We start from the raw sequence: 121896 nt of genomic DNA, 5'->3' as shown, positions 1-121896 counted from the left end.
ACTTTTTTTTTCTTTTTTAAATCAAAGTAATACGTTCTGTTCTTTGGAATGTTGGAAGAGCAGAGGCGGCTTTTAAGGTGTGGCGAGTGGAACAGCTGCCTGAGAGGGGCCCACGCGATAAGGAGATTTTTGTAATTGCCCACCAAACAAACAAAAATGCCACTCAACTAATGTGAGGTACCAATGCGCTATACGTTGGTTTTAATTGCAAACATTTGACGTAGATAAAACTTTAAGGCATTATTGTTGAAGCTTTCCTGGCATCTGTAACAATTACCGTGAAAGCTTTTAGCATGATATTCTGGGTTAGAATCATATATGTAGCATTCGCCCAGGGCCCGCGTAAAGCTAGGACCGCTCCTGGGAAGCGATTGTGCAATAAATCTTTTGTGTTTGTATATTTTGAATGTATTTTTTTCCTTTTTTGATTGTTTAAAGGTTTTGTGTTTTTTTTTATACTTATCACCTTCAACTTTCCACTAGTTGGACCGTTGGGGGCACCATACATGATCTGTTTTTCGACCATCTCCATCCCTCTCTGTCTTTTGCCTTGGCTAGAATCTCTTTCTATGACTGGCCCATCCAATGGATGATGTTGTAAATTGCTTTAAATATATTTTCTCAGGAAAGCAAACTCTAACCAGGGCCAGAATAATCAAACTCATGATGATTTCTGCCTGAATGGTTCGTATGAACTTTGGGGAGTCGTCACGGCGGTCCCCAATTCGGACCCTGCCCGCTATCCTTACCTGCCACCCTACAGGACGTTGGTGCTAAGATATAATAACGTCTGAAACATACAAGGCAATCTCGCTTCTGACACCATGGGTAGCAATATCCAACAGGCCGCGACCGATTTGCTTATTTAACCTTACGTTTTTAACATCCGGGACTACTTCTTGGAACTATGAAACCAATCCCAAGATGTTTAAATCTATTTTGGAACAAAAAAAAATTACAGTAAATGGATTCTATCACGTGATGTCATAACCTATTGCGCCAGAAAATATGCAAGTTCAAAAGGCCACACGAAACAGGTTTCCGAGTAAATTTCCGAACTTCCTTCGTAGTGAAAGAAAAGAGAAACAGTAGAGACATGTCTCTCGGTTGGCTTCGTGATTCTTACAAGATTATTTGTATTTTTTTAACAGTGTTGGATGTTGTTTTATCTGTTTCGGGTAAATACATGCACACAATGTAACAGAGATTTAGCTGATAATTAGACGTTAAGACGTTTTATACGTGGACTGTCACACTGTATATATATATATATATATATACTATACATATATATATGGCTCCTTTTGTCTCGAAAGGCAATGGATGCGCCCAAATGAGTCACTGGTTTTGGTTTAATCTTGAGACGGGGCAGAATCTGGTGTGGCTAATCAGGCCAATTCTAGAGCGGCAGACTTTGCCACAATTCATACATGTGTATGCCTCTGATTCAGGGCTAGCGGACAGGGCAGCTTTTTTTTTTCCCTCTTGATTAAAGCCGCTTCAATTCTTTTATTCTCAGCGAGGGTTGTCCCAGCAAGCACAGTCTGTCTCCATGCACTCCGGTCTTTGGCTATGTTTTCCCACATACTTTCGTTGATGTATATATATATATACTTTTTATATACATATATGTAAAGTGTTATTTGTGCCTTTTTTAAAAACTAATCTTATACTAGTTAACTCTGTTGGTCTGAAAAAAGTTTCAACTCGTTATTTCTCCCAAACCCATTCTCGGATCAAGTTGAAACTTTACACAATCATTCATTGGCGAAGACAATACACGAATAAATAAAAAAATGAATAAATAAAAAGAATAATAGCCAATTAGTCAATTAATTAATGGTAATTAACTATTTTATTTGACACAAAAAAGGGAAGTTAATCTGTAAGTATTCACATATTTGGCTAAATATTTGGGGTTTTGTTCACTTAGATAATTTTACACGTTTCATACCAAATCTCAGATCTAGTGGAAACTTTGCACAAATATTTATTTTAACTGACAAAACATGAATCAATTAAAAAAACAAACCGATTAGTCAATTAATTATTGGTAGCTAATTATTCTGCTTGTTATTCGAAAAACGGGAAACAACTTCTACATTATTGACGTAACGTCTATGTTTTGGGCATTCTTTCAAAAATAAAAAAAATATTACATCCAAGCCCAAGCCTCTTCCAGAGCGGATGACAGCGGGTAAGGTTCAAACTCGGGACAATCGAATCGACAGTCTGAAGCGCATACACGCGGCCATACATCTCCGATCAGTTAATGTTTGCAATAACACAAACTTAGATATAAAATTTTACTATCTAATGATTTCTAACATGTTGATGCCTTTATTATCAAAGATTTTGATTACCCTAAGGCATTTTAGTACAGAAATACTTTCGGTAAATAGAATTTATATAAATGAGTGACTTTTGAATCCAAATTCGGCGATAAGACATACAATTACAATTGTTCATATTAGCGGACAAGAAATTCATTTTTTTTATGTTTAAAGACCACCAGTCTTTTTAGATCCTCAAAATAAAAGATAAGTAAAAGAAATAAAAATTAAAGAAGAATACACACACCTCACCATATCAAAAGAAGTGAAACGATTATCTGCAAACAGTCATTTTCATGCAAACCAATTTAGAAACCAGATGTTCAAATCTTATAATGTGAAAACTACTAATTATTTTCAGAGCATACACAGCATATACATTGTATTTCCAAAAGATTTTCGGTTGATCACTCTTCAATTATTTATGATTTAATACTTGTGAATTATGAGAACTTACAAATTAAAAAACTATATAAAAAAAGCCCACAAAAGAGGCAAGAGGGCCTATAAAAGAGGCATACAAAGCCCAAAAAAGAGGCAAAGAAAAGAGGCCCAAGGATGCCTATGATGATAAACCTAAAATTAAATAGCTCAGATTCTGAGGTTTCCTTTTAAAAACAAAAAAAAAAGATTCTAAAGTGATACATTTGTTATATATACCTTTTTTATGAGAGGCGCGGTGGCTGAGCGGCAAAGCGCTTGGCTTCCGAGCCGGGGGTCCTGGGTTGGAATCCTAGTGAAGACTGTGATTTTTAATTTCGGGATCCTTGGGCTCCTCCACCTAGCTCCAATGGGTACCCGACCTTAGTTGGGGAAAAATTAAAGCGGTTGGTCGTTGTGCTGGCCACATGACACCCACGTTAACAGTAGGCCAAAGAAACAGATAACCTTTACATCATCTGCCCTATAAACCACAAGATTTGAAAGGGGAACTTTACTTTTTTTTTTTTTTATCCTTTTTTATGGCTATTTTTTTTTATTTTTTTACTATCTATCATAATTGTGAAATTGTGTCCTTAAATAAGCATGACATTGTTAACAATATGGCTTGTCCTCGAGTCCAAAGATTAGTGAGGAATGCAGTATTTCCCTACATATTTTGCCACACTCAGGGCAAGCATAACCATTGTCCGCCAGGTGGTCGATTTAGATTTTCTTCTCGCCATCTGCGTCTGTCCTCGGCAGCAGATTTTTTTTTTGGTCTCAAATGTGCATCACGCGGCCTTTGTGAGTGACCTCCAGCTGTCTTGTTTCGATGCCGCATGCAACCAGGTGCTCTCTTCTATGTCAGCTAAGGCAAGTTGGCGCCCTTAGAAGGTATTTGAAGCGTTTCCGTCGGGCGGCTCTGTTACGTCGATCACCTTTTACCTCACCAAAAAAGACTGCCTTTGGCATACGTTCGTCTCCCAAACGCGATACGTGCCCTGACCAGCGTTGCTCTCGGACCATAAGAAGTCCTTCTATACATGGACAGCATGAACATGACATTGTTAAGTACTTATACATATACGCATTTTTTAATAACAAGATGTAATAGGTAGTTCGTCTTGTTTCAAAGTTTTATATTATTTTGCGAAAACTGCACACTATTTTTCATTGGCACAGACTGCAAAAGAGCTCACAACTCAGCAGCAATAAAGCTAGCTAGAAGAAGAAGAAATTATTTTGCGGCGTAAAACAATTGATATCCCCCATCTTTCAGTCGATTTGGTGTGTGTGTGTGGGGGGGAGCGGTTACATTTTTTGTACTGAAATCAAAGTTTGTGAATAAAATTAGTTAAAAGTTCAAATATGTCTAATATAAAATTCAATCATGAGTAAAAATAAAATGAAAGAGTGTAGTCGGTATCAGGTGGGACCTTGGGAAGGGAGGGGGTGCACTTGCCCCACACATTCCAACAGACCCCATTTCCTGTTTTAAATGGAAAAATAACACGATTTGTGTAAAAAAAAAAAAAAAAAAAGCCTGCCTCTTATATTCGTTATAGATTACATTTTTGAATGGAAACGAGAATTACTTTGACGGTTCATTGCATTTTTGTTTATTAGTTTGGGCAGTTTTAAATTAAAACTTAAGGGAGTGCACTCTAATGTGTCTGTTTTCTTCTTAAGTCCGTCTGAATATCAGTGCCAGTGACCTTACCGACCAAGGATTACCCAGTGGTATTAACGTGACCATCAACGCTGGTATCAACTCATCAACTGAGTTACAACTGAGCCGTGTGGACCATATCAACAGTAACGTGCCTGTGTACACATTGGATACCGGCGATGATGGCGTACAGATTGAGAGACAAAACCTTTCCCATAATCAGGTACTAGTTCTCGTACTTTAGTCTCATTTATTGTCTTATACAACTTTCTAGAGATTGCCATGTATGATTGTTATACATGATTTGCAAAGCTTATATCAACTCACGCTGTCTGTCTGTCTGTCTGGTAAAAAGTTTGTATTTCTCCGACTCTCAATCACGGATTAAGATGAAATTTTGCACAATTATTTCTTTTGCCTGACAACACAAGAATCAACAAAAAAATTAACAAGTTAATGGGAAGCGTGGTCGAGAGATTAAGTACACTTGAACTTGGCTTGGCTTGACAATGAAGGGGACTCGAGGTTCGATACCCGACTCGAGCAGAGTTGTGTTTACTGAGCGCCTAAAAGCAGCACGGAAAACCTTCTCCCTGTACAGTGCACATATACCCCTTTTCCCCCACTGGTCCACAAATAAGATTGGACCATAGCGCTCTGAGCAGGCTATAAGCATGAAAGTAGCGCTATGTAAAAGCTATAATTATTATTAGTTCATTAACTATTGGGGATTAATTTGTTTGGTATCTTCAACAAGGGAAAGAAATCGTACTTGACAGATGTGGTGGTATACGTTGAATTAGTCCCCATGAGGACTCGAGCCCTAAGTGAACATTTTTTTTATGCATTGAAAAAACGATCATGTAAACATTCACCCTTTCACAACTGGTATAGACAAAAGCTAAACAAAAACAATTAGTAAAAAATATTTCTAATCGCACAAAAAAAAACATTCTTCTGGTCCAGAGTCATTTCGCCCGTATGCGAATTACCACCCCAGTGGTCAATGGTCACATGTCCTATCTAGCTCCTCCCCCCATCTCGCAGCATCCGTTCACCAACAACTTCAATAGAGCCGACACAGACAGCCGTTAGGCATGTATTAGACAAACAATTGTGTATCTCTCATGACGACAAGTGGACAACATAAACACATTACATATAGAAGCTTCAGTGGGTAGGAGCAATTAAGCTGTGAAGGTAGACATAGAGAGTTGAATGACAAGTGTGTCTCGACTAGTGTGTCTCGACTAGTGTGTGTTTCAACTATTGTGTGTGTGTTGGCTAGTGTATCTTGACAAGTGTGTCTCGACTAGTGTGTCTCGACTAGTGTGTGTTTCAACTAGTGTGTGTGTGTTGGCTAGTGTATCTTGACAAGTGTGTCTCGACTAGTGTGTCTCGACTAGTGTGTGTTTCAACTATTGTGTGTGTGTTGGCTAGTGTATCTTGACAAGTGTGTCTCGACTAGTGTGTCTCGACTAGTGTGTGTTTCAACTAGTGTGTGTGTGTTGGCTAGTGTATCTTGACAAGTGTGTCTCGACTAGTGTGTCTCGACTAGTGTGTGTTTCAACTAGTGTGTGTGTGTTGGCTAGTGTATCTTGACTAGTGTGTCTCGACTAGTGTGTCTCGACTAGTGTGTCTTGACTAGTGTGTGTTTCAACTATTGTGTGTGTGTTGGCTAGTGTATCTTGACTAGTGTATCTTGACTAGTGTGTCTCGACTAGTGTGTGTTTCAACTATTGTGTTTCAACTATTGTGTGTGTGTTGGCTAGTGTATCTTGACAAGTGTGTCTCGACTAGTGTGTCTCGACTTGTGTGTCTCGACTAGTGTGTCTCGACTAGTGTGTGTTTCAACTATTGTGTTTCAACTAGTGTGTGTGTGTTGGCTTGTGTATCTTGACAAGTGTGTCTCGACTAGTGTGTCTCGACTAGTGTGTGTTTCAACTATTGTGTGTGTGTTGGCTAGTGTATCTTGACTAGTGTGTCTCGACTAGTGTGTGTTTCAACTATTGTGTGTGTGTTGGCTTGTGTATCTTGACAAGTGTGTCTCGACTAGTGTGTCTCGACTAGTGTGTGTTTCAACTATTGTGTGTGTGTTGGCTTGTGTATCTTGACAAGTGTGTCTCGACTAGTGTGTCTCGACTAGTGTGTGTTTCAACTATTGTGTGTGTGTTGGCTAGTGTATCTTGACTAGTGTGTCTCGACTAGTGTGTGTTTCAACTATTGTGTTTCAACTATTGTGTGTGTGTTGGCTAGTGTATCTTGACTAGTGTGTCTCGACTAGTGTGTCTCGACTAGTGTGTGTTTCAACTATTGTGTGTGTGTTGGCTAGTGTATCTTGACTAGTGTGTCTCGACTAGTGTGTGTTTCAACTATTGTGTGTGTGTTGGCTAGTGTATCTTGACTAGTGTGTCTCGACTAGTGTGTGTTTCAACTATTGTGTTTCAACTATTGTGTGTGTGTTGGCTAGTGTATCTTGACTAGTGTGTCTCGACTAGTGTGTCTCGACTAGTGTGTGTTTCAACTATTGTGTGTGTGTTGGCTAGTGTATCTTGACAAGTGTGTCTCGACTAGTGTGTGTGTGTTGGCTAGTGTATCTTGACAAGTGTGTCTCGACTAGTGTGTGTGTGTTGGCTAGTGTATCTTGACAAGTGTGTCTCGACTAGTGTGTCTCGACTAGTGTGTGTTTCAACTATTGTGTTTCAACTATTGTGTGTGTGTTGGCTAGTGTATCTTGACTAGTGTGTCTCGACTAGTGTGTCTCGACTAGTGTGTGTTTCAACTATTGTGTTTCAACTATTGTGTGTGTGTTGGCTAGTGTATCTTGACAAGTGTGTCTCGACTAGTGTGTCTCGACTATTGTGTGTTTCAACTATTGTGTGTGTGTTGGCTAGTGTATCTTGCTAGTGTGTGTTTCAACTATTGTGTGTGTGTTGGCTAGTGTATCTTGACAAGTGTGTCTCGACTAGTGTGTCTCGACTAGTGTGTGTTTCAACTATTGTGTGTGTGTTGGCTAGTGTATCTTGACTAGTGTGTCTCGACTAGTGTGTGTGTGTGTTGGCTAGTGTATCTTGACAAGTGTGTCTCGACTAGTGTGTCTCGACTAGTGTGTCTCGACTAGTGTGTCTCGACTAGTGTGTCTCGACTAGTGTGTGTTTCAACTATTGTGTGAGTGTGTGTTGGCTAGTGTATCTTGACAAGTGTGTCTCGACTAGTGTGTCTCGACTAGTGTGTGTTTCAACTATTGTGTGTGTGTTGGCTAGTGTATCTTGACAAGTGTGTCTCGACTAGTGTGTCTCGACTAGTGTGTCTCGACTAGTGTGTCTCGACTAGTGTGTATTTCAACTATTGTGTGTGTGTTGGCTAGTGTATCTTGACAAGTGTGTCTCGACTAGTGTGTCTCGACTAGTGTGTCTCGACTAGTGTGTCTCGACTAGTGTGTGTTTCAACTATTGTGTGTGTGTTGGCTAGTGTATCTTGACAAGTGTGTCTCGACTAGTGTGTCTCGACTAGTGTGTCTCGACTAGTGTGTCTCGACTAGTGTGTGTTTCAACTATTGTGTGTGTGTTGGCTAGTGTATCTTGACTAGTGTGTGTTTCAACTATTGTGTGTGTGTTGGCTAGTGTATCTTGACTAGTGTGTGTTTCAACTATTGTGTGTGTGTTGGCTAGTGTATCTTGACAAGTGTGTCTCGACTAGTGTGTCTCGACTAGTGTGTGTTTCAACTATTGTGTGTGTGTTGGCTAGTGTATCTTGACTAGTGTGTCTCGACTAGTGTGTGTGTGTTGGCTAGTGTATCTTGACAAGTGTGTCTCGACTAGTGTGTCTCGACTAGTGTGTGTTTCAACTATTGTGTGTGTGTTGGCTAGTGTATATTGACAAGTGTGTCTCGACTAGTGGGTCTCGACTAGTGTGTCTCGACTAGTGTGTGTTTCAACTATTGTGTGTGTGTTGGCTAGTGTATCTTGACAATTGTGTCTCGACTAGTGTAGCTCGACTAGTGTGTGTTTCAACTATTGTGTGTGTGTTGGCTAGTGTATCTTGACAAGTGTGTCTCGACAAGTGTGTCTCGACTAGTGTGTGTTTCAACTATTGTGTTTCAACTAGTGTGTGTGTGTTGGCTTGTGTATCTTGACAAGTGTGTCTCGACTAGTGTGTCTCGACTAGTGTGTGTTTCAACTAGTGTGTGTGTGTTGGCTAGTGTATCTTGACAAGTGTGTCTCGACTAGTGTGTCTCGACTAGTGTGTCTCGACTAGTGTGTGTTTCAACTATTGTGTGTGTGTTGGCTAGTGTATCTTGACTAGTGTGTCTCGACTAGTGTGTCTCGACTAGTGTGTGTTTCAACTATTGTGTTTCAACTAGTGTGTGTGTGTTGGCTTGTGTATCTTGACAAGTGTGTCTCGACTAGTGTGTCTCGACTAGTGTGTGTTTCAACTAGTGTGTGTGTGTTGGCTAGTGTATCTTGACTAGTGTGTCTCGACTAGTGTGTCTCGACTAGTGTGTGTTTCAACTAGTGTGTGTGTGTTGGCTAGTGTATCTTGACTAGTGTGTCTCGACTAGTGTGTCTCGACTAGTGTGTGTTTCAACTAGTGTGTGTGTGTTGGCTAGTGTATCTTGACAAGTGTGTCTCGACTAGTGTGTCTCGACTAGTGTGTCTCGACTAGTGTGTGTTTCAACTAGTGTGTGTGTGTTGGCTAGTGTATCTTGACTAGTGTGTCTCGACTAGTATGTCTCGACTAGTGTGTGTTTCAACTAGTGTGTGTGTGTTGGCTAGTGTATCTTGACAAGTGTGTCTCGACTAGTGTGTGTTTCAACTATTGTGTTTCAACTAGTGTGTGTGTGTTGGCTAGTGTATCTTGACAAGTGTGTCTCGACTAGTGTGTGTTTCAACTATTGTGTTTCAACTAGTGTGTGTGTGTTGGCTAGTGTATCTTGACAAGTGTGTCTCGACTAGTGTGTTTCGACTAGTGTGTGTTTCAACTAGTGTGTGTGTGTTGGCTAGTGTATCTTGACTAGTGTGTCTCGACTTGTGTGTCTCGACTAGTGTGTGTTTCAACTATTGTGTGTGTGTTGGCTAGTGTATCTTGACAAGTGTGTCTCGACTAGTGTGTCTCGACTAGTGTGTCTCGACTAGTGTGTCTCGACTAGTGTGTGTTTCAACTATTGTGTGTGTGTTGGCTAGTGTATCTTGACAAGTGTGTCTCGACTAGTGTGTGTTTTAACTATTGTGTTTCAACTAGTGTGTGTGTGTTGGCTAGTGTATCTTGACAAGTGTGTCTCGACTAGTGTGTGTTTCAACTATTGTGTTTCAACTATTGTGTGTGTGTTGGCTAGTGTATCTTGACAAGTGTGTCTCGACTAGTGTGTCTCGACTAGTGTGTGTTTCAACTATTGTGTGTGTGTTGGCTAGTGTATCTTGACAAGTGTGTCTCGACTAGTGTATCTTGACAAGTGTGTCTCGACTAGTGTGTCCCGACTAGTGTGTGTTTCAACTAGTGTGTGTGTGTTGGCTAGTGTATCTTGACAAGTGTGTGTCGACTAGTGTGTGTATCAACTATTGTGTGTGTGTTGGCTAGTGTATCTTGACAAGTGTGTCTCGACTAGTGTGTCTTGACTAGTGTGTGTTTCAACTATTGTGTGTGTGTTGGCTAGTGTATCTTGACAAGTGTGTCTCGACTAGTGTGTCTTGACTAGTGTGTGTTTCAACTATTGTGTGTGTGTTGGCTAGTGTATCTTGACAAGTGTGTCTCGACTAGTGTGTCTTGACTAGTGTGTGTTTCAACTAGTGTGTGTGTGTTTGCTAGTGTATCTTGACAAGTGTGTCTCGACTAGTGTGTCTCGACTAGTGTGTGTTTCAACTAGTGTGTGTGTGTTGGCTAGTGTATCTTGACTAGTGTGTCTCGACTTGTGTGTCTCGACTTGTGTGTCTCGACTTGTGTGTCTCGACTTGTGTGTTTCTCGAATAATGTGTCTCGATTAGTGTGTGTCAACTAGTGTGTCTGGTAATGTGTTTGACTTTGGTGGCCCGGTACGGTGCTTACTGTAAATTGGTCTTGGACATCAAACCTGTCAATCTCTTCTATTTGCCTTTCTCTGATCGCCACGACCCTAAGCGCTATACTGCCGATCTTTTAGCCTGTGGTTCAACTATCCCCCAGAAGCCATTGATTATCACTCTAATATTTCTCCAGGACTTCGCATTCTACCACGATGTTCAACTGGACGCCATTTTTCAATTCATCAGACAAAACTCGACGGAACGACAGAAAGATGAATTCATCATTAAGGTAAGAAGTCTTGTGCTTACATTGTTTGCTCCGACCCTAGCTTATGAGATGAACTTTAGTGGTTCTAACGTCCACGACTAAAGAATGGTATGTATTTAAAAACAATGGTAATAGTTGCATTATGGATGGAGCTAAATCTTTTTAAAATTAAATGTTTAATTTACATTTAATTTCAAGTCCTATAATGGAGGTATTGTCTTTTTTTTTTAAATCTGTAAATGTAAGAAAAGCGAAAAGGCAAATGGATGGACTATATGATTTAACACTGTAAGTCCATTTATTTACACGTGTAATGATAAGCTTGAATGAAAAGATTATTTGATAATCTTAAAGAAGTTACCAAGTAAGTATTTGTCATGTTGGTAAGTAAATAAAGTGTTAATAGAAAGTCGTGCATTTGGGGTAAGTTGTCTTGTGTAGCTACGCAGCTTGGTTAGACATTTCCATTAAAGAGTTAGGTATAAGCAAATACAGTGGCGTAGCCGGGGGGGGGGAGGAGGAGGGGGTGAATATTCGGAAATCCCCCCGTGCCCCACTTGAGTGTCCTAATTAATTTGTATTTTACATAAAATATTACGCCACTGCCATGTAATCTTGCTATTCATGTTGTTATATAAGTAAGTGACCCTGTTACATGTTACATGTTACAAAGATTAACTCTTTACATGCGGTATTACTCTCAGTGAATTACATGAGTTATATATTGGTACGATCTTCTCTATCAGGCCTTCTGTAAACACTGCTAAACACAAAACAGCACTTCTAATACAAAAACTTGACAACAAGAGCTTCAAGTAACAAAGTGGCGGTTTAATTGCAAATACATCAACAACAGAACTGCCTAACTAAACATTACAAGCATTGGCGTAGCTAGGGTGGGGGGGGAAGAGGGTGGGGGAATTTGAAAATCCCCCCGGGCCCCCACTTGAGGGGGGCCACCAAATGAGTGTTTTTTACGTTAAAAATTAAATATTACGCAAACTGCTGGGGCCCTGAAAGAGGTCAAGCCCCGGGCCCCCAAATGATGGAAAATTCCTAGCTACGCCCTTGATTACAAGTCTCTCTTGCTCGTACAGCTACATTCTCGAGGACTCAAAGGTACCACAAGTCCTTACTGCTTTGCTGTCCAGGATTCAACTGTCCTTTCTTATACGTGAAGGCTTTCGGTTACATGACCATAATACTGGTCATATTTGCGTGTACTAGCAGTAATGCCCCTTGTTCATCAGCCGTTGACCAGTTGACCTGTGTGATTGGCCTGAGTCGCGTGTATCAGTAGGCCGCACAAACATTAACCCTGCTCGAGTCGGGTGTCTCCCCTTTCAGACCTTGCGATCTATGGGGCAGATGATGTTAAGTCATCTGTTTATATGGCCAACGGTTAACAAACAGGGTGTTATGTGGCCAGCACAAAGACCAACCGCCTTTACTTTCCCCAACTAAAGTCAGGTACCCATTAGAGACTCAGGTGCGCCCTAAAAATCCCGAAATTCCAAATTCAGTATTCGCCGAGATTCGAACCCAGGACCCTAGGTTCGGAAGCCGAGCGCTTAACCCCTCAGCCACCACGACCCTCAATTCTACCTAAAACAGTGCGCAAAATGTCCATGAATGTCTATTTTTTCTTATTCAATTCTTTACTGAATAGAAAGAAACATTTGTGTCAAGTACGGGAATACCCGCAGAAAAGTGCGTTCGAAATGGCTTTAGATTGAAGAGGATTTCTTTTTGAATAATTAGAACGGTCAAACCAGAGTTTGTTTGTTTGTAAAATGTTTTACATGTTCCTTCAAAGTGGAAGATAGTTTACTTCCTAGTCCAAACCTCCCGCAGGACGACGGGGATGGGAGCGGGCAGGATTTGAACCCTCGACCATCGATAAATCCGAACGACAGTCCAGCGCGCAAACCGCACGGCCAGTTCGCTAGTATTTTTTTTTCGGGGGAGGGGGTAGGTATGTGGGGGAATTTTTCTGTCCCTCCCCCCCCCCTTCAGCCAAAAAAAAAAATATATATATTTGTGTGCGTGTGTGCATAATTAAATTTTTGTTACATTCTGACCCTTCATTCTTTCGGAAGACGTTTATTGTGCCCTAGAATAGGTTCTTCCTGAAGTTACTGGAAAAATTGTATACTCCTCGCCTTTGCCAGCAAGGTGTTCTGTGAGAGCGCTGTGAGCCAAGCGCTATTTCCGGTATTAAAAGCCAACAAAATGCATATTCTGAGGCATCTACAGTCCATTATCCTGCTATAAAAAAGTTTTATTTCAAAAACCTTATCTGCTATTCTTACTGACTTAGATCCTCCCGCGCCTTTCGGCGCATTGGGCGGCAAGCTGTTTCCACAAAAATCTGTCACTGGCAATGTCTGAAGCCTCTTTCCACCTGCTCTGAGGACCTCCATGAATCTGTGGCGCCAAGTTGTTCTAAGATGCGTAATTCATGTTGTCGGAGAACATGTCCCGCAAACCTCATGCGACGCTCTGTCACAACCATACTAAGGGATCAACTCCCAGTTCGGCATAGGATTTCCTTGATTTAGACTCGATCTCTATAACTGACTCCTAAAATCTGTCTCAGCCATCTTTGTTGAGCAACATTAAGTGTTTTTCAATTTTGGCAGATGACTATTTACTGCACTTTATTAATGGAGCCAAGCCACTGGTTGAAATGTGTAACCTCTCTTGACTACGCTCTTGGAGTTAGGTGACTGTAGTTTGCTTTAGATTTTTATATTGAAAAGGGAAGTTTTATCATCAAAATCATCTGTTTGGGGGTTTTAATCTAAAAAATCTCAGGAGTTGTTGTTTTTTTTTAAATTCAAAACCCAATTTAGCTACGCTCATAGAATTTGGTGACTGTAGATTGCTTTAGAATACTATTGAAGAGAGAGTTTTTCAACCTCAAAACTCTCTGTAGGGGGATTTTAAACTCAAAACCATATGGAGGGGTTTAAAAATTTAAAAAAGCCATCTGGAGGAGGGGAGTTTAAACTCAAAACCCCCTATTGGCTTGACTACGTTTAAAGAATTTTTGTGTGTAATTTGCTTTTTTTTTATATTGAAGAGGTACTTTTTAGCTTCAAACCTCGCTGCAGGGGGGTTTAAACACAAAACCGCTTTGGCTACGCTCATAGAATTTTGAGTGTGTAATTTTTTTTTTTTATATTGAAGAAGGGGTTTTTGTCGTAATTTCGTAGGGGGTTTTAAAATCAAAATCTTCATTACCTGTGCTCTTGGAATTTAGGGATTGTGGTTTGCTTTTTTTTTTTTTTTTTTGGTTTGGTTTATAGAAGAGGGGATTTAACTACAAAACCCCCTGGTAGGGGGTTTTAAACTCAAAACCCCCTTGGCAATATTGGGGCAAGTGATGGTTTGGTATTAAAATCTGACCTGAAATAAACAAAATCAAAGCAAAAAAATCAGTCACTAAACTCCGATCGCCCCCCCCCCCACTTTGCGAGGGGGATTTCATTTCGGAAGGCCTCCACCCCCAGCTACGCCCATGACATAACCTGTCAAATTTCTAGAAAAATAGTTAAAGCTGTCCAGGTTCCAGGTTTTGCCCATGAAGAGGTATTGTAAATTTACATTTAAAATATTATACTAAAGTAACGATTATTGTTTAACATTGTATACACTAAAAAAAATGTCAAACTCTTATGTGGTAGTTGAAACAGTCGAATCTGAAAGCAGTTTCAAAGTTATGTTGGTGGCCGTTTATTTGTGCAAAAAGGGAACAGGAAAATTTGTATGTGCAACCGTGCATAAAGACTTAATTTCGTTGTAAAATTTTTTGTTGGACATGTTTCGATTGTTCCTTTAAAGTTGAAGAAAGTTACTTCCTAGTCCGTGCAATTGTTAAGCGTGCTTGAACAAACTGTTCTGTCTGGAAGAGACCCAGTCAATGTCTATGTAAAAAAAAATCATATTTCCGATATATCCGGCACTCCTGATAGAATGCATGGCCGAAGGATGAACACACCGGGAACCTCCGCCATTTCCCTATGTTGTACCAAGCTAACCGTGCAGGACTCGCCTTTAGTGTAACGGTCCCTAGAGGAACGGCGCATGGATTATCGACAGGGACGTGGAAGCTCTCTTTCAACTCCGCACCGTGCAATGGGAAAGCTCTCGCATTCCCTTGGACACTCCCACTGGAGTTTTGTTTTGCTATTCATTTAGTCTAATTACTTTCTCAAGTAATCGTTTCCACCCCGAGTGCCACGTTGAAGCAGAATAGCGTACCCGGGACTTCCTAGTCCAAACCTCCCACAGGGCGACGGATGATTGGAGAGGGCAGGGTTTGAAGCCGGGACTATTGATAAGTCCGAACGACAGTCCAGCGCGCAAACCGCATGACCAGGCAGTGTATTGACACAGTTCTGTTCTATTTATGCAATTGATGATTTGACAGAGAGGTGAATTTCAACGAGGCGATGCCAGGTATTCAATTCAACCAAGGGCAAGGTCCAAAAGGGACGCAAGCAGTACAGACGACCAATCAGAACAAAGCTACGATCTCCAGCCAGTCGTCATCAAGCCCGCCAAACACGCAGACCACGTTGAGCCACGTAAGTTCATTGGATGACGTGTAGTCTTCCATTTAAGATTAGGGTGGCGTAGTCGTAATCGTAGCAATTACTTTGGTTCAGTGATGTAATTAAGTTTGTAATAGACTATATATGTGACTATGATCTAGAGTAGCAATGATAAATCTGTCAGATTAAAAATATTTTATCAATTGTTTTCGTTTTACATGTTTCGGATGTTCCTTCAGAGTTCAAGATAATTACTTCCTTGTCCAAAACTCCCGCAGGACGACAGGGGATGGGAGCGGGCAGGTTTTGAACCCGGGACCATCGATAAATCTGAACGACAGTCCAGCGCGCAAAGCGCACGACCAGGCAGCCATCGTTTGTCGCAATGTTATGCTTTTAGCTTTCGTAATACGTTATGATCCATAACAGGACAAGTTGGAAAAAAAAAAGGGGGGGGGGGACGGAGAAAGAATGGGTATATGGGGGTTCGTTTTAATATGTATTTGTAAAAAAAAAAAGAAAAGAAAAGAAAAGGTGAACTGCCTAAATTCTATCTTGAGGGCTAAGGCCTCGTCAACCTACTCAAGTCAAGACACTAGCCACTGTATCAGGGAAATGCCTCCACAGACTACTCAAGTCAAGACACTAGCCACTGTATCAGGGAAATGCCTCCACAGACTACTCAAGTCAAGACACTAGCCACTGTATCAGGGAAATGCCTCCACAGACTACTCAAGTCAAGACACTAGCCACTGTATCAGGGAAATGCCTCCACAGACTACTCAAGTCAAGACACTAGCCACTGTATCAGGGAAATGCCTCCACAGACTACTCAAGTCAAGACACTAGCCACTGTATCAGGGAAATGCCTCCACAGACTACTCAAGTCAAGACACTAGCCACTGTATCAGGGAAATGCCTCCACAGACTACTCAAGTCAAGACACTAGCCACTGTATCAGGGAAATGCCTCCACAGACTACTCAAGTCAAGACACTAGCCACTGTATCAGGGAAATGCCTCCACAGACTACTCAAGTCAAGACACTAGCCACTGTATCAGGGAAATGCCTCCACAGACTACTCAAGTCAAGACACTAGCCACTGTATCAGGGAAATGCCTCCACAGACTACTCAAGTCAAGACACTAGCCACTGTATCAGGGAAATGCCTCCACGGACTACTCAAGTCAAGACACTAGCCACTGTGTCAGGGAAATGAATATGACATGAAAATAGAAAGTTTTATAGTTAGTTTCAAACTTTTCTCTTTACAAAGTATAATGGGGACTAATTCAACTTATACCACCTTATGAGTCAAGCACAAATTCTCTCCCTTGTTCCATACAAAGCAAAATAATTACCAATAGTTAACTAACTAACTGAATCTTGTTTTGTCAGGTACAAGAAATAACTGTGCAAACTTTCATCTTCATCCGAACTTGTATGTGGGAGTAACAACCTTTTTACCAGACAGACAGACAGACAGACAGAGAGAGTTGATATAAGCTTTGTAAAAAATATTCCAGCACCTGAACTGAGGTCGCCCTTGGATGCAGAATTCCTAAAAAAATTTCAAGGCGGCGCTCAAGGAAATAGACGCAGACGTCAATCGTTGTCAACCTATTACATCGACATAACAGCTTTCCTGGACTACACGGCCTACAGTAGATTTCTTGCTGAGGCATCTTACGACGCTGACGTCGCAATGCAGAAAATACAAGAATACTTCTCATTTATATTTGCTGGGGTAAGAACATTGGCAGCATAGCATTAGACAAATTGTATCAGCATTAAAACTATTGATTGTAACAATGTAATTGAGTGGTATTTTCTTTTAGGATATATCTGCGTTTTTACCTTGTGACATCAGTTGTCGAGATACTTACATCATAGGAATCCTTGGGCTTTTGCCTCTTTTGTTGTTTTTTTTTCTCTTTTTTTTATTAGTAAAACTTTTTACCAGGCTTCAGTAAATTTTTAGATGTTTACATCCTTCAGTAAATCTTTACATGTTTTCAGCCTTCAGTAAATCTTTTACATGTTTTCAGCCTTCAGTAAATCTTTCGATGTTTTCATCCTTCAGTAAATCTTTCGATGTTTTCAGCCTTCAGTAAATCTTTCGATGTTTTCATCCTTCAGTAAATCTTTTACATGTTTTCAGCCTTCAGTAAATCTTTACATGTTTTCATCCTTCAGTAAATCTTTCGATGTTTTCATCCTTCAGTAAATCTTTACATGTTTTCAGCTTCAGTAAATCTTTCGATGTTTTCATCCTTCAGTAAATCTTTCGATGTTTTCATCCTTCTGTAAATCTTTACATGTTTTCAGCTTCAGTAAATCTTTTACATGTTTTCATCCTTCAGTAAATCTTTCGATGTTTTCAGCCTTCAGTAAATCTTTTACATGTTTTCATCCTTCAGTAAATCTTTACATGTTTTCAGCTTCAGTAAATCTTTACATGTTTCCATGTTTCCAGCCTTCAGTAAATCTTTACATGTAGTAAATCTTTACATGTTTACAGCCTTCAGTAAATCTTTACATGTTTCCAGCCTTCAGTAAATCTTTACATGTTTTCAGCTTCAGTAAATCTTTACATGTTTTCAGCTTCAGTAAATCTTTACATGTTTTCAGCTTCAGTAAATCTTTACATGTTTCCAGCCTTCAGTAAATCTTTACATGTTTTCAGCTTCAGTAAATCTTTACATGTTTCCAGCCTTCAGTAAATCTTTACATGTTTCCAGCCTTCAGTAAATCTTTACATGTTTCCAGCCTTCAGTAAATCTTTACATGTTTCCAGCCTTCAGTAAATCTTTACATGTTTTCAGCTTCAGTAAATCTTTACATGTTTTCAGCCTTCAGTAAATCTTTACATGTTTTCAGCTTCAGTAAATCTTTACATGTTTCCAGCCTTCAGTAAATCTTTACATGTTTCCAGCCTTCAGTAAATCTTTACATGTTTCCAGCCTTCAGTAAATCTTTACATGTTTCCAGCCTTCAGTAAATCTTTACATGTTTTCAGCTTCAGTAAATCTTTACATGTTTTCAGCCTTCAGTAAATCTTTACATGTTTTCAGCTTCAGTAAATCTTTACATGTTTCCAGCCTTCAGTAAATCTTTACATGTTTTCAGCTTCAGTAAATTTTTACATGTTTTCAGCCTTCAGTAAATCTTTACATGTTTCCAGCCTTCAGTAAATCTTTACATGTTTCCAGCCTTCAGTAAATCTTTACATGTTTCCAGCCTTCAGTAAATCTTTACATGTTTCCAGCCTTCAGTAAATCTTTACATGTTTCCAGCCTTCAGTAAATCTTTACATGTTTCCAGCCTTCAGTAAATCTTTACATGTTTCCAGCCTTCAGTAAATCTTTACATGTTTCCAGCCTTCAGTAAATCTTTACATGTTTCCATCCTCTAAGGCGTATTTAGCAGACTTGAAAAGACGGAAGTATAGCTAGTAATGATTGAGTCAACATTAAACGGTTGTTAACAATAAATGTCCCATTCTATTATATACCAAGTAATTCTACGGTGTGTAGACTGCGGAGTTGAATAGATCTAGTTTAAATTGATTTTTTTTCTTCCATTGTAAGACTAGCTATTTAAAGTGCGATGAATCCGGGTCAGATAGGGGAAGTAACTTTGACAGATGTGTCAGATTTCTAGGGCACGTTGTCAAACTGAAGTACCTTGGTCTATTGGAAGTTTTTTGTTTAACATTTTGATCGAAGTCTAGGACACATTTGGTAACTTCTTGTGGGCGGAATATAGACAAGTGTGAGGTAGATGTGTGGGGACTTTCTTAACAGCTGAACAAGTTTTGATAATAATGTTACCAGATATCTATTGTTTACACTGCGGCATAAATACGAATCCAGGACAGAAGACTAAAAAGTAAATGAACAATAATTGACAAAACACTGAACAATTTCTTCCAGATACAAAAAAAAAAAAACAAAAAAAAAAACAACCTAATGAATATTCAGATAGACACAAAGTTAAAGGCATATTTCTAATTTCATAAGCTAGGACAGATTCTTATAAGTGCTTTTTTTCGCAAGTTTTGTATTAAAGCGTGGAACTGGTTGCCTGAATCAGACAGGAAAACCAACAAGTTAGAAGAATATACGCCTCTAATTTAACACGCACGACTAGATCGACACAAAGGTGCAAGTCGGACGTTCTTAGTAAGCGTCATCAATAAAATATGATAAGATAAGATAAGAAAAGATAAGACATTTTGTCAATTCTCTCTTAGATTTTGTGCTATATAAAGTTGTGTCGGCTTTCAATGTAGATACATATATATAGACCCAAGTCTAGGCTAACAGTCATTCAGGCCTCTTTTCAACCAAAGTAGATACTTTTAAATAGACCCAAGTCTAGGCTTACCTGCTTTCATTAAACTGACTGTTCTTGATCCTTTGACTCCCCGTGGAGCACAGGCTTGCAACAATACTTCGTCATCGGTCTCTGTTCTTGGTGATTCCCCCTCAACCGGGGTTCATGTCTATTTTTGCTCTTCTAATCTCCTTCATGTTTGCTTTGACAACTCGGCCACATTTAAATCTAGTCAGCCTGGTTTTAGTTGAACAGATTAGAGATATGGAAGTCTGATTACAACCTCGTTTTTTTCCCCCATTGGTAGAAAGTAGACATGTTCACATCTCAGTGTCATGTTGCCAGCACAACGACCAACAACCTTTACTTTTCCCCAACTTATGTCAGGTACCCATTAGAGCTGGGTGGACTCAGAGGTGCCAAAAGATCCTGTTATTAAAAATCCAGGCTTCTTTAGGATTCGGGTCCATAATCTTGCAATTCAGAAGCCAAGCGCCGTACCGCTCATATAAAAAGTAACAATAAAAAGTGTAAATCTATCTAACTAATAATGGAACTTCAATACTATTATAACTTAGTTACTACATTTTTTTTAATTATTTTATTTTAAAAAGAATGTTATAAATCAATATCTACCTCCTTTAAATACATGTTTAACTAGAAAACATCTAGGTAGCATTGGCACATGAGTTATCCTAGAATTTTAAATTGATAAAATTGATTAGTTGCTTTAATTCATCTGCTTATTTTTTAAAAAAGCGAATTTATTTTTATTTCAGGTAGACCTCATATATCAAAACTTTGAATCGAACAGCTTTAAACTACGGGTTAGTTTGACTAAAATTGTAGTCTTTAAGGTAATTTTTCTTTTTAGTTTTATTTACAAATAACTAGTATTGAAGCAATCCATCTCTCTCTCCTTTTGACTACGCTTATATCAACTCCCTCACACTCCCTCTCTCTCTCTTCTTTTGACTACGCTTATATCAACTCCCTCACACTCCCTCTCTCTTCTTTTGACTACGCTTATATCAACTCCCTCACACTCCCTCTCTCTCTCTTCTTTTGACTACGCTTATATCAACTCCCTCACACTCCCTCTCTCTCTCTTCTTTTGACTACGCTTATATCAACTCCCTCACACTCCCTCTCTCTTCTTTTGACTACGCTTATATCAACTCCCTCACACTCCCTCTCTCTCTCTTCTTTTGACTACGCTTATATCAACTCCCTCACACTCCCTCTCTCTCTCTTCTTTTGACTACGCTTATATCAACTCCCTCACACTCCCTCTCTCTCTCTTCTTTTGACTACGCTTATATCAACTCCCTCACACTCCCTCTCTCTCTCTTCTTTTGACTACGCTTATATCAACTCCCTCTCTCTCTCTCCTTTTGACTACGCTTATATCAACTCCCTCACACTCCCTCTCTCTCTCTTCTTTTGACTACGCTTATATCAACTCCCTCTCTCTCTCTCCTTTTGACTACGCTTATATCAACTCCCTCTCTCTCTCTTCTTTTGACTACGCTTATATCAACTCCCTCACACTCCCTCTCTCTTCTTTTGACTACGCTTATATCAACTCCCTCACACTCCCTCTCTCTCTCTTCTTTTGACTACGCTTATATCAACTCCCTCACACTCCCTCTCTCTCTCTTCTTTTGACTACGCTTATATCAACTCCCTCTCTCTCTCTCCTTTTGACTACGCTTATATCAACTCCCTCACACTCCCTCTCTCTCTCTTCTTTTGACTACGCTTATATCAACTCCCTCTCTCTCTCTCCTTTTGACTACGCTTATATCAACTCCCTCACACTCCCTCTCTCTCTCTTCTTTTGACTACGCTTATATCAACTCCCTCACACTCCCTCTCTCTTCTTTTGACTACGCTTATATCTACTCCCTCACACTCCCTCTCTCTCTCTCCTTTTGACTACGCTTATATCAACTCCCTCACACTCCCTCTCTCTCTCTTCTTTTGACTACGCTTATATCAACTCCCTCTCTCTCTCTCCTTTTGACTACGCTTATATCAACTCCCTCACACTCCCTCTCTCTCTCTTCTTTTGACTACGCTTATATCAACTCCCTCTCTCTCTCTCCTTTTGACTACGCTTATATCAACTCCCTCACACTCCCTCTCTCTCTCTTCTTTTGACTACGCTTATATCAACTCCCTCACACTCCCTCTCTCTCTCTCCTTTTGACTACGCTTATATCAACTCCCTCACACTCCCTCTCTCTCTCTCCTTTTGACTACGCTTATATCAACTCCCTCACACTCCCTCTCTCTCTCTTCTTTTGACTACGCTTATATCAACTCCCTCACACTCCCTCTCTCTCTCTTCTTTTGACTACGCTTATATCAACTCCCTCTCTCTCTCTCCTTTTGACTACGCTTATATCAACTCCCTCACACTCCCTCTCTCTCTCTTCTTTTGACTACGCTTATATCAACTCCCTCACACTCCCTCTCTCTCTCTTCTTTTGACTACGCTTATATCAACTCCCTCTCTCTCTCTCCTTTTGACTACGCTTATATCAACTCCCTCTCTCTCTCTTCTTTTGACTACGCTTATATCAACTCCCTCTCTCTCTCTTCTTTTGACTACGCTTATATCAACTCCCTCACACTCCCTCTCTCTCTCTTCTTTTGACTACGCTTATATCAACTCCCTCACACTCCCTCTCTCTCTCTTCTTTTGACTACGCTTATATCAACTCCCTCTCTCTCTCTCCTTTTGACTACGCTTATATCAACTCCCTCACACTCCCTCTCTCTCTCTTCTTTTGACTACGCTTATATCAACTCCCTCTCTCTCTCTCCTTTTGACTACGCTTATATCAACTCCCTCACACTCCCTCTCTCTCTCTTCTTTTGACTACGCTTATATCAACTCCCTCACACTCCCTCTCTCTCTCTTCTTTTGACTACGCTTATATCAACTCCCTCACACTCCCTCTCTCTCTCTTCTTTTGACTACGCTTATATCAACTCCCTCACACTCCCTCTCTCTCTCTTCTTTTGACTACGCTTATATCAACTCCCTCTCTCTCTCTCCTTTTGACTACGCTTATATCAACTCCCTCACACTCCCTCTCTCTCTCTTCTTTTGACTACGCTTATATCAACTCCCTCACACTCCCTCTCTCTCTCTTCTTTTGACTACGCTTATATCAACTCCCTCTCTCTCTCTTCTTTTGACTACGCTTATATCAACTCCCTCACACTCCCTCTCTCTCTCTTCTTTTGACTACGCTTATATCAACTCCCTCACACTCCCTCTCTCTCTCTTCTTTTGACTACGCTTATATCAACTCCCTCACACTCCCTCTCTCTCTCTCCTTTTGACTACGCTTATATCAACTCCCTCACACTCCCTCTCTCTCTCTTCTTTTGACTACGCTTATATCAACTCCCTCACACTCCCTCTCTCTTCTTTTGACTACGCTTATATCAACTCCCTCTCTCTCTCTCCTTTTGACTACGCTTATATCAACTCCCTCACACTCCCTCTCTCTCTCTTCTTTTGACTACGCTTATATCAACTCCCTCACACTCCCTCTCTCTCTCTTCTTTTGACTACGCTTATATCAACTCCCTCTCTCTCTCTCCTTTTGACTACGCTTATATCAACTCCCTCACACTCCCTCTCTCTCTCTTCTTTTGACTACGCTTATATCAACTCCCTCACACTCCCTCTCTCTTCTTTTGACTACGCTTATATCAACTCCCTCTCTCTCTCTCCTTTTGACTACGCTTATATCAACTCCCTCACACTCCCTCTCTCTCTCTTCTTTTGACTACGCTTATATCAACTCCCTCACACTCCCTCTCTCTCTCTTCTTTTGACTACGCTTATATCAACTCCCTCTCTCTCTCTCCTTTTGACTACGCTTATATCAACTCCCTCACACTCCCTCTCTCTCTCTTCTTTTGACTACGCTTATATCAACTCCCTCACACTCCCTCTCTCTCTCTTCTTTTGACTACGCTTATATCAACTCCCTCACACTCCCTCTCTCTCTCTCTCTTCTTTTGACTACGCTTATATCAACTCCCTCTCTCTCTCTCCTTTTGACTACGCTTATATCAACTCCCTCACACTCCCTCTCTCTCTCTTCTTTTGACTACGCTTATATCAACTCCCTCTCTCTCTCTCCTTTTGACTACGCTTATATCAACTCCCTCTCTCTCTCTCCTTTTGACTACGCTTATATCTACTCCCTCACACTCCCTCTCTCTCTCTTCTTTTGACTACGCTTATATCAACTCCCTCACACTCCCTCTCTCTCTCTTCTTTTGACTACGCTTATATCAACTCCCTCTCTCTCTCTCCTTTTGACTACGCTTATATCAACTCCCTCACACTCCCTCTCTCTCTCTTCTTTTGACTACGCTTATATCAACTCCCTCTCTCTCTCTCCTTTTGACTACGCTTATATCAACTCCCTCTCTCTCTCTCCTTTTGACTACGCTTATATCAACTCCCTCACACTCCCTCTCTCTCTCTTCTTTTGACTACGCTTATATCAACTCCCTCACACTCCCTCTCTCTCTCTTCTTTTGACTACGCTTATATCAACTCCCTCTCTCTCTCTCCTTTTGACTACGCTTATATCAACTCCCTCACACTCCCTCTCTCTCTCTTCTTTTGACTACGCTTATATCAACTCCCTCACACTCCCTCTCTCTTCTTTTGACTACGCTTATATCAACTCCCTCTCTCTCTCTCCTTTTGACTACGCTTATATCAACTCCCTCACACTCCCTCTCTCTCTCTTCTTTTGACTACGCTTATATCAACTCCCTCACACTCCCTCTCTCTCTCTTCTTTTGACTACGCTTATATCAACTCCCTCTCTCTCTCTCCTTTTGACTACGCTTATATCAACTCCCTCACACTCCCTCTCTCTCTCTTCTTTTGACTACGCTTATATCAACTCCCTCTCTCTCTCTCCTTTTGACTACGCTTATATCAACTCCCTCACACTCCCTCTCTCTCTCTTCTTTTGACTACGCTTATATCAACTCCCTCTCTCTCTCTCCTTTTGACTACGCTTATATCAACTCCCTCTCTCTCTCTCCTTTTGACTACGCTTATATCAACTCCCTCACACTCCCTCTCTCTCTCTTCTTTTGACTACGCTTATATCAACTCCCTCACACTCCCTCTCTCTCTCTTCTTTTGACTACGCTTATATCAACTCCCTCTCTCTCTCTCCTTTTGACTACGCTTATATCAACTCCCTCACACTCCCTCTCTCTCTCTTCTTTTGACTACGCTTATATCAACTCCCTCACACTCCCTCTCTCTTCTTTTGACTACGCTTATATCAACTCCCTCTCTCTCTCTCCTTTTGACTACGCTTATATCAACTCCCTCACACTCCCTCTCTCTCTCTTCTTTTGACTACGCTTATATCAACTCCCTCACACTCCCTCTCTCTCTCTTCTTTTGACTACGCTTATATCAACTCCCTCTCTCTCTCTCCTTTTGACTACGCTTATATCAACTCCCTCACACTCCCTCTCTCTCTCTTCTTTTGACTACGCTTATATCAACTCCCTCACACTCCCTCTCTCTCTCTTCTTTTGACTACGCTTATATCAACTCCCTCACACTCCCTCTCTCTCTCTCTCTTCTTTTGACTACGCTTATATCAACTCCCTCTCTCTCTCTCCTTTTGACTACGCTTATATCAACTCCCTCTCTCTCTCTCTCTTCTTTTGACTACGCTTATATCAACTCCCTCACACTCCCTCTCTCTCTCTCTCTTCTTTTGACTACGCTTATATCAACTCCCTCTCTCTCTCTCCTTTTGACTACGCTTATATCAACTCCCTCACACTCCCTCTCTCTCTCTTCTTTTGACTACGCTTATATCAACTCCCTCTCTCTCTCTCCTTTTGACTACGCTTATATCAACTCCCTCTCTCTCTCTCCTTTTGACTACGCTTATATCTACTCCCTCACACTCCCTCTCTCTCTCTTCTTTTGACTACGCTTATATCAACTCCCTCTCTCTCTCTCCTTTTGACTACGCTTATATCTACTCCCTCACACTCCCTCTCTCTCTCTCTCCTTTTGACTACGCTTATATCAACTCCCTCACACTCCCTCTCTCTCTCTTCTTTTGACTACGCTTATATCAACTCCCTCACACTCCCTCTCTCTTCTTTTGACTACGCTTATATCAACTCCCTCTCTCTCTCTCCTTTTGACTACGCTTATATCAACTCCCTCACACTCCCTCTCTCTCTCTTCTTTTGACTACGCTTATATCAACTCCCTCACACTCCCTCTCTCTCTCTTCTTTTGACTACGCTTATATCAACTCCCTCTCTCTCTCTCCTTTTGACTACGCTTATATCAACTCCCTCACACTCCCTCTCTCTCTCTTCTTTTGACTACGCTTATATCAACTCCCTCTCTCTCTCTCCTTTTGACTACGCTTATATCAACTCCCTCACACTCCCTCTCTCTCTCTTCTTTTGACTACGCTTATATCAACTCCCTCTCTCTCTCTTCTTTTGACTACGCTTATATCAACTCCCTCACACTCCCTCTCTCTCTCTCTCTTCTTTTGACTACGCTTATATCAACTCCCTCTCTCTCTCTCCTTTTGACTACGCTTATATCAACTCCCTCACACTCCCTCTCTCTCTCTTCTTTTGACTACGCTTATATCAACTCCCTCTCTCTCTCTCCTTTTGACTACGCTTATATCAACTCCCTCTCTCTCTCTTCTTTTGACTACGCTTATATCTACTCCCTCACACTCCCTCTCTCTCTCTCCTTTTGACTACGCTTATATCAACTCCCTCTCTCTCTCTTCTTTTGACTACGCTTATATCAACTCCCTCACACTCCCTCTCTCTCTCTCTCTTCTTTTGACTACGCTTATATCAACTCCCTCTCTCTCTCTCCTTTTGACTACGCTTATATCAACTCCCTCACACTCCCTCTCTCTCTCTTCTTTTGACTACGCTTATATCAACTCCCTCTCTCTCTCTCCTTTTGACTACGCTTATATCAACTCCCTCTCTCTCTCTCCTTTTGACTACGCTTATATCAACTCCCTCTCTCTCTCTCCTTTTGACTACGCTTATATCAACTCCCTCTCTCTCTCTCCTTTTGACTACGCTTATATCTACTCCCTCACACTCCCTCTCTCTCTCTTCTTTTGACTACGCTTATATCAACTCCCTCTCTCTCTCTCCTTTTGACTACGCTTATATCTACTCCCTCACACTCCCTCTCTCTCTCTCTCCTTTTGACTACGCTTATATCAACTCCCTCACACTCCCTCTCTCTCGCTCTATCTTGTCTGGTAAACATTTTGAACGCGTTATCTCTATCACCCCCATTCTCGGATCAAGTAAACACTTTAAACAGTTATCTATTGTACCTTACAAAACATGAATCAATTAAAATAAGATAAAAAAAATAAATAGTCAATTAACTATTAGTAGGTGATTACATTTATTTATTTATTTTTTTTTTTTTTTTTTGAGATTGACAAGGGTAATAACTACTATTTTTTTTAAAGGTAAATGCAGAGTTCCTCCCCTTTGATAACATTTGTTTATTTAAGTATTTTTATATTTTGCTTGTTCTCTCTCTCTCTCTTTCTCTCTTATTCTCTTTTTTTTCTCTCTCTTTATCTCTCTCTCCCCCCTCTCTCTCTAACTCTTTCTGTCCCTCTCTCTCTTTCTCTCTCTCCCACTCTCTCTAACTCTCTCCCTATCCCTATCCCTCTCCCTCTCTCTATCTCTCTCTCCCCCTCTCTCTCTCTCTCTCTCTTTTATTTCTCTCTCTCTATCCCCCTATCTCTCGCCCTCTCTCTCCCCTCTCTCCCCCTCTCTCTCCCACTCTCTCTTTCTCTCTCTCCTCCGTCTCTCTATATATATCTCCCTCCTTCTTTCTCACTCTCCCCCTCTCTCACTTTCTGTAATTCTCACGACTTTTTCCTACAAGCTATATGCTTTCTTTAAAATAAAAATTGCGCTTGTTTTAATACAAACTATCACAACATTTTAATTTAAAAAACAACAAAAAAAATCAAATTTTCCAGAATGACAGAACTCTACCGCTGGTTTACACTCGTAGTTGTTCTTTTTACACCTGGGGATGTACCTACACAAGATACGTGGACACGGAACGAGTACTAACTAACTTTTCCCAGCTCCTGAATACCTCTGAGGGGAGAACCCTGGCCTTTCCGTATGATCACTCTATGCTCTTCATTGGGTTTGTATTTCTTATTCGACCATACTCAAAACCCGGTCTTCACTGGGATTCGAACCCGAGACCGAGACCCGGTTCGAATGTTAAGAGCTTTACCACTCAGCCATCTCTAAATTGGGGGATTGGAAATGTACTTTTTTTTTGTCTTTTTTTTTTTTGTCACTCAATTTTCTAGTTGCTAAAAGGGGTGTGAGGAGGGGGGGGGACATCATCATATCGAACCCGGAACAGTTGTACCTTGCTACGCCACTGGAGGGGAGGGCATCGTCATATCAAACCCAGCTTGCCACGCCAGTGGAGGCTAGGACATCATCATATCAAACCCAGCACAGTGTTAGCTTGCCACGCCATTGGAGGGGGGACATCATCATATCAAACCCAGCTTGCCACGCCAGTGGAGGGGGACATCATCATATCAAACCCAGCTTGCCACGCCAGTGGAGGCTAGGACATCATCATATCAAACCCAGCACAGTGTTAGCTTGCTACGCCAGTGGAGGGGGGACATCATATCAAACCTAACACACTGTTAGCTTGCCACGCCACTGTAGGGGGACATCATCATATCAAACCCAGCACACTGTTAGCTTGCCACCCCAGTGCAGGGGGGACATCATCATATCAAACCCAGCAGAGTGTTAGCTTGCCACCCCAGTGCAGGGGGACATCATCATAACAAACCCAGCACACTGTTAGCTTGCCACGCCACTGTAGAGGGACATCATCATATCAAACCCAGCAGAGTGTTAGCTTGCCACGCCACTGTAGAGGGACATCATCATATCAAACCCAGCACACTGTTAGCTTGCTACGCCACTGCAGGGGGGACATCATCATATCAAACCCAGCACACTGTTAGCTTGCCACGCCACTGTAGAGGGACATCATCATATCAAACCCAGCACACTGTTAGCTTGCTACGCCACTGCAGGGGGGGACATCATCATATCAAACCCAGCACACTGTTAGCTTGCCACCCCAGTGCAGGGGGACAACATCATAACAAACCCAGCACACTGTTAGCTTGCCACCCCAGTGCAGGGGGACAACATCATAACAAACCCAGCAGAGTGTTAGCTTGCCACGCCAGTGCAGGGGGGACATCATCATATCAAACCCAGCACACTGTTAGCTTGCCACCCCAGTGCAGGGGGACAACATCATAACAAACCCAGCAGAGTGTTAGCTTTCCACCCCAGTGCAGGGGGGACATCATCATATCAAACCCAGCACAGTGTTAGCTTGCCACGCCATTGGAGGGGGGACATCATCATATCAAACCCAGCTTGCCACGCCAGTGGAGGCTAGGACATCATCATATCAAACCCAGCACAGTGTTAGCTTGCCACGCCAGTGGAGGAGGACATCATCATATCAAACCCAGCTTGCCACGCCAGTGGAGGCTAGGACATCATCATATCAAACCCAGCACAGTGTTAGCTTGCCACGCCAGTGGAGGAGGACATCATCATATCAAACCCAGCTTGCCACGCCAGTGCATGGGGGACATCATCATATCAAACCCAGCACACTGTTAGCTTGCCACCCCAGTGCAGGGGGGACATCATCATATCAAACCCAGCTTGCCACGCCAGTGGAGGCTAGGACATCATCATATCAAACCCAGCACAGTGTTAGCTTGCCACGCCATTGGAGGGGGGACATCATCATATCAAACCCAGCTTGCCACGCCAGTGGAGGCTAGGACATCATCATATCAAACCCAGCACAGTGTTACCTTGCCACGCCAGTGGAGGAGGACATCATCATATCAAACCCAGCTTGCCACGCCAGTGCAGGGGGGGACATCATCATATCAAACCCAGCACACTGTTAGCTTGCCACGCCAGTGCTGTAAAGCAACAAGTTGTTCTTGTGTACCATATTTATTAAGATATTTCACTTTCACTAACTGAAAGTTGCCTAAAGTATTTCAAAAGCAATTGAGCTGGCTCTCTCTCTGGTTTGACGTTTTACATTTAGAAATTAGAATGTCGGTCTTAAAAGTTGCCATAGCAAGCAACATCTCTAGGTCAAAATAAAGAAAATATTTCATTAGCATAACGTTAAAATACTAGAGTTTGACAACTATCATCGCCATTATCAATTCCATTGTTAACGTTATTATTCCCAAATCCCTTATCTATTTTAATTTCAATATAAAAACTGTAAGAATGATTGCTAGGATTAAAGTTTTAGTAGGACTCCGTATATAAACTTAATGGACAGACAATTGTTGGAACTTTTGATTTTAAATGTTATTGGCTCTAATAAACTGTATCATTTTTATTTTGGCAAGTCTTGGAATTAATGTTGGATAAGTAAAAAAAAAAAAAGAAAACATTTTTCTTTTTTCTTCTCTTTAGGTCTGACATGTGGGCCGGAAGCGTGGATATCTTGGGTAAGTTAGAGTTCCCAGAATTCTTTGACGAAAGACATTTAAACATTGATCATTAATCATTATCAGTCTTATTGGTCTCTTATTCACTGGTACATTAGAAGAAATCACTTTTAAATGTGCGTATAAGTGCTAAGCTGGACGTTTTTTTTTGGCGCAGGCTTTTTTAGCGACGTGTTCATTTTGAAGCAGCCGTTTTAACGCGATTCGTTTTGGCGCCAAATTTGTAATCCACATTATGTATGTTCATTTTACTATGTCTTTAAATAAAGAATGAGATATATCTATGTTTTGTATATGTGCTTGTGTTGAAATATATGTTAAATTAGTGGCATTAGATTTTAGATTTAAGTTTGTTGTGTAATTTTCACGAGTCGATACTGTGACCTAATTCGACTAGTTTCTGGAAGCCGAGGTCAGGACCAGAGCAAAAAAAGTTAATTATGGTCATCCAATCAGAGAAAGAGGTTAAAGACCAACTGAAGAGGTTTTGGGGTCAGACGCGGAAACCGGTGTAATACTTTTTTTTAGTTTCATAATGCTTAAAAAAACATACATACGAAATATTAGACATATATTCTTTGTAATTATTTAGATATAAGCAATTTAATGTGCGTTTTAGGGACTATTAAATTTCACAATCTCGAAGCCATTCGAGATCAGTATTTCCCAGACAACCAAGGTCGATGACGTAGTTTAAGGGAAATTAGGTCAAATTTTTCAGTTTATGGCTTAGCGTATTTCCCTATTCCTTTTTACAGGAATGCCAGTTTCTGAAAACAAAGGCGACTAAAACACACCAATTTATAAAAAGTGGATGTTAGAGTTGGGGAAATTAGGTCAAATGACGCAATTTATGGCTTTGCATGTTAGATCTACTGTTTGTCGGCTTATTCTTGGTCTAGTCAAGCGAACAGCGTTTCAGCCCACGCAGTACCACGCGCCTCAATTCGTTTTAGTCAAGTTACGCAATTTATGGCTTATGTTACTGCTTCAGGCGTATTCTAGTTCTACATCTACTGCTTTTGATCAAGAGCTAGATCTTCTTTTCTCAGATCATTAATGATGTATGAAGTAGACCTAAATTTAATTAGATGAAGTCTAGATCTAGGAATAGTAGTAGGCCTATTGGATATTTAGAGATTAGACCTATCTATATAGATCTATGTAGACTGATCCGATCGAGGTGCTGGGCCTAGATCTAGAAAAACAAAGTTTAAAATTATATACTCTATCTATACACTGAATAGTGATTATTAACCTATAGCCGTCCCTAAATAGGCCAGATATGGGGAAAAAACAACATTAATTACAATGTTGAGCTCATTCAATGTAGTTAATGTAGTACACGATTATATTTAGTTTGAATCTTTAGAGTCACAACCTCGTACAACACTAGCAAATAGCTTTAACCTTAACCTAGACTTAAAGGTAGTCTGATTTAGATCTACTAGATCTAAATTTCTAAAAACAGGCAAAAATTAGACCTAGATCTACCAATTCTATATTATTATTAATATACGAAATATGGATTTTGTTACACTCTTACTTAAATAGTTCTATAAATCTATATGTAAAAATTGAATTTTCATGTATCTCACAAATAGAATCATTAGATAGTTAATTTAGCAAGTTAATCTGTAACTGTAACAAAGTTTTAAATTGTGTTTAGGCTATAAATAGAAGAGATTATCCTACTGGAAAAGGAGTTTGTTTTTTTTTTCTTTTCTCTGGGAAGTGGAAAATAAATTGTGGCATCAATATAATATTCAGTAATGCATATAGGCTACTGTTGATGTAGTTATGCAACTCATTTTATTAAATTTTAGTAACCCAATTATTGCCAGTTAATCACTGAATATATATATATATATTTTATTGTTATTAAAAAATGCAGAGCTATTCATAATTTAAAGTGTTAAATAAATAAGGCTGGCAGTCGAGTCGAAAGATTAATGAGGAATGCAGTATTTTCCATGGCTACGCAGCCCTAGCTGGTGGTCAATTTAAATGTTCTTTACGACGTCTACGTCTTCCCTCGGCAGTGGATTTTCTTTTGGCCTCTAATGAGTAATATCTATTCCACCTTGCAATTTCTAATAAGTAGCATCATTCGAAGAATGAGATCCAACTCTTATTTTTTTTAAATGTAACCCCTGTACAGATCAAGTCATCATTGCAATGGACATTCAAAACTGCAATAACATAGAAATGATCAAAATTTCAATACGTTTCGAAACGCAGAAAGTTGTGTGGTTTGCGCTCCGAACTGTCTTCTCTGTGGTCTCAGGTTCAAACATTGACCACTGCCATTAACTAACATCCTGCTGGAGTTTTGGGCTATGACATAATAATATTAAATCCTGATTCGAAGCTTTGTCTAAACCTAGCAAGTGAAAAGGAACATACTAAAATAATGTTGTGTGTATAATGAAGAACTCTATTAAAATGTGATTTTGTATTTACATTTATTGGTATTTATTATATAAAATAAAATTGTAGAATGTTTCTGTGATTTGTTTCAAAATAAAAACAGGGAATATTAACTCTTCTTGTATTTCCAAAATGATGAAAGATCCATCTAGTAAACTTGTCTATATGCCACATGTCATATGTTTTCTGTAAAATAGATTTTTAAAAATTTATTTATTAACATTTATACTTAATTATGTATACATATATATAGAACTAGTGGTTATATATATATATATCTTATATGTTATACTGATTATCTGATCTAACATAAACATCTAACTCTTATTGTTCTTAATAATAATAAATTACTTAGGTTGCAAAGTTTGTAAAGTAAAGTTAATTTGATCGTAATCTTGTACTTAGTAAAGATTGAATAAAATTCAAAGTCGAATTTTTTAAAAATACAAAAGCTTAATTTCCACTTATTTTCCTTATTCCCACCCAGACTAGGCCCTGCGCAATCAGTTTCACATAAGGCCCCGCAATCGTTAGGACCGACCCTGTTTAAGTTTAAGACTTAAAGACATGTCACATATTTAATATTATTAATATAAATGATGACTTATTATTTTTTAGGTCTAAGGTCTAGCCTTATTAATAAGTATAGTAAGGGCTAGTAGAGGGCTATATTAGAATTAGATCTTTTTTATAAATATATTCTATAGATTTAGCTTAGGCTTTAGGTTTAGTCCTTGACTAATATAATATAATATTTATTTATAAATATCTATAAATAATCTTTATGCTAGGACACTACTCATTAGGTCTTACTACTCTTACAATTAGATCTAGTACTATTACAGAGATATACAAATTCAAGCATTAAAAAATGTTGGCGACTAGGCTTAGACTTAACATAGATAGAGAGTAGTCTAGATTACTCTAGATCTACTTAAATCTACTAGTTTATAAACTATTACTCTAGTGTCTCTAGTATAAGTATTAAACTCTATTAGTATTATACTACAAGTCAAAGTCAAGTATTATTATTATATAAACTAGATCTAGTGAGTGACTAGTAAAAGTGTTAGAAGGCCTAGCTAGAATTAGATCTAGAAATAGATAGATCTATCCATTTAGTTTTGTTATAATAAAAATTATAATAGACTTATACTTTTAGTATACTAGTATAGTTTATTATTATAATTTATAGTAGATCTAGAATCTACTACTATCTAGATCTAGTCATAAGTGACTGTCTACCCCCTAGTAGTCTAAGTCAAGTCTAAGAGTAAGAGTTAAGAGTCTAAGACTAAGTAGTCTAGTCCTCTCTATTAATCTATCTAGATCTATAATAATTATATTAATTAAATAGTCTGCTCTATAATATATTTAGAAAAAGTAGAAGACTATCTTCAGGGCATTTTGGTGCATTCCATGATAAGTATCATAATTCATTTAAAATTTTTTGACAGCTAGATTTAGATAAGTATATCATCTGAATCGCTATCAATAACGTATCCAGCCACGTCTATTTTTATTTACATTTTCTCAGTCCATTACAAGACGTCACTTCCGGTTTCGGCCATTGAAGCTGATTTTCAAATCTCGTTATTTTTTCCACTTTCAAATTACTTTTTCTAATATAAATACGCTTTTCTAAAATCTCAAAATTTTAGGAACTAACTTTGATGCTATCTACTGTCTGAATCAATCGCTATCTCAATTTCGAAAAAAACCTCTTCAGTTGGTCTTTAAGGGGAAAAATAGCAGACGTCAGTTTCTAGAAGGTCACAGTTAATAAAATAGTTGGGATGGAAGTTTCTATGATTCTGGAAGGTACGGTTTTGAAAGGTGTAAACTGGGGGACGCTTAGCTAGTCATGGTCCTCGCATCGTAACGTTCCTCGCATCGTAACGTTCCTCGCACCGTAACGTTCCTCGCATCGTAACGTTCCTCGCATCGTAACGTTCCTGGCAGTGTAACGTTCCTCGCATTGTAACGTTCCTCGCATTTTAACGTTCCTCGCACCGTAACGTTCCTCGCATCGTAACGTTCCTCGCATCGTAACGTTCCTCGCATTGTAACGTTCCTCGCATTGTAACGTTCCTCGCATTGTAACGTTCCTGGCAGTGTAACGTTCCTCGCATCGTAACGTTCCTCGCATCGTAACGTTCCTGGCAGTGTAACGTTCCTCGCATCGTAACGTTCCTCGCATCGTAACGTTCCTCGCATTGTAACGTTCCTCGCATTGTAACGTTCCTCGCATTGTAACGTTCCTCGCATTGTAACGTTCCTCGCATTGTAACGTTCCTCGCATTGTAACGTTCCTGGCAGTGTAACGTTCCTGGCATCGTAACGTTCCTGGCAGTGTAACGTTCCTCGCATTGTAACGTTCCTCGCATCGTAACGTTCCTCGCATCGTAACGTTCCTCGTAACGTTCCTCGCATTGTAACGATTTTTTATAGTAACGGTCTCAAGTTGCGGGTCCAGTAGTTGAAGCTATATTAATTGAATTTGCTTATTAAAGTTATTTCAGTAATTAGTTATATCAGTTAAAGTTGTAGTATTAGAAAGTTTCATTTTATGAAGATATTTAAAGTAAGGTTATTGAATTGAGAATTTACTTATATTTGTAATTTGAAGAAGTGTATTTATTATTAAAAAAGTTTTTAAAAAAAGAGAACACAGATGTTCTGGAGGAAAACGGGACCTCAAAACAGTGGACATTGGTAATGACCATTGGAGAGGTCATAGCCCTAGACTGCACTGTGTGGATAGAGGTGGTGACCAAGAAAGCTATGGGCAGCGAAAAAATATGGGCCTTAGCTCTGGAAGAAAAGCATGCCAAATGAAAAATGGCTGGCTCCTCTACCACCAAATCGAAAGCCACCTTAATTTGCGATAGAGGTGGAGGAAGAGGGTGTCTCCAAAATAGGGCGCCATAGTTACATTTTAAAAGTGCACTTCGAGATAAACCATAGTCGTTCTACGGCTGAAGGAGGCAAACTATGGGGGTGGAAGAAACATGTCTCAGGAAACTGACCTTTCATAGTTTCCCCCTTTTTTTTTGTTTTATAAAGCTTATATCAACTCACTCTGTCTGTCTGGCCAAAATGTTTTTACAAGGTATTTCTCCGACACACATCTCGGATCTGAAATTGGGCGCAGCTATTTCTTTTACCTGACAACACAAGAATTAAGAACCAAAAAAAAAAAACAACAAAAAACAATTAGTTAATTAACTATTAGTAATAAATTACTTTGTTGCACTAAACCAAAGTATTGTTTTAAACTGGATTAGTCCCCTTTATATTAGGCTCATAGGCATAAATAAATATAGACTGGCCGATTAAAGAGTTTTATGAAACGAAAATTTGTGACTTGCAATTTTGTGTACTTTATTATACAGCATTTATGAGCAGTATAAAAGTTAATTATTCATCTTTTTTTAGCCATAACCTATATAAGTATTACATTATTTTCACTAGTGTTTTTTTTAAATCTCTAAGAATGAAGATTATGCTATTTTTCATAATTCGGAAATCCGAATACAATAGATATACATGTTTTCAAGTTACATTAAGTAACTTCCTACGGCCAGTCTATATTTATTTATGTCTATGATTAGGCTGCCGTCTGAGGCTTAGTGAACACAAACAGGAAGTACAAACCATAGATAACTCTACAATCGTCCGTGTTTATAGACTCTTCCTTAGCACAGTGGCTATAAGGTTCTACTTAGAAAACTTGAGCCCACAAGTTCGAAATCAGGTCGTTACCTTCTATTAAAAAACAAGGTTACAAAGACAGTTTCTGTGGAAACACAAACTCAAAATCGGCCCCCCGAAGGGATCCACCTAGAGTCTTCACCAGGATTCGAACACGGGACTTCCTGTTCCTAGTGCTTAATCCCTCAGCCATAGCATCTCCATATATTCGTTTAGCATACACTTATATTTTTTAAAACTAATAATTATTAACCTTATCCATACATTCAAAATTAAATGACATGCTACATGTAATAAAGAGAAACTAAAAAAGATTTATTCTTCTTACAAAAAACATAAAAGTAGTTTGCTATTTTTGAAAGTTATAACTAAAACAAAGTCCATATCAAAATTCTTTTTTAAAAACAACATTTAAATCAGTATTCTATTCAATGAGTTAGTTAACAAATGGAAAATATATGTTATAATGTATCCATTGATACTTTTACCATTGTGACCTTGGGTGCGAATCTATAAAAGAAGCTTGAGGTTGTAATAAGAAATAAAGGAACACTGAAGAGTAACCTAAAACAAGGCTTTATTAAACTAGAACGACACATGAACTGACGAAAGAGACTTGGACTGTAGCACACTAAATCAATGTTGTGAACACATTCTCACGACGTTACACAAACATAAACAAATAGTAACTATTTCAAAATTTCACTACAGAGGTATTAATGAAGATGTCCATGACCTTTTAAAAAAAATACCTCCCCTTAAGTTTTTCATTGAAAAGTGTTGTAATTGTTTGAAAAATCTGCTTGGATACATAATTTTAAAAATTACACTACAGAGTTCTTTTTGTTTCGTTTAATTTTTTTTTTTTGAAAATGTCTACAAGATAAGATAACTTAAATTCAGTTTGACTACAATTGACAACCTCAGCGTTGTCTAGTAAATATTAAATGAATTGTAATTTCTTGGTCACCTATGTTTTATTTTTTGTTTTATTTTTTTTTTCTTTAAATTGATTAATTTTTTTTGAAAATGACTACAAATTAGAAGTTATTAAATGAATTGTAATTTCTTGACCACTCATGTTTTATTTTATTTTATTTTTTTTGGAAAATGTCCACAAATTAGTAAATATTAAATGAATTGTAATTTCTTGACCAAAAAAAAAAAAAAGAGATTGAGCCTTTTCAAAACAATTACATCAATTATAAGACTTCAGTTAAGCCAGGAGAGGCGCGATGGTTGAATGGTAAAGCGCTTGGCTTCCGAACCGGGGTCCTGGGTTCGAATCCTGGTGAAGACTGGGATTTTCAACTTCGGAATCCTTTCGCGCCTCTGAGTCCACCCAGCTCTAATGGGTACCTGACATTAGTTGGGGTAGAGTAAAGGCGGTTGGTCGTTGTGCTGGCCACATGACACCCTCGTTAACCGTAGGCCACAAAAACAGATGAACTTTACATCATCTGCCCTATAGACCACAAGGTCTGAAAGTGGAACTTTACATCATCTGCCCTATAGACCACAAGGTCTGAAAGGGGAACTAGTTAGGCCAGGTTCACATCTAACTTTGCAATAACTTGCACCTATCCTTTGATCTGCTGGACCGTTGGGGCACTACACAAGATCTGTCGACATTCTTTCTCCATTCTTATATCTCATTTGTCTTTGATATAATTTCATTCAGATGTTCTTTCTGAAAATATTGAAGCCTGCCTGGGTGGACCACTTCGGGGGCTGATTTTGAGTTTGTGTTTCCACACAAACTGTCTTTGTAACATTGTTTTTATTTCCTTTTTTTTTATTTTACAAAATTAATTACTTAAGTCTGATAAATTAATTATATTGTAATAACTTAAGTGAGGCAACTCAACGAGGACATTGACGTTTATTTACACGGAGACATGACAAACACAAAGGACATCTGCCTTGAGCACAGCATCTCCATATTGGCTCTCTCCTTGGGCGGAAATCGTTAGTCCTAATGTCAACATCCGACTTGTCTGGTCACTGATAGTGCGCACCTTCTTTCTGCACCATCTTGGATGGCGGTGCGCATGGCAAAGTCATAACATTGCCCCCGTCTTAGCACTTTTCGTCCCGAAAAGAAACACTGCAGCTGAGGTTTGACAGTTCAGGTGGAGGTCGATCAGTGGGAGCCACAGGCGGCAGGGAGCGTGTTCCCCACGAGGCCATCCGCATTGTTTTCCTCCAGTGCCGCTTTCTCTTTCTCCAGTTGACCAGGCTGTTGTTGCGATAATGACGTGGCCGTTTGCCACACAAAGAGATAGGGTCGAGCACTGTTTTCTTCAGCACAGCCGTTGATCGGACACGCTGTCTCAGCAGACCTTCCCGACAGACGCCTCTGAAGGGAGCTGCAGGTTCGCATGCAGCCACGTTGCAAGCAAAGTCCAATGCACCGAAGTCATCCTCAGACAACAGTCTTACGTCCAGAAGATAGGTCTCTTCAGGTTCAAGTGGAAAATGTCTTCTTGACAGCTCAGATTTAGAGTGATTTGATTGACATTCATCTATGCCAATGTCGATGATGATGGTAGAGGTACATATGCGCTGTTGGTGGTTTTCTTGGCATCTAAATTCTATGTGTGAAGCGCCGCACGTACAGTTCATGCTAAACTTCTGGATGCTGTTGTCAAGCTTCGAATTTCCCTCGTGAGCACCGACAGATAGGCAGAGGTCTTTAAGGTCCATAGCAACAGGCTTGAAAGCAGACCCAACGTTGTCTTGATCTGTCCGGCTCATTGAGGTACTGGTAACAGGTACAACAGGAACAAACGCTTCAGGCACATAACAGACTTCAGTTAAGGTACTGGTAACAGGTACAACAGGAACAAATACTTCATTTGTCTCTTTCCGTTTGACTCGGTACATCCCGTTGAGATCATCACAGCAATCGCCATCACGTTTCTCGTCTTGAAAGTCACAACCACAAGACTTGCCCACAACACAGACACAGACGGCGCTCCAATTCCCAGCGTCTCCGTCACCACTGTTTGTGCAGCCACAGTCTTGACCACGCAACTTCTTTACCAACGAGTCTACAGGCAACTGCTCCTTTACCAACGAGTCTACCCCTTCTTTCATTCGAGACACCATTTTATCTACCTTGTTCCCCATACTGTTAATTTGTTCACACATTGCTTCATTTATCTTGCCAATAAGCTCATAAATCTCCGGTTCAATTTCAAATAAGTAGGTATCTGGATCTTCGTCTTCATCTATCAAGGCTTGCCGGAGACGAGCTGTAAGCACCTCCTTGGTACCACCAATTATCTCATATCGGTTACGAAGTTCCTTCCTAAGCTCTCTAACTGAGAGTTGGTCTAATCGTTTCTAGCTGCCATTGTAAATCCTACCTCCTCTCGTTGAGTTGCCTATAATCCCACTTCTGACAACCAATTGTAATAACTTAAGTGAGGCAACTCAACGAGGACATTGACGTTTATTTACACGGAGACATGACAAACACAAAGGGCATCTGCCTTGAGCACAGCATCTCCATATTGGCTCTCTCCTTGGGCGGAAATCGTTAGTCTCCTAATGTCAACATCCGACTTGTCTGGTCACTGATAGTGCGCACCTTCTTTCTGCACTATCTTGGATGGCGGTGCGCATGGCAAAGTCATAACAATATGTTTATTTTTTTGATCGATACATGTGTTGTCATCGATAATGAATAATGTGTGCAATGTTTCAACTTGATTCGAGAATAGGAAGAGGGAGAAAAAAACATATAAATGAATCCTACCAGACAGACAGACAGAGTGACACTATAGGCTTTGAAATAAGAGGAAGATAATATTGTTGTTGTTTTTTTCTAAACATTTTATTATCGCACAGGTTTAGCGTGGATAAAAACGATTTGCTCGACTAATGGCCAAAGTGTTTCTGCCATCGAAGAAATGGGTGATTACTCTTCAATTATAACTGCAGCTCACGAGTTGGGACACAGGTATGAGTTAAGGGACTTTGATTTATTCCCACACACCTCACACAATCCCTCCCAAAACGTCACTACATTCTTCATAATCCTCACACCTTATCCACACACACTCATTCCTCACACACTCAATTCTCACAAATTTCCCTTTTCACACACATCACTCCTCACACACTTTACCCCATACACCCACTCCACACACACTTCACTCTTCACACGCTTAACTTCTCACACACTTCACTCCCCACACTTTTTACCCCCACACACCTCTTACTCCACACACACTGCACTCCACACACACTTCACTCTTCAAGCGCCTAATTTCTCCCATACTTCACCTCACACACTTTTTACCCCCACAAACACACTTCTCACACACTGCACTCTTCACACACTGCACTCTTCACACACTTCACTTCCCCCACACACACACACACTTCTCACACACTTCACTTTTCACACACTTCACTCCCCCTCCTCCCACTTTACCACAGACACACACACAATTCTCACACACTTCACACACTTCACTCCTCCCCCCACTTTGCCCCCCTACACACACACTTCTCACACACTTCACTCTTCACACACTTCACTCCCCCCCACACTTTACCCCACCTCACACACACACACACTTCTCACACACTTCACTCTTCGAACATTTCACTCCTCCCCCTACTTTACCCTCCCCCACACACACACTTCTCAAACACCTCACTACACACACCTTTCACTCCTCCCCCCCCACTTTACCCCCTCACACACACACTTCACTACACACACTTTTTACCCCCACATACCCACTCCTCACACACTTCACTCTTTACACACTTCACTCCTCCCACAATTCACTCCTCCCACACTTGATTACTCACACACCTCACTCTACACACACTTTACTCTTCACACACTTCATTCCTCCCACACCTCACTCCACAAACTCTTCATTTCACCCCACATCCTTCAGTCTGTCAGCACAGCACGACGGTTACGGAAACATTTGCTCCTACCAAGACCGCTACCTGATGGCGTCTTCTGACTCTTACCCCACGCAGTCAACGCGGCAACACCCCTGGAGATTCTCAAATTGTACAGTGGATTACGTTGTTTCGTACCTTTCTTATCTAGCTGATACTCAGTAAGTAAAATGCAAAATTTTCGATGCTTTTTGTTAGGGTTTCGGCTAATGTATTTCGTGAGATGTTTTGAAATAAAACTTTTAATAAAATGGATATAGATACATGCTTTAAATAACTTATGTCGATATGACAGTACGCCATCTCTAGCTCGTATGGTGGTACTTTACAGCCGCTTGAAACTTTAGAAGCCCCCATAGGATTGACTGCTTGGAATTCATTGCTGGATTTACTTACGTTCAAGCTTATGGCCCACACATGCATGCACCCCCCTTCCCAAATGTTTTGAAGAGAAAAACAAATAAATTGCATTATGTTGGTTACTAGGGGCTCCATATCTGGAATAGTTTAGGGTTTTATTAGGTCTCAAATAGTTTAAGGGTTTTATCAAGTCTCAAATAGTTGAGAGCTTATCAAGACTCAAATAGTTTAGGGATGGCAGCGAGCAAGATATGAACCCGGGATCGTCGAGATAATCAGTCCAGCACGCTAACCGCGCGACCAAACATTGCTGTTAACTTAATAACAAACTGGTTACAAATGAATAGCCTATTATTGACAAAGAGATGTATTACATCTAATTGAAAAAAAAGAAGAAAAGCACAGATATCGTGCTTGTACTTCGATGTATCAGCACAGTTATCAACAGAGCTATTGGCATTTTCATTTAAACGGAACTAAAAGGAGGATGTAGATCTACCTAAACTAAATTTCTGACTTAGCACTCTTAAGATCTATACTAGATCTGTATCTAAAATATAAATTTGGAATAATTTAGATGTAATTTAGATTATATTTATGCCAAAAAAAGCCTAGATAATCTATCAATAGAATGAATGCAACATTAATTCAAAAATTAAATAGTTTTAGTATATTATAAAATTGCAATATTGATCTTGTTTGGAATTAAAAATCTACACTAAGTCTAGAAATTGAAATTCTATAGCTTGATCTAGTCTATATAATTCTAAACTAGACCAAGAAATTTTAGATTTACTACAATGATTTTAATTAGAATATAGATATAGATCTTAGATATAGTGTAAAAAAATCTAGATCTAGTGTAAAAAAATCTAGATCTAGTTTTAAAAATCTAGATCTAGTGTAAACAATCTAGATCTTGTTTTAAAAATCTAGATTAGATCTAAATCTAGCTATTATCATTTATGTCTTTTTTAAATACGAATCAGATGACGAGGTTTAATAAGCATTACTATACCGAGCTGCTTTAGCATTTCATTTGAAGAATTTATTCCATATAACGTCAAAGGAAAAAATCCACTACGTTACTAGTTGTCGAGGGTTCATAGACATTGGTGCACTGAATTAGTTCTTTTTAGCATTTCATTTAAATAAATAATTCCATATGACGTCAAAGGGGAAAAAAAAACTCAATTACGTCACAATGGGCTAGATACATTCAAAATTGCGTTATAAAAAATTTTTTTTTTTTCAGTTTTACATGTTTTAGATGTTCCTTCCATGTTAAAGATAATTCACTTCCTTGTACAAACCTCCCGCTGGACAATAGACCATGATGTTGCTTTTCCCGCTCTTTGGGTAAAGATCAAAATAAACTCGTGTTTTTTTTTTAACCAAAACTTATCTAATTTGTCCTGACCACAAGGTACGAAAGTTCTGGCGCGGAGGAGTTATACGGGAGGACTAGCCATTCAAGCGTGACCAGTACGGTCAAAATTTGTTATTTTTCATATCTATCTGATTTTCCATCTTCTGCCACAGAACTGGAGCCACGTGTTTGTCTAATACACTTCCGGTTTTGAACGAATTTCCAGACGTCAGTCAGCGACTCTTGGGCCAAGAAATACCTATAGAAAAACAATGCGAATTGACTTTCGGCCAATATTCGTATGTCTGCCCGGTAAATATATCCTCTTTGTTAGACTAACACACATGCTTGGTAAATATACATGCATTTTTTGGCTTTGTTTGGTACATACACGAATTATTCGGTACACATACATTCTTCCTTTGGGATATACAGTAGCAAGGACCTTACTACATATTCATTGAGAGATGAGCTTTTGTACACTCTCTGACAAATGACCTTCTTGTACATTCTCTGACAGATGACGTTTTGCATTCTTAATATAAAGTGAAGTGCTGTATACTATCTGACACATGACGTATTTGTACACTCTGACAGTTGGCATATTGTATGTACACTCTCTGACAGATGACCTTCTTGTACAGTCTCTGACAGATGACCTTCTTGTACAGTCTCTGACAGATGATCTTCTTGTACAGTCTCTGACAGATGACCTTCTTGTACAGTCACTGACAGATGACCTTCTTGTACAGTCTCTGACAGATGACCTGTTGTGCACACTCTGACAGATGACCTTCTTGTACAGTCTCTGACACATGACCTTCTTGTACAGTCTCTGACAGATGACCTTCTTGTACAGTCTCTGACAGATGACCTGTTGTACACACTCTGACAGATGACCTACTTGTACAGTCTCTGACAGATGACCTTCTTGTAAGTCTCTGACAGATGACCTTCTTGTACAGTCTCTGACAGATGACCTTCTTGTACAGTCTCTGACAGATGACCTGTTGTACACACTCTGACAGATGACCTACTTGTACAGTCTCTGACAGATGTCCTTCTTGTACAGTCTCTGACAGATGACCTTCTTGTACAGTCTCTGACAGATGACCTGTTGTACACACTCTGACAGATGACCTACTTGTACAGTCTCCGACAGATGTCCTTCTTGTACAGTCTCTGACAGATGACCTTCTTGTACAGTCTCTGACAGATGACCTTCTTGTACAGTCTCTGACAGATGACCTGTTTTACATACTCTGACAGATGGCGTCTTGTTTTGTACACTCTGACAGGTGACGTCTTAAACATTCTCTTACAGATGACCTATTGTACACTCTGTGAACAGCGGTCGTCTGTACGCCCAGTAACATATGACGTATGGTAGTCCGCTTAGTGACAAGCGGAGTAGTTAAAAGTTTAGTATTTGTGACCAGCTGACCACTTGCATTCGCCTATAATTGTCCGCTAAGATAGTTTAGGTGCAAGTTCAACTCTAAGTAAATGTATAAACTTGAAACCTCAGCTCTGTTATCGACAAAAGGCAAGTTTCAGAATTTCTTGAATGAATTAAATCTGTCTGAAACTTTCTAGCCAGGACCTTTTTTTTTTCCTCTCTCAAGGCTTGCTTTTTAACGCATCCTTTTCCTAGACCAGTGTTTCCCAAAGTGAGGTACGCGTACCCCCAGGGGTACGGGAAGACTTTGGAGGGGGTACGTGTTGTACCTCATTAACTATGCTGATTTTTTTTTAAATACCCATTTAGTATGTTCTGAAAATAAATTAAAGTGGAGGGGGGCGAGGGGTACTCGGCATTACAAAAATGATAAAAGGGGTACACAGAGGTCAAAAGTTTGGGAAACACTGTCCTAAAATATACTTTTTTTTCTAATTTATTTCATCCTAAATCAAAGCTAATCTCAATAGACAATGACTTGGATTTTACTGGGTTGTATTTCTTTCTCCAACAGAATACCACCCAGAGTGAAATTTGCAGCGAATTGTACTGTTACTCACTCAACTATGGATGCCGGCTTTTCCAAGCTGCTCTCTCCGGTACGAGCTGCGGCTGTGGTAAGGTAAGAAATAGCCAATTTGTTTTAATTTTTATTTATTTCTATTGAATGCGGGAACTGGTTCTGGGTTAGAACCTTTTTAAAGTGCTCGGCCCAGCGTTTCATGATTTCTTCCTTATCTACTTCTATTTTCTTCTCTAGATCTGCAAGCAGGGACAATGTGTTGAAACATTAACATCTACTGATAAATGTGAGTTTAGACATATTTTTTACTGAAAAAAAAAACCGATAAACTAACTAGTACTATAATGTTTTAACAAAATCAACTCTTACTTTAGATAGCAAACTAAACATGACAATTTATGGCCAACCGGAAATGAAGAGAAAAAAATTAGGCCTGTAAGGAGATCTAACCCATGACATTCACATTATTAGCGTGAGGCTCAATAATCTAATAGAGTGACACTTTATCAAGTTAGCTATCCAGCCGTATTTCAATGTGCTAAATTTAGCTTGAAATAAATGATTCAATGTTGTATTTTAACTTCCATCCTTTTTTTCTCTCATCATACCTCTTTCGACTATCTAGAATATTCTAGAAGGTGTTAACATATAGTGGTAATTGAGTACCTGGCCATAAAATTATGTGCATAATTTGTACTTGAATTAAAGTGTTTAGTTTTTACTTGAGTTTACGGCCAACTTCCAACCAGTGGCGTCACTAGATTCGGTGTCACCCGGTGCGGTTAGTTCATTTTATCACCCCCACACACACACACCAATACACAACATGTATTTGCTTTGCTTGTTTGATTTTTTCTATCACAACCTCATTTTGTTTACCAAAACTTTAAGTAAAACATTCTATTTATAGAATACATTTCCTACATTATCTGATTTTCATACAAAAGTTAAAGTCACATTTTTACAATACCTTTTTTTAAGGCTAGTAATCATTACTTAATGTATTTAACACTTAACTGTTGTAACTTTTTATTCATAAAGATTGTAACTATATTGATATCTGGAAGAACTGTACTTCTGCTGATTGCTCCAACACTGTACAGAAGGTATACTGCGCCAGAGCGTGCCGTCAAATTTTTACATGTAAGTTGGCATTAGTATTTAAATTAGATCTGAATTTGAACTTATGGCTCAAGCCTTCTCAAGTCGACATACTAACCACTGTGCTAGTGAGGTGCTTATGAAAAATAGAAGATTGTATAGTTATCTATTTTTTCTTTTTTTACAAAGTTACTTTAAACGGCGACATATAAAGAGGAATAATTCAGCATATACCACCACTTCAGTCAAGTACAATTTTTTCCCTTTTTTCCCAGCATAATCGAATGAGTACAACAAAGCCGTTCTACAGGTCACACCATAGTGAGAGAAGAGGTAGTTGTCATAGCAACCATTTGGTGCTTTTGTTTAATAGCTGAGCGCGGAACTAATAAAGGGGACTATTAACACATTTTTTTTTACGGAAATGTTTTTTTTTCTTGAGGCATTTAATAAAAGATTGACCCCATACAAAACAATTAGATCAATAAGATAATCATTATATTACATCAGTTAGGCTAGGTACACATCTAACTTCACCTTCACTTTCACCTATCCCTTGATCTGCTAAACTTTTGGGGCACCACACAAGATCTGTCAACCTTCTTTCTCCATTCTTCTCTGTCGTTTGCCTTTGATAGAATTTCATTCTGATATTCTTTCTGAAAATATTGAAACCTGCCTTTTTACCTGCCTGGGTGGACCACTTCGGGGGCCGATTTTGAGTTTGTGTTTCCACACAAACTGTCTTTGTAACCTTGTTCTTTTTTAACTTTATTTTCATATCCAAGAGCTTCAAATTTTCCGTTAATCTCTGCGTCGCCTTTACTATTGCACGTTCATGTGTAATCTGTTTCTAAAATGAATCGGGGTTACGAATAACAAAAAAGTTTGTTTTGATAAAATATTTGCCCAAAACGCATGGATGAGATATAAATAGCTTTTGAAACTCCAAGGGAGCTTATTTAGATTTTGCATTAATGAGAATCTAAATATTTATAGAGTTACTAGTCGACCTACGGCGTAGCATTAGCCGCTATTGTGCAGGGCCGGCCTTAGGCCACGGCAACCTATGCGACCGCAGTGGGCCCCGCAATTTCATAGAAGCCGAGCTTATTCTAGATGTAAATTACTAAATTAAACCATTTTCTGACTTATAACAGATTTCCCGCAGCGTCATGATTTACCAGGAGCTCCCGGAAATCTCCTGAAATTGCAAAATATACGAAAAAGTCACGGAAATCTCCGGAAATTATTCAAATCTTTGAAAGCTTATAAAAATCTCCTGAAATATATAGACAAATATTGTCCTTTTGGGGTGTCATTCAATATGGGAGATATTAATTATACGAGGGATAAAAATAACGGCATTATACAATACCCGTAATTGTGGAATCTGGTAAAAGAAGCTTCTCGCGCCTCAAACTAATGAATAATTATTTGAGGTCAACAATTCTGGAAGATATATTGAAATATTTGGTAATTCTGGCTATTGAGCGTGATCTATATAGGAAACTGAATTTTTATGATATACTGTATGACTTTGCTTAATTCTAAATATAAGGTTTATTGACAAATTTTAACTTGAGATGACATGAAATAAATGTAGTAGACTTAAGCAAAAATATAAAATGGTATTTCGAACAAAATCAAACTCACTATAAAAGCTCGTCTTTTCATTATGATATTCTGGAGTCGTCTCGTGTACCCGTGTACAGCTTACGCCAGTGTCGCTTGTCTTGCATCATTCACTCTGCATAGCCATCAACCAGTTGTTAACTTCTTCTCACCATCACCATAGAAACACACACACACACATACACACTCCAAAACAATTTTCTTAATGCCACTTTACGAATCTCTGGCATACGCTTGACTAGTGATCTACGTCTAGAAATCCAAGACTACGGTCACCATGCAGTGCCAGCGTCGCCTTCACTTACCTTAGTCTGTTGGACCGTTGGGGCACCATGCAAGATTTGTCGACCGTCTTTTTTCATTCCTCTCTGTCTTTTGCCTTGGATAGAGCCTCCTTCAATGGCTGACCCGTCCATTCTTTATGGCCAGCGTTATGTTCTATTTTAAACAGACTCCATATATTTATAGTTATTAAATCCACGATGCGTCTTCTATTTCAGCCACTACTTCTACCACAGAGTGTGCGGACGACCCTTACTTTACATACAATAGTTTACGCTGTCCTAGTGCCATGCTGAACCCCACGAACCTGTGCTACGAGCCTGAAGTCCAAACAGGCTGCTGCAGATCTTGTTTCATGAGGTTGAGAAACGTGAAAGGTTAGTATTGCCACTGACTCGTGACGTGATGAGAATTGACCATGTCCTTTAATTAATTACACGTAATTAATTGACTAATCGGTTAATTTTGTTTCATTAATCCGTGTTTTGTTAGGTACAATGAATAATAGTGTAGACTGTAGAGTATCAAAGTGATCCGTGAATGGGTGTTGGGAAAAAAAACGTGATCAAAATTTGTACCAGACGGACAGACAGACAGAGTGAATTGATAGAAGCTTTGTAAATAGCATAACATCATCCCTCATGGAACTGAAATCAAAGGGAGAAAACGTTTTTGTATGTAGATCTTTGCTGGTCTGACTGGGTACAGCTTATGTTTGTATTTGTCAATATTTGGAAGTAAACTAGATTAATGTAGAGTACTGTATTCTAACTGTGCAGTACAACCAGCATTTAGACAGACGAGTGTTTCAGATGTAGGACTTGTTTGAAACATTGAGTTATTGCGTAGCACGTAACAGTTCTGCACTGCCGCGCTTGTGTGCAAATGTACATGTGGATATTCAGACGTTAGTTCGTATATAAATTTTAATAGCTAGTACAACTAAACCTATACCTTAATGTTTAGCTTGCTATAAGTTTGAACATTCTTTTAAGACAATACTGAAGAAAACGTTTAATTTTAAATATGCACAGATTCAACTTGAAAGTAGACCTATGTATAAACACGAGTGAAATGATGATTTAAACAAAATCTGACTCACCAAAATTACATCAATCTTTTCTCACTTCTCTCGCTTGTCGCTAAACTATCACTTGCCCCAGCATAGCGAAGGAGGTTTTGAGTTTAAAACCCCCATACCAAAATTTACGATAAACCCCCTCTTCAATATGAAAAAAAATCAAATTATGCACTCAAAATGTTATGAGCCCTCGCTGTCAAAGGCAGAGAGTATACAATTTTTCCACTAACTTCAGGAAGAACCTATTCTAGGGCACAATAAGCGTCTTCCGAAAGAATGATGGGTCAGAATGTAATAGAGATTAGATACACACACACACATACATACATATAAATATATTTTTTTCGCAGGGGGGGGGGCGGGTTGGGAGATAAAAATTCCCCCAAACCCTCCCCCCCCCCGAAAAAAAATCCTGGCTACGCCCATGATATATATATACATATATATATATACATATATATATATATATATATATATATATATATATATATATATATATATATATATATATACATATCCATTTGAATTACGACATCCCACCTCGTGGTTTCATCAGAAACTCTTCAGCATACACAACCAAAAACATCCGCCCTTCTTTTCTCACGATACCATCATAAACAGGAACATATATACCAAAACGCGTAGACGGTTTAGCCCTGACGCGCCAGTGTGCAAATGTGCACAAATAGTACTAGGCTACAACTGCATTCACCTGCTTTTCTTTTCTTCTTTTCAACCCAGGCTGTGAGTACGGCGACAGGGACAGGGGGAAGTGCAGCAACATCAACACGTGTCAAGGCAACAAGTACGACTGCTGTCACACGTGCAGCGGGGTCAAGGTCGTGACACACGCGCTCGCAGCCATAGTACTAAACCTGGTGATGGCATTGCTACTGACCTGATGCTCGACATCTGTATGAAGGAGCAGGCTTTTCCAATGCAGTGCCTTTCAAACCTGTGTATTGTTTCAGTCAACAAACAGCGTTGCACTGTAGTTGCACATGGTTATCACGTGTTGTATTGAATGTTGATTACTGTTTGTTATGGAATGTGTGTGCGTGTTTTTGACGTAACCACGAGTAAAGAAGGACAGATAGTTTGGTTGTGTGAGTTGAATAGATTTTCATGAAATCATAAGATTGTTTGTGGTAGTACAATGACAACTGGTGTTCAAGCTGAAGAGAGGGGGAACAAGCGAGGGACGTGTGACAGAAAGACGTGTGACATAGAGACATGTGACAGACATGTGACAAAGAGACATATGACAGAGAGACGTATGACAGAAAGACGTGTGACAGAAAGACGTGTGACAAAGAGACATATGACAGAGAGACGTATGACAGAAAGACGTGTGACAGAAGGACATGTGACAGAGAGGCGTGTGACAGAAAGACGTGTGACAGACAGACGTGTGATAGACAGACGTGTGACAGAGAGACATGTGACAGAAAGGTGTGTGACAGAAAGACATGTGACAGACAGACGTGTGACAGACAGACATGTGACAGAGAGACATGTGACAGAAAGACATGTGACAGAAAGACATGTGACAGAAAGACATGTGACAGAAAAACATGTGACAGAAAGACATGTGACAGAAAGACATGTGACAAAAGACACGTGACAGACAGACGTGTGACAGTAAGACGTGTGACAGAAAGGTGTGTGTTTCTAGTTAGGGATATTTTATTTAAAATTGTTTAAGATCTCTTTTAACTTGTCTTTCTACATTGAAATTCAATGCTGTGTGTATATTTAATAATAAAATTTATGATCAGTTTTGTTTTTTTAAGTTTGTGAAGTTTTTTCAAGTTGTACATTACAATACGCCTACACCAGTTTAGTATGTGTTTTTGTAGCTTCAACCCAAGGCAGTAGTGTAACTAGAAATTCGCCTTCATTGATTTCCTGAGGGGGCTTTTTGTCTTTGGGGGCCCCTGCATTTTGCGTAATACTTAATATTTAATGTAAAAAAAACACTCATTTGGCGGCCCCCTCAAGTAGGGGCCCTGGTAGATTTTCAAATTCTTCCCCTCCCTCCCCCCAACCTAGCTACGCCTCTGACCCAAAGACCGAGAATCAAAACACTTACATTGAGACATTATCTGTTAACATACTATGCTGTGCTCCGTACACTCGAGTCATGTTTTGTTTTGTTTTTTAAACCAGAAATGACAAGTATCTTTTTTTTATATTCCACAAACTTATCAATACTATCATAAGATAACTAAATACGTTGTTATTAATAGTCTCTTTTCTGAAGTAAAACTGTATATGGAAATCCTGACTAACATTGTCGCGAGAATGTCGAAGTCTTGTCCATGGACGTCACGTTTTGTTATATGTAAGACAAATTCACTACGTACTTTATACTGTAGATATTATTATTATGAAGCTTTTTTAAAATTATAATAAAATTATTATTTATATTTTAAATAGCAAAGTCTGTATATTGGAATTTAAACACACAGAGACACACACATTGACACACCTTCACCCATTTTCAGAACCTCTGGCACCCCTTGAGAGGACCTCACACTCCCCTTTAGACCTCGCGAATGATCCACAGTTTGAGAAACGCTGTATCATGTGGTAACAGACATGTTGGGTAGGCTTACGTGTGTTACTGATATACCTTCAAAGTAGGGTAAAGTTTTGGTTAATTATTTGACACACATTGGAAGAAACACATTGTTCTATTCCTATTCTAAGATCTTGTTCTGATGATGCTTTCAACACTGTAGTTGAATATGTGAGCTTTATGATTAATTTTTTACCTTTTTTTCTGAGTGTATGTATTCATCAAAGTAAGAATAATAACAGTAGTTCAGGCAGTTCTGACCACCCCAAAAAAACACGTAAAACTGTCATAATGAGCGTAAACTATAATGTCTACCATAAGACTTCTAATAATTAGACTATAAGTTATTGTAAATTTCTATGTATCAATGTATTTCTATGTTTTTCTGTGGTTTGTTTTAATTTTGTTTGTATGTTTTACTTGAATCCCCGGAATAATCTAATACCGTTAATAAAATTTTTGAGATGGTCAAGCATGAAAATTAGATGTACCATAACCTTGTGGAGAGATTTCCTTACCAGACTCTGGTGTTAGGAAGCTATTTTCCTTTAAAATAATAACATAATATTAACAATAATTACATTTTTGTAACGTTTTAGCTATTAAATTCAATGTACTGTAAGATAGATGTGCGATTTTAAACAATTGTATAAAACGTTAAAATGTTTTTCATAAAATGCGGAACAACCGATTTTCGATAATGAATCTTTGCGACATTTTGGCATGAAAATTAATTGATATATATATTAGAAGAGGGATTTCAAAAAGTCATTTAAATTTTGGCGACGATTGGCACAAAAAAATAAAGTAATATATACTTTAAGTCAATTTCTTTTTCTAACAAAATCCGAAAAAATTTTTTACCGATAAAAAGTCTTTTGTGATGTTTCAGCAAGAAAATTAAATGCAAAATAAATCTAAAAAGTGCTTTCAACATTTACGTTCTCATTTTTAAATCCTGAACAACCTATTGTCGATAGTTTTGTAAAAAATAAGTCATATAAACCAAATGAATAAAATAAATATAAAATATTATTTTTTTTAGGCTGAAAATCTGGAACACTTTGTTATCGATAATTAAACTATAGTGACGTATTGTCCGATAATATTAAGTGTAATATAAGTGTAATTCGGTGATTTCAAACAATTATTTATAACACAATTATTTATAACAATAACAATTTATTTTATAAAATAATATCCGGAACAACTTTATAGTTAGTGAAATATAAGTCAGTATAGAGATTTTCATTTTGCGTTTATATGCTATTTATTTAGAAATTCCGGAACAGCTTTTGAAACGTTTAAGCCAGTAATTTAAATGTAATACAAATGTAATACAAATGTAATAAAAATGTAATAAAAGTTAGAAGAGCAGTAACAAACATTCTTTGGTATTAATTTTTTTTTTCACAAAAACATCCTGAACAATCTATTATAGATAATTAAAACTATAGGATGTTTGGAAGGAAAATTAAAGGTTAAATCAGATTTTCAATAGTTTTTAGTGTTTTTTTTTAAAATCTAAACGTGACGGACAGACAGACCAACAGACAAAACACACAAAAATAAGCGGCTTTTATCCTGATGGGGGCACTAAAAAAAAAAATCTGATTATTTAAAACTTTTTGAGGGAACTACTTAAGTATTACATTTTGCCATGGCCGTCACGCTACTGCACGAAAGTCGTTGCATAAAAGTCCATTTAAAACAAGGTTACAAAGACAGTTTGTGTGGAAACACAAACTCAAAATCGGCCACCAAAGTGGTCCACCCAAGCAGGTAAAAAGACAGGTTTCAATATTTTCAGAAAGAAGATCAGAATGAAATTCTATCAAAGGCAAATGATGGAGAAAGAAGGTTGACAGATCTTGTGCGGTGCCCCGACGGTCAAGCAGACCAAGGAATAGGTGAAAGTGAATGTGAAGTTAAATGTGAACCTAGCCTAACTGGTGTCTTATAATGATTATCTAATTGTTTTGTAAAGGGTCAGTCTCTTATTCAAAGCCTCAAGAAAAGAAAAACATTTCCTGTAAAAAAAATAAAAATCCTTTAGTTAAGAGTTTCACAGATGCAGCGCAGCTCTGCAGGTCACGTGATAATATGAAAAATTACTTATTAATTGTTATTTTAAATTATGTTCTACTTATATGCATATTAAATAGATTTTATCTCTTTAAAAAAAAAGTTAATTTTTCTGTTAATGTAGTAATTAGTATGGCAGAACGTATTTAGCTTAGCAATACAATTGTAAAAATGGTGTATTTTTTGGACAAAAATATCTAAAACCGTTTTCATAAATGAGTTAAAAATATGTTTAATTGTAATCTCTTTTAGTAAATAGTCTTCAGTATTTGTAAAATAAATCTAAAAAGTGATTTTCAACAATAGTTTGTATTTAACTACTTTCACATTTTAAAATCCTGAACACCATATTGTCGATAGTTTTGTAAAATAAATCATATAAAATAAATTTGTGAACAGTTGTAAAAAAAAGTGTATTTTTATGAAAAAACTGCTTGCATAGTTGATTTTAAAAATTAGATTTTTCAGAAAAGAAAAAAAAATAGCCGTTGCATCAGAACTTTGAATGGTCTAAAATAATATGATGTCGAATTTTCACTATCTTTTCTAGTTTACGAGATCTAAATGGGACGGACGGACGAACAGACAGATCACACAAAACTAATAGCGTCTTTCCCACTTGGTCTCGGTGTGATACTCTAGATTCTGGAACTAGACAAATGAAGCGATCGTCATATTTCTTTCCACAGTGTGTTATCAATTTGATATGACTATGAGCGCCATTTTGTAGGGCTGATTGAGGAATGTTAATGCGCTCCACCATATTTGCATATTTGTTGGAGAAATTAATGGATGCCCCTGACTTAACGAGGTAACTGATGATTTGAGTGTGCCCTAAGCTATCATCAGAGCAGACCAGCCGTGACTGGTAGTTTTGATTTGCTTCTGCTGCCCATCAAAATCAGTAACTGAACCGTTTCTGCAAGTCCGAAACTGTAAGTGTAGTCCAACCATTGTAAGATCTGTCGTTGTCTCTTGCTCCAGATTTAAGATGCAGGTGAGCGATTTCTAAATGGCTGCTCTGACACGCTTCACTGAGAGCGGAACTGCCTTCTACACTCCATAGATTGACATTAGCACCATGCAGTAGGGCAGTGATGCCCAAAAAACGGCCCACGGGCCAAATCTGGCGCACGACGTGATTCTATCCGGCCCGCAGAAACGTCAGCACAAAGTGTACAAAATTCCCCTTTTAAAAAAAAATAATTAAAAAGTGATGTTTACCTACGTTAGACCTGACGTTTTCTCTGATGGATTGGTACCATGGCCTTTGTGTGTTAATGAACTGGGACTCGAAAACAAACAAAAACAAAAAAAAACGTATAAAGAACATTACAAACAAATTTGGCGCATTCTTGATTTGAACCGCAAACAAAATAAAAACTCAAACATCCCATTCATTAATGTAAGTAGCCTACTAGATGCACGGGTTTCTAACACAATAGTTTGAGGTCAATTTAATTTCGTTTTTTTACCTTTTCGGTGATATGGCCTGCGACACGAGTGTTGGAAATGAAAATGGCCCGCAGAACAAATTAGGTTGGGCATCACTGCTGTACAGGTACTTCCGCCATGGAAGCGTATCCTATTTGACTAGACACCGAAAGCTCAGTCCATCCCGTTTGTGTGCCCAAATCTACAGCTACGTTTTCCCACAGAATGTAGCAAAAGCTACATATCAATCCAGTTTCGTTAGCGTGACCCATTTAGCAGAAAAAGCATTAACTCTTTCTCTCCTGACTGACGATACCAGCGTTGATTCCACCAGAATGTGGTAAATAATTACGGAGAGAAAGCGTTAAAGATGTGTATCCGTTATTGTATGTGTAGTCAGAGCACCTTCACTAAGACGCAGTCATTAAAGTAGTGCAGCCATCTTGATTAGTACTTTAATGGCATTCACTTCACCATTTGATTTCAAGTCCCTAGAATAAGACGCCAGCTTGAGAAGGGTCCAGACACCTATACTGGATCCTTCCGTCGGTTTCACATTCCGATAGCAACAAAATAAATCTTAAGGCGTTGATTTGAGTCACAACCATGAGCGGTGTAAGCCCATCACTATTTTCAGCATTCAGCGAAGCACCTGAATTAATAAGAAGATTGACAATGGACCTCATTCACCAATCGTAAACAAACAACATTTAGTCACGTGATCTTATGGATAAAATAATGGAAAAAAAACTGTCACGTGACAACCATCATGAATTAAACATGAGATCGTAAATTATATAGAAGAGATAAAGCACCACGTGGCTAAATGTTGTTTGTTTACGATTGGTGAATGAGGTCCATTTCTGCATGGCCATTTTGAGCTGCGGTCATCAATGCAGTCCAGCCGCATACGTACATACAAGAATTGCTCGCCTAAGAGTATAGGATATTGAGAAAGGAATTAAGAAGAATGGAAGATGAGGGTATTATAGAAAAAGTAGATTATCCCACTTCTGACACCGTATAAAAAACAAACTAAAAATAACTATAAAAATCCTAGTAACAATAACGTTTGAGATAATACGGTTAGATTTTAAAGGCACAAATAACAACATGAACATTTTTAAATTTTGAGATATAATGATCTTAATTTATTACAAGTTTATTTTATTCAATAGCATACATAATTCATCCAATATTAAATTAAATAGCTGCTGAAATAATTAATGTTTTGTTTTTTACTATACATGCTGTTATCTTTGAAATGTACATCAAATAGTCCGCTTACAAAAGCTATTTCCACCGAATAAAAAAAAAATTGTGACATTTTATCCCAGAAAAATCTGTCCAGAAAAAAATGACTTCTATCTTGTAATTAGGGGTTTCCGAATTCTGGTAAATATCCCTTAACGAAAGATAGGCGTTGTACCGCAAAGAAACATCACAAGAGCATTCTTAATGCTTCCGGAATCCCAGAGAACATTTTAGAAACTAACTTCCAAAGTAGAGAGTATCATATCGGATAAAGCGTGAGGCTGGGCGGAGGAATTGAAACCCTTATCAGAAGATTGAGGCTTCATTTGAAGAAGAATAACCGTCTCCTAAGATTACATAAAGACAAGTTTCGGAATCTCAAGACTCGAACCCAATACCTTAGAAATCAATACTGAGTTCATCATTGTAGGACCAGCTCAGGCGTAAATGAATTGTTTCTGTCTTAAATGAGAACATCCGAGAACAATTGATTTAGAAAAAAGACAGTTTGGGATCTGCTACAAAGACAGCGGCACACATTGGCAGAAAAAAACAACAACTAACACTGAAGCAGAAGAGGAAAAGCGAGGTTATAGCGAAACCCCTTGCAGAAAAAAAAGTTGTATCAGTATTAGCTATGTAGCTCGCTTTTGTTTTTCTGTAACGCTACATAATTAGGATTTGGGGGGGGGGGGGAAGTCGATTAAGTAAGGGGAGATAATGAAGCCTCATCTAGCTTGTATGTCTCAATCAGTAGGTCTAGACCAGTAGGTCTCAATCAGTAGGTCTAGACCAGTGTGTCTCAATCCGTTTCGTTATTTTCAATCTGAAGTGCAGAAATAGATTTCAATACAAGTATCAAGTCACTGAAGTTTAGTGTACAGTTTGGATAACAAAACCAACACGTTAGCCTTTTGGCTGGTATAAGTCTGTTGGGATAATGCAAATCATATGGAAATTTGGAAATACCTTCTAAGGTTGAGCACCAAACACGCTGATCGCACCACGGTGATACAACCACACGCGCCATTAATTAACATAAAAGTGTGATCATATGGTAGTGAAATGATAAAAGACCCCCCCCCAACCACACACACACACACACACACTATAGTGTAAATATGATTAAAAAATGGATATAGAAAACGAGTAAAGAAAAAAATCTTTGTATCAAAATTGATGTAATCATGTTGTGCATATTCTTGTTCATTTGATTAAGTATTTTTTTAAATTAATCTACATTTTCATGATATTAGAGACAGCATTGAACAATAAGGGATATAACAGCCAACACCAGTGCTGATACGTCGTATGTCCTAGCTTGACTGTTCGTGCTCCTACTTGTGGTCTTTCTTGTGTCAGCGCATTTGTCACAACAAATGTTGGCGCTTTGTTCACAAGCATTGTCCTGGCCACACATTGTCTTGTCCCTGTCGCCAAACTCGCACGCTATATTCAAGTGTTTGTTTTTAAAGAAGAAATGTATTAATCATATATAAGAATCTTATATAAATACAACTAATTCATATGATTAAGACTAAGACTAAGACTGCTTTATTGATCCTTACGGAAATTTGTTGTGATTACAAGGACTCTTTTCTCATATAAAGACAACACAACAGAAACATACACATAAATACAACAGACACAACATAAGGAGTTTATTCAGCGACTGACACACACTGACACACAGGCATCTTGGTGATTTTCATGTTCCCTGATCAATGAGTGGCGGTGATAGAGTCTGACCGAGTGAGGTACGAACGAGTTTTTGTACCGCTCTGTTCTTGTTTTGATTGACAGCAGTCGCCCACTTCGCGACGACCTGGCGTAGTTCTGATGGAGCGGGTGGCCGTGGTCTTCCAAGATTTTTTCGATTTTCCTCAGACACTTTTGCTCAAAAATTTTCATTAAATAAGGTAATGTTGTGAGTGTAATTTTTGATGCTTTCTTTAATGATGTTTTCTAGACGTCGCAACAGTTTAGATGAAGCGTTGCCTTGCCAACACGTTATTCCGTATGTTAGCAGATTTTGTTTAGTCGCGCCATAAAAAGTATCTACACTTACCCTATTTAAAATCTCTACAGTGAAGAGAAAATCATTTAACTTAAGCTTTTGTGGATATTCTAACTAAATAAAAAAGGGTGGTGGGTAAATTACATATACATCAATTTAAAAAATATCATTCTTCCAAGTATTCAAGTTATTTCAAGGTCTACAATTTAAATTACAATACGCCTACAACGGTTGAGTTGTTTACTAGCGAATTAGTGCTACAAGTCAACAACCAAAAACATATAGAGTCACATTTTCATTCTTATAATAGCTATAATGATAGTCAAAACATCACCCGCTACTACCGCTAATGTCTAGGTTCACCTTTGAATGCCCTAGTGCTAGACAATCGATCAAGGGATAAACAGTCATATACCTCAAGACTTCTTGCTCAAGAGATAACATCAAATGCTCTAGCCCAGGGGTGGGCAACATTTTTGTATCGAGGGCCGCATTAAAAAAAGTTTGGGAATGGCGGGCCGCACACACACACACACATATATATATATTAGAAAGAAAAGCTTGCTGTGTAGAATGTCTTTTAATTCATATATACACTGTATTACGATTTTATAAAATTGCTGTTTTCTTTTTATATCACAATATCCCCACAAATATACAGTTGTACTTAATGTGCAGTATTTTACTTCTTCTTACACTCGTGCATAATGTTTCTCTTTTGTGAAACTCTTACTAGTAGTTACCCCTGTGACTGCTGTCAAATTACAGTCAGTCAACATTGACCAGTGATTATACTTGTTTAGTTTCCACAAAAAAATGCTTGCTCACCGAATGAAACAATTTATGTTCCGGAAGTTAAATGTAGGGACGAGCGAAGCCTACCCTTTTGGGAATGCTGACCATGTCCTACAATGGTGCATACTACATCAGGGAACCCGAACAAGACTCTCCAAAGACTATTCGAAGAACTACCTGGTCTGGAAACCACTACGCGGTTCATCTCAGATATAGGATTACTGATCTGAACCCTTCAACATATAAAATGAGAGCGAAGAAGAACTGATGTATGTGTACCCAAATTGTGTGAAAGTTTTTTTTTAATGTGGAAATGCAGCTTCTGGCTTCCATAAAGCTCCCGTGGTAGTGCTGACTGGAACTTCTCTTTGCTTTGGGTTATGTCCTCTGGAGCTGAATCGGCTTCTCTTAATAAGTGTTGTACTTGTAATCATTTCACTAAAGATAGTTTCGCCTTTCAACAAAGGAAAATGACAAAAACATTTTTTTTGCTTGCCTGTAGAAATGGGAAAGCTTTGCTTGAAAAGATTTAACATGCATTTATATTTCATATGTAAACAATCAATTGCAATAGAAAATTTAAAAAACATGAAATTTTGTCTTCCAATCTTTATTGGAAATATTGGTAACAAAGTCACAGTCAAGGTCCTTCAAGTAACATAACAATTTAATCCTTGAGATTTTATATTATTCTCCTTTGCCTTGCCCATGCTATGCTAGCAGACGCATTGGATTATTCATTGATGAATCAGAACTACTCTTGGTTAACTCCCCTAACTTTCATTACTTTTTCTAATGCTGCCTAATTTTCCATAATTAATGATTGAATTTTATGCAGCTTTGTGCAAACTTTCCTGTTTCAAGTTTATAATTCTCAGTCAAAGATCGAGCTCCATCAGTTGTTACACTTGCCATTTTGTTCCAAGCCTACCCAACAATCAGAAATTGTGTCTTGAATTGAGTGTATTGATATATAGCCAATAAGCATAATCTTCGTTAACTAAAAACTTTTTATAATGAGACAGTTTCAATAATTTATATAGATATTTTTTTATTTGCATTTTTATATCTTTATACTGTGGGCACACCTGATTTCTGTAGGTGTAGGCGGGCCACATAAAACACCTCGGCGGGCCGCATGTGGCCCGCTGGTCGTAATTTGCCCACCCCTGCTCTAGCCCTATCGCTCAACAGTTAAACTTCATATATCCAAGATTTATTGCTTAAGAGTAACTATCTATTTCCAAGCCCAATAGCTCTAGAGTTAACGTCAAATGCCCTAAAGATCAAGACTTACATTTTATATAGCCAAGAATTATTGATCAAGACTTTACATCATATGACATAACACTATCGCTCAAGAGTCAAATATCCAAGACTCGCTGCCTAAGAGTTAACATCAAGTGTCTTAGCGTTATCGCCCAACAGGTGAATTTTAAATATCCAGTCCTATCGCTAACTTCTAATGTCCAGGCCTTAATCGTCTGAAAGCTGACCTATAATGTTATCATACAAGAGTTAATTTCAAGTGTTTTAGCCCTATCGATAAAAAGGTATTTTCATATATATTAACCCTATCGCTATTAATTGAATATTGAAAAGCTCAGTGGTCTTTCTTACCAAGCATTCCTGTCCATCTCATGGTACAAGACCGACAGCAGGCTGTCGCCACTTCTTTGACGTAACAAACATTTGCAGACGATTCTGTCGTTGCTTGGCTGCAAGTGAGACCCTGGTACTTATAGCGGTTGTCATCTACACACATCTTCATGTCTAAATCTTGTTCTAGACCTGCGGAGTAGAGGATCATTATTGTCGATATTGTAAAAACAAACTGTCAGATATCATAGTTCTACAATTGTGTAATTATCATGCAAAACTAAATGTCATTATGAGACGCTGACATAATCAAGATTCGTTAAAGAGAAACGAAATTCATAGTGTATCCCATTATTATTATAGCAGTAACCTCATCACGGCAATAAATAGCTGGGCCGTCCCAGTGCTCCTTTACACATTCGGTGTCATCAAATGGACAGACACCGACCTACATGACATTGACAGACTCAAGAGGAAATGATTAACCAAATTCCGATGTTTACACCCCAAGTCCTCCACCATAAGGCTATACCTGCCCCGGAAGGATGGAGGCCGTGGATTGCAGAACATCTTCAAACTGTGTAAGACGCAAGTTTCAAAAATACGATCAAAACTGCACGCCTCCAGCAATGAACTAGTTTCCTTCCTACGCAAATATGACTATGATGCAACCCCTCTGAACCTAAACAATGTTGATGTTAATGTCGGTTTGGACGACGTCGGGCATGAGATTCGCCAATGGGAAGAAAAAACACGCCACGGAAAATTCCCGGCTTTATTACATGGGGACAACATCGACAAGGCTGCTTCCTTAGCATGGCTAAAAGCAGGTCATCTGCTGAAGGCTTTGTCACAGCAATACAGGACAGAGTAATTAGAACAAAAAATTACGAGAAACATATCCTAAAACTCAATATTGTTGACAAATGCCGAAAATGTGGAAATGTGGGTGAGTCAATTGAACACATAATGGCGGGATGTTCAGCTCTATCGGAATCTGCCTACCTAGGTCGCCATAACCAAGTTGCAAAGTTAATACACCAACACTTGGCTTTGACACACAATTTGATCGGTAAGGACACTCCTCCATACTACAAATACTCACCACAAGAGGTTCTCGAGTCTACGGATCATCTACTGTACTGGGATAGGCCTATTTTGACTGACAAAACGGTAGATTTTAATCGCCCTGATTTGCTGCTCATCGATAAAAAAGAAAAGGCCGCTACCATTATTGGCATCGCCGTACCACTATCTCATAATTTAAAAAAAAAACTGAGCTGGAAAAACAACGAAAATATGAGAACCTTGGCTTGGAGATTAGGCGTTTATAGAAATTATCTAAAATAACAATATACCCCATTGTTATATCAACCGAGGAAATAATAACAACTGACCTCACAGATACCTTCAAGGCCCATGTCATTCCTAGTAACATTCTCGTTGCCTGTCAGAGGGCGGTACTTCTGCAGACCTGCCACATCACCAGAAAATTCCTCAGTGGAAACTGATAAAAGGACTACGATGAATTTTGTTTCCCTTTAACGAAACTCGACCCTGGCTTCGCCAGAGAATGAATACTCGTTCTTTTATAATAATAATAATAATTGTGTAAAAAAAAACAAACGAACTAATAATTATTCTCTAGCACGGTCACAGGTTGAGCATAATCATAAAGAATCCCCCTTTGGGTCAGGATTTTGTGAATTTACTATCACACAAGAGATACAAGACAATGATAGCAAAGACAAACAGACACAAACACTCTTTTGTTTTCCCTGGCAATCAAATCATTTAATAGAAACTATCTAATATAAACTTTTCACATGTAAATTATAAGTGAGTCTGGTGTGAATGAACATTTTGGTTTTTTATAGTTATAATGTTTTTTGTTTGGTGTAATGCACAAATTGTAAGACAAATTTCCACACGGACAAAAAAAGATCATCATCATTATTATTTTTATTATTATGTTAGAAATGAACGAGTAGTCATTCTGGTTTATCGATAAACAGCAGATCCGGGCGATTGAAATCTACCGTTTTGTCGGTCAGAATAGGCCTATCCCAGTACAGCAGATGTTCAGTAGACTCGAGAACCTCTTGCGGAGAGTATTTATAATAAGGGGGAGTGTCCTTACTGATCAATTTGTACGTCAAAGCCAGGTGTTGGTGTATTAACTTTGCAACTTGGTTATGGCGACCTAGGTAGGCTGATTCTGATAGGGCTGGACATCCTGCCATAATGTGTTCAATCGACTCGCCCACATTTATTATTATTATTATTATTATTATTATTATTATTAATCACCAGGTGCCGTTGCATTTTCATCCTTAATTCTACTATTGTTTTGTATGGCATCTGCAATCCGAGACCATTCCTTTATGCTTGCTCTCCACATGTATCTATCCAGTGCCACTTTTTCCCAGCTGCCAGTGTCGATTTTGAAGAGCTTCATATCGCGTTTACATACATCCGTATACCGTAAACGTGGACGACCAGCGGCTCTCCTGCCTTCTATTAGATCGCCGTACAGAAAGTGTTGTGGAAGTCGACCTTCTGGCATTCTATGAACGTGGCCAAGCCAGCCAAGGCGTCTGCTGTAGATAACAGAGCGGATGTCCTGGCAACCTGCTCTTCGCATCACTTCCTCATTGGTTATCTTATCTTGCCACCTTATTTTAAAGAACCGCCTTAGGCATCGAAGCTGGAAGATATTTAGCTTTTTTTCCTGCCCGGAGTAGGTTGACCATGTTTCATTTCCGTACATCTAAGCGCTCATCACACATGTCTGGTAGATTCTGTGGTATTTTACGTCTCGAGAGACGATCTTTTCCCTTTGCAACTTCTTGTGTGACTAAAGAGGCCAATCCTTGATACACAGCTGCGATCGCAGGTTGGGCATATGTAATATTCAGGCGCCGTTGTATTTTCACCCTTCTTTCTGTTTCTGTTGAGTATGACATCTGCAACCCTACCTTTATGCTCTCTCTCACCATGTGGATCTGTCCAGTGCCAGCTCTTTCCAGCTGCCAGTGTTGATTTTGAAGAGCTTCATGTCGCGTTTGCATACATCCGTCTGGTAGATTAAGGTTTTGGTATTGTTAGCCAGCAAAGTATTGCCTTTTCTGTATGCTGATATTTTTTTAATGGTGTATGGTATATTTCTTGTTTGTCAAAAAAAAAAATAGATTAAAATCCTTCTCTGTCAGCACAGGTCTAACCAGTGTAGTAACTAGTGGATTGACTCAAGAACTTCCTACGGTAAGTGTCGTGTAGATATAGGTCACCATAAGATCATGTGTCAAGGCCAGATGCTGATGGATTCGTTTCACTAAATGGTTATGGTGACCTAGATAAGCAGAGTTCTACAAAGCTGGACATCTTGTCATTCTTTGCTCGATCAGCTGACTTATTATTATTATAATTGTCAATATTACAATAATTATTAATTTTTAAAATAATTATTAAATAGTATTCTGTTGTCGTGACATCAGATCTCATCCACATTATTTATACTAACAAAGGGAGTTGATACCTTTGATACGCGTTATTAAAATATCTTACACGTATCAGTTTTATACCTGTATCAATTTGAAACAAAAAAAAGCAAAAGATTGAATTTACGAGACAAAACTGTCGTATTTGTCCCTCACAGAAACAGGCAATTTAATTTCTAGGCACTAGTAAACAAGCAAAAAGTTAGGAATCAAAATTACCACCTGGTATGTTTTCAAATGTTTCCAAGTTCCTAACTTGAATAATATACTTCCATACCGTCGACATTAACCTTACCACTATCCCAGGAATGAGCGTATTCTTACCTGTATTGTTTTCTACTGTTTTCTTATTCTTACCTGTATTGTTTTTTTACTGTTTTCCTATTCTTACCTGTATTGTTTTCTACTGTTTTCCTATTCTTACCTGTATTGTTTTCTACTGTTTTACTATTCTTACCTGTATTGTTTTTTTACTGTTTTCTTATTCTTACCTGTATTGTTTTTTTTTTACTGTTTTCCTATTCTTACCTGTATTGTTTTCTACTGTTTTCCTATTCTTACCTGTATTGTTTTCTACTGTTTTTCTATTCTTACATGTATTGTTTTCTACTGTTTTACTATTCTTACCTGTATTGTTTTCTACTGTTTTCTTATTCTTACCTGTATTGTTTTTTACTGTTTTCCTATTCTTACCTGTATTGTTTTCTACTGTTTTACTATTCTTACCTGTATTGTTTTCTACTGTTTTTCTATTCTTACATGTATTGTTTTCTACTGTTTTACTATTCTTACCTGTATTGTTTTCTACTGTTTTCCTATTCTTACCTGTATTGTTTTCTACTGTTTTCCTATTCTTACCTGTATTGTTTTCTACTGTTTTTCTATTCTTACATGTATTGTTTTCTACTGTTTTACTATTCTTACCTGTATTGTTTTCTACTGTTTTCTTATTCTTACCTGTATTGTTTTTTACTGTTTTCCTATTCTTACCTGTATTGTTTTCTACTGTTTTACTATTCTTACCTGTATTGTTTTCTACTGTTTTACTATTCTTACCTGTATTGTTTTCTACTGTTTTACTATTCTTACCTGTATTGTTTTCTACTGTTTTACTATTCTTACCTGTATTGTTTTCTACTGTTTTACTATTCTTACCTGTATTGTTTTCTACTGTTTTACTATTCTTACCTGTATTGTTTTCTACTGTTTTACTATTCTTACTTGTATTGTTTTCTACTGTTTTACTATTCTTACCTGTATTGTTTTCTACTGTTTTACTATTCTTACCTGTATTGTTTTCTACTGTTTTCCTATTCTTACCTGTATTGTTATCTACTGTTTTACTATTCTTACCTGTTTCCAAAATGAAGCTGTTCCACTTTGACGTCCATAATAGTTTGGCCCTGGACTTCTCGCTACGGTTCATTGCACTGTATCTGCAAATAGAAATAACAATCAGCACTAGCTTTTAGCTAAAACAAAGAAACCTTCGTATCTATCAATTACTTACAGCCCATCTCTGGCATTCTCTGTTTTGGGATATTGAAGGACAGAGTGGCCCCAGTCTTATAAACATACTTCCCAGCAGGCTCCAGGTGTGGGCATAGCGTTTGGGCATATGCCCTCAAATAGACAAATGTATCTTTAATTTCAGCTTTCTTTATTTTACGAATACGAATTTATATATATATATATATATATAAACTTGCATAAAGCTGCTAGCGGGTTAGAAACTTTAGTTTCTTGTTACATGGGAGTAAAACGATTTTCTTTTTAAGGTGTCCTGCAAAAGATTTTTAAGATATAGGCAACGAGAGTCTTCTTAGGGATGTTAATCGCCCTGGCGATTTTTTTTAAATGTTTGTAACAGAAAAGATGAGCTTTAAAAACGTTCTAGTTTAGGTCATTCTGATGTCTTCTTGTTCGGTGCATCGATGGGCAATCTGTCACATATATCTTGTTTGTGTTTGGGACATCGACAGATTCAGATCATCTATTTCAATCTTATGTCCTTAACAAGTCAGACAAGGATTTGCCTGTGCACTCCAAAACCCCATACACGCGTCCTTACTTACAAATGGCTACTTTTTTTAGGTGTATGTATGTTACGGTAATTTCGTATATTTGTTGTATTTGATTATGAGTATGTTTTGTGTGTTTGTGGGTTGGGGATGGATACATACTCAAAAGAATTCAACGCCAGCTGCTTGAGGAAGGCTAATCCAGTTTCTTTGCCGGCTAGGTTCATAAAGGCCATGAAAAAATCGTGCGACAGCGGCGCCGCCTCCCAGGTCCCAGGATCGTCGGAGCTGATGACCACAGGGTAGCCGCTGGCCATAAGAGAAGCCATGGGGTGGTTCCTCAGGTCACTCACAAGGCCCAAGAGCTGAGGAGAAGTGGATAGATAGCCCTTTCATTACTATGGCATAATGTATATTTAGCATAAGACATAGTGCCTGTTTAGGATAGAGCGTTTTTAGTTTTTACACGACTTATGTCAGACACACTACAAGTAAAATGGTACGACATAAGGTAAAGGTTGGCAGACTTAGTGGTCTATAGGGCACATCATCTAAAGGTCATCTGATTCTCTGGCCGACGGTTACAGAGGGTGCCGTGTGGCCATCACAACGACCAACCACCCATCTAGTGTCTTTTACCCATTAGAGTGCAAGTGTAATGTGAGACATTAGGTATTTCAGGTAAGACATAATGCATGTGTTAGCTGAGACATATTGCATGTGTTAGCTGAGACATAGTGCATGTGTTATCTGAGACATAGTGCATGTGTTATCTGAGACATAGTGCATGTGTTATCTGAGACATCTTAGACAACGTTGGGTGGTATAGAGGCCTTTTTTATTGTCAAACTCTAACTAGGATGACCCGATGCCTATAATCCATCTTTAGGTGGAAAAAAAAACAACAGAATTCTTCTTTGCGATTGAAATATTGTAATCCAAGTTTAATTATATATTCACAAAGTAGACTTAACATGAAGTTTGATACTTATGAACTGAACAGGCTGGTTACGTACCCCGAAACAAGTTCGTCTCTACTATATATACATTTTGAAACCGAAGTTCAAGTAAGTAGCTACCGGAAAATAATTATTTCCCTTTTATTAATTTATACTACTGAGCAGAAACTCGTAGCTTCGAGAACGCAAATGTGTAAAAAGAACAATAACACCTTCAGGCAGCCAAAGACTATAAGACTAGTTTCATCACACGCCGAAAAGAAAATCTAAATCGACCACCTGCGGACAATGGTTATGCTTGCCCTGTTTGTGGCAAAACATGTAGGTTACAGCTAGGGCTGCGCATCCACGGGAAATACTGCATTCCTCACTAATCTTCGGACTCGAAGACAAGCCTTATTATTATTATAAAATTATTTACTATACGAAAAGAAGCAAAATAAATATGTGCTCTAAACACATCTTGGCACTTCTGTGAGAGTTGAAAAAAAAAAAAGGATTGTCCACCAGAACTTTAGGGATCGCGGTTGATGAGTGGTAAAGTGCTTGGGTTCCGAACCGAGGGACTCCCGAGTTCGAATCCAGGCAAAAACCGGGGTCTTGAATTCTGGTAATCCGCGCAACTCTGATAGGTAACATGACATTTATTGGAGAAAGTAGAGCCATTGTGCAGACCGCATGAAACTCGGCCATAGAAATGAGATGGACATCACATGCCCAATAAAGAAATGTTGGAATATTCAATAAGAAAGCCCCAAAACGTTTTCTACGCGCACACAAAAGAAACATAATTAACGAACACTAGATTACAATAATGAGTACACTCACTTGATTGGATATCGGGCTAACCTCTACAGCGATCTTTCGTTCTCGGATTATTTCCATCAGTTTCGGGTGTTTGGAGATGCCATAGCCGTGACCTATTCGTCTGGTGTTCAGAAGTAGGGCGTCCACCAGGTTATAGTCCACGTCAGTTTCCTGCCAATCTAGAACAGAAACAAAAGTGCTCGGTCGTTGATTTGTAGCCCCCCCCCCTCAACATCTAGTGCAAATAAACCGATTTAGGCGTATTAGAGTCTTAGTGAACTAAACTTGAACAAGCTTCCTTTGAAACAAAATTGACTTAAATCTTTAGTTATAAATATACATAGAGTCAACATGAAGGCAGATATTGGAGTAACACAAATGAGTTGATAATAACAATACTTCAACTTTTCTATACAGCAACCATCAGTGGTCTTATTAACTTTGCCACCACCTGCTGGTATGGTAATACTTCACTGGCATAAAGACATAGACTAAATGGACTAATTTAAAAAGCATCGTATATCACTCGAGGCGCAGTGGCTGAGCGGTATAGCGCTTGGCATCCGAACCGGGGTCCGGAGTTCGAATCCTGGTGAAGACTGGGATTTTGAACTTTGGGATTTTTTAGGGCGCCTCTGAGCTCACTCAACTCTAATAGGTTCCTGACTTTAGCTGCGGGAAAGTAAAGCTGGTTGTTCTGCAGGCCATATGACACCCTCGTTAGTCGTTGGCCAAAGAAACAGATGACGGTAGCATTATCTGCCTTATAGACCGCATGGTCTGAAAGTGAGAAACTTATCTTTACCGCAATTCCGGCGGGCTCCCCTGCCCTCCTTGAAGCTCGCTACAAAAATTTTCTCTTTTGGCATGCGGTTGTCTCCCATGCGGGATAAGTGTCCGACCCAGGGCTGCGTTTAAATGGTAAGTAATGTTTCTATGTACTTTCAACATTAACCTCAATCTGAACATAGTTATTTGTATGCCCATTATAGAGCAAGGGCATCTTTAATGGAAGCATTTGAGGAGCCTTAGGCGCCTTCTAGAGATCACCCAGCTCCTTAGAACAGCTGCTTCACAAACATTGATCTTTGTTAGTAGGAGACCTATTCCGCCATAGTCTCAACTGAAGCAATCAAAAGCGCTGTAGGCCTTAGCGACAGGGCCGCATCGTTGTACACTGTGCAGCCCATGTACTTGAAGTAGTCGACTACGTTAAGGTGGTGGCCATTTCTTTTGTACAGATCAGACAGAACAACAGATAGTGGCAAAACAAGAGGACTGGCCATTTATGTCAATAAACAGTACTGTTGTGTCAACAATATTTCAATAAAAAGTAAAGTGTGTACGACCGATATTGAACTACTATGTAACAATCTCAGGCTATACTACCTGCTAGAGAGTTTACACCATTGTAAGTCATACTTGTGCATATACCACCCATAACAAACACAGAGAAAGCAACAAAACATACTAGACATTATATAAATCTAGATAGCAGAAGTTCTGATGCTGTCCGACCAGTTATTGGAGATTTCAATCATCTTTCGTTAGCTCAACACTTGCCAACATAGAGTCAATATGTTGATTGTCCTACAAGGCATGATAAAACCTTGGACATGTGTTATAGCAACATAAAAATGGCCTACATATCTCGATCGTTATTTCCCCTCGGAGAGTCGGACCACACAATGATCCATCTTACACCCACGTACAAACCGGTTTTAAAAACAACAAAACCCGAAGTACAGTCCATCCAGTCACGGTCTGACGACGCTGTTTTACAACTACAAAAGTTGTCTGGAGCTAACAGATTGGGGCATGTTTGTAAACAACTGCCCAGACAGATAAACTTACCACAACTGTTAATTCGTACATAGAGTTCTGTAAAAACATGATTGTACCAAAGAAGAAAATTAAAACATTCAGTAATAATAGACCCTGGATTACCATCATTAAAAATTAACATTCCGTCGTCATCGAGAAGTACAGAGAAGTCTATTTATAAAGCGCTGGTTTTGTGTATGTGTTTTTCGTGTGTGAATGTCGTTCCTATGTGCATCTATATCGTGCATCTATATTGTTATTGTACAGTAGTTACGCTGAGGTTGTCAATTGTAGTCAAACCGAATTTGCATTTTATTGGATCATTAAAAGTTATCTTATCCTATCTTATCTTATTCACATTGATTTGTAGAGCTGCGTTGGTTCCTTTCAGGGACTTCTGAAGCATGACCTCCGTTTTATTTTTAGATTGATAGACCGACCAAACCAGGCAGCAGCCTCTCGACAAAATGAAACAAACTAGTCAATAAAACAAACAAACAAACACTCACACAAACAAGCAGAAAACCTAGATAAACAAACACAAATCCAAGCAAGCAAACAATTGACCAAACCAGGTGTGTATTTACTTGTTTCGGCCGCATGGAAATAGTACGGTAGCTCCTTGCTGGCCTGGCGGAGGGTAGCACTGTAAAAGGTCAGAGGGTTGTTCGGGTCTTCTTGCCCCACCAGATCATAGCCAGCAAAAAAGTGCGGGTACTTCTGACGTAGAGTCTTGGCGACTTTCACGCTCTCTTTTATAGCGCTGGACTCAAAAAATCTGAAGGAAACAAAACAAACTGGAGTTACCTCCTTTGTTTTTCTTGTGTCTTTCTTAGGTTGGCTAATGTCTGTACGTGTATTGGTTCCATTTGTTCATATTGTTCTATTTCTCCAGTATTCTGTTGAACGCCTTAGTTCTAATTGTGTGTCCTCTTTGTTCTATTTATTTCCACAGTTATGTTCTATTTGTCTCCAAGGTTCTACGAGTCCCCATTGTTCTATTGGATACAATGTTCTATTTGTTAACATTGTTCTATTCGACACAATATTTTATTTGTTCTCATTGTTCTATTTGTCCTCACCGTTCTATTTGATAGAATGTTCTATTTGTCTTCATTGTTCTATTTGTCTTCATTGTTCTATTTGTCCCCATTGTTCTTTTTGTCCCCATTGTTCTTTTTGATACAACGTTCTAGTTGTCTTCATTATTCTATTTGTCCCCATAATATTACCTCAGTCCGGACATTATTATCTTTGCTCCCAAAAAGTCCGGATTCTCTCGGACAAACTCCTCCGTGACTTGTTTGTAGATGTTAAGTCCAAACTCGGCATCGTGAGTCGTACCGCTGAGCACTGTAAACTAGAGAAACATCAACAGACAAACAGTGCAATAGAGAAACATCAATAGACAAACAGTGCAGTAGAGAAACATCAATAGACAAACAGTGCAATATAGAAACATCAACAGACAAACAGTGCAATATAGAAACATCAACAGACAAACAGTGCAGTAGAGAAACATCAATAGACAAACAGTGCAATAGACAAACATCAACAGACAAACAGTGCAATAGAGAAACATAGAGAAACATCAACAGATAAACTGTGCAATAGAGAAACATCAACAAACAAACAGTGCTATGGAGAAACATCAATAGACAAACAGTGCAATATAGAAACATCAACAGACAAACAGTGCAATATAGAAACATCAACAGATAAACTGTGCAATAGAGAAACATCAACAGACAAACAGTGCAGTAGAGAAACATCAATAGACAAACAGTGCAGTAGAGAAACATCAATAGACAAACAGTGCAGTAGAGAAACATCAACAGACAAAACAGTGCAATAGAGAAACATCAACAGACAAACAGTGCAGTAGAGAAACATCAATAGACAAACAGTGCAGTAGAGAAACATCAATAGACAAACAGTGCAATATAGAAACATCAACAGACAAAACAGTGTAGTAGAGAAACATCAACAGACAAACAGTGCAGTAGAGAAACATCAACAGACAAACAGTGCACTAGAGAAACATCAACAGACAAACAGTGCACTAGAGAAACATCAACAGACAAACAGTGCAATAGAGAAACATCAACAGACAAAACAGTGCACTAGAGAAACATCAACAGACAAAATAGTGCACTAGAGAAACATCAACAGACAAACAGTGCACTAGAGAAACATCAACAGACAAACAGTGCAATAGAGAAACATCAACAGACAAAACAGTGCAGTAGAGAAACATCAACAGACAAACAGTGCAATAGAGAAACATCAACAGAAAAAACAGTGCAATAGAGAAACATCAACAGACAAACAGTGCAGTAGAGAAACATCAAAAGACAAACAGTGCAATAGAGAAACATCAACAGACAAACAGTGCAGTAGAGAAACATCAACAGACAAAACAGTGCAGTAGAGAAACATCAATAGACAAACAGTGCAATAGAGAAACATCAATAGACAAACAGTGCAGTAGAGAAACATCAACAGACAAACAGTGCAATAGAGAAACATCAACAGACAAAACAGTGCAGTAGAGAAACATCAACAGACAAACAGTGCAATAGAGAAACATCAACAGACAAACAGTGCAGTAGAGAAACATCAACAGACAAAACAGTGCAGTAGAGAAACATCAACAGACAAACAGTGCAATAGAGAAACATCAACAGACAAACAGTGCAGTAGAGAAACATCAACAGACAAACAGTGCAATAGAGAAACATCAACAGACAAAACAGTGCACTAGAGAAACATCAACAGACAAACAGTGCAGTAGAGAAACATCAACAGACAAACAGTGCAGTAGAGAAACACCAACAGACAAACAGTGCAATAGAGAAACATCAACAGACAAACAGTGCAATAGAGAAACATCAACAGACAAAACAGTGCAGTAGAGAAACATCAACAGACAAACAGTGCAGTAGAGAAACATCAACAGACAAACAGTGCAGTAGAGAAACATCAACAGACAAACAGTGCAATAGAGAAACATCAACAGACAAACAGTGCTGTAGAGAAACATCAACAGACAAACAGTGCAATAGAGAAACATCAACAGACAAAACAGTGCACTAGAGAAACATCAACAGACAAAACAGTGCACTAGAGAAACATCAACAGACAAACAGTGCACTAGAGAAACATCAATAGACAAACAGTGCAATAGAGAAACATTAACAGACAAAACAGTGCAGTAGAGAAACATCAACAGACAAACAGTGCAATAGAGAAACATCAACAGAAAAACAGTGCAATAGAGAAACATCAACAGACAAAACAGTGCAGTAGAGAAACATCAACAGACAAACAGTGCAGTAGAGAAACATCAACAGACAAACAGTGCAATAGAGAAACATCAACAGACAAAACAGTGCAGTAGAGAAACATCAACAGACAAACAGTGCAGTAGAGAAACATCAACAGACAAACAGTGCAGTAGAGAAACATCAACAGACAAACAGTGCAATAGAGAAACATCAACAGACAAACAGTGCAGTAGAGAAACATCAATAGACAAACAGTGCAGTAGAGAAACATCAACAGACAAACAGTGCAATAGAGAAACATCAACAGACAAAACAGTGCACTAGAGAAACATCAACAGACAAAACAGTGCACTAGAGAAACATCAACAGACAAACAGTGCAGTAGAGAAACATCAACAGACAAACAGTGCAATAGAGAAACATCAACAGAAAAACAGTGCAATAGAGAAACATCAACAGACAAACAGTGCAGTAGAGAAACATCAACAGACAAACAGTGCAATAGAGAAACATCAACAGACAAACAGTGCAGTAGAGAAACATCAACAGACAAAACTAACAGTCAGTAGAGAAACATCAACAGACAAAACAGTGCAGTAGAGAAACATCAATAGACAAACAGTGCAGTAGAGAAACATCAATAGACAAACAGTGCAGTAGAGAAACATCAACAGACAAAACAGTGCAGTAGAGAAACATCAACAGACAAACAGTGCAGTAGAGAAACATCAACAGACAAAACAGTGCAGTAGAGAAACATCAACAGACAAAACAGTGCAGTAGAGAAACATCAACAGACAAACAGTGCAGTAGAGAAACATCAACAGACAAACAGTGCAATAGAGAAACACCAATAGACAAACAGTGCACTAGAGAAACATCAACAGACAAACAGTGCAATAGAGAAACATCAACAGACAAACAGTGCAGTAGAGAAACATCAACAGACAAACAGTGCACTAAAGAAACATCAACAGACAAACAGTGCAATAGAGAAACATCAACAGATAAACTGTGCAATAGAGAAACATCAACAGACAAACAGTGCACTAAAGAAACATCAACAGACAAACAGTGCAATAGAGAAACATCAACAGACAAAACAGTGCAGTAGAGAAACATCAACAGACAAACAGTGCAGTAGAGAAACATCAACAGACAAACAGTGCAATAGAGAAACATCAACAGACAAAACAGTGCACTAGAGAAACATCAACAGACAAAACAGTGCACTAGAGAAACATCAACAGACAAACAGTGCACTAGAGAAACATCAATAGACAAACAGTGCAATAGAGAAACATCAACAGACAAAACAGTGCAGTAGAGAAACATCAACAGACAAACAGTGCAGTAGAGAAACATCAACAGACAAACAGTGCAATAGAGAAACATCAACAGACAAACAGTGCAGTAGAGAAACATCAACAGACAAACAGTGCAATAGAGAAACATCAACAGACAAACAGTGCAGTAGAGAAACATCAACAAACAAACAGTGCAGTAGAGAAACATCAACAGACAAACAGTGCAATAGAGAAACATCAACAGACAAAACAGTGCACTAAAGAAACATCAACAGACAAACAGTGCAATAGAGAAACATCAACAGACAAACAGTGCAATAGAGAAACATCAACAGACAAACAGTGCAATAGAGAAACATCAACAGACAAACAGTGCAGTAGAGAAACATCAACAGACAAAACAGTGCACTAGAGAAACATCAACAGACAAACAGTGCACTAAAGAAACATCAACAGACAAACATTAAATAAAAAAAGGGAACAATGATGTGACATCTTCAGAGGTTTGTAGCTCTACGATACTTGTCAGTGTCGACATCTCCGTGCAATCTCTGATAAAGAATTCAAGAAGACTATTAAACAGATGATGTTAACACAACAAAACAAGTAGAAGTGAACACCAGAAAACGACGTCAATATAAGAAGACGTTAAGACCAGCTTGTTGATTGAGTCAGACCCAAGGGACGCCCAAGACTAACCTATAGAGATGTCTGCAAGCGAGACATGAGAGCCAATGACATCAACGAAAGTATGTGGGGAGAAATAGCCAAAGACCGGAGTGCATGGAGACAGACTGTGCGTGCTGGGACGATCCTCGCCGAGAGCAAAAGAAACGAAGCGACCTTAATCAAGAGGGGAAAAAAAGAAAGCTGCCCTGTCAGCTAGCCCTGAAACAGATGCATTATTACACATACACGAATTGTGGCAAAGTCTGCCGCTCCAGAATCGGCTTGATTAGCCACACCAGATTCTGCCCCGTCTCAAAACGAAACCAAAACCAGCGACTCATCTCGGCGCATCCATTACCTTCCGAGACAAAAAAGAGCCATATATGACAAGAGAACGGTGTCAACAGAAGAAGAAAGACCAGAGGACGATGTCACCAGTATCAGGGCTAATGACGATAAAAAAATAATTATTGCAGAAATAGATGAAGACATCAGAACAGCATTAAGGTACAAGAGATATTCTCTGTAAGACACGTCGACAAAGGGTTAATATAATCATGTCTAATTAGCGTGTAATCTCTCGAATATATACGTATTTAAAAATGAAGTGAATTGGGTTTAAAAGCAGGTCCTAATAAATTTAAGTTTTAGAGCAAATCTAACTGACCCCGCTTAATATCGCTCTCAACTCAATGTACTGGACATTGTCCTCTTTAAACTCAACCAGAGCTTGTCTGTAGTAGTCTCTCATGATGTCGGCGTTAAAAAGAAGGGAAATAACCTGCAAAATGAAAAGAATTAGCAATAAAATGATGAAGCATTACTTCCCTTTATAATCATATTGTGTTGTCTTATCTTATCTTATATAATACAGACGTTACTTCAAAAAAGAAGATGATTACGTCCTACGCGTCATGCATATTAACCAATGACTTAAATTCTGTCAAGTCACTGGTTTTCCTGGCTAGCTCAGGCAACCAGTTCCATGCTCTAATAGCACTAGGGAAGAAGGAGTATTTGTACAAATTTGTCCTAGCATATGGGACGAGGAATGTGCCTTTATCTTTGTGTCTATCAGAGTATTTTATTAAATTTTGTTTTTGTATTTGAAGATTATGGTTCAGTGTTTTGATTGCATAATTGCTACTTTTCTTTTGAGTCTTCTGTCCTGAAGGCTTTCTAATTTTAGTGATTTTACTCTAGTCAAATGTGAATATTCGTTTGTTATGAATCTCACTGCTCTATTTTGTGTCTGTTCCAGTTTCTTAATGTTTTCATGAGTTGAGGGATCTCAAACGGAGGATGCGTATTCTATTATTGGCCTAACCAAGGTTAAATAACATTTTAGTTTTATGTTCTTATTTGATTTATAGAAATTTCTTTTAATAAACCCTAATGCTTTGTTTGATTTTTTTTTTAGTTTCATCAATATGTGGATTCCATGACAGTTTTTCAATTATTATAACACCTAGGAATTTTTGCGAGAGATTTTATTTTTATTTTATTTTGAAATGAAGAGTTAGAGTCTTTCAAGCTCTCGATAGATTTAATTTTAAAAGATGATATGGGTAAAATGTACATACAGGCATAGCATGCATACACTTTCACCTAAAACTTGGAATTAGTGAGGAAATATAGGCCTACTTTCTGAGAAAAAAAAACTATCAATGACAATTATTTTTTAACAATTTGTCTTTGTAATCAATGTAGCCTTTAAAGAAATTTAGGCTTTTGAAATGCACGTGAATTTTGGTATACATATGACCTTGGCCTTCATAATACATGTGACCTTCATAATACATATGAACTTTATAAAACATTCAACCTTCCAAATACTTGGGACCTTAATAATACATGTGGCATTTGGAATATTTTTTTGGCCTTCATAATTCACGTGACCTTCTAAATCATTATGACCTTTACAATATAAGTGACCATCTAAATTTATGCGACTATCATAAAATGTTTGTTTGTAAAATGTTTTACATGTTTCGGATGTTCCTTCAGAGTTGAAGATAGTTTACTTCCTAGTCCAAACCTCCCGCAGGACGACGGGGGATGAGAGCGGGCAGGGTTTGAACCCGGGACTATCGATAAATCCAAACGACAGTCCAGCGCACAAACCGCATGACCAGGCATATATGCACATATACAATATGTGAACTTTCAAATACATATGACCTTAAGAATGCATGTGACCTTATAAATCTATGCGACCTTCATAGTATATGTGACCTTCTAAATACACCTTCATAATACACGTGACCTTCTTAAAACATTATCTTAATAATGCACTTGACCTTTGGGATACATTTATTTTTTTTCTACAAAAGTTGTCTTAATAAAGATCGATAATGGGTGCCAAATGCCATACCAAGTAATCAACATATAGATATATTCTTTGTAGCAAGAGAAGCCTTCGAAATAAGAGATGAAGCTTCCATAATAAATACCGAATCCATAATAAATATCGAATCTATAAGAAATATTGAATCCATAAGAAATATCAAATCCGTAAAAATATCGAATGTATAATAAATATCGATTCATCAATAAATATCGACTCAATAATAAATATCGAAGCTATAACAAATATCGAATCCATAATAAATATCGAATCCGTATTGAATGAAGTTACAAACCTGTTCAAAATACTTATCGAATCGAGCCCATACTAAATTGATTGTTGGATACATTTCCAGCGGATCACTGGATAACATGCTGATGTTATTTAAGAGACTGAAATGAAATGTTAGGAACAATCCTCAGTGGATCCCCCTCTGCTTCTATGAAAGTGAATGTTATAACAGAAAATGCTATAGAAGAAAATGTTATAGGAGATAAAATGTTATAAGACGAAATGTTGTAAATGTAACAAGTTATTATGCTAGCATAGAAAGTGTCATACGACTGTAAATGTCAGTGGCGTAGCTAGGGTGGGGGAGGGGGTTCCAAAGTTGAAAATCCCTCCGCCCCCCCCACTTGGGCCCCCAAATAAGTGTCAGAATTTTTCATGTCGTTGTGAAAATTAGTGACCATGTTGCATGTATTAGACACATCAGACTTATATATTTAGTAAGTACATTATCTCATGTCTTTTCCAACATGGCTCTAAAAGGGGCATCAGTATTGGAGGTGAAAAGCTGACTAGTGCCAGTAGCTTCAAATACCTCGGAGCTATTGTCTCAGATGAGGGAACGAAACCCGAACTTTTGCCCCGAATAGCACAGTCCACAGCAGCCCTTTTCAAAACTTAAAACAATATGGAAAGATATGGGCTTAGCCCTCGGCACCAAAATCAGACTGATGCACTCCCTGGTCATGGCCACATTTTTTATATGCTTGTGAGTCTTGGACGCTGACTGCAGAGCTCGAGAGGAGGATCCTAGCAATGGAATTGAGATGCTACAGAAGGATTCTAGGTATCACGTTCAAAGACCGCATCACAAACCGAGAGATTAGAGACAGGGTCACTGCAGTGATCGTACCCCATGATGACCTGCTAACTATCGTAAAAAAAAAACGCAAGCTTTAAATCTATGGCCATATTACAAGATCTTCGGGACCCACCAAAGACTTTCCTTCAGGGAACAGTACCAGGAAAAAGAAGAAGAGGCAGACAGAGAAAGCGATGGGAGGACAACATAAAAGAATGGACAATTGAAAGAGGTTCTAAACAAGGGAAAAGACAGGGAGGAATGGAGAAAGACGGTCGACGAGTCTTGCTTGGTGCCCCAACGGTTCAACAGACTAAGGAATAGGTAAAGGTAAAGGTATAATGTCATGATGCCAAATGTCAAAATGCAGGAGCCTCTAAAGAGGCCAAGCCCCCGGGCCCCCAAATCCATAGCTACGCCACTGGTAAATCTTAAAGCAGTAAATGTTCCGAATAATTGTGTAAATCTTAAAACAGTAAATGTTACGAATAATTGTGTAAATCTTAAAGCAGTAAATGTTACGAATAATTGTGTAAATCTTAAAGCAGTAAATGTTACGAATAATTGTGTAAATCTTAAAGCAGTAAATGTTACGAATAATTGTGTAAATCTTAAAGCAGTAAATGTTACGAATAATTGTGTAAATCTTAAAGCAGTAAATGTTACGAATAATTGTGTAAATCTTAAAGCAGTAAATGTTACGAATAATTGTGTAAATCTTAAAGCAGTAAATGTTACGAATAATTGTGTAAATCGTTTTAATAAAAGCAAACGTTATATGAGTCAATGACTCCTGTTCGTGTAAGCGCACGAAAGTTTATCATACTTTTTGTCAAACATGACTGCGTCAGGAGCTTTAGCTCTCAATGTCTTCACCAGCTCCCAGGCTAGAGAGAGAAAAAAAAAACAAATGGTACGATATGTCAGTTATCTTATCTTATAAAATACAGACGTTACTTCAAAAAAGAAAAATGATTACATCCTACGCGTGTTCCTGGGTCAATCTAGTCATGCATGTTAACCAAATGGCTTAAATTCTGCTAAGTCATTGGTTTTCCTGGCTGGCTCAAGCAGCCCATTCCATGCGATTGTCAGCTGGAGTATTATAAAACAAGACGTAACACATCTAATTCCGATTCTGTATCTTGTATTGTTTTTATTATTCTATATATTATGCCAGTGGCGTAGCTAGGCTGGGGGGAGGGGGGAGAATTTGAAAATCCCCCCACGGGCCCCCACTTGAGTTTTTTTAAAATTAATATTAAATATTACGCAAAATGCAGGGGTTTCCAAAGAGGTCAACCCCCACCCTTTCAGGCCCCCAAATGATGTCAAATTCCTAGCTACGCCCCTGTATTATGCAATCGTTAAAACTATATGACCTAATAAACTAAATAAACAATGTTTTGTAAAAGCCTTGAGTTTTATTTGTTATGGTTTTTATAAGAACTCTGTCCTATGTAAATCTTAAAGTCAGCATTTCATTCACGTTATATAAAGTCTCTTGACTCTGAGGAAGAAAAACTAATCATGTTGGAGTTGGCTCCCTTCCATATGGTTCCAGCTCTTTAATTCTTTAGATGGGGATAGGTGAACCAAACATTTTAATGAAATCACTTTTTGTGTAGAGGGACAGGATAATATTCCATGAACCTTTAACTCAAGACAATTGTGTACAGAATGTCTGCCTTTGATTGAAAAGGGGGGGGGGTACTTAGTTTGACTGTAGGAGGTGTACCAAAAGCCCCAAGACTTACGATCGTGTGCTGGAGGAGTACCAAAAGCCCCAAGACTTACGATCGTCTGATGGAGGAGTACCAAAAAACCCAAGACGGGAGGAGTACCAAAAAACCCAAGACTTATGGTCTTCTGCTGGAGGAGTATCAAAAGCCCCAAGATTTACGATTGTCTGCTGTAGGAGTACCAAAAAACCAAAGACTTACAGTCTTCTGCTATAGACGTACCAAAAAACCCAAGACTTATGGTCTTCTGCTGGAGGAGTACCAAAAAACCCAAGACTTACGGTTGTCTGCTGGAGGAGTACCAAAAGCCCCAAGACTTACGATTGTCTGCTGGAGGAGTACCAAAAGCCCAAAGACTTACGATTGTCTGCTGGAGGAGTACCAAAAGCCCCAAGACTTACAGTTGTCTGCGTGAGGAGTACCAAAAGCCCCAAGACTTACGATTGTCTGCTGGAGGAGTATCAAAAGCCCAAAGACTTACGATTGTCTGCTGGAGGAGTACCAAAAGCCCAAAGACTTACGATTGTCTGCGTGAGGAGTACCAAAAGCCCCAAGACTTACAGTTGTCTGCGTGAGGAGTACCAAAAGCCCAAAGACTTACGATTGTCTGCTGGAGGAGTACCAAAAGCCCAAAGACTTACGATTGTCTGCGTGAGGAGTACCAAAAGCCCCAAGACTTACAGTTGTCTGCGTGAGGAGTAACAAAAGCCCCAAGACTTACAGTTGTCTGCGTGAGGAGTACCAAAAGCCCCAAGACTTACGATTGTCTGCTGGAGGAGTATCAAAAGCCCCAAGACTTACAGTTGTCTGCGTGAGGAGTACCAAAAGCCCCAAGACTTACGATTGTCTGCTGGAGGAGTATCAAAAGCCCCAAGACTTACGGTTGTCTGCTGGAGGAGTATCAAAAGCCCCAAGATGTACAAAGCCTTTATCATCATAATACATGTACACGTGGTCTCTGTAGGTGACGTTCTTGACAACCCAGTTCAAACTGGTTATAGCCAGATCATGAAGGTGAAGGGCAGCTCCTGGGGAGAACAAAATGGCGTGTCTTTTTTTTTTTAATTTGCAATAGAAATGAGTAAGAAGAAAAGCCAGCATAGTGATGGAAAAATCAAAAATCTTTTTAAAAAATAAATATTATGTAAGGGGAAGAACCGCAAAATCACTGCCATATATCTCAACGCTGCAGGAATAAGCTTCCCTTTTATTTAAAAAAATTAAGTAATTACAACTTTTCCATTAACTACTTGGTTAATTTTTTTATTTATTCATGCGTTGTCACCGACTATGGAAACTTATTTAAATTTTTAATTTGATCCAAGAATGGGAATTGGGAGAAAAAAAAAACATGCACAAAACGAAATAAGGAAATAACTCCACAAACACAACCATATCTTATCTTATCTTATAAAATACAGACGTTACTTCAAAAAAATCCAGTCATGCATTTTAACCAATGACTTAAATTCTGCCAAGTCACTGATTTTCCTCTGGCTAGCTCAGGCAATCCATTCCATGCTATAGTTACACTCTAGTAGCACTAGGGAAGAAGGAGCATTTGTACAAATTTGTCCTAGCATATGGAACAAGGAATGTGCCTTTATCTTTTTACCTTTCAATAAGTAGCATTTATTTCCCTTTTTTCGATACCTATCGAAATGATTAATTAGCAATAATGAACTAGCTAATTGTTTTTGTTTATTGATTCATATTTTGTTTGGAACAACAAATAATTGTGCAAAGTTTCAACTTAATCCGAGTATAAGAAGGGGTAGAAATAACAAATTCAAAAATTGTACCAGACAGACAGACAGGCAGACAGACAGAAAGACAGACGGAGTGAATTGATTTAACCTTTGTCAAAAGAAGCTAAGGGAAATCAGGAAGGGAATTAAGAAGGTAGAGAGGGGGAGAGAGAGGAGTGAGAGAGAAAGAAAATAACTGAAATAAAGAGAGAAACACGTTGTTCGTTAGATAAGTCCAGCCGTCTCGCTATGAAATAAACCTAAAAAATAACATAAAAAACAAACGTATATAAACTCTACTATAAATACTCAAATACCTAGACAATATCACGAATACAAACTAGATATTAGTGAAAGATAACTAGGCCTTTACCTTTTGGCATTTTTTTAATGATCTGATAAATGTTGGTGGACTCCACAAATTTTTTAGATTTGTAGAAGCTTAAGGCAGGATAATATGTAGTTTTGTTAAGACGACTCCTTTCTATGATGGCTCTCTTTTCCTGTCGACGACAAGCATATGGAATAGTCACGTGATATCAGCAGTTCATGTATGCAGCATGCCGTCTTTTTTTTTTTTTAAGCGTTTTTAGCAGTCTCCGAAAGGGGAATAGCTGACATTAGTTTTGTGTGGTCTGCTTATCCGTCCGTCCGTCCCGCTTAGATTACATAAAAATTAGACAATATATTAAAAACTCGATATCTAGATATTTTAGATATGGCAAAGTTCTGGTGCAAGGTCATGCAACGGCTACTTTTTTTTTGTGTTTTCTGAAACAGTACAGTTTAATTTAAAAAATTGAATATGCAGGTAGTTTGTTTTTTTTCGATAAAAATACACCATTTATTTAACTATTCAGTACCAATAAAACAAACAAATGAACTATATTAATATGGGATTTTATTGTATCTTTATGCAAACGATCTTCATATCTTCTAAAAAAATGTATTGAATACGAAAAGTGGTAATATATTTTTGTTACAAAGCTTATATCAACTCTGTCTGTCCATCTGTCTGTCTGTCAGGTAAATTATGTGTACAGGTTATTCCTCCGTTATTCCCCTATTGATTTGTCTAGAGAAGTATTGCACAGTGTCAAGTGAAGTATTGCACAATGTCTAATGAAGTATTGCACTATGTCTAGTGAAGTATTGCACTATGTCTAATGAAGTATTGCACTATGTCTAATGAAGTATTGCACTATGTCTAGTGAAGTATTGCACTATGTCTAATGAAGTATTGCACTATGTCTAATAAAGTATTGCACTATGTCTAGTGAAGTATTGCACTATGTCTAGTGAAGTATTGCACTATGTCTAATGAAGTATTGCACTATGTCTAATGAAGTATTGCACAATGTCTAGTGAAGTATTGCACAATGTTTAGTGAAGTATTGCCCAGTGTCTAATGAAGTATTGCACAATGTCTAATGAAGTATTGCACAATGTCTAGTGAAGTATTGCACTATGTCTAGTGAAGTATTGCACTATGTCTAGTGAAGTATTGCACTATGTCTAGTGAAGTATTGCACAATGTCTAGTGAAGTATTGCACAATGTTTAGTGAAGTATTGCCCAGTGTCTAGTGAAGTATTGCACAATGTCTAGTGAAGTATTGCACAATGTCTAGTGAAGTATTGCCCAGTGTCTAGTGAAGTATTGCACAATGTCTAGTGAAGTATTGCACAATGTTTAGTGAAGTATTGCCCAGTGTCTAGTGAAGTATTGCACAATGTCTAGTGAAGTATTGCACAATGTCTAGTGAAGTATTGCACAATGTCTAGTGAAGTATTGCACAATGTCTAATGAAGTATTGCACAATGTCTAATGAAGTATTGCACTATGTCTAATGAAGTATTGCACTATGTCTAGTGAAGTATTGCACAATGTCTAGTGAAGTATTGCACAATGTCTAGTGAAGTATTGCACAATGTCTAGTGAAGTATTGCACAATGTCTAATGAAGTATTGCACAATGTCTAGTGAAGTATTGCACAATGTTTAGTGAAGTATTGCACAATGTCTAGTGAAGTATTGCACAATGTCTAGTGAAGTATTGCACAATGTCTAATGAAGTATTGCACTATGTCTAATGAAGTATTGCACAATGTCTAATGAAGTATTGCACTATGTCTAGTGAAGTATTGCACTATGTCTAATGAAGTATTGCACAATGTCTAGTAAAGTATTGCACTATGTCTAGTGAAGTATTGCACTATGTCTAGTGAAGTATTGCACTATGTCTAGTGAAGTATTGCACAATGTCTAGTAAAGTATTGCACTATGTCTAGTGAAGTATTGCACAATGTCTAATGAAGTATTGCACTATGTCTTATGAAGTATTGCACTATGTCTAATGAAGTATTGCACTATGTCTAATGAAGTATTGCACTATGTCTAGTGAAGTATTGCACTATGTCTAATGAAGTATTGCACAATGTCTAGTGAAGTATTGCACAATGTCTAATGAAGTATTGCACTATGTCTAGTGAAGTATTGCACTATGTCTAGTGAAGTATTGCACAATGTCTAATGAAGTATTGCACTATGTCTAGTGAAGTATTGCACTATGTCTAGTGAAGTATTGCACTATGTCTAGTGAAGTATTGCACTATGTCTAATGAAGTATTGCACTATGTCTAGTGAAGTATTGCACTATGTCTAATGAAGTATTGCACAATGTCTAATGAAGTATTGCACAATGTCTAGTGAAGTATTGCACAATGTCTAGCGAAGTATTGCACTATGTCTAGTGAAGTATTGCACTATGTCTAGTGAAGTATTGCACTATGTCTAGTGAAGTATTGCACTATGTCTAGCGAAGTATTGCACTATGTCTAGTGAAGTATTGCACTATGTCTAATGAAGTATTGCACTATGTCTAGTGAAGTATTGCACTATGTCTAATGAAGTATTGCACTATGTCTAGTGAAGTATTGCACTATGTCTAATGAAGTATTGCACAATGTCTAATGAAGTATTGCACAATGTCTAGTGAAGTATTGCACTATGTCTAGTGAAGTATTGCACAATGTCTAGTGAAGTATTGCACAATGTCTAATGAAGTGTTGCACTATGTCTAGTGAAGTATTGCACAATGTCTAGTGAAGTATTGCACAATGTCTAGTGAAGTATTGCACTATGTCTAGTGAAGTATTGCACTATGTCTAGTGAAGTATTGCACAATGTCTAGTGAAGTATTGCACAATGTCTAGTGAAGTATTGCACAATGTCTAGTGAAGTATTGCACAATGTCTAATGAAGTATTGCACAATGTCTAGTGAAGTATTGCACAATGTCTAGTGAAGTATTGCACAGTGTCTAATGAAGTATTGCACAATGTCTAATAAAGTATTGCACAATGTCTAGTGAAGTATTGCACAATGTCTAGTGAAGTATTGCACAATGTCTAGTGAAGTTTTGCACTATGTCTAGTGAAGTATTGCACTATGTCTAGTGAAGTATTGCACTATGTCTAGTGAAGTATTGCACTATGTCTAGTGAAGTATTGCACTATGTCTAGTGAAGTATTGCACAATGTCTAGTGAAGTATTGCACAATGTCTAGTGAAGTATTGCACAATGTCTAGTGAAGTATTGCACTATGTCTAGTGAAGTATTGCACTATGTCTAGTGAAGTATTGCACTATGTCTAGTGAAGTATTGCACTATGTCTAGTGAAGTATTGCACAATGTCTAGTGAAGTATTGCACAATGTCTAGTGAAGTATTGCACAATGTCTAGTGAAGTATTGCACTATGTCTAGTGAAGTATTGCACTATGTCTAGTGAAGTATTGCACTATGTCTAGTGAAGTATTGCACTATGTCTAGTGAAGTATTGCACTATGTCTAGTGAAGTATTGCACTATGTCTAGTGAAGTATTGCACTATGTCTAGTGAAGTATTGCACTATGTCTAGTGAAGTATTGCACTATGTCTAGTGAAGTATTGCACTATGTCTAGTGAAGTATTGCACAATGTCTAGTGAAGTATTGCACTATGTCTAGTGAAGTATTGCACTATGTCTAGTGAAGTATTGCACAATGTCTAGTGAAGTATTGCACAATGTCTAGTGAAGTATTGCACAATGTCTAGTGAAGTATTGCACAATGTCTAGTGAAGTGTTGCACAATGTCTAGTGAAGTATTACACAATGTCTAGTGAAGTATTGTGTGGAGGATAAAGAAATCACCTTCAGCAACAGCCTGTTCACCATTTGCTCCTGTTCGTTCAGAACCAGGTTCCCGCCAAGACGGAGCTTCATCTCTTCCTCTATCAACTGAGCTCTGAGATTCATGTGTCCGCTAGTGTCTGGTTCCGCGTCACGTCGGACTACATTCAAGGCTGGTTTGGAGGATACCACGCTGACCAACAAGATGATGGCTGAGGCAATCTGGACTGAGACTGTCATGACAATTAGCTTAGCCAACTAGCTGTGGAAAAAAAAGTTAAGTGGCCTTGGTCGATATCTCTGACCTACTTAAAATTAAAATTAAAAGAGGTTTCTTAATATCTCTGACCTACTTAAAATTAAAATTAAAAGTGGTTGCTTGATATATCTGACCTAATTAAAATTAAAATTGAAAGTGATTGCTTAATATCTCTAACCAACTTAAAATTAAAATTGAAAGTGATTTCTTAATATCTCTGACCTGCTTAAAATTAAAATTGAAAGTGGTTGCTTAATATCTCTGACCTGCTTAAAATTAAAATTGAAAGTGGTTGCTTAATATCTCTGACCTGCTTAAAATTAAAATTGAAAGTGGTTGCTTGATATCTCTGACTTAAAACTGAAAGTTGTTGCTTGATATCTCTGACCTACTTAAAATTAAAATTAAAAGTGGTTGCTTGATATCTCTGACCTAAAGTAAACTATCTTCAACTCTGAAGGAACAGCCGAAACATGTCAAACATTTTACAAACATTTTGACACCAAAAAACGTATGCATTTTCGCAACCTTTCTCCCAATGTAAAAAAAGATTATAACTATTTGTAAAGCAGTTCCTCTTTTATACCTCACGATCTATAGGGCAGATGATGTTATGGTCATCTGATTCTTTGGCCAACGGTTAAGGAGCTCTCATGGGAATTCCACCTTGGAACTCTGACAAAGAAAACAGCCCAGCGGCTATTTTTCCTATACAGACTCAATATCTTTAAACTAAATAAGAAGATCCTAGATAATTAATTTTTACGGCGCGACTCTGCAAAATCTGCTAATATACGGAATAACTTGTTGGCAAGGAAACGCTATTTCTAAACAGTCTAGAAAACATCATAAAAAGGGCATCTAAAATTACACTCATAACATTACCACATTTAAAGGAACTTTTTGAACAAAAATGTCTCGGAAAAATCTTGGAAGACAACAACCACCCGCTCCATCATAAGTGGGCGAAGTAGGCGACTACTGTCAATCAAGCCAAGAACAGAGCAGTACAAAAACTTGTTAGTACTACATCAACGCCACTCGTTGATCAGGAAACATGAAACGGACCAAGATGCCTGTGCGTAGTCGCTGAATGAACTCTTTATGCTGTGTCTGTTCTATTTAAGTATATGTTTCTGTTGTGTTGTCTTTATATGAGAAAAGAGTCCTTGTAAGGATCAATAAAGCAGTCTTGGTCTAAGTCTTCGTCTTAGTGAAGAGCGAATGAACACGAAAGATTTCTTAGCTGTTTCTATTTCATGTTTTACGACGACCTAGAAAGAGGACTAATTCAGCTTATACCACCAATGCAGTCAAGTGCTATTTCTTTCCCTTGTTCGAGAAACCAAACAAAGTAATTAATTACCAATAGTAATAGTAAATTAACTAATTGGTTAATTTTTTTTTATTTTGATTCTTGCGTTGTCAGGTAAAAGAAAACATTGTGCACAAATTCAGCTTGATTCGGGATTGAGTGTCGAAGAAATAACATGTACAGATTTTTTTACCCCACAGAGTTCATATAAGATTTGTAAACAAGCAATAGAAAAATAATACTTTTTAAAACCAAAGCTTATCTAAGGGGAAATAACCGATAAAATTATCGCTCTTATATAGCGTTACTTTCATGCTTTTTAACAGGCAGACACATAGACAGAGTTGATATAAGCTTTGTAATAAGATAAGATAAATAATTTTATTGGCCCAAACATATGGATAATTTGGTTAGACTACAATTGTCCACCTGTCAGCATTGCCGCTACAACAAAAACAATAAAGACGCAAATATATATAAAGAGAAAACCCCACGTACCTTGACCGTGGTGAACTGCTACTAGATCTATATACCATTTTCAGATGTAATCTATAATGTTTAATAGTCCTAGATACTAGACGTCTAGACTAGGTCTAGTCAAAGATTAGAGATACTCTTTAAGTCTACAATAGTGTTCTAACTCTGCTTCCGATTACGATTATGGCGCGCACCATTTGACACGTGTAACAGACGGCAAGTTGATCGGCACCGCAGACCTATATTTATATATAAATATAGGAAAGGCCCATCAGCGAAATGGCATATAAAGCGAACACCTCCCCGTAATTATTATCCATTCTTATTTATTTCAAAAGTAACTGCAGAACTAATAGAATGGTATTACAAAGACTCCATTTTTCTACATTTCCCACATATCACTTTCGTTTTCTCTAATATAATAAAGCATAGCTGAAGGTCAAAGTTAACATGTATGGAAATTTCATTATCATAACGTTTCCGGATAAACGAGAATAGGTCCGAACTTAAGGTGATTTTAAAGCACCAATGGACATCGGCCGAAAAAAATTCGCATATTGTACTTCTAAATAGATGAGGAAATAGTTAGCTATAATAGCTAAGGCTATTTATTCCGTTAAAAAAATATATTATGGGGTGTTCGCTCAAAATGACCTTTTAACTGAAAACCTATTCAGCGAAAGCCCCTATAATAACCTTAAAAAGCCATTTAATGATAATTTAGTGACTGATTTAATCTGTTTTTCTTTTTGTCTTATCTATCGTTATTGTTTGTAAAGTGAAATATTAAAATAATAGGCCTATTTTTAACATTAACCCAATGTCTTCGATTTCGAAGATTAAGGATGAGTGCAGTAGGCCTACGTGTTTCACATGACTACGCCCACTTGCGACCAGCATATTTTCCAGCATTTTCTTTCCGTCTAAAATGTTTGACTCGCAGCTCTCCAACAGTTTCTCAGGGGTCATATGCTGGCACTTACTTTCCTCTGTGACATTGAGGGTGAAGTGACGTTCAGTTTATCTTAACAGCGCTTATACGGGGGGGGGGGACCTCTGTTTTGCCGTCCTCCTTTTTTTAACTGGCTGGTTAAGCTCTTGTTACTAATTAATGATATTAATATGTGTATAAATATTTAAAAGATCAGAATTCATTTTCATAGGGTTCCCCCCACCATTCTGAGATTAGGATTTCAGGAGATTTCCAAGAGTTTTACAGGAGAAAATTTTCGATTTCAGGAGCGGAAAAAACGCGAACTATATATTTAGTAATAAATATAAGAATTATCATATAATATACCTGTATAAAATTACAAGATCTCTCCTGAGCCTTTCGTCTCCATGCCCGAAAACCAAGCTGTTGTAGATCTGCCTCCCATGCATCATCAATCCATCGCATTCGGGATCTGCCTTTGGGTCAATCAGCGCGCGTGTGTGTATGTGTGTGTGTGGGGGGGAGATCGAGTTGATGGTGATTAAGTGCACTGAACATGTGTTCTTAAAAACAAAATAGTCGCAGTAACGAGAGTTTATGAAATGGAGAGTAAAACGACGTGGACTAGCCTATAGGGAGGTGGCGAGATAGAATTTTGTAGTTTCTTTCTTTCTTTAAAAAAAAATATTTGATCGCAAGTTTCGTAGGCTATATATAGACATCAGTTACAAGCAGAGATAGGAGATGTGGAGCACGAGAAAAGTGAAAACAAATTTAGGCCTAATGCCACAAGGAGGACAATAGTTATAATGTTTCATGGAAGAAGTTAGATGATAGAACTAATTGAAGCATAATTTCCTATATTTTAACATGCTATTTCGCTATTTTTTACGGCCTTTCGCTCATTATGACTCCCGCGAAAATTGCGTTCGCTGATTAGGTCCGACCCCTACCGCAAGTTGACTTGAATTATAAATTTAATAGCTGATATGGAAAAAGAGTCAAATGTAGTTTTATCGCCCAATAGCTGAGGAGTCCGCAGATGTTTTCATTTTTTAAATAAATTTAACCATTGCGGAGTTATAAATTATAAACTAAAAACTGGCATAAAAGCGTTCGCCCTTGGTCCTTTCCCATATCTATATATTATATCTAGACTGGACATGGAGATCTTTTAACACTACAAAAAATTTCGTGGACATTTTTGTAATAGTTGAAACAAGGCGTTGTTTTGTAATATAGTTATAACAAGTATTTTTTTTTATCTTAACCCTAACCTATGTAACATATAATTTAATGTTTACTTCTAGATCATGATCTAGATCTAGTTATTGAACATCGAAAAAGAGCACTCTCGTCTCATAATTATTATTATTATATACTGTATGTACAGTATTGTCTAGGCAAGAGTTGGCAGCTTAATTATTACTATTTCATAAATTTTTTTGTAGTGTTAAAAGATCTCCATGTCTAGTCTAGTATAATATATATATATATATATATATATATATATATATATATATATATATATATATATATATATATATATATATATATGTATATATATATATATATATATATATATATATATATATATGTATGTATATATATATATATATATATATATATGTGTGTGTGTGTGTGTGTGTGTGTGTGCGCGCGCAACACTCGCGATCAGATATAATTATGCAATTGAAAATTATAGGCTAGTGCATTATATAACAAAAATTTCCCTTCGGATTTTAGATTTAAAAAAAAAAAATTAAAATCTTGTTTACAACATTTAGGTTGTGTATCGTCCTTGACATTGTTAAATGTATCGTGAGGATCTCCAATCTATCCTTTATAGGGATTTAAGATTGTATGACTTTCTTTATTTGCATCTCTCTTTCTCTCCTTTTTTTTTCTCTCTCTCTCTCTCTTTCTCTCTCTCAGACACATACTCTCTCTTTCTACTTCTGTCGCTATCTTTTTCTCTATCTTTCTTTATTTCTCTCTCCCTCACATTTTTTTCTTTTTCTCTCTCACATTCTCTCTCTCTCCCTCTTTCTCTATCTCTCTCTCTTTCTCTTTCTCTCTCTTTCTCTGTCACTTACACACAAACACCCATTCCCTCAAAACATCTCATCGGTGTGTGTAATTTTTTAAATCCTTTATTCCTCTTAATGTTCTTATTACATGTTTTATGGTTTTCTAAAAAAAAAATAATAATTGCCATACTGACAAACAAATAAGGATAAAAAGTGCTCCCCTCGACACGAAGTTTTTTAACTTCCGGTGGCACCCGTAACTCCTCTACGCCAGTCGAGTCTTGCTAACTTCCGGTGAAAAGTACCCTGGGAACAAAACAAAAACTTTTCGGTTCACGTCTGCTGAATGTTTAAAAAAAAATGATGCTTCTTTTTTGTTGAGGCTCCGAAGCCTCCATTGAGACTTCAAATAGATGCACAAGTTTCAGATTCACATCATAAAACGTATTTATAGTATTTTATACAGTATACGTAAAATAATGGGGGAGGGGGGAGGGACAAGTTTGGTTTAAAAAAAAAAAGATGAAGCTTTTATGATCTTTTCAACGTAATAGAGTATTTAAAAACAACTCGGCCTGTATCTCGACAAGTTTATCTTAAGTTCTCATCCAAAGTGACGTCTGCTCTTCAAGCGAAAGTGAGGCTCGTGGGAAAAGCTTTGACCTGTAACATCTGTACTCTTGTCTTCCTTGACTTGATATCAGGTCTTTTTTTTTCTTTAAGTTCATATAAATACATCAGCATAGTAAATAAAATAAAAAAAAAACATTATTTAATGAGTTAAGGCCTTGGCCATCGATCTTCAAAGTCTATTCTTAATTTTTACAAATCTTATATGCAACTCTGTCTGTCTATCTCGTAAAAAGTTTGTACGCGTGATTTCTCCAACACCCAATCTCGGATAAAGCTGAAATTTCACACGATTTCTTTTACCTGAAAACATAAAAATCAAATCTAAAAAGTTAACCAATTAGTTATTGGTAATAAATTATTTTGTTTCATATTTCAAACAAAGGAAAGAAATGGTGCTTCACAGATGTGGTGGTATAAAATGGCCATCTGTATAATTTGTAGAGAGAAAACGTTTGAAACTAATAATTGATAACTTCTATTTTCATCAGCACTTCCCTGGCACAGAGGCTGTAGTCCTCGAGTTCGAAGTAAGGTTGCTTAATTTTGTTTTTATAATTGCATTTAAAAAGCGATTACGGTAACATTCACCCAGATAGTCCTTTCTTTCTCCCACCAACCCTTTCCCAACTGGTGCAGACACGTGATAGGATCCTAGCGTATTGAGAAAGCTAAAAGGATGAAATTGCGCTAAACAAAAAATAATTAATACACATATGTGTAATAGGTCAGATTCATTATTGTTAGTCTAGATCTAATACAAATTTAATGACTGATCTAAACTGATACAACTTCGCTTAATAGAAGGTTGTTGTTGTTGTTGTTTTTTTTTTGTTTTTTTAATATTTTGTTTTAATAAATCTACATGCAGAAATATGTTTCCAGTGGCAGAAAAATAGCGGGTAACATTTTTCTTTGACTCCTTACATAATTTGGCATGATGGCCGAGTGGTAAAGCGTTTGGCTTCCAAATCAAAGGGTTCCGAGTTTGAATGACTGTGAAGGCTTGAATGTTTTAACTTCGACAGTATTAGGACTCAAATTATACCTGACGTACGTTAGAGATGTGGAGGCGGTTGGTCGTTGTGCTAGCCTAATGACACCACCCTTAACAGTCGTCCATAAGCAAGAGTTGACAGTATTGTCTAGGCGAGAACTGACAATATTTTCTAGGCAAGAATTGACAGTATTTTCTAGGCAAGAATTGACAATATTTTCTAGGCAAGAATTGACAGTATTTTCTAGGCAAGAATTGACAGTATTTTCTAGTCAAGAATTGACAATATTTTCTAGGCAAGAATTGACAGTATTTTCTAGGCAAGAATTGACAGTATTTTCTAGGCAAGATTTGACAGTATTTTCTAGGCAAGATTTGACAATATTTTCTAGTCAAGAATTGACAGTATTTTCTAGGCAAGAATTGACAGTATTTTCTAGGCAAGAGTTGACAGTTTGTCTAGGCACTGACAAGAGATGAGTTGACAGTATTTATTTTTTGTGCACTGACTGTCAGTGCAGTGTTTAATTAATGGGCTATTGGTGTTGTTTTAAAGGATTCCCTGACCTGACAGATAACAAAAACAAACACCAGTCTAACAATCCCCCCCCCCATCTGGTCACATTAACCTTCACCTTCACGGCTTAAACCATATGTTCAAACACGAGTGGAGAGGTGGGCTGGGGAGTAGCAGGATCAGAATTTGAAGGACAATTCAAGGTTACACGGAACTTTGGAAAAGAGGAGGAGGAAGTAGGGAGTAGGAGGAAACGATTATGCTAAAGGGTAGCATAACAAGACTCCCGTGAGGGGTGCCTCAGAAGACCTAAAGGTATCATTGCACTTATTAAATTAAGACCACTATATATATGTATAATAAAATCTTATTTTTAATAGCGCTGTTAAGTTTTTTTTTAATTGAGACAGCATTTGGACGGACAGACAAACAGCACAGAAACAATCACGGTTTACACCTATGAAGCCGTTTAATATCATTTGTATTCCTAATCTTAAAGACGACGCTTTTTTTTCTGAAAGATATAATCTGAACATTGAATACATTGAATAGAAAGCAATTATTGTCCTAACAATTTTTTTTTGTGTGAGGGGGTTGTTGTTCTTGATTACTTCCCTTGGTTAAGAGAGCAAAACTCGCAATTCATTATGTAACCCAGTTCAAAGGTACTCTAGACCTGGATCCTATTGCATATTCGACCCGTGACACGGTGCTTTTCGACCCTCTGGCAGATGCTGCACTCCGTGCGTAATGTTGCCGCAAACGCTTGGCTCCGTACAACTCGACGACTTCATGAGGTAATGCAACCACGTGACACGTAGTTTTGACATTTGTATGTCCCACTTGCCCGAAAACTGTTGGTCACCATCGCACTGCAGCTACACATTGACTATACACCTGACAACATAACGTACGTTACGTCTTGCCACACAGTCAGCCCAACATCAATGTGTCTAAAACTGTTGGGGGGGGGGGGGGGCACAAGACCGTCTCAAAATGTTCTCTTGAAGAAACTATTTTTCAATACGTCTTCCCCAACGCGATTCTACAATCTCTCCGTCTTTTTAACGTCAGAATGGTCAAATTTCTCGCTCTCTCTCTCTCCCTCTCTCTCTCTCTTTCTCTCTCATGCACTCACTGACACTAACGCTCCCTCTATCTCTTTCACTTTTGTCTATCACTCTGTCTCTCTCTCTCTGCCTCTCTCGCTCTCTTGATATGATTCTCGTAAAAAAAAAATGCCCGCCATACACGACGTTTTGATAAACTTGGCACATTCTTTACTGCCTCGAATGTTCAGTATAGACCCGTCCGGGCCGTTCTTAATTTATTTGACCTGCGCTCTTTTTACTTGGAGATGCATTGCGTTGAAGCTCAGAATGCTGGAAAATACGCCAAAGACTTTGGTGTAGGAGTTACTCGTGGCCCTCCAGACTCCATAGCTACTTTAGGAGGACATGAACGTACATTTATTGGTCTAGAGATGAGGGGCGTCATCAGTCAAAACTTTGAGAACCAATGGTCTTAACTATGGCATATTTAGGATGCAGGGCCGTTAATGTCGTAAAAATAATGGAAGCGTAAATAGTATGGAAACGTAAATTTATGGAAATTGTCCAAGTGTAGAACTATCATCTCAACAATACTTTCTGCTTCCCAAACTATATGTTCTTCTTGAAATTGTCAGGTAGAGTTGAGCCATCGGCTCTTGGAACTCTAGGCCAGCAAAAGCGAACAAGAACTCTCTCTCTCACCGGCCTGTCTGGCGGGAGTCAGGCTCGCGGCCATTGCAGAGGCCGCGTACACCGAGACCTCCGTCATTTTCCTTTTCAATACCTGGCTAACCGTGCAGGACACGCCATTAATATAACGGCTCCTTAATGAATAGCGCCTGGATTGTGACAAGGTTGTGGGAGCTTTTTTACAACTCCGCACAGCGCAATGAGGATGCTCTCGCACCAACTTAGGCACCCCCAGGGGAGTCTTGTTTTGCTACCCTTTAGCCTAATCGTTTCCTCCTACGATCGTTTCCACCCGGGCGCCACTATGAGGCAGGGTAGCATGCCCTGGCCAAACTATATCTAACATGGTAGCAGTACCAATCACACAACCCCAAACTAGGTCAATGGAGCAAGCAGCTTCCGGCTTAGAATCATGGACCGTCAAGTCGATACTTCGAAAAAAGAACAAACAAAACAAAAAAAAACACCACCGCCAACCATTCAACCAAAGATTCTGGGCGAAGATATATTTAAGTGTTTTAAGACACAAGCTTTAAAACACCGTAATGTGGGATGAAGCAAGGATAATGTAGGGATTAGCTAAGGATAAAGTATGAATGTACAGCCTTTGTTGTTTTATTTGTTTTCATTGATACAAAATTACGGCATCTTCACAGCAGCAAAGTATCAGGGGAAGTAATAGAAAGCTGACAACACGATCATTTCAAAATGACACTTAAAATGCAAGAGGATTTGGAAAAGATTAATGCCCTTTTTATTTCGTGAGATCTTCTGTCTGTTCGTTTGTGCATGATTTCGTTCTTTGTTCATGTTTCAAAAAAATTTCTCTTCTATTGAGATGGGACCACCCGACCCGACGCCACCAACCATCTTTATAGATTTGTTGAAATGTGTGCATGAATTCTGCTACCCAGAATCCACCACCAAAGACGACTTCTCCTTGGAAGAGGGGACCAAAACGCGCATTGGGAAAGTTGCTTCAGCCTTCAGCAGACTAAGTCACTAGCGGTGCCAGACATTTTAAGTGTGGGGGTAAAAAGTTGAGTGGTGGGGGGGGGGTACGATTTATTTTCCGAGCCCTAGTTAGTAAACGCCAACCCTATAATAAAATTATACTCATTTCATGCATTCACACATTGCGAATTTGGCTATCAATCGTGGTTCTTGCTACTTGCTAATTGTCTTAATAATAATAATAATAATAATAATCTTTATTATCCGTAAGGAAATTTGTCTTACAATTTGTACATTACACCAAACAAAAAAACATTATAACTATAAGTGTATAAAGATTACAAGTTCTAGTGCTAAGTTTCAAATGAAGGTAAAGATGCGATCACTTTGAGAATACATACTACCAAGTTTGGAGAGCCCTACGAATTTATTTTTTTTACAAAGCTTATAACAACTCTGTCTGTCTGTCTGCCTCGGCAAAGGTTTGTACACGTCATTTCTCCAACACCCAATCTCGGACCAAGCTGAAATTTTTGCAAAATTATTTCTTTTACCGGACAACACAAGAATCAATAAAAGAAATCAACCTATACGTTAATTAACTATTGGTAATTAATTATTTTGTTTGGTATCTCGAACAAGGGAAAGAAGTTGTATAGACTGAAGTGGTGGTATAAACTGAATTATTCCCCTTTATAGGTCGCCGCTTTAAATTAAAACAAACAATATATAACTATACAATCTTCTCTAGATATAGTACCTCCCTAGACGCAGACGGCGAAAAGAAAATCTTAATTGACCATCTGCGGACAATGGTTATGCTTGCCTGGATGTGGCAAAATATGTTGGATCCTCCACTCTAGCTCTGCAGTCAGCATCCAAGACTCGCAAGCATATAAGAAATAAGAATTTGGCCATGAACAGGGAGCGCAAAAGTCTGATTTTGATTCTGTTTGTTAATGTACCTAAATAACTAAATGTTTGTTAATGTACCTAAATACCTAAATGTTTGTTAATGTCCCTAAATACCTAAATGTTTGTTAATGTCCCTAAATACCTAAATGTTTGTTAATGTCCCTAATACCTAAATGTTTGTTAATGTCCCTAAATACCTAAATGTTTGTTAATGTCCCTAAATACCTAAATGTTTGTTAATGTCCCTAAATACCTAAATGTTTGTTAATGTCCCTAAATACCTAAATGTTTGTTAATGTCCCTAAATACCTAAATGTTTGTTAATGTCCCTAAAAACCTAAATGTTTAATGTCCCTAAATACCTAAATGTTTGTTAATGTCCCTAAATACCTAAATGTTTGTTAATGTCCCTAAATACCTAAATGTTTGTTAATGTCCCTAAATACCTAAATGTTTGTTAATGTCCCTAAATACCTAAATGTTTGTTAATGTCCCTAAATACCTAAATGTTTGTTAATGTCCCTAAATACCTAAATGTTTGTTAATGTCCCTAAATACCTAAATGTTTGTTAATGTCCCTAAATACCTAAATGTTTGTTAATGTCCCTAAATACCTAAATGTTTATTAATGTCCCTAAATATCTAAATGTTTGTTAATGTCCCTAAATACCTAAATGTTTGTTAATGTCCCTAAATACCTAAATGTTTGTTAATGTCCCTAAATACCTAAATGTTTAATGTCCCTAAATACCTAAATGTTTAATGTCCCTAAATACCTAAATGTTTGTTAATGTCCCTAAATACCTAAATGTTTGTTAATGTCCCTGAATACCTAAATGTTTAATGTCCCTAAATACCTAAATGTTTAATGTCCCTAAATACCTAAATGTTTAATGTCCCTAAATACCTAAATGTTTGTTAATGTCCCTGAATACCTAAATGTTTGTTAATGTCCCTAAATACCTAAATGTTTATTAATGTTCCTAAATACCTAAATGTTTAATGTCACTAAATACCTAAATGTTTGTTAATGTCCCTAAATACCTAAATGTTTGTTAATGTACCTAAATACCTAAATGTTTGTTAATGTCCCTAAATACCTAAATGTTTGTTAATGTCCCTAAATACCTAAATGTTTGTTAATGTACCTAAATACCTAAATGTTTGTTAATGTCCCTAAATACCTAAATGTTTGTTAATGTCCCTAAATACCTAAATGTTTGTTAATGTCCCTAAATACCTAAATGTTTGTTAATGTCCCTAAATACCTAAATGTCAATGTTTGTGTATGAAACCAAGGAGTAAGCAAGTGCTTTGTTCAGTTGAATAGTTGATCTAGGTCACATAACTTACATCTCACTATGTTGGAGACAAGTCTACGCGATTCTACGCGTCTTTCTCGAGTCAAAATGGACTGTTTTTTTAGCTGTCCTCGAAGGGGGAATAGACGCTATTAGTATTGTGTGGTCTGTCCGTCCGTCCGTCCCGTTTAGAAAAGATCTTGAAAATCCGACATTATATTTTAGACCTATTAAAGTTCTGATGCAACGGCTACTTTTTCTGAAATTAAAAAATTTAATTTTTATAATCAACTATGCAAGCGGGGTTTTTTTCATAAAGATACACCATTTTTACATCTATTCACTATTAATAGTAAAAAGCATTAGATACTATTTAGTAAGGGAGGTAACTTTTTACCATATTTTTAACACATTTATGCAAAGGATTTTAGATTTTGTGTCAATTTTTTTTCTCTAAATTGTATTACTAACTTTAAAAATTTCTCTCATATTAACTACTTACATTTACACACAAAAATGTTAATTTTTTTTAATGGAACATAATTTAAAGCAACAATTAATAAGTAATGTTTCATATTATACGCGTGCACCGTAATTGCATCTTACATTTACAGGGCATTTAGTTAAAGGGCAAAGTTTTTTTCTTTGTTTTTCTTTGTTGTATTTTTTTAGGGGAGAGTTATATTTATTGAGGCTTTGAATGACAGATTGGCCCTTTACAAAACAACAAGATGGATTAGAGAATCATTCTAGATTAGGCAAGGTTCACATTTAACTTCACCTATCCCTTAGTCTGTTAGACCGTTGGGGCACCACACAAGATCTGTCAACCGTCTTTCTCCACTCCTTTCTGTCCTTTGCCTTTGAAGGAATGTCTTTAAGAACCCATTAGGACCTTTTGATGTGAACATAGAGCTTAGCTTTTTTTTTTGGGGGGGGGGGGGTGGGGGGGGGTGGAGGGGGGGAGGTCCAATAGCTGTATTGATCCTATTTCTATGCTCTTCATTTGTGATGCGTTTTTTGTAAGTGACACCAAGGATTTAACTATATCAGGTCGTTAGTCGAACTAATAATGCAACATTATCGGCAACACTTTCGACACAAACAATGGCTCTCCTTTTGTATCGATGGAGATAGGGTTGTAGTTGTTGATAGTCTGAAGTTCATAGTTTCTGATATTCTTTCTGAAAATATTGAAACTTGCATATTTTTACCTGCCATAGCAGACCACTTCGGGGGACCGATTTTGAGTTTGTGTTTCCACACAAACTGTCTCTGTAGCCTTGTGTTTTGTTTTTCGAAATAAGCTTTACTAGCGCGTTTTGCGTAACTAAAATAGGTCCTCTTCAAGTCGCCTTCCTTAGATTAACTTGACAACAAACTAAAGAAGATCATGACTTAAAACAGTCGTACGTGTGCCTCGAAAGTCTCTCGGCAATATTATAAATCTGTGACTACTCTTTTCTAAACATTCGCCCCTCCCCTTCTTGATTTGACCTGCAATCCTTTACTAAAAAGAAATGTGCGCTATAGACGCTCAATGAGTGGATTTCAGCAGTTTAGTGCCAGGTTCTCGCTGGTAAGCTTGCAGCGCTCTCCTTGCATTCCTAGCTTATAAGGAGCTTATGAATTCATAGTGGGGATAGCCGTCAAGAGGGCGCACCTTGTAAAAGGTTGAGAAACCCTGCGTTAGACATTTATGTGGATTTAGGCCATTTGCATATAATGTTAAGACATTATTCAGTCTGAAGATAAAAAATTATCTTGACAAGGAAAGAGTTCTTATGGTTTACAGCACTTGAGAAAAAGAATGGGAAAGAATTATTTCAATTCGAGTACATGGTTGCATAGGATTGGTTTGCTATTGTATTATTCTCTGGCACTTTTCTAACACAAAACACAGTCTAGTATTTAAGTCTGGTTGAAACTAACAAAAGTTGAAAACAGGGCCGGCCTTAAGCATATACAAACTCGTACAGGACACAAAGAAATTAATTATTTTTTTTTTAGAAAAAATTGTGAATGGATCAAATCTCAAACATGGCATAAATCTATGATTCTATATCTACTAGCCTAGTTCTATGTGTCTACCATGGGCGTAGCCAGGATTTTTTTTCGGGGGGGGGGGGGTTGGGAGGTGAAAATTTTTCTCCCACCACCCGACCCCCCCCCCCCCACGAAAAAAAAATTATATGTATTTGTGTGTGTGTGTGTGTACATAATCTTTATTACATTCTGACCCTTCATTCTTTCGGAAGACGTTTATTGTGCCCTGGAATAGGTTCTTCCATGAGTTAGTGGAAAAATTGTAGATTCCCCGATATTACTAGCAAAGGAGCTCCCCCAGCGAGCGGCGAAGCCCCGCCGCCAAGCACTATTTCTGATATTGAAAACCAACAAAATGCATATTCTGAGGTATCTACACTGCATTTTCCTGCTATTAAAAAGTTTTATTTCAAAAACCTAATGTGCTATTCTTACTGACTTAGACCCTCCCACGAAAGTTCAGAGCATTTGACGTCAAGCCGTTTCCATAAAAATCTGTCACTGGTAATGTCTGAAGCCTCTTCCCACCTACCATGAGGACCTCCATGAATGAGTGGCATCAAGTTGTACTAGGATATCATTCGCAAATGTTTAGATCTGCTTGTTAGACGACATCTGTTAGAAGACCAATGTTTCTTCCTTTTGGTCAATTATCCAAACGTTATCCAAAGTCTGGTGACCCTGACCTGTCCGTGAAGCACGCTCCTGCTATCAGCACTAGATGAATTGAACTTATTTCTTGATTTAGATACAGGAAGGTTTTTAATTCATTGCGTTATTTTTTAGTCTCAATTTTTGTGTCTTTTTTTTTATTTCCATTGGGGGCCACCTTATTCACTTCCCCTATGGGCTCTCAATGTTTGTGTTTTTTTCTTTATTTCATCTGGGGGCCACCTTATTCACTTCACCTATGGGCTCTCAATGTTTGTGTTTTTTTCTTTATTTCATTTGGGGGCCACCTTATTCACTTCACCTATGGGCTCTCAATGTTTGTGTTTTTTTCTTTATTTCATTTGGGGGCCACCTTATTCACTTCACCTATGGGCTCCTTATATGCTTTACCTAGGGTCTCCAGTTACCGAAGGCCGACCCTGATGACATCACACTTTGTCCCTCCTCCTCGTATGACTTTGTTTAAGACTTAGATCCAGTGCAGTGCAACACTTTCAAGTATAATCCATCGAACCAGTGGCGTAACTAGGGGGAGAGGGTGCGGGACGCACCTGGTTAACACCTACTAGGAGTGGGGAAAAAAAAACACTTTTGCAAAAAAAGACTGCTTAAAAATGCGACAGTCTAAAAATCTTTTTCTAAAAAAAAACTAGAAAAATCACGAGAAGACCGAAGAACCTTTATCAGGCTTTAAACTTAGGAAAACTTTTTCAGCGACTTAGGTTATAACTAAAAAAAACAACAATTGACAGGAAGTCATTGCTATGGTAAACGTAATGAAGGAAATAATGAGGAACATCTTAAACTTGAGCTTGATATCACAAAATGTTTTTTGATATGCCTTCACTAGCTTCTTGCCAAATGAATACCTATGTGGTGTCATGTGAAAGAAGCTTTTCAAAACTGAAGTTTTGGGGGGGGGGGATGACACAGGCACCCTGAGCTAGCCGCACCGAATAGCATCCATCCTAGTGACGCCACTGTATCGAACTACTGCTCTGCACAGTTATGCCGTTGGCCTAACTATTTAGACTGACTTGAAATGAACGCATGGCCAGGAGTGTAGGATTATAAACTTTATCTCCTCCTTGTGTATACTTTGTAGCTTGTTTACATTTAGAAGAATAGATTATGCCAAGAAGCTGCATGTGTTTCTCTGCCCATGTGCATGTCTGTGTGCGTCTGCGTGTGTGTGTGTGTGTTTGTGTGCCTATGTGTTTCTGACCTCAAGAGATGGGTTAGGGGGGGGGAGATAAAGCGACGAGCGGGAAATCACCTCCACCCAATGCCCTGAATTTCGCCGGGCGACTGTCTATATTATGACACTTTATCCTGAGCCATTTTTTTCCGCCTTCTCACGAGTCCTTATTTTTCGTTTTGTCAGCTTTTTATCTGTCTCATGGCAGTTAAAATCATTACAAATGTCAAATTATCTATTTAAAAAAGACTTGGTCGATATACAAATATAAAGAGCCCAGATTTCCGGTGCCCAATTTTCCGCTTTGTCAAAAAGTGCCCAATTTCCTGGTGGCTATATTATCTATAGGACGTAGGCGTTGAGGGTTGGCGTGAACAAACTACGCTTTTGAGGGTTGGCGTCACGCCCTATACTCATGTCGTCATCCAACAATGTGGACATTCCTAGATGGTCTATGTCGGGACATTTAGCTACACAAGGCATCAGCTCTATAGGCTAGCGCCGGCATTGAGGGACGTCGAATGAACAAATATGAAACACTTGCTAAGATAAATTACAAACATTGTACATAGATACAAATCAATGGGTCGCCTACTCTAGGATCATTAGCCTACCTATGTTACTGATTGACATTAACAGACAAAAACCATTTTTCAATGACATTAAATTTTATTCTTCTTAAATGTGTCACACTATTTGTTATGTAAATCAAAATAGATATTTAAAATAATGCTGATTTCATATCTTTTACAATTATTATAAGGTGAATAAAAAAAATCAAAGGATGACTTTTTAAATGACTAGGGGATCAAATGACCATAGGAAGAAATGGCCAGAAGATGAAATGGAAGGGTATGAAATGAATAGGGAATGAAGTGGCCAGGAGATGAAGTGACCATGGAAAGAAGTAACGGGGATAAAATAAACAGGGTATGATGAGACTAGGTGATGAAGTGACCAGGGGATGAAGTGACCAGGTGATGAAAGTGACCGGGGATTAAATAACTAGAGGACGACGTGACCACGAGATGAAATGACCTTGGGATGAAAGTGATCGGGGATGAAATGACCAGGGGATGAAGTGACCAGGAGATGAAGTGACCATGGGAAGAAGTGACGGGGATAAAATAAACAGGGTATGATGAGACTAGGTAATGAAGTGACCAGGGGATGAAAGTGACCGGGGATTAAATAACTAGAGGACGACGTGACCACGGGATGAAATGACCATGGGGTGAAAGTGATCGGGAATGAAATGACCAGAGGATGAAAATGACCAAGGATGAAATAACCAGGAGATGAAGTAACCATGTGATGAAATTGATCGGGGATGAAATAACCAGGGGATGAAACTGACCAGGGATGAAATTACCAGACGATAAAAGTTACCTGGGATGAAATAACCAGCGGATGAAAGTGACCGGAAATGAAATGGCCAGGGGATAAAGTGACCAGGGATGAAAGTGACCAGATGATGAAATGACCAGCGGATGAAAGTGACCGGGGATGAAATCACTAGAAACAGCCAGGGGCAAGGTTGTGTATTTCTCCTAGTTAAACATAAATTTGTATTTTAAAAAAAAGTACTTACAAAAAATACGAAAGAAACTGTTGTAACAAACCAAATCTCCAAATCGTCGCTCCAATTAGTCCTGAGAAGTATATCAAGACAATTAGAAACATGCTAACGACACAAAAATGTTGTGACGTTGTATCTCAATATTGTAGTATGTTGTCACTTCATTATAGGACACATTCATTAGTAAACAAATTGGCCTACTTTTAGAAGGGTCCGCTTTACTGAAGATAGCGAACTTGACTTTGTATCACATACTTTAATAAATCTATAAATATGTTGTTGTTTTTTTATTACTAAATCCTCATTCATAATGTCTAAAAAAAAAAACAAGTTTTATAAAGCAATGCCTGATAGGACGTGCCTGATCCAAGTGATAGGTGGCGCTGAAGTCGTGCAAATCTTAGTTTTAAGTCGAGTGAAAATAGATCATAGGGGATCCTCCATTAATGACGTCTGCTCTTAGGGGAACAGTGTAAGTTAAAGTGGATTCAGTGGCGAGCAGAGCGCATCCTCAGGGGTTTAAAAAAAAGGGAGGGGGGTGGGGGAAGGGGACGCGTATATAAAAAAAAACTTGTAACGCCAGCTTTTGTTCAATGGTACAGCTTTTAACTTACAAGCCCCTATTAAAGTTTTTTTTTTTTCGGTTTTCCAATTTCTTTAATGATGACATTCGCCTAATTTTAGAGTCTAGTGAAAAAAAAAAAAGATGGCCGTTCTGTTTCACCGCAATCCGCAAAAGTTTCCGTGGCCTGATTTCTTCACCACTGGTCTAGAAACATAGAATCAAATATAACATTAACGTGAATTGGTAAATATTTTAGTTATCTCATTTAGGTAATAATAATAATAATACATAAATGTCAATTGTTTTTTTTTCTCCAGACGTATACCCCCCTGTTTTCCTCTTGATTTCAGTGGAGGTCTATGTCTTAGATGAAATGTAGACATGTCTATATCCATCCATCCATGGAGGGGTCTGGCCTGCTTCTGAACATCCTTCCATTTACCAGACTTCTCTTGAGCTTCTCATCTTCGAAATCGAAGTTTTTGTAGATCTGCCTCCACATCATCAATCCATCGTATTCGTGGTCTGTCTGTCTTGTAGTTTTTGCCGGTATACAATTTTTGCTCCTCTGTTCTCTGACATTCTTTCAAGCTGCCCTGCCCAACGAACTCTGTTCTCTTAAATTCTTTCAAGGTGCCCTGCCCAACGAAGTCTGTTCTCTGACATTCTTTCAAGGTGCCCTGCCCAATGAAGTCTGTTCTCTGACATTCTTTCAAGGTGCCCTGCCCAACGAAGTCTGTTCTCTTACATTCTTTCAAGGTGCCCTGCCCAACGAAGTCTGTTCTCTGACATTCTTTTAAGGTGACCTTGCCCAACGAAGTCTGTTCTGTGACATTCTTTCAAGGTGCCCTGCCCAACGAAGTCTGTTCTGTGACATTCTTTCAAGGTGCCCTGCCCAACGAAGTCTGTTCTCTGACATTCTTTCAAGGTGACCTTGCCCAACGAAGTCTGTTCTTTATTTTTTTCAGTCTCTTTAGGTGGGTCTTCATACCATTGGTAGATCTCCTGTTATGCTCCAGTCAAATCTATTTTCATGCCAGTTCACAAAGCTGCTCAGCTCTTCAGACGCTCTTCTAAGGGGGTCGTCGAGTTTACTCTCTGAGTCAGGGGTTCTAGACCTGTCTGTCGCGACCCCCTTAGGGGTCGACTGACCAATTCTTAGGGGTCACGTAAGACCATCGAAAATATGGATTTTTGGGGGGGGTCTATTCTAACATGTAAAACTTGACACATATAAAGGTTTTCTTTTCATTGGAATTTACTATTTTTACTATTGTTCGAGGATGGTTGTTGCAGACAACTGAATCAGAATTAATTTCAAACATTTTTATTGTGACAGCAGAAATAATATTAACAGTGTAAGTTAATGCGCATTAATGCATAATGTATCGTTTCGTCTGGTCGTGTAGTAAAACTCTGAACTCTATAAGGTCAAATGTCAGCATTAATAAGACACTTATTTCTTAAGATATTGGTGAACTTTAAGGTTCGCCACTAATTAGCATTACACCCATGTCGTGTATAACAAAATTGTCAAATTAGTAATATGTAAACCAAAACATATACGTTTTGAAAGAGGTTGAACAACGTATCCATATATTTGGATTTCAATACGTAAACTTTGTATAGAAATGCATCACGTATTGGAGAATATGAACCTTGGGAGAACTTCCAATGGTATAAGGGCAGGAAAGCATGAGCCTCCAGTAGTGCTCTGGTAAGAAACTCTGTTAGTGCCTCATAGCTCCCATGCAGTTAAAGTGACCCTTTAGTTGTCTTCCCGCAGCTGTTGGACACTCTTGTAAGACATGCTTCACTGTTTCCTCCTCGTGCCCCATTAGTTTAAGCAGGAATTGAAAAACTCCAGTCTGTCATTTTAAGGAAGTTCTTTAAGTCTATGGAGCGAAATAACTGTCATGTCATTTCGATAGCTAGCATCAGAGCTTCGTCGTCATGGATACCCAGTAGTTTAGAGGAATGGTTAGGCATAAAAATGTTGGAGATTTAAAGATGAGATTTTCTTTTGCAATCCACTTAAAATGACTATGACCTCTCAGTTTACAAGAGAGCGTTTGTTCATTTTTAGGAAATGTCAGTGTCGTCTGCACAGATGGTGCTCCAAGTTTGGTAGTATGTTGGTCTGGATTTCAATATTTGGTACAGAATGAGTCACCAAAAGTTTTCGGAACTCAGTTTGTGATTCCTCCTCGAATATTAATATCAAAGACAATGTTAACTAAAATAGCACAAAGCAATGAAAAGCGTCAGTGCAAGGATCAATTTCAATTTACCACGCGTCTCAAAAAAAAATCCAAACCTTCCAAATGAAACATCACATTGGCAAACAAAATTGGAGGAAAATAATTTTTACATGTTTCCAATCTTATGTTCTCTCTTTGAGGAAAATGACATCGAACCTGACAAACAAATAAAATGATAATTTTGTGGAAGAACATTGGCTAATGCTTGCAGACTAAATTTTATCAAACTTTCAAAATTTACTTAACGTTCCATATTCAGGCCGGTGAGAGGGAGCTCTTGTTCACTTTTGCTGGCCTGGAGTTCCAAGAGCAGAAGGCTCAACTCTACCTGACAGTTTCAAGAAGAAGAAGATGCATTTGCCATAACTCCAATGAAAGTCAAAGTTGAAGATGTTTAGGAAACAGAAATAGTTTATAGAACTCATTAATAGTAGTAGAAGTATTAGTTTCCCTTTTTGCTATTAAACCAAATAATGAATTACCAGTAATTAATTGTCTATTTAGTTACTTTTTTTATTGATTCATGTGTTGTCTATACCAAAGAATAATTGTGCGAAGTTTCAACTTGATCCGAGAATGGGTGTGGGAGAAATAACTTGTACAGACTTTTGACAAGAGAGACAGGATTGAGTTGATATAAGCTTTGTAACAATCATTTCTTGAAAACAAACTGGACTATCCGTCAACAATATCAACACCCTTCTAACAACAATTTCGCTTTAAGATATTGGAGTACAGCGCACTGGGCGTGCATGAAAGTTGCGCTACACAAATGAATTCAAAAAAAAAAAAAATATATACAGGAAACATCTAAGACGTCTAAGCGCTTCCACCAAATATGCTTGCGCTCCATCATGGACATACTGTGGCAAGACCGCACTACAAACAGCGATGTCCTTGCGAACGCCGGTATGGACAGTATAGTGGGACTTCTTTTGGTCCGACAGTTACGCTGGGTAGGCCACGTATCACGTATGGGAGACGAACGTATGCCAAAGGCAGTATTTTTTGGTGAGCTAAAAGGTGGTCGATGTAACAGAGGCGCCCCACGGAAACGCTTCAAAGACCAGCTTAGGCGTCAACTTTCCTTGGCTGACATAGAAGAGAGCACCTGGTTGCATGCGGCCTCAGAACGAGACAGCTGGAGGTCACTCACGAAGGCCGCGGGATACACATTTGAGACCAAAAGAAAATCCGCTGCCGAGGACAAACGCAGACGGCGAAAAGAAAATCTAAATCAACCACCTGCGGACAATGGTTATGCTTGCCCTGGTTGTGGCAAAATGTGTAGGTTACAGCTGGGGCTGCACAGCCACGGGAAATACTGCATTCCTCACTAATCTTCGGACTCGAACACACGCCTTATTTCCCTACGTTCTAATTCTCTACTTTGTTTTCCTGCACCCAATGTTGAAGTTTCCATGCGTAAAGCAACGAATTCGTAAAGCATATATAATGAAGTATAACTGTTCCAAATTTCAAGCTGCTATCTATTGTTGTAACTCTGATTTGTAGCAATGTGATGCGCACCAACATCTCATTCTGCAAACGGTGCACCGCTAAGAACTAGACCGGACGTGAATGTTGACATTCAAAAAGAGAACGGAGCTCCGCCCAAGTCTAGGACTGATAAAGTGGCTGTGCTCAAGGCGGACATTGTTATATGTGTTTGTGATGTTCATTTGTGAATAAACATCTGTATACCGTTGAGTTGCCTCCCTTACGTTATTACACTATCATGGTTACGGAGTTATGACGTGGTCTAGAATGAAACTAACAGCGGCTATTTCCCTTTTTGGGGGCCGCCAAAAAAACGAAACATAGTCTAGGTGAATAAAATTTAAATAAAATATTTAAAATCAATCTATGAATAAAAGTTGTGCCTGCCAAACTTCACCCTTTCCCATTTGTGTTTTCATAAAAATAATTAATAAGAAAAAAAAAGTATAACCCATTATCGAACTATTGTATTGATTAAACATGGAAATAAGAATTTAAACAATAGCTTCGTTCTGAGGACGAGGCCACGTTACATTACTAGGCAGTATAATCGACCAGAAATCGATATAACCTGCATTATAGCTTCCATAAAAGCCCTTGAGCTTATTCTGACCCCAACATATAGGGCTACATTTAATTTCAATTAGAAAGCATTGAATGTATCTAACTAAAGAGGACAAATATAAGAGTCTATGTGTGGACTATTCGTGTTTATGCAAATAACAAACACGTGTTTAAGAGGGAAGACATATTAGGAACTCCATTTTTTAAGTAAACACAAGCGGTGTTGAACTGGCGCGCTAGTGTGCAAATATATACATATTGTTAGATAGCTAGTTTCGTTAGTTGGGTTGCGCACTTTATTAGACTGACGGTGAACATACATTTTATAGTGACGACATAGACTTTGGGTTAGAGATTAGAATAGACTTATTTACGGTACGTGACGTTTTGGCGCCGCCGTTTTGGCGCCGCCGTTTTGGCGACGGGACGTTTTGGCGCGAGCCGTTTTGGTGACGGGACATTTTGGCGCGAGATACCATTTGACGATAATTTAATAAGCACGTAGCTTTTATAACAATGTTTATTTCACTCTACCATAATATTGTATGCATAGTATGAATTCTAACACCGTTCAGCGAATTGTTTTTTTTTTAATTATAAAGGTTTTGCTTATTTCATGAATAAAGGCCTATAATAAGTCAGATTCCTGAATGGTAATGACATGCTATATGTGAGTTCTGCTAATCGCACTGGATGACATTTTTTGATTTCTTTCCAAAAGATTTTTTTATTTGACAATTCCGAGAGCGGCCCAATGTCTACCCCTCTCTTTCAATCTCTTCGCCCCTACGTCTTTATAAGCTCGCGTAGTTTGGACCATTCACTAATAATTTTATCCAGCGATGTGAAAAACAAATACACATTTACATTTAGTACGTGAAAAATATGTCTTAACACAAACACTCATGCAAAACATAGATATGAATAATTCTTTTAAAAGAAATAATGCAATAAACGTACATAATGTATTTCGCGCCAAAACGTCCCGTCGCCAAAACGGCTCGCGCCAAAACGACCTTCGCGCCAAAACGGCGGCGCCAAAACGTCCTGCTTCGTTTTATTTAATCAGTTACTGCTAGACTCTTGAGGGGATATCATTATTAGTGACAGACTAAACTGTGGCCCATTCTATATTAAACGTTTGTTTGAAGTTCACCTTGAGTGAACTTGGTCATTGAGTCTGTGTTCCTGTTTAGTACCTGTTCAATCTTGTAACGTTAAGTCTCGAACTCGCACTCAACAAGGCACGCACGCACTTCTAATTAAGCATCTTCTAGAAATACTTCAGCTACATTTGATACACACATGCATCCGTTACAATATACATATACACACATATTTTAGATGCCAACCAAAGACGAAAAGCCGCTATTAGTATTTATGTTGTGTTGTCTGTCTGTCGGTCCGTCATATTTAGATTTCAAAAACTACACAAGGAAATTGAAAATTCTATTATATGATATTTTATAGCGTGTAAAGTTTTGGTGCAACAAAGACATATTTTCACCCCCACAAACCAGCCCGACCCCTGAAAAATCCCTGACTGCGCCCATGACCTTTTCGTCCTTTGAAAGTGAACCCTCTTGTTGTTGTTTTTTAAATAAATATGTAATCCTTTTTCACACACACACACATACACACAAGACTGTTATATGCAAAATACTAAGCAACTTATATTATTGTTTTTATGTATTTTTTGTAACGTATATATAACGAGTCGAAATTAGTTATTAGTTATTAAAAATATAATTAATTTATAATTTATTTTTTTGTTTGTTTTATTTTAATTTATGTCTTTTTTGTTGTGCAAGCTATTAATAATTAACCGAAATTTTGTTTTTTCAAAAAGTAAGGTTGCATATCGTGTATATATACATAATACATATTCTTTAAACACTATTTAAATGGCAGTGTTCAGTGTTGTTTCTAGATGGTGCATTGCAGCTATGAAAAGGTCGAGACGAGCCTTGACCTCTTCCAGAAACCAGTTTTAAGAGATCGGTCATTCAACAACCGCTCTGTCCGAAAGCCTCTCAACTGCCCGATTAATTTGATTATCATTTCATCACATTTTTTTGTGTGAGGTCACTGTAGCTTCATCCATTGCTCGGTCACCCCTGCCGGAGTGAGGACGGAAGCCGAGCCCCAAGAGGGAGACTACGTATTTCTAACCATGCAAAGGCCGCCACCTCTTCATAAGGCGCCTGAGAGAGACGGTAGATTCCTTCCTTATTACTTGCCACGTGCCATGCACAATCTACTTCCGAAGCTCACTGGAAATTCATTTTCTCTGTTCGCTTGTCATATTCTTATAATGGGCGTTTCAATGAAGAGGCCACGATGAGGACGATAAAAGATTACATGCACCAGATGTCTTCATCAATGTATTGTGTATACAACTATCGCCCTTCGCCTTATTCCAACAGAAGACTCGGGTGCGAGTGATCGCAGTAAAGCTTTCTTTTACTTGATATTTGTATGGATGCATGTAGAATTGTGGTTGTTAACTGTTAGTAATTCAAAGATTCAGATATTTGTGCAGCTTTTATCTGCACTGCTGACCCATGGGTACCGGCTCTGAGTTTGTTTGAAAACACAAACTCTCTTTGTAATCTGACCCCGATATTCCACTGATCGTAGGCTACAGAGCCTTATCTTATATAATACAGAAGTTACTTCAAAAAAGAAGATGATTACGTCCTACCCTCATGCATCTAGTCGTGCATATTAACCAATGACTTAAATTCTGCCAAGTCACTGGTTATCCTGGCTGGCTTAGGCAACCCATTCCATGCTCTAATAGCACTAGGGAAGAAGGAGCATTTTTACAAATTTGTTCTAGCATATGGAACGAGGAATGTGCCTTTACCTTTGTGTCTTTCAGAGTATTTTATTAAATTTTGTTTTTGTATTTGAAGATTATGGTTCAGTGTTTAATGTATATTTACTTCTTTACTTTTGAGTCTTCTGTCCTGAAGGCTTTCTAAATTGAGTGAGTTTACTAAAGATCTTACACTAGTCAAATGTTGTAAATCTCACTCTCAATCTTTTAATAAACCCTAATGCTTTGTTTGATTTTTTTGATAGCTTCATCAATATGTGGATTCCATGATAGTTTTTCATTTATTATAACACCGAGGTATTTTGCGTTTTTAGTTTGTGTTACTGGTTTACCATGAATAAGATAGAGCCATCTATGTAAATAGATCTACATCTAAACTTCATTCTTGCTGTATCTCTCCGATCTAAAGGATTGTCATGTCAATGATTCTGTTCCCTAAAATCAAAACTAATTTTTTTTTTTAATTTAATTTGTGAACCGTAGATGAAATTTGTTCTACTGATGAAGCGATCGCCTGTACCCACCGGATACAACTGGTCTATGGATTCATTTATATTTTGTTTACACTCCGCACGCCCCCCTTCCCCCCCCCTTTTTTTTTTCTGTTGATGACTATATTGAAACAAAAAAAGGTGTTTTTTTTCCTAAACAAGTATGTCAGTTGCACCAATTGATCTGCACAAAGTCGATGTATCCAGGCCTCGAGTCAGTGTTCATGCTAGTTTGGTGTCCAGTAATCGATCAAGTCCCTTAACTGGTTTTAACGATTATTAGATTTATTGACGTTTACCAGTAAAATGAAAAACACATCTATTTCTTGGCTGTTTTTTTTTTTCCTCTAAATCTTACTTCAATTCATGAATGAAAATAACTTTTTCCTGGAAAGCACGTGGATAACTTTTTGTTTCATTCATCAGGTCTTGAAATCACGTGATGTGATGTCTGGATCTATATGTAAGGGTACTAAGAGAAAGGTGTATTCTTGTAATACTTGTGCTTGCTGTCGATTCTGCATGTTGAAGCTTTTCTTCAGAGGTTTGTTTTAAGTAACTAAACTCATTTATACAATTTTTATAGATTTGATTAATCGATTGCATTTGTACGTATGTAAGTATGTACCATTTTCATGAACTGTAAAAGAAAGAATATAAATAGCTGTAAATACGAATCAGAATAAGGTTTCAATTATTTGAATATTCTAATTGGAACTCGGGCTTTTGGAACAAGTTTAAATTTTGCAACAAAAGAAATGAACGTAGAAAGACAGAAAAGTGATGACGTTCCTCTAAGTCAGGTAAGCTTTGAAGTAGGAGGTGCCAGGCATGGTAAGGGGAATGGCTGATAAATAGAAATAAATTATGATATATACATAGTGTTACAAATGACAGTGATAGGTATGACCCCGGCGAGATAACACAGCAGCGGGTGTTCTCTGGAATGTACATGTATAAACAGAGACAGGATGTGACGTGTCTTTAAGTGTTATTCCAGAAGGTACTAGCAATGTCCAGTGACAGATAAAGAGAGGTCACAACTTGTGACCCCGGCAAGATGACACTGCAGCCGATGTTTTCTGGAATCTACATGTATAAACAAAGACAGGATGTGACGTTTCCTCACATGTTATTCCAGAGAATACTAGCCGTGTTTGTGCAACTTTGGACAAGCGATTAGGGACTCTATATAAGCCAGAGAGTTAATGTGAAAGTCAGTCATGAGTGAGTCGTCGGTACTGTTGTCTACTGTGCGAGACAGTAGAAGAGAGATGTGTAGGACTCGATGCAAGTTAACTAGGGTAGAGTTAACTGGAATGGACTACTGTCGATAAAGTCTATACAGCGAACTACAGTGGACTTGAGCCGTTACAGTCGATACAGTCGATGTAAGACGTGTGCGGCTCTGATTCGGTAGACTTGAGTACGACTTGGTTCAGCTTTGGGAGACCTGGAGCGACACTGGGAAGTGTGTCGTTGGTCGGTTCTGTGGAATACGGCTCGATGCAAGTTGACAAGAGATGAATTGCAACGAAGTGAAGAGATGAATTGCAACGAAGTATAGCTAACTGTAAACTGACAGATATTGTACAGTCTTCTACGCTACATGTTACAGTAACAAATTGTTAGAGTTAATAGTCAATAAAGTTATATGAAGCTGAAAGTTGAGTCGTCAAGTTCTTTGCAGTGTTTTTATTTGCGTGCCTACTAGTACATTTAGCCAGAAGATTCAGAAATACGTAACAATATATAAAGCTCCTTCTCAAATCTACTGCTGACCGTAAATACCGTTGAGCTATAAGATGCGCGACGTTTTGGCTCCTTAGTTTTAGCACTGGACGTTTTGGTGTCAGAAGTTTGAGGATATTTATCTTTCAATATACTATTACTATATTGTATATTTTGTATACATTCTCAACCTCCCTCTTTTAATAAAGGTTTCAGCTATCTCCTTAATACATATTGCGAACTACGTAAGATCACAGTTCTACCTGTGACCAAAATATTTAGTTTTGGATTTACCTATTGGCAACATAAGGTATAGCTTAGTGCAGTGGCGTCACTGGGGGGTGCAGGCCGCACCGGATGACACCCACCGGGGGGGGGGGTGAACCCTAGTCGGAAAAATGCACTTTTCCAAAAAGCTATTTTTACAAATAAAAATTACTACCTCGAATGTAACTCACAGTTCAGTATCAACATGTCCCAAACTTTCTTAATTTAATTCAATTTGATTTGTAATCTTCCTATTATTAGAAAAACAATACGTTGTATACGCCAGGAGAAAGAGTTTCTGAAGCTCAGAAATGTTGAACGCTTGGAGCCCGGGGCTTAGCCCCGGAAAACTCCGAATGAGCTTAAGGCACTTCCCCAAACATCTTATCTGATCAGTTGAGTATCGAAAGAAACATTTTTTTTTATTGTAAAATGTTGAGAAAGACATAGACATAAGCACCTCGCGCGCTTTTCGACGCATAGGGCTGCTAGCTCTCTCCAAAGAAATCAGTCTTAGGCGACTTTCACAGCCACTTTCCTTCTAAAAAGGTGTGACACCATGTTAGACGTGGTCGGCCTTGTTTTTTGCGTTCTTCTTTTTGGATTTCATGTTAAGGCTGACTTTGGTAAACGTGGTTCGTCTTGTCTATTGAGATGTCTCACAAGTCTTGTCTAGTGAGATGTCTCACAAGTCTTGTCTAGTGATATGTCTCACAAGTCTTGTCTATTCATATGTCTCACAAGTCTTGTCTAGTGATATGTCTCACAAGTCTTGTCTATTGATATGTCTCACAAGTCTTGTCTAGTGATATGTCTCACAAGTCTTGTCTATTGATATGTCTCACAAGTCTTGTCTAGTGATATGTCTCACAAGTCTTGTCCAGTGATATGTCTCACAAGTCTTGTCTATTGATATGTCTCACAAGTCTTGTCTAGTGATATGTCTCACAAGTCTTGTCTAGTGATATGTCTCACAAGTCTTGTCTATTGATATGTCTCACAAATATAGTCAACGTTCAGTCGCCTCTTTCCTTAGACGGCGAAAGTGGGGGAAAAGATTTCTCTATTGGAAACACTATCTCGGTACATTATTTGTAGGATCCTTCTCAGCCATCAGGGTAATCTGCACTGGCTTGGTGTCACCCCCGCCCTTTTCGTGCTTGGTCGCCCCCAAATAATAGTTGCACCTATATTTTCTATTATTTTGGACAATGAGCAAACGACAAAACATTGCCTTACAAGAGACAAATATCTTTAACAGATCTACCATTTCAGTATCCAGTGTGACCTGTGACAATGCTGTCTCACCCATCGTAACATTATTCTTGAACTTTGACTCTTAGGTCATGAGGCTTAGGGCCTTATGAAGTCTAAATCTGTCACTGACGATATTGATTTGCTTCTCCGGATAAATTTATCAATGAGATTGAGCAACGCTCGTTTTATTTTTATGTCACTACAAATACCATAAATAAATACAGTTATTTGTGTGGACACAAATTTGCATCTTTTTTTATCGTTGTCTCATTATGTTTTTGAAAACATTAAAACTCACGTGACATTATGATTAAAATAAGAACGTACCAAATTTAAATCCAAAATCCATTGGATAAAAGTAAATCTTGTATTTGTTTCCGCGGTGTGCACCTTATCAGACCAATCGCTCGGCCTCTGAACCCGAGGTCCTGGGTTCGAACCTGGATGAAGGCTGGGATTACGAATTTCAGGAATTTTAGGGCGTCCCTGAGTCCACTCAACTCTAATGGGTACCTGACTTTAGCTGGGGAAAGCAAAGGCGGTTGGTCGTTGTGATGGCCACATGACACCCTGCTCGTTAACCGTTGGCCAAAGAAACAAATGACCCTAACATCATCTGCCTCATAGATCGCAAGGTCTGAAAGGGAAACCTTACTATTTGTTTCAGGACAAGCACATTTAGAAAACATAGATATGTACCCTTCGTTTTAAGGACACAGTGAAAAGAGCATATGTAATGTGGCTGAAACAGCGGCAAAATAGTCGATTTCAAACGACCACTGCGCCAAAAGGGCTGCACGAAAAACAGCTGCGCCAGAAAGGCGACGACAGAACAGCTGCGTCAGCACGTCGTGTTTGGGAAGTCGTTATGCAGTGTCTATGAGGAAATCGAACAATACTGTAGGAATATCTTGAACAATACTGTAGGAATATCTTGAACAATACTGTAGGAATATCTTGAACAATACTGTAGGAATATCTTGAACAATACTGTAGGAATATCTTGAACAATACTGTAGGAATATCTTGAACAATACTGTAGGAATATCTTGAACAATACTGTAGGAATATCTTGAACAATACTGTAGGAATATCTTGAACAATACTGTAGGAATATCTTGAACAATACTGTAGGAATATCTTGAACAATACTGTAGGAATATCTTGAACAATACTGTAGGAATATCTTGAACAATACTGTAGGAATATCTTGAACAATACTGTAGGAATATCTTGAACAATACTGTAGGAATATCTTGAACAATACTGTAGGAATATCTTGAACAATACTGTAGGAATATCTTGAACAATACTGTAGGAATATCTTGAACAATACTGTAGGAATATCTTGAACAATACTGTAGGAATATCTTGAACAATACTGTAGGAATATCTTGAACAATACTGTAGGAATATCTTGAACAATACTGTAGGAATATCTTGAACAATACTGTAGGAATATCTTGAACAATACTGTAGGAATATCTTGAACAATACTGTAGGAATATCTTGAACAATACTGTAGGAATATCTTGAACAGTACTGTAGGAATATCTTGAACAATACTGTAGGAATATCTTGAACAATACTGTAGGAATATCTTGAACAATACTGTAGGAATATCTTGCTTCCTTTCTTTTTTTCAAAGTCTAAAGTTCTTGTTGTTTTTGTTTTTTCATTTCAGAGTAATTCAAGATTATCATTTTTGGATACCAAGTTGTTCCAGCCGTTGTAAACTGCCATGTTCAAAATATTCAAGTGCTGTGGTAGAAGCGTTGCGCCTGTGGAGAGTGTCCAGCGTGTAGACGATGTAGAGATAAGAGAAATTTATACAGATCTGAAAAACGAAAATAAAAAGCGATTGAGGAAAGACAGAGAAGAGAATGGCGACGATGACCAAGACGACGACGGCGATCGTAACTCTAACCTAGCTTGTCAAAAATTGAATGAATTTATAATTAAAAAAAGCGACGATGGAGAAATTTTATACCGGTTAAAAAGGTTTCGCTGTAAGACGGACGACAGCGACGATACATTGTTACACACAGCGACTCTTTTAGAAGCGGATGATCAGTTTATAGAGCTTTTGATGACGCATTGCCCAGATTTAGCATTAGTGCCAAGAACGGGAAGTTACGAAGGCCAAACTCCATTGCACATTACTCTTGCTCATAAAAATCAAAGCGCTACAAAAATAATTTTGGAGAACTTGAAGTCGTCAGAAATGAGGCAAGACGTGCTAGCGGCCAAGGCCACTGGGCCAAAGTTCAAGAACAACGTTATGATGGGTGAGACAGCCCTCTCAGTAGCTGTGGTCACTCTGGATACTGAAATGGTCGATCTGTTAATAGGTTATAAAGCTTCTATAAATCAGGTGAACAGTAATGGAGACACTGTTGTACATACGCTGATAAAATATGCAGAACAAGAGCCGGAGAAAATCCCGGAAGTAATCAAAATGTTGGAACACTTAGACCAAAAAATAAAAGGAATGGGAAAATCACACAAAGGCAAAGAAATAAATTCAGAAAGTAAACGGTTGGGCAAAGGAAAAGCAAAAAAGAGAAACAAGCAAATGATTCAACAAGATGTACACCTAGATAAAGATGACAATTCTATAAAGGAACACAACTGCTTAGTCGAAAATATTTGGCTTAAGGAGAATAACGAGCGTAAGACGCCACTTAAGTTGGCTGTTTCCTGTGGCTTGATCGACCTCTTCAACGCACTGATGAAACTAGAAGATGTTTTCTACTTTCCCGCGGACTATGATGGCTGCTTTGACAAGAAATATTATGATATTACTGAGATTGATCACGTGAATCAATATGTTTATAACAATAACACAAATGACCCTAACCCTAACCCTTTGCATGAGAATAAAAAATGGTTCTCTAAAGCGCTAGCATTATTCAAGTTCATTTTTTATGCCAATCGGCCCAAGTCTATTGTTGAAATGATAAGCAACGCTGGTTGGAAGCATGCTCAACCCTTTGTAGAGACAGAAATAATTGGAGCTATAATAAAAACAAGATGGAAAAAGTCCAAATGGTATTTCTATATCTTTGGAGGTTTGCATTTTTGGGTCATGTTCTTGTATACTACATCTATTTATTACAGGAAGAAAGTGATGAACTCTGCTGAATGTGACACAGACAGTGATTGCCGCGTCGCTAAATCATACAGTGACGTCGTTCCGTGGGTATTACTTTGTTACAGCCTGTATCTTATCATCTCTGAACTGAGGAGAATTTTTGTATTTCGATACCCATTGTTCGAGAGAATAAAACATCACAACAATCTCTTGTACAGAGTGCTTTTAGTCCTATTTGCGGTCGTCTTGTTTCTTGACTGCTTTCTTTACTATTTTAAACATGACAGCAATGACGTTTTTGTAATTGTTCTTCTGTCAGGCTGCTGGTTCTTCATGTTTTTCTTCAAAGGCGCTAAGAAATTCTCATCGTACACCGTCCTGTTTCAGAAGGTCCTTTTCGGGGACTTTTTGCGTTTCGGAGCAATTATCTGTATTGAATTTACAGCTTTCACTTTCGCTATGTATATTGTAGTCAATGGAAACGGAAATGTCGAGGAATTCAGCACTTTTGAAAACACAACTCTCACGATGTTTGGCTACATGTTGGGCCTCAAGGATTTGGACATACTGGAAAACGTCGAAGTTGGCAGTCAGCGTCTTGTTGCAGTCATCTACGTTCTTTTCATCCTAACTACGTATTTGCTTCTTATCAATTCTCTCATCGCCATGTTGTCCAACACTTGTGAGGATTTATTCAGGGCGAGAAAATCGCTGGCGAAAATCCAAAAATCAACGGTAATCACATTTATTGACGGCTTCAAATTCACTCGTCATGTGATGAACGATGTGCCGGAGTCTTCAGAGTTTTCGACAAGACTCGTAAGAAATAGATATTATCTCTTGATTAAAACTGACGAGACAGGAAAGCATATGAAAGAGGAGCTTGGTAAAAGAAATTTCACAATAGGAGAAGTACTTCGAAAACAAATTCAACACAGTTTTATGGAAGAAAAAAACTGTGAATCAACTCAGAGAAATAATACCAAAACTCCAAAAGTTACTTACAAGTCAAAAAAAACTCAAACAGTTTGGAAATGTGCTGAGCAAAGTGAACGAAAGAAAAGTTCTGCACAAAGAATACATTCTCAAAGGGAGAGTACAATGTTATTAGAAACTCAAATTGTACAGCAAGAGTTAATGCCCGAGTTCTCCTCTCATCTACCCCAAACATCGAGACCAACTGAACAGAGGGACAACGATTTGTCTTTAGACATAGAAGACCAAGCTTAACATTTAATACATTGCACGTCTGCTGTGCTTTTTTTTTTTCTCTTAATTTCATCGTTGGTCAACGAAAAGTTTTAAAGAAAAAGTTTTGTTAATTATATTTTTTCATTAATGAGAGAACTCAGTTCAATTGTTTGATCTAGAACAGAAAAAAAACAACAAAAATGATTCCACAGATGCTCAGGAGGATTGAAATAGAAAACAACAACGAATGTCTTTGAGCAATGACACCAGAAGTAACTGATCCATGACTGTCCACACACAGTTTCCCAACTACCAATTTTTCTAACCACACACAGTTTTCCAACTACCAATGTTTCTATCCACACACAGTTTCAGAACTACCAATGTTTCTATCCACACAGTTTTCCAACTACCAATGTTTCTATCCACACACAGTTTCAGAACTACCAATGTTTCTATCCACACACAGTTTCCCAACTACCAATTTTTCTATCCACACACAGTTTTCCAACTACCAATTTTTCTATCCACACACAGTTTTCCAACTACCAATTTTTCTATCCACACACAGTTTCCCAACTATCAATGTTTCTATCCACACACAGTTTACCAACTACCAATGTTTCTATCCACACACAGTTTACCAACTACCAATGTTTCTATCCAGACACAGTTTTCCAACTACCAATTTTTCTATCCACACACAGTTTCCCAACTACCAATGTTTCTATCCACACACAGTTTTCCAACTACCAATGTTTCTATCCACACACAGTTTCAGAACTACCAATGTTTCTATCCACACACAGTTTCAGAACTGCCAATGTTTCTATCCACACACAGTTTTCCAACTACCAATTTTTCTATCCACACACAGTTTCATAACTACCAATGTTTCTATCCAGACACAGTTTCAGAACTACCAATGTTTCTATCCAGACACAGTTTACCAACTACCAATGTTTCTATCCACACACAGTTTCAGAACTACTAATGTTTCTATCCACACACAGTTTCAGAACTACCAATGTTTCTATCCACACACAGCTTCAGAACTACCAATGTTTCTATCCAGACACAGTTTTCCAACTACCAATGTTTCTATCCACACACAGTTTCAGAACTACCAATGTTTCTATCCACACACAGTTTCAGAACTACCAATGTTTCTATCCAGACACAGTTTTCCAACTACCAATGTTTCTATCCACACACAGTTTCAGAACTACTAATGTTTCTATCCACACACAGTTTCAGAACTACTAATGTTTCTATCCACACACAGTTTCAGAACTACCAATGTTTCTATCCACACACAGTTTCAGAACTACCAATGTTTCTATCCACACACAGTTTCAGAACTACTAATGTTTCTATCCACACACAGTTTCAGAACTACCAATGTTTCTATCCACACACAGTTTCAGAACTACCAATGTTTCTATCCACACACAGTTTTCCAACTACCAATGTTTCTATCCACACACAGTTTCAGAACTACTAATGTTTCTATCCACACACAGTTTCAGAACTACCAATGTTTCTATCCACACACAGTTTCCCAACTACCAATGTTTCTATCCACACACAGTTTCAGAACTACCAATGTTTCTATCCACACACAGTTTCAGAACTACCAATGTTTCTATCCACACACAGTTTCAGAACTACCAATGTTTCTATCCAGACACAGTTTACCAACTACCAATGTTTCTATCCAGACACAGTTTACCAACTACCAATTTTTCTATCCACACACAGTTTCCCATTTTCCATTTTTTTTTCTTTTCAGACACTATTTCCAAAGTCTCAATCTCAAAGACAAACTCTGTCAAAAACTGTATTCTCAGGATACCTCATCTTTATATATTTTTTTATTAACAGATAGTGGACCCTCATCATTACAGTTGTAGAAATAGATATTTGACTTTCATCATTACAGTTGTTAAAATAATTTAAAATATCTGACCCTGTCAGCCGTGACAGACCCTTATTATTACAGTTGTTAAAATAGATATTTGACTGTCATTATTACAGTTGTTAAAATAAATATTTGACTGTTATTATTACAGTTATATACGGAGATATTGCACCTCATCATTACAGTTGCAAAAATAGATGTATGTCCTTTATTATTACAGTTGTAGAAATGGATATTGGACCCTGAACATTACAGATGCGAATGAAAAACTAAAGAAC

General features: G+C 38.2%; 3 protein-coding genes and 1 long non-coding RNA gene across 11 annotated transcripts in view; 2 read left to right on the top strand and 2 right to left on the bottom strand.

The window, feature by feature from the left end:
* The first annotated feature begins 995 nt into the window (after positions 1–995).
* LOC106052334 (A disintegrin and metalloproteinase with thrombospondin motifs like) lies at positions 996–53212 on the top strand. 2 transcript variants are annotated; one of them, XM_056044154.1, is made up of 16 exons: positions 997–1178; positions 4446–4648; positions 10618–10713; positions 15128–15284; positions 16778–16998; positions 20369–20446; positions 27674–27849; positions 30213–30247; positions 40247–40358; positions 41314–41484; positions 43226–43364; positions 45026–45133; positions 45272–45320; positions 46076–46177; positions 48271–48429; positions 49875–53212. In XM_056044154.1, the coding sequence occupies exons 1-16, from the start codon at positions 1097–1099 to the stop codon at positions 50033–50035; spliced, it is 2049 nt and encodes a 682-aa protein (XP_055900129.1). In that variant the 5' UTR covers positions 997–1096; the 3' UTR covers positions 50036–53212. The 2 variants fall into 2 exon arrangements, with proteins under 2 accessions (XP_055900130.1, XP_055900129.1); XM_056044155.1 differs by lacking the exon at positions 41314–41484 and having other exon boundaries at positions 996–1178.
* On the bottom strand, positions 32694–34411 carry LOC129928703 (uncharacterized). Its single transcript, XR_008780181.1, has 2 exons — positions 34205–34411; positions 32694–32863 (listed from the first exon to the last, which is right to left on the bottom strand). It is a non-coding gene; the product is annotated as an uncharacterized LOC129928703 (long non-coding RNA).
* Positions 53213–57649: 4437 nt separating the features above from the next.
* On the bottom strand, positions 57650–104323 carry LOC106073227 (adenosine deaminase AGSA-like). 7 transcript variants are annotated; one of them, XM_056044728.1, is made up of 15 exons: positions 104136–104321; positions 103947–104007; positions 86390–86630; positions 82573–82702; positions 81333–81479; positions 79536–79596; positions 77915–78011; positions 75940–76053; positions 71242–71369; positions 70597–70787; positions 68207–68364; positions 66582–66784; positions 65752–65834; positions 60920–61090; positions 57650–57936 (listed from the first exon to the last, which is right to left on the bottom strand). In XM_056044728.1, exons 3-15 carry the CDS (start codon positions 86606–86608, stop codon positions 57740–57742), a joined length of 1899 nt encoding a protein of 632 aa, XP_055900703.1. In that variant the 5' UTR covers positions 86609–86630; positions 103947–104007; positions 104136–104321; the 3' UTR covers positions 57650–57739. The 7 variants fall into 7 exon arrangements, with proteins under 7 accessions (XP_055900703.1, XP_055900705.1, XP_055900700.1 ...); XM_056044730.1 differs by having other exon boundaries at positions 86390–86626; XM_056044725.1 differs by having other exon boundaries at positions 103947–104321.
* Positions 104324–112558: 8235 nt separating this feature from the next.
* Positions 112559–121896, top strand: part of LOC106060931 (transient receptor potential cation channel subfamily V member 2-like) — a 9521-nt gene continuing 183 nt past the window's right edge. Inside the window, exons 1-2 of the mRNA XM_056042978.1 lie at positions 112559–112701; positions 117097–121896. The exon at positions 117097–121896 is cut by the window's right edge and continues 183 nt beyond it. Of these exons, the coding sequence (XP_055898953.1) occupies positions 117154–119736 (2583 nt within the window). The 5' untranslated portion in view covers positions 112559–112701; positions 117097–117153 and the 3' untranslated portion in view covers positions 119737–121896. The remainder of the gene's footprint in view (positions 112702–117096) is intronic.

Source organism: Biomphalaria glabrata, chromosome 10 (assembly GCF_947242115.1).
Source record: "Biomphalaria glabrata chromosome 10, xgBioGlab47.1, whole genome shotgun sequence".
Classification (NCBI taxonomy): domain Eukaryota; kingdom Metazoa; phylum Mollusca; class Gastropoda; family Planorbidae; genus Biomphalaria; species Biomphalaria glabrata.
The sequence above is the reverse complement of the archived record's forward strand: the minus strand, read 5'-3'. Positions and strand labels throughout refer to the sequence as shown.

What these genes read in the sequence shown, in the direction of transcription:
- LOC106052334 (XM_056044154.1), top strand. Translation starts at nt 1,097, where the DNA reads ATGTCTCTCGGTTGGCTTCGTGATTCTTACAAGATTATTTGTATTTTT. An exon ending in CGCAGACCACGTTGAGCCAC is followed by an intron (nt 15,285 to 16,777) that starts GTAAGTTCATTG and finishes AAAATATTCCAG; the next exon opens with CACCTGAACTGAGGTCGCCC. An exon ending in CGGAAGCGTGGATATCTTGG is followed by an intron (nt 30,248 to 40,246) that starts GTAAGTTAGAGT and finishes ATTATCGCACAG; the next exon opens with GTTTAGCGTGGATAAAAACG.
- LOC106073227 (XM_056044725.1), bottom strand. Translation starts at nt 86,608, where the DNA reads ATGACAGTCTCAGTCCAGATTGCCTCAGCCATCATCTTGTTGGTCAGC. An exon ending in TACTCCTCCAGCAGACAACC is followed by an intron (nt 79,597 to 81,332) that starts GTAAGTCTTGGG and finishes TTCTCTCTCTAG; the next exon opens with CCTGGGAGCTGGTGAAGACA. An exon ending in CAGCTTCATTTTGGAAACAG is followed by an intron (nt 61,091 to 65,751) that starts GTAAGAATAGTA and finishes TCTACTCCGCAG; the next exon opens with GTCTAGAACAAGATTTAGAC.